The sequence below is a fragment of the Schistocerca cancellata genome, chromosome 6 (assembly GCF_023864275.1).
Source record: "Schistocerca cancellata isolate TAMUIC-IGC-003103 chromosome 6, iqSchCanc2.1, whole genome shotgun sequence".
NCBI lineage: Eukaryota > Metazoa > Arthropoda > Insecta > Orthoptera > Acrididae > Schistocerca > Schistocerca cancellata.
The window spans coordinates 223,034,018-223,178,196 of NC_064631.1; positions in this window are offsets into that span (position 1 = coordinate 223,034,018).

The window sequence follows — 144,179 nt, forward strand, 5'->3', positions numbered from 1 at the left end:
AGGATCGTCTTCAGTTGCCAGAGTCCAGAGAAAAGCAGAATCGTCATTCTGTGCAAACATCAGAAGGAGGTAGTCATCAGAAGCGTTACTACGTTGTCTCTTCCCTTTCCTCAGCGACTGTTGCTTCCTAATATGTTGTTCCTGTCGGATGGCGGGCGGTTGTCGTCTGACATGTCACCAGACGGCAGAAAAGCAGAGATCGGCACAGCTCAATAATCAACAACCATTCGGCCAGGACAGACGGCTTGCGTCTACTGACGGCCATCATCCGTAGGTACTGCCTCTGGTGGAAGTGTGGAAGAGGCAGTCAAGACGTCCATCGCGTCGTAAGAGGAGATGACGCCTGTGCCGACTGATTCAGAGGGGGCAAAGCAGGTAGACCCGCCGCGGACGCAAAAGACAGAGGGAACACAGTGGGCGCTGATCGGTGTCTGAACCAGTTGGAGACATTCAGAATGGACATGACCATTCTAGCCACAACCTGAACAAGTGCGCGGCTGGCTATCGTAAAACAGCTCTGCAGCTGACATTTACTGAGTAGGGAGGCACAAGTTTATCTTTAGAACGTCTTCCACCTTCAGCAACTTGACTACGTTGCCGTAAGGTTTACAGGCGGCCATCATAACATCCGACGGCAGTTCGAAAACTCGCAACGTTTGGAGGCCAAAACCACAGTAGTCAACCACGACAGCTCCTACATGGCCGACAGAGTATCGGAAATTTAGATCGTTCGCATGGCGCCGCACAATGTTGGCGCGGAACTCTTCTTCTTTTTTTATTTATTGCTATTTCACTCCCCAAAATGGGGCGGGCTGGCAGCAGCACAGTACGCCGCTCTTCAGCCAAGAGAGTTACAAAAAGAACGTAGTCAAATGAGAAAAGAGCACATAACACAGAATGGTATAAATTGATGTATAAACAAGAACAAAAAAAAATGGTTCAAATGGCTCTGAGCACTATGGGACTTAACAGCCTAGAACTTAGAACTACTTAAACCTAACTAACCTAAGGACATCACACACATCCATGCCCGAGGCAGGATTCGAACCTGCGACCGTAGCAGTCGCACGGTTCCGGACTGCGCGCCTAGAACCGCGAGACCACCGCGGCCGGCTAAGAACAAAAATAAACGATCATAAATGGTAGATTTAAAAACAACATAGACGAGAGCCACGCACACGTGTGGAGAAGGAACACTGTGAGTCGACTCGAAAACAAAGAAACACCACCGTGGGAACACAGCTGAGTGGCACTGGGGACACTGTTGGTGCTAGAGGAACGTAGTAGCACTGCACACGGCACTGGCGAAACACTGACACCACAAGCAAAACTTTAAAAAATCACTGCACCGAGGGGGACCTACCACCGGTTGAAGGGATGAGAGGGAGAAGAAAAGGGAGGGAAGATGGCATCTGTTCTTTCGGACATGCCATCTTCATATCGTTAAGGCTAACCGGCTGATGACCTTCTTCAGTGCGGGTGCACACGAATTGCCTGAACTATTACAGGACTCGGTGGATTGTCTGCCGCGAGTAATGGGTATAGTGGCAAGGGCACTACGAATGTAGTGTGTGGACTATAGGTTGAGATTGTCGGTCTCACAGAGAGTGTGCCGGCGGTAAGTCCCTACAGTCGCACTATTCTCTGTGCCCTCGGGGGCTCAGTTGGAATGCCGGCACGGTAGCTCAGCGTGTTCGGTCAGAGAGCTGGTTGGCCTCTGTAATAAAAAAACTGAGTGGAAGGATCAACAAACGAACTTTAGTGGATGTCAGTGACGTCCGCAACGACCAAACCCAACGATTAAAAAAGAGGATGGATAGAGCGTCTGCCCTGTAAGCAGGAGATCCCGGGTTCGACTCCCGGTCGGGGCACACATTTTCAACTGTCCCCTTTGATGTATATCAACGACTGTCACTAGCTAATGGCGTTGATTTAATTGTAATTTCGAAAATAGTTATGTTCAGCTGCCTGGAGACGATTTGCAGCCATTCATGGGCTTACTATTCCCAAACAACCATGCCATGTCACCGGGCCTTAATTATTCGAACTTGCTGTGAAGAACATTCTGGACAGTTTTAGCGAAAGTTTTGGTCACTCACATTGCCCGACATCAAACCCATTTAAGATTAATGGGACATAATCGAGAGATTAGTTCGAGCACAAAATCCTGCACCAGCAACACTTTAGCAATTATGGACTGCTATAGAGACAGCATGGGTCACTATTTCTGCACGGGACTTGCAATGACTTTTTGATTCCGTGCCACGTCGGGTTGCTGCACTACGTCGTGCAAAAGGAGGTCCGACACGATATTAGGAGTCTCAGTCTAAAACATTACGATATTGTCACTAAAACTAATTCCTAGGTAAACGTGGTGCGTTATAAGGGGGTGCCATCAAATATTTCGGGTGGGCTTGGGGACGACAACGATGGAGGAGACAGGAAGAAACCCTGTCTCCCCCTACACCCAGCCCTGGTTCCATGCTTGAGACTAAAATCATTACCTAAATTACGATCCAAGTTGAGTTAATCACCACTGCGAAATCTCTTTCCCACACTCCTCGCAGATCATACGTTCTCTGAAACATGAATACAAGTCTATTCCCATTTTTATTAATAAGAACAATGAAAGATTCATGTCAGTACGCTAAAACTCTGACGTTGTGACAGTACGGCTGTGTCTGGAAGTAAACGAAGACAAATTTGCAACACTATAAGTTGCTTGCTCACTATAGCCACCACGCAATTGCAAAAGCTATCTTGGAAGTATTACGCGAAACGGTACTGAACTAGTCCAGATAGAAGCCTTCGTTATAAATTTTTGCGAAAATAAAACATTTCTGCTGAACATCCTTTCAAAACGATAATCATTTTTAATTATTGGCAATCGTATTAGTCATAGGTAGAATTAACCCAATAAGTTACAGGCAGTCTTAAGTAAGAGAAACAACACATACGTTAATTTAGACCCCGATTCAAATTATAGCCAACCATCAGAGTTAGCACACGTTAAAGTGTCATGGACTAGGATACACTACATACTTAATTTAAAAGTGAACGACGATCGCAATACACGTACAAGCAACGTTGTCGAAATCGCGTAGATTTTAACGCCATTTCCGAGAAACAGAACCGATGACAATAGCAGAGCAGGGCGCATCATCAATTCGTGTTAAAGCAGTTGCCTTCATTCGTACTAACACACGTAGTAATTACAAAACATTGTAGTTTTAATTCATTTGCTTCAACACTAGTGATTAACAGTGACTGCGCAATACTGCAGCTACCTTTTTGTTTATCTAGGGGATTACTCGTTACAGTGCAGCAGAAAATACCTCCAACAATTTTACATACTTCTCTAGTGAATTTAAAACCTTTGTATCAGGTATATTCCTGTAGCAGTTCGTCATTTCAAAATGACTCTTCGCGACAAAGGAAGTTTTCGTTGTAATGGGCACATCACTGCAAGCGAACACAAGTTTTAGGGTCTTAAATTAACATTGATATATATTTTTAGCTTTTAAAATTGAACTGAGTGACCAAGTTCACAATTCCGATCTAATCACTGTCTTGGAAACATGGAATAGGCGACGCATTACGGGATCATGGCCTTCATGAAGCTGCGGCTCAGCCGCGCAACTGTGATCGTAAATATGCTCATTCGCGTCGCTGTTGTGCTGGGCCAGTCCCACAAGCTGATGAGCAGTTACTGGTGCTCATCACAGTTTCTGCCGGCGACAAGCTACAGGACAGCTGACTGCGAGTTCAACGACAACTCTTCCCTCGTGAGTGTACTGTATAGTTCACTTTGTCGAACCCCACTCTCTACTGCGCGTAGCGGATTAATAAACTTTTGTAACTGACAGTACTTGAATCAGAGTTGCCACCCGTCCAGTTTTCGGCAAGATTGTTCTGTAATTTAAAGTAAAGAGGCTTGGGATACACTTTTATCCCGCTTGTGCCGAATTTTCTAATCATGTGAACAAAAGGAAAAAATAATGTATGAATTTCCTCCCCCAATTACTATACATGATTCAAAATACACGTGTGCCTGTTAAATTACGATTTACTGGTAGCTAAGTTGCTAGCACGTTTCACGTCCAGTTTGAGCATTTGAGAATTAGAAAGAATCAGTGTTCGGGGAAAAAAATGTTTCGTCCTTCCTTAAATGATGAAGACAGCTCGTGAAATTCATCAGTTCCGAAGAAGAAAGTTAACAGATAGATAGCTTTGAACAAAGATTGGTTACAAAACAAAGATTTTTTACATGGATTATGAAAGAAAATGATTTTGCAGTATGTGATTTGGCCCTCCACGGTTTCAACGAGATCTGAGTAAAAAAAAGCTGTAACGGATCATTAGATGACACAAAAACACATTCTGACACAACAGCAATGTCGTAAAAATAAAGTAATTACAACAGTATTTGTGGAGAAACATACGTCTGAAGAAGATGATGTTTGGTTTGTGGGGCGCTCAACTGCGCGGTCATCAGCGTCCGTGCCAAATCCCAATTTTTATACAGTCCATTTACTTTTCACAATCCAATCTAGTCACGCTCACAAATGATGATGATGAAATACTGAGGACAACACAAACACCCTGTCTCCAGGCAGAGAAAATCCCCAACCCGGCCGGGAATCGAACCCGGGACCATGTCATCCAGAGGCGTGCATATCTTGGTCTTGATAGAAGTAAATGCGAAGACCACATTTCGGTAGATTTTTTTTTAAAGTAGCAGACCGTAATTGACCTTTCCCAACTGCTTAGGCTTGGATGTATTTTCGAATCATTTGATGAAAGAATCTTCAATATGATGAAGACCACTGGTGAGTTGAAAAAAAAATCGGATATCCATGGATTTAGTGAAAAGAGAGCTGCAAATAAAATTGAACTTTTCTGAAAGTTCCGGTGAATTCTTGAATTTCCTGAAAGAGAGAGTAGTCAGTGACTACTGAAAACAGCAAAAAGCAACACAAAGTATGCATTCAGAAATACAATACAATGATCATTTGTGAGGTGTGGTTGTGTATACCCTTGAGATGCAAAATTATAGTCCCAGTGATCGGAAGACGAGGTGAAACTAACTCCCTAAGGAATCATGCGAACATGCTTTTAAAATGAATGAAACAAGTTACGCAATGAAAAACGTCTTATTACGTCTGAATTTCAACAGGGGTAGGTCCATCTTTAATAGTTAATAGTCATGTATGAAATACACAGGTCATTACGTTAATAGTTGTGGAAAGTACTATTAGAGCATAACCACACAACACCACATTTAAGTTAAGGAAACATCTTATTATTGAATGAAAATGCACGCATATGTAATTTATTTCCATTAACGTGCATTCAAGTGGGGAAAAACGTCAAGAAGATGACAATGAATATAACGTTAAAGAGACATGCCGGCCGGGGTAGCCGAGCGATTCTACTCGCTGCAGTCTGGAACCGCGCGACCGCTACGGTCGCAGGTTCGAATCCTGCCTCGTGCATGGGTGTGTGTGATGTCCTTAGGTTAGTTAGGTTTAAGTAGTTCTATGTTCTAGGGGACTGATGACCTCAGAAGTTAAGTCCCATAGTGCACAGAGCAATTTGAACCGTTTGAAAGAGACAATTATGTTCCATTCCTATCTTGGTGCTAATTTTAAGATCATGTAATGTCAACGGTCAAGCGAAGATCATATCAGAGAGTGCTAATGAAAAGTGAACTCGGAAGAACAAACACCGTGCTGCAAGACCGTCATACGTGAAGGCTGGAGGCAGAATGTGTCTAAACATAGATTCTAACTTCTTCCTCAAATTTTGGAAAAGCTCCAAATCATCCAACGATGACTTAATGTTTCTGAACGCCGTCCAATCTACAGCCAAGTTTTGCCGAGATTGCTATCACCGCCCAATGAAATTTCAATATTTCGACCGAGTGCCAGCAAGAGTAAGACTTTTTGTTTATTTTGTGGGTGGCACACGAGCAGACGCTAAGTACCATTCTAGCCACTTTCTCGAGTACCCATTGAGACTTGCGGCTCCAACAACCGCTTTCCTTAGGTAAAGGAGACATTTCTCCACGAAGGCATCGCGTCCTTGCACGATCGGTTTCAAGCTGACCGGCGTGTTATCTCCCGTAAAGTTAATATGGCGAAAACTGAGTTGAGGATAGTGCGAGAATGGAGGCTGCATCGGCTCTGAAGACCACTCAAAGCTACACTTTCATGGCTGTGGCGCAGGCTGAATGCTTGTGTTCCTCTGTTGTCTTTCTCTACTAGGCATTTATGCCAAATAAAAGGAAAAATATAGCTTCTAAAAAACCGAAGTGGACAGCTAATTTACTTCCCAGCTTGGCTGTAGGCAACATATGAAATTACACACGTATTTTTCGAATAGTAATACGAATTGTGAAAAGAACATCTCAGTTACCCACTCATTATGGTAACAGACCTGGGAAGCACTATTAGAGCGTAAAATGTAAATAAAATATCTAGTGTGGCGCTACATGAATAGTTAAAGCCACCTGACAATGTTACTATTGGTTATATTCTTAGAGACTTTCTCTCTTTTATCTGAACTTTGAACTAAACTTATTACTGTAGGTTGATTCTTACAAAGAAGAAGTCAGCAACTAGCCACTATTAATACCGCTATTTATTTAAGTAAATAGCGCCGTAACCAGTTTAGAACCGACAAGTTCGTCATCAGACGGCTGTTCACAAGATTTGCAAGATACACTTTACATAATCGTCAGTTTTCGACTTTTATTCTTCCACTGTGTCGAAATATTCTTGATGTGTTGGCGCCCTACGATAGGAAACAGTGTTAGAAGCGTCCTATGTGAACATAATTAACCTCTAAACGATGAAATACGAGTAAAGAAATATGTGAGGTTAAGTGGTTATGGTACTTACATCGAAAATTCCAAGCGATTTTGTTGCAAAGTTGCAGGATTTTATTTTTCAAATACTCCAAAATATGCTGCATATATTTTGGGATATATGTTTATGAAGCCCAACATTCCTTTTTTTCTTGAGGTACGTATTTGTGTATTAATGTAGGTACTTGTTCTTCTGACATCCTGTGAATATATTTACAGGTATGCCATTTCTTTCTGTGCTCCTCTGTTTTCTGAAACATGTTTTTTTTATAGTCATTTCATTCCTGATTTCATTATTTTGTACTCTGTGTATAAGTTTGTAACCAGCTATAAGTCTTATGAGTGTTATCTCTGCTGCCTCAATCCTCCTTTGACAGGCAGTTAGAGTACAAGTCTCTGACCCATACATTGGAACTGATACTGCCATTATATTATAAAGTTATAGCACTGCCTCGTTTCTAACTTTTTTGAGGAAAAGGCGATTTATCGTACCTACCAACTGCTGGAATGTTTGCAGTTTGTATTCGTGATCACTGTGTGTGATGTATGAGATTTAACAAGTCAGGTATTCAAAAGAATTTGTTCTTGCGGCTAATCACCACTTATTATTTTTGCTCTTAAATGCTCCTTACCATGAAATGCCATTATCTTAGCTTTACCTTTAGATATTGTTATTGTATGGTCATATGCTGCCTTATGCAAGGACCAAATTACTCTCTGTAATTTATCTTCTGAGTCCTCTAAGATTATTTTATGATCAGAAAAAAAAGAGTGTATTTATAACTTTATTATTAATCTTATAACGGTGCACTACTTTATTTTGCTTTGTATTTATGACATTGTCTATGTATATAAGCTGGAGGGAGTACAACCTCCTGGCAGGGCCACCCTAGTCAGACACGTCTTTTGGCAGGAGTCATACTACGAGCAGTCCACAACGTAGAGGGAGAGGGGAGTGCAGCGGGGCTCTTAGGCGTAGGGAAGCTGTGAGCCGACCTCCCTAGAGTTGACAATCTTGATTTAAAAAAAGCCAGGGAATGACACCTTACGAAACCTGGAGAGATGGATCCGGGGCCTTATTGAAGGCAGCCATTTAAGGTGAGACAACTCTTAAGGAAAAACAGGTCTGCTGGGACATCTACCGGCAGCCCCACCACCTACCCAGGCTACAGACTGGTATCTTGTAACGGAGAAATTACAACATTATCCACAACAAAAGTAGAGGAAATGTAATAAGTTCAAACTGACATGGTGAAACCGTGGCTGTGTGCAATTAATGTAGGTTGATTCTTACAAAGAAGAAGACGGAACCAGCCATCTGGAAAGATCAGCTGCGTTCTGATGATGATGATGATGATATTTCTTGTAAATGTTCGTTTAAAAGTTCACTTCGTTTTTAAATGGGAAATTCGTTCTCTGCAAATGACGATGAATAGGAGAAGCCTTTATTTTTAATTTTTGTGTTACCACAATATTAAAACTAAATTTTTGTATATTTAGAAGAAACGGGTATAATAATTTGGTTACATTACTTCTGAGATTTGCGGTAAACTATTAACGTTTTCTTCATTCCGTATCATCAAGAAGTCGTCCGGTCCAGGATTTCTTGAAAGGTGGCATCTCTCTAACTTGAAATATTCTGCAAATGTTACACATTAGCCCAGTCACACAATTAAAGCACCGTACTGGTCGCTTTGGTGCGTAGGTCGTGTAGAATTGGTACCCACACTATCGTGTGACCTTCTACAGCTGACGTAAGTCGTCGCCGTGAAGTAGCGCGTGAGTCCCAGTCAGCGGTATATCGTCAGCATAGTAATATGGGTCAATGTGGGGACGTGACAAAAGCTATCGTGTTTGTGTGTGCCCACTGCCACACAATGAAAGAATTTGCGTGTCTTTTTGGAAGATCAGTGAGACTGTGCAGTGTATTTACAAGGAATGATGTACCATACGCAGCCACGTAAAACGACGTAAGAATACTGATCGTAAAAATATGCTTACCGCAAGGGATGAGATGCAAGTATGACTACTTATCAATTACATGCAGTTTCAAAACCGACGGGAGTTTCTGCTATCAACGGATGCAGATCCACCTTAACCAGTTTCCGAGCGAACTTTGTGACGGTAACAGTATTTGGATTCGAGTAGGTCGCCAAAGGGGATCTCTCACAGCCGCACATTTTCAGTGGGCCAAGCAACTCAAAACCTGGATAGTAGGTGACTGGAGCCGTGTGGTGTGTTCCGACGATCAGTAACTTTGCGTCGTTTGATGTTAGGCGTCGAATGCACCATCGGCCCAACAAGACGTTCAACAAGCAATATGTGAAGAGTGTAGTTCCTGCCGGATGTGGCTCTGGCATGGTTTAGAGATATTTTTCGGATCATGGCTTCTGCTCACTCATTGAAGCGACCATGAAAAAGTTCCAGGATATTCAAATCATCATACTCGCCGACCAAGCTTCGCCCTTTCTTTATCATCTTCACGATGAGAACACTGTTGTCATTCTTGTCTCCCAATGTGATAGCAGCCCTTTTCATAGGATTGCATGTAGACTTTTCTCGTTCGACGAACACTGAGGCATTGTGTACCTCGGCTGGCCCACTATATCACCTGATCTCCATTCCATACATAACGTCTACTATAATTAGGAATCGCTGGTGAAACGTAGTAAACAACATCCTTGTAATCTGGTAGCTCTATAGGATCTAATGCCCGGTGAATGCCCGAAACGTGCCTTTTGTAGGATCAATAAATGACATCCACCATGTATGACCTGAAGGGCTCAACTGGATCAATAGACTGGACATAGAAATCTAAGAACTTGTGTAATGTGTACATAATTTAGCATAATACTTTGGACATTTGATTCTGTACCTGTATTTTGCTTGTCATTTCTTAAACTGTATACTCTTAAAATTATGTATTTGATCCAAGCTCTGTATCATCATACGATAAATAAATAAATAAATAGGATCTAATCGTCAGTGAGCGCTTCAGTTCGACATGATATAGTGGACGCGGTTTGTGAACACTCTTGAGGACATTGGGAAGGCCATACGCCATCTCACACGGAATTAGCGTGATGCCGACCGGTGTGGCCGAGCAGTTCTAGGCGCTTCAGTCTGGAACCGCGCGACCGCTACGGTCGCAGGTTCGAATCCTGCCTCGGGCATGGATGTGTGTGATGTCCTTAGGTTAGTTAGTTTTAAATAGTTCTAAGTTCTAGCGGACTGCTGACCTCAGATGTTAAGTCCCGTAGTGCTCAGAACCATTTGAATCATTTGATTAGCTTGATGTCGCCTGAGACGGACAGATTTTTTGTCCAGGAAGCTTATAATACACTAGAAAAATATAATGAGTAACAAATATTGTTGCCAGATCAACTCTGAGAAAATTAGAGGACTATGTTAATTACACGATTAACGACATTTTTCTCTCTTATTTTGGCAGGTGACGTGTTGCGGAACCCCTTCTGCAGTGAACACAGGAGATGAAACATTATAAGCCAGTCAAGGAAAGCCACCAGGTCTGTGGATTGTGGCAGTTACCACAATCAGAATGTGGGCCGTTGTGCTACATTCTGAACCTCTGACAGAGACAGTTGATGAAGCTCGACTTGCCTTTATGCAAACGAGCCGCGGCGCCGATTTCGACTGCTGGAGACACGACAGGCGTCGGAGGTGCCGGATTCGGCAGCCCCTGGGCACATCAAGCATGCGTCCTGGCACAGAAGTGAGGGAACAGAATAGGCCGGCGGCGGGCGTTGACCGCGCGGCACGCTCATTGCCGATGCCCCGAGGGTCCGACCTTGAGCGATGCCTGCAGCGCTGGTGACGGGGCGGGGGGGGGGGGGGGGGAGGGCGCGGAGCAGGGAACGGTACCAGAGGCCGGCAGGGCGGCTGGACGGGCCGCCGGCCAGGCACGCCTCGCTAAATAATGCAGGACCCGCCGCCGCAGTCGCAGTCGCGGGGCCAAGGACTCGCAAGGACCTTGCTGGCCGCGCCCTGCGGAAACGACGCGCCCGCCGGGCGTGGGACCCGCGGCCGCCGTCTGGGTCACCGGTGACTGCTGGTGCACTTGCGCGCACTTTCTCCCTGAACCGAGAGCGGGAAGAGCGGCTGTGGCTCACTACGTAACTTTAGTTTCCGACGTGCACAATCGCTTAAACTGAGCAGTGCAGGTTGAACCCCGGCTTTGACTTGTGACGTCACGATGTTGTGCCCTGTGACGTCACACTAGCGGAAACATACAGGACTGGCAAACTTCTTCCTCTGCCGGCTGTGGACCACGTAAAACAGAGGAGCTGTTCTTTTGAATAAACGTTTCCTCTTTGCCTTCTCACTACTTCTTCACTCTCTCGCTCTGCTGGTTTTTTTTTATTTTTATTTATTTATTTATTTTTACTGTCTGAGGGATATTTCACGTTTCTTCTCTGCTTCCTCACAACCCATGAAGGTTTTTTCTATTTTACTTCTGAATATCTCCCTATTTTGAATGTATTCTTCAGTTACCTTATAATAATAATAATAATAATAATAATGGCGTGTGACGAGGGCCTCCCATCGTGTAGACCGCTCGCCTGGTGCAAGTCTTTCGATTTGACGCCACTTCGGCGACTTGCGCGTCGATGGGGATGAAATGATGATTTTTAGGACAACACAACAGCCAGTCCCTGAGCGCAGAAAATCTCCGGCCTAGCCGGGAATCGAACCCGGGCCCTTAGCATTGACAGTCTGTCGCGCTGACCACTCAGCTACCGGGGGCGGACAGTTACCTAATGAGTATCTTTAATTCAAAAACTATTCTTCTTTTTCTTATTCAAATACTGGAAGATTCTCTTATTAGTTTATTGTCTTCCACTCTTTCCATATGTCCAAAGAAAACGGCTCATCTTCCTTTGATTGTGAGTAAAAGTTTTGGGAATTTTTCTTTTTTTGTGTGTAGGGCTCTCTGTTACTTCTTTATTTGTGCTTACCATTTCCGTCTATGGTGGGCTCCATAATTTTTTGAAGCTTTCTTTCTTTTCTCAGTTTTTTTTTCTATTTCTCCTATCGAAAATGTGACACCGGACTCCGTTGCATGGAGTGCGATTTTACAGCTCTTTCATAGTGTCTAATTTTCGCATTAATGGCTCTTCATTTCTTATTATATGTGTCTTTGGAGAATCGATAGTCTACCTCCATTTTCCGAGTTTTGGAATTACTTGTTTCTTTGGTCAGTCCATTGGTTTGAAATATTTCTCCATGGGTTTTCAACTTCATTAATTTCTCTGGAATATGCTTTCCACGATACTCATCATGTGTTCCCAATGTCAAGAGTTGTAAGCTTCGTTTCTGTTATATTAATCCGATGAGTTTGATTTAGTTGATAACTGATTTTATACAAATCATTTTCTTCGTGTAGGGTATCAGAGCAGTGAATTTGTTAAAGGTCGGCGTCATGGTTCGACCTCGGCTATTGCTTAACGAAACAAGCATCTACTTCAGCCGGCCGTTGTGGCCGCGCGGTTCTGGGCGCTTCAGTTTGGAACCGCGTGACCGCTACGGGCGCAGGTTCGAATTCTGCCACGGAATTGGATGTGTGTGATGTTCGTAAGTTAGTTAGGTTTAAGTAGTTCTAAGTTCTAGGAGACTGATGACCTCAGATGTTAGGTCCCATAGTGCTCAGAGCCATTTGAAACATCTACTTCATTAAATTTCCCACGATTAGGCAAGGTGCTTTAGGTACCGACAGCACGTCGTATAGCACTTGGCAGTGGCCAAAATTTCCCCGTCGTGCGAAACTTAATGAAGTTACAAGCAACAGCTGAGGTGGAACCATACACTATGCTTTTAACCGATTCACTACCTTTGTCAAAGACTGCGAGGTCATCCACAAGGACCAGGCAGTTGATTTTCATTGCTTTGTATTCTGTTCTAGTTTTATTTATTTTACTTTTGTATTATTTTTGGGCTGCAGGTTGTAGTAACAGACTGACGATCTGTATCGTTGGTAGAGGTCTGTATTCTGATTTCAATTGTTCTAATGTTTAAGATCCTAAATTGCGATGTTCTCCAAGATGCCGCTAACCGTACATGATTGGTTTCTATGCATGGCTTATGTTCACCACTTTGATGATCTCAGGCAGTACGTATCGGTTGGTTCAGTATTAGCGTCGAGTACATGGCGCATGCAGAGCTGTAAGTGTATGTCTGCGTATATGTATATGATATGTAGATAAAACTAGAGCAAGGATCTAGTGGAAGCAGAACGAAAGACCAATGCAACAGTCACTGTTGGAAGGTTGGAGACGAGGTACTGGCGGAATTAAAGCTGTGCGAAATTAAAGCTGTGAGAACTGGTCTTGAGTCGTGCTTGGGTAGCTCAGAAGGTAGAGCACTTGCCCGCGGAAGGCAAAGGTCCCGAGTTCGAGTCTCGGTCCGGCACACAGTTTTAATTTGTCAGGAGCTTTCAGTCACTGTAAACTCGACATACTTTTGTAGTATTAGGCGAAATGAAGATGGACGAAAGCTCGAAGCGCCTCTTTTCATAAATAAGCGGCATAAATATATGTTGTTGATGTATTTCACGAAGTAATTTAATCCACACTTCCGGATCTCACCCATCATAATCATTGATAAAACATTTTCATCGTTTATTTAAGTTTTTCATGTCGTGTCGTAAGCATACAATGTAAGCTAGCATCCAAGCCTTAAGCACAATCAGGAGAAGAGGAAAATGGAAAAGAAGGAACGGTGAGCATTTTCCGTCACTGACTAGCACGAATTTCCTACGGTACAGAACTGGTTTGGTTTGTTAAAAAATACATTAGGTCATTTAAAGATAACATGAAACATTATATATAGTGTATTATCCGGATGAAGTAATACCACAAAGACCCCAGTAGGACTACGCGTGTCCGGGTGGAAGCCCCTGACCCAGTGAAGCAGGTGGCACACACAGCTGAAGGGTCACAAAGGGTCGTTTAGATCGTTGACTGCAGCACTCACAGTGTTGGGTGTTTTATCGCCCGCCCAGGCTAGGCACACGGCAGGCCTGAGGCTGTGCTGCGAATCTGACGATCACGAGGCGACAGGTGTGAAGCTCTGCCGTGGCCGCCAGTTGTCAACGCGCCGAAGGCTTCTACGTTGGGTCAGCCTCACATAAAATGTCGGCCTGTAAAAAGTCTCCTCAAAGTAACAATTCCACAATATAGCCTGTAACTGGCCTCTGAGGAATAAAGTGATGTGTTGAAGGCAGTAATTATCAGAGCTTGCACATGTATCAGGATTTACATCTACATCTACATCTACATCTACATCCATACTCCGCAAGCCACCTGACGGTGTGTGGCGGAGGGTACCTTCAGTACCTCTATCGGTTCTCCCTTCTATTCCAGTCTCGTATTGTTCGTGGAAAGAAGGATTGTCGGTATGCCTCTGTGTGGGCTCTAATCTCTCTGATTTTATCCTCATGGTCTCTTCGCGAGATATACGTAGGAGGGAGCAATATACTGCTTGACTCTTCGGTGAAGGTATGTTCTCGAAACTTTGACAAAAGCCCGTACCGAGCTACTGAGCGTCTCTCCTGCAGAGTCTTCCACTGGAGTTTATCTATCATCTCCGTAACGCTTTCGCGATTACTAAATGATCCTGTAACGAAGCGCGCTGCTCTCCGTTGGATCTTCTCTATGTCTTGTATCAACCCTATCTGGTACGGATCCCACACTGTGAGCAGTATTCAAGCAGTGGGCGAACAAGCGTACTGTAACCTACTTCCTTTGTTTTCGGATTGCATTTCCTTAGGATTCTTCCAATGAATCTCAGTCTGGCATCTGCTTTACCGACAATCAACATTATATGATCATTCCATTTTAAATCACTCCTAATGCGTACTCCCAGATAATTTATGGTATTAACTGCTTCCAGTGGCTGACCTGCTATTTTGTAGCTAAATGATAAAGGATCTATCTTTCTGTGTATTCGCAGCACATTACACTTATCTACATTGAGATTCAGTTGCCATTCCCTGCACCATGCGTCAATTCGCTGCAGATCCTCCTGCATTTCAGTACAATTTTCCATTGTTACAACCTCTCGATACACCACAGCATCATCTGCAAAAAGCCTCAGTGAACTTCCGATGTCATCCACCAGGTCATTTATGTATATTGTGAATAGCAACGGTCCTATGACACTCCCCTGCGGCACACCTGAAATTACTCTTACTTCGGAAGACTTCTCTCCATTGAGAATAACATGCTACGTCCTGTTATCTAGGAACTCCTCAATCCAATCACACAATTGGTCTGATAGTCCACATACTCTTACTTTCTTCAATAAACGACTGTGGGGAACTGTATCGAACGCCTTGCGGAAGTCAAGAAACACGGCATCTACCTGTGAACCCGTGTCTATGGCCCTCTGAGTCTCGTGGACGAATAGCGCGAGCTGGGTTTCACATGACCGTCTTTTTCGAAACCCATGCTGATTCCTACAGAGTAGATTTCTAGTCTCCAGAAAAGTCATTATACTCGAACACAATACGTGTTCCAAAATTCTACAACTGATCGACGTTAGAGATATAGGTCTATAGTTCTGCACATCTGTTCGACGTCCCTTCTTGAAAACGGGGATGACCTGTGCCCTTTTCCAATCCTTTGGAACGCTACGCTCTTCTAGAGACCTACGGTACACCGCTGCAAGAAGGGGGGCAAGTTCCTTCGCGTACTGTGTGTAAAATTGAACTGGTATCCCATCAGGTCCAGAGGCCTTTCCTCTTTTGAGCGATTTTAATTGTTTCTCTATCCCTCTGTCGTCTATTTCGATATCTACCATTTTGTCATCTGTGCGACAATCTAGAGAAGGAACTACAGTGCAATCTTCCTCTGTGAAACAACTTTGGAAAAAGACATTTAGTATTTCGGCCTTTAGTCTGTCATCCTCTGTTTCAGTACCATTTTGGTCACAGAGTGTCTGGACATTTTGTTTTGATCCACCTACCGCTTTGACATTAGTTTGCACTTAACAGGGCAAAGACGAACACGTTTATTATAAACTCACTCACAAAGAGGCTGAACCATGAGTGAACGGACGTCTTTGCTCTTCCCATATGAATCCAACTATGAGAAAGATTTCCACGCCATTTTCGTGTGGAGACGTATTAACTGCCAACACTAGCACTGGAATGTTGTGGAAAAAGACCGATCTCGTCGAGTTAGGGTCTTAGAACGGTGACAGTATTGGAAGGGTATACATAGCCTCAGCCAGGGATATAGAGATAGACAGAAAGCACGCGTCTGGTTTATAGGTATTTCAGTTGGTCCAGATGTCCTCTTCATGGACAACGTGGCCTCGCCAACCAGCTACTGTCGTATATAGATTTTTCGTAGATGAAGATGTCCTCATGAAAGCAGTGGGCAACAAGTTACTAGGAGACATAGAGGAACCCACATACAAATACACAAGTACACACTAGGTCTCCATATTTTTGTTCCAAGAACAAAATAAGAATTGCTCTATTACCCTGATTCCGACTAGAGCTTTTGGTAGGTTTTCTTTGATTATAAGTAACATGTCAAACATGAAATCCTCTCCCAAATGTTCTCACTTTGACCCACTATCAGTGCGTTTGAAAGAACCGAGCTCTGTAGCGGACTGCATCTGTAAAGGCACACCCTGACCATATGGTCAGACACTGAAAAGTAAGAACAAAGGGCCGCCGTAGATTCCCAATGTGTGACGTATTGTGTGTATCTGAGATGCGGTGGGCAGACGGATTTCCTCATCCGCCGCAAAGGACACACAAACGTTCATGTAATCCTTTCTCAGAGATAGGATAACCGGTAGTTACGTCAAGAACTTGAACTATTTAACAGAGATCACACATCAATCCCTCCAAGATGGTGTGACAGCTACCTGTCTCTAGCCGCCCCCTCCCTCCCCCCCCCACAAAAATAAATAAATAAATAAATAAAAATTAAATTATTTTGTTATGGAAAAAAGTTTCCATTTAATCTCTTTTCTAACGTGAATCTTCGAATGAAAAATTTTTCAGACTACATTTCTAGAAACTTTCACATAAAAAGTATTGTGGTTAACCTTTTCCTTGCTATACAACTCTTCCAGGGTTCATTTAGTGAAATACGCTCTCATTATTTGATTGTAATTCGTTTTTGGGCAAATGCACGATTACAACAAAAGCAAAACTGAGACAACAAACTGTTAAATAATTGTAAACTAGATATTAAGAGCATTGACGAAAACCTTTGTCTAGTCTTCCGCGGCACAAGAATCGGGACATGAGTGCACTGTAAAAAACTGAAGTGTGCTCAACTCACTTAAAAGAACCTCCATACTGAAGACCAATTTGCGAAGATATGTCTTGCTTCTTTTGACGATATAACACAGGTTCAGCGAACCGTTATTCCATGTCTTGACCTGGTACGATTAATACTTGCCGGAGTCCAGCACACTGCTTTCGTAGCCTAATTGACTGAAGTCATCATATGTCTTTATAGGACTATACGTTTCCTTATCTAATTCAAAAAGAAAAGCTGGCTGTTAGATTTCTGAGCTATTGTTGACTCACAATTTCATGCAAATCCCCAGTGACCTTTTAGCAGGAAAGAGGAAATCCCGGTTTGGAAGGGGATTTGCAATTCCATAACCAACGACAAATTCACCAAAAAACTTTAGCCAGAACCAGGTGCTAGGAACAATTTTTAATTCAGGGACAACATGTGCTAGATAAAAATAACTAAAGCCTAGAGAATGACTTTGGTTATGTGTTTACAGAATGAAGTCGGATGACTTGCTCAACGTGTTCAGTGTGTGCATAGCGTTGCACGTCATAGGGAATTCGTTGGTCGGCGATGTCGAGGTGTAGTTGTACGAGATCTTCAGTTATTACAAGAAAAGTTTTTCTCGATTACATTAGAGAACAGTCTATCTAAAAAGAGGACTGGCTATAATGTTTCATCTGTTCACCGTCTCTGTCTATAACCTCTTGCCATATATCAGGTGGGACAATGCCAGAATGACAACACACAATGTACATTCTCACGAAAGGTCACATAGACACCCTGTAGTGATGGTACTTGTCTCATTATAATGCTGTACACAGCATGCATACCTAGCTGCACTATAAAAGATCTTAAATGCAGAAGTGCTGACAGTCTATTTTGCAACTACAGTCAGTTGGACAGACAACAGTTACTCATTGCACTCACTTACTACTTTGTGTTCAAACTGTCCTTAAAATGATGGGAGCCGGCTGCATTACAACGTATGTGTATTACTAAATGGCTAAAACGGTTAGCAAGTCGGAGTTTCAGGTCGCATATATAACGACTTCCAGGGGCAACAACAAAATTAATTTTCAGTATTTCACGTACTTTCTGACCGAATTTAAAAATTTAAAATGATATTATAATTTATTCATTAAGAGGTGTACGCTTGCGTTTATGGTTTAACGTACTAAGTAAGTTAGAAACTGTCTATATCTCTTGAGGCAGTGCAACTAACGATGCTGTATTTGAGAACGAAAGCAGTAGTGACTTCAAGCAAACTTTACACATAATTTCAAACCTTTTCGAAACTCTTCTTCGCTGACATTCCTTACAAAATAGTGCAAGGAAAAAAGTTAACTGTTTACTATCTTTTCACTGTTCACAGAGCGAAACGTTAGTATCAGAGATGATGTTTCAGTTTATTACTTGTTTACTATTAACTCTATTCACAATACATTTTGCAGACAGCATTCACGTTTACAGCTGAATGTACCTGCAAAAATATATCAGGAGATTGGACGTCATAAACAATGAGAAGTTTGAAAAACTAGCTTTTCTTAAAACGATTTACGACTTCAGCCATAAAGGATTAACTCATTTGTAAAGCAGTGAGACGTGTGAAACGGTTTTAGACATGCGAGACTGATTCTTTAAAGAATCGGGTGTGGTCGGTTACTGCTTTTGTAGGTAAGCTTTCATTAGCTGTTCTTTCCCACCTCACCCGTGTCAGTTGGAAAACTAACTGTACTTTGATTCGCTTCGAACATTATACAATACGGATGGTTGATGATAATCTCGGCTCTTCGGCTCTATAGCGACACGTCGTCAGCATACGCAAAACAACGAGTTATTAGTACGTTTCAAAGCCGTGACAGGGCCGCAAATTGAACAGTGATCCGAATTTAGAATAAATTTCCTTTGCCTCACGTCTATGGCCACAAATTCTTGTCATCAGACTACAGGTTTCACTCTATAATGACCATCTTCAGATCTGTTTTATAAAAACATTGTCTTAAATACTGGGGCCATAGTGGCATCATCATGTTTTTTACAAAGGAGATCTGAAGATGATCATAATAGTACGAAACAGATTGTCTGATGACAAAAATTTGTGACCATAGACTTAGAGTAAAGGAAATTTATTACCACAGTTGTTAAGAAATGGTGGCAAAGCTACACTCGAACGTGGTGTGGAGTCTACGTAAAATTATAGGTCATCCAGTAATTACATGACTAAGTCAATTTAAAGATGGGAGCAAAGCAAGAGCAAACTACCTTCAGTATTTTGTAGGTCCATGCCCTGCGGTGTTGAAAATATATCAGGAAATTTGACGTCATAAATAGTAATATACTTGAATAACTAGCAGCAACTGTCGAATGATAGCACGAGGAATTCTAAACCTAATGTCTCTTGTGTCTGGTCTGCACATATCCTAATGACAATGGATTCTTGAAAGTGAAATTGTAAAGTGGCATGGTTTCAATGCTCTTTTCCTGTGTAACTCAATAGACATTTGATGCATTTCTTTCATTTCTTCTTCAGTTTATGATACATGCTGACGACTATTGAGATGTATTCATACATTATTTAGTAGTTTTTTTACATGCTAAATGGGACGCTCAAGCCGGATAGTGATAGAAGAGAAATGCAAATTTTATTTGGATGAAACCACTATGGACGGACAGGGAATCAGGGAATAACGTTAAAGTTACACCTGGAGCAGTAAGGAGGATATCATTATACACACAAACACACACACACACACACACACACACACACACACATATATATATATATATATATATATATATATATATATATATATATATATATATATAAATGAAGACCGTGCGAGTGATGCTTTTCTGTTAGGGATACTGTTCTCGAGGGTGCTTAGGAGTTTTCTTGGAGCATACCTCCCCTCACTATGTTTTGCAAGATCCAGATGATCGAACATTTGGCATATTCTTCGTAAGACGTCTAAAGAATCTCTTCGTATTGTTCATGGGACTCACCTGCTGCGAAATGCACGCGATTCCATACTCACGATAAAGTGCTGTACTGAGCAAGACACTGGATACGTCTCAGGGACAACTCGAGCCTCCGTAAGTTCCAACCAGGGTTTACATATATTATTCTTGGCGATTGGTGTCATAGTTTCTGCAACAGATCAACACTCATTCATTCCCCCCATTCGCTTCCAACTGACTTAGTAAGCTCTACATCTTTGAAATCTTAAAACATATTTTTCTTTGTTTTATTTTTTGTACGATGTTCGACAAAGTAATGAACTATCTCAGACTGTGAATTAAGAGCGGATAAATTGGAATATTTTTAGGAACAAAATATGTGATGCTAGTAGTGAAAGGCTACGTGAAGAAATCCTTCCTCACATGACGAAGTAAGTCACTTCGACACATGCTTCAGAAAGCGAGATAAAAAATGGATTCCACTTTCTCCTTCAAGAGGTGATAGAGGAAGATTCATAAGCGTTGAAGGTAGCATGTTTTGTAGCTAGAGAGAGAAGAGGAAGAATAAATAGAGAAATGACAGAATGAGTAGCAACTACTGTCGAATGATAGCACGAGGAAACCTAAACAATGGATTCTTGAGAATGAAATTGTAAGAGAATAAGGAATCAAAACTTATCAAGTAATTCATATCTTAGTTAGGTGAATGTAATTCTCCAATTTATCTAATAAATCTCGTCTTTCACTGTCTTATCTTCAAATAAGAATATCACTTAAGTTGTCTGTACTAAAATTATGGCAAAATTCAGTTAAAAATATTAAAATCAAAGGCTTCTAGGACCTTCAACTTTTTCTATAACTGTTCATGAAACAACTAATTTTCATGTGTCATACCTAAAGGCACAAATTATTGTCCAACATTCTCTGTGTTGAATACTGTAATGAATCTTGCCTCCTCAGAACTTTCGCACTTGACTGAAACGATAGATTCTGCATAAATTTCGGCCTGACTTGAGTTAAATTTTCTACTTAAATTATATATTCCACATCTAAAGATAACTTTGCATGAATTTGATCACAAAAACTCTGTTTGTTTGATAATATAATTATGTTTTTCATATCGGTCTGTTTAGCAGCATCGATCTTGACTATGAAAGTTACTTACCACATTTGCTTACTTAAATGAGTCAAAAACCACTTTAAAGTGAAACCAATATTATTTTGCTTTTGTTTTCATGCAAACAAAATCTTTGTTTTAATTTTTCCAGTTTCACTATTAATAATTGAATCGACAATTATACAAAGACCAGAAGCTGATAATTTTTATGTTATCGAAATTTGCTACCCTCACAATCAATAACTAGGCCCATAAATCTTTATATATATTATTAATTCCAGAAAACATTATGTAAATTATACCTGAAACGATATTTCAATTATGACACTCATAATAAAATTCATTTGGACTACATGCTGTTCATGGAGGACCTGGAAACATGTGCTTAATGTTGTTGTGTTGTTGTTCATGTTGTGATCTTCAGTCCACAGACTGGTTTGATGCAGCTCTCCATGCTACTCAATTCTGTGCTAGATTCCTCATCTCCCAGTACCTACTGCAACCTACATCCTTCTGAATCAGTTTAGTGTATTCATCTCTTGGTCTCCCTCTACGACTTTTACCCTCCACGCTGCCCTCCAATACTAAGCTGGTGATTCCTTGATGCCTCAGAACATGTCCTACCAACCGGCCCCTTCTTCTTGTCAAGCTGTGCTACAAACTCCGTTTCTCGTCAATTCTATTCAATACCTCTTCATTAGTTATGTGATCTACCCATCCAATCTTCAGCATTCTTCTGTAGCACCACATTTCGAAAGCTTCTATTCTCTTCTTGTCCAAACTATTTATCGTCCATGTTTCACTTCCATACATGGATACACTCCATACAAATACTTTCAGAAACGCCTTCCTGACACTTAAATCTATACTCGATGTTAACAAATTTCTCTTCTTCTGAAACGCTTTCTTTGCCATTGCCAGTCTACATTTTATATCCTCTCTACTTCGACCTTCATCAGTTATTTTGCTCCCCAAATAGCAAAACTCATCTATTACTTTAAGTGTCTGATTTGCCGATCTAATTCCCTCAGCATCACCTGACTTAATTCGACTACATTCCATTATCCTCGTTTTGCTTTTGTTGATGTTCATCTTATACCCTCCTTTCAAGACACTGTCCATTCCGTTCAACTGCTCTTCCAGGTCCTTTGCCTCTCTGATAGAATTACAGTTTCATCGGCGAACCTCAACGTGTTTATTTCTTCTCCATGGATTTTAATTCCAACTCCAAATTTTTCTTTTGTTTCCTTTACTGCTTACTCAATATAGAGATCGAATAACATAGGGGATAGGTTACAACCCTGTCTCACTCCCTTCCCAACCAGTGCTTCCTTTTCATGCCCTTCGACTCTTATAACTGCCATCTGGTTCCTGTACAAACTGTAAATAGCCTTTTGATCCCTGTATTTGACCTCTGCCACCTCCAGAATTTGAAAGAGAGTACTCCAGTCAACATTGTCAAAAGTTTTCTCTAAGTCTACAAATGCTAGAAACGTAGGTTTGGTTCTCCTTAATCTATCTTCTAAGGTAAGTCGTAAGGTCCGTATTGAATCACGTGTTCCAACATTTCTACGGAATCCAAACTGATCTTCCCCGAAGTCGGCATGTGCTTAATACCTATAGAAATTTTAGGTGCTAAATGCGCTACAGTAATTTCAGTTGTTGAGGTTGATCGATGTAGCTGTAAAGTTCTTTGTGTTGTGTTGAAATGTGGTGTTGATGTCAAAGCCAATAGTATTCCAGCAGATTTTGCTGAAACAAAGAATAATGGACCTACTAACTGGAAAGCATAGCCGGCCGGAGTGGCCGTGCGGTTCTAAGCGCTTCAGTTTGGAACCGCGTGACCGCTACGGTCGCAGGTTCGGATCCTGCCTCGGGCGTGGATGTATGTGATGTCCTTAGGTTAGTTAGGTTTAAGTAGTTCTAAGTTCTAGGGGACTGGTGACCTCAGAAGTTAAGTCCCATAGTGCTCAGAGCCATTTAAACCATTTTTTTTTTTTTTTTTTGGAAAGCATAAATAGGAACCGACTCCCTAGACAACGAGAAAGCCACAGCAAGATGAGTAACATTATTTGCTAATATAATGTCTCTGAGCTTATGAAATTATATTGACGACACTAGGATAGTTAGTTCAACATTAAGATATTTACTTTCTATACGTCTACGAACATTTTGATAGTAAGGAATATGTAACTTTACAATTTCCGCCTTCAGCTGGGAGTGGATGTCTGACGTTAGTTGTTGGCGGTGAAACGATAGACAGAGTTTATACCTAGTAGATCTGGCACAGTAGTCTAAGGGTTTAGATTTCAGCGCGCTGCACATTATGAGGCCGTAGCCTTGGTCACAGTGCAGGATACTACGAGAGTCGTCACTGCACTCCGTCAGCACGTTGTTTCTGACGGTGAAATAGTCATCTGCTCCAGCATTGGGCGAAAATAACATAAATTGCCGGAATCACTTGTAAATGTTTCTCTACTGTTGTTTACATTACTCAATAGGGGCACATTTGTTTAGATTTCAGTGCGGAAGCGAAGTCAGTTATTGCGTGTAGAGATTTTCAGATCACTGTACGCACAACTGGGCAAAATTAGGCACAAGACAGCCAATATTAGTTCAGTCCAGTCAATTCCCATTTATCATGCGTTCGCTACACTTTCATCAGTTGCTATTTGTTCACTTTGATAGAATGGTTTGATTTAAATTAACTGTATTGTCAAAACTGAGGTTTTCATCCCTTCAGTAAGAGCTTAGTTTCCCATTCATTATTTGATTTTTTTATGTGTATTGAAATTATCATAAACTGTTGGAGAAAGCAGCTAATCGATATCAGAAGGATTCCGATCTTGCAGAACAGTTAATGTTTTAACGTAATTGTGCTCTACTATAAGTCGTCTGGGGTTTTTATCAGTGTCGGGGCCACCATTCACGATCCCGTTTTAAATTACTTCTATTGCGCAGTCAACGCACTGGTATATTTTCCTTATCTACATACCTCCCAACTCACAGTTGAAAGGTATAAAATGTACGTACAAACGCACGCAGTAAATGGTTAGCGTGGGGGTTGTATTAGAAAACTGTGACGTAGACACTGGAGGATCAGTTATGTCCGACAAATCTAATGGTATACCTGTACTGCAGTATTAGACAGCAATACTGAGACCAGAAATATGTCTATCACTCTTAAGCTTACCAAGGAAAAGCGAAAGACAAAAGTACCGCTGTGGGCATAAGCGACGGCTGTTCTGGAAATGAATGTAAGTCGTAGCATTGCCTGTGAGACGCCGAGGGCCCTAATGAGAAAGCCGATACTCAGGCCATCTTCCTGAGAGCTTCTCGTCATAACCTGTTATGTGCGAACCGCCAGGTGCACCCTACATCATCATCATCATAATCATCATCGCTATCACCATTGCTGCCACTAATACCGACCATACTGCGTTATCGCTTTGTGCAGTTTTCATCGAGTCTCATGTCTAGTAAATGTGTTCGTATCAGTGTCTTTCAGAATTTTCTGCTGCCAGCTACGCAGCTTTCGGAGCGTGTCTAGAAACTAAAAACTAGATGGAACATAAATAATATAAACGTTTTAAATGAGGCTCTCTGGAATGTAATGATACATTAGGAGGGAGGGAGGGCAGTAAACCTATTAGGTTTGCGAGACTGCTCATATAGGTATTAACTACAGTACCATAGTTGACTGAGGTCATTATAGCTATAAATATACCTATCAGGATATCCATGAGCGTTAACAGGGTGCTGTCGAGTTTTGGGAAACGAACCTAATTCGGTATAGAATCCACCTCTCGGTTTGACAACGAGGACTGGTTGGTCCTGTCAACCTGGATGAGAATTTAAAGCAGTTTCCCACAGCCACATGTTACGCAAATATTTAGAAAATATTTTCGCGTTTTTAACATGAGACCTACTCTAGACGCAGACAGATAGGGTTCACGAACTCTGTTCCAGGGTGAACTGCGGCGTCAGCAATGTCATCTAGCCACCAACAGCCGCCAACATTTGCCAGTACCCGTATAACAAATTCCGACCCCATACAAAAACGGGAAATGTCGCGGAAGAAGAATACGACTTTAGCCAAATACACTGTGTCTGTTCTGAAGTAGGAAACACTTATTGCATTTTACTGCCAACTATAACTCTATACGAAAATTATCAATTTATTGAATAACGATGCATTTAGAGTTTGTTCATTCCATTGTTTGCATTTAAGAGTAGTCAAATTACAAACTATACAAAAATGCTAGTTAAACTTAATGTGGTGGTAGGAACTGTAAAAAAAAATGTAAATGTCGTGTGACTAGATAGACCGTTCGCAGTAATATAGCACAAATGAAACCTGGAACCATCAAAGAAGTAAGTGATGTGTTCCACAAGTAGATCCATATACGACACTAACCATAAACTGCAATAGGTGATAAAGAAGTATCTTTATAGATTTGATACAAGACTTATTATAAAAATTAACAAACAATTGATGACAACAAAAATTTACAAATTACAAGCTGTAGACGTAAATTTCTTGCTCTCCCATTCCAACACTAGCACACTCAACAATATATTCGACTTACTTTTATATTTCACAGCTCATTAGTTAGCTGTATCATAACGTCTAATGGTAAGCAAAGAGAGCTCCAAAGTTGTTGATGTTTAATGAAAAAGAAACAAATTTAACGTAATGTGATATGTAACATTAAAATAGAAGCAAATATCATCTATAATTACATTCGCCACGGAATAAAGTTGAATTTCAATCCAAGTACAGGAAGAAGTACCCCTTAACAGTGTTCAAAAAGGGTAATAGAATGGAGATTCTGTCGAATACAACAGACCTTCTGTTATGACGTGAGCTGATGTACGAAAAGCGTCAGATGATACACCATTAGATGCAAAATCGGCTTTAAAATATTAATGCTTAATCCGAGGATTCGTTGGCAGCAGAGTGTTAGGTAACACTGAATGTAGCAGTTCAGCTCCAATCATTTTCACATTCCTGGATTTCGCTTCGTTTCTGCGTACCTTGAACACACATCGTTTTCCACCTCATTTGTCGTCTTTCTATACATACTTTTTTTTCTTCACTGACATTTTCCTCTATTCCTCTTAGGAGCTCCTCGATGTGCACTCTCTAACCTACAATAGATTTCCACAAACTTTCTTTTTATCATCCGCCTTCCTGGCTGAGTGACCTTCACGGCCCTTCGACATTGCTCATTTCCAGTGGAGCTATATAAGTATTATGTATGAAATGTGTAAGAACGGTTGAGCAGACATATAGACGAACACCTCCAATATCGTTTCGCAAAGGGATCTTGCAGCATACCGAAAATAGCCTGACAGAGGCTCGACAAAAATATGGAAACATAGCGAGAAACGCATGCTTGAACATAAATGCAGATGCCAATCAAGTTGTTGTATTGGACCACGGACGCCACTTTTGCAATGTCCTCAGTATGTTGCAAGTGTCAGTCGTGGTGAGGACAAATGGTTCAAATGGCTCTGAGCACTAGGCGACTTAACTTCTGAGGTCATGAGTCGCCTAGAACTTAGAACTAATTAAGCCTTACTAACCTAAGGACATCACACACATCCATGCCCGAGGCAGGATTCGAACCTGCGACCGGAACAGTCGCTCGGCTCCAGACTGTAGCGCCCAGAACCGCACGGCCACTTCGGCCGGCTGGTCATGACAGTGTTACGAGTAGTTGTGTGTATTATACCTGAGCTAAGTGGATTCGAACGTCGGAAAATTGTTGGTGTTCGTATGGAGGGTGCTTCGATAGCCGTGGTTACAAGAGTCACTGGATCGAAGACTTATACCGCATAGAGGGAAAGAGGAAAAACATCATTCGCTAAGTCACAACACATACGAAAGGGTATGTTGAGTGATCGCGACGGAAAGTTATTGAAGTGGATTGTGACGAAAAATAAGACGACGGCAGCTGCAAAAGTCACTGCAGAACTGAATGTCGTTCTCGTGAACCCTGTCAGCACCAAAGCAACACAAAGGGAGCTCCATAAGCAAGGAACTCTGAGTGACCTGGAATTCCACAGCCACACGTCAGTGATGCAAATGACTCTAATAGGAAAACTTGGTGTCGAGGACATAATACCTGGACTATGGACCATTGGATCTTCTTTCACACTGTTTGTAACTTCGAGTTTACGTCTCAAGAGTGAAACATACCAGGCATTTAATGTTGGCGTTAGGCAGCCATTTGGTGGTATTCCATGGACCCAACGGCTAATCTGTAAGGTCGAATTACTGCCAAGAATTGAGTGATCATTTCAGCTGATTAGGTCCATCCCGTGGTACAATGTTTGTCCCCCAATGATGATGCTGAGCTTCAAGATGGCAGAGACCCTGTTCACACAACTCACCTTGTCCATGGCTGGTTTTGTGAACAAGAGGACGTGGTGTCGTATTTTCACTGGCCATTACAGTCGCTCTCAGTGTTACTGAGTTCCGGCCTATGTGGCCGTGCGGTTCTAGGCGCTTCAATCTGGAATGCGTGACCGCTACGCTCGCAGGTTCGAATCCTGCCTCGGGCATGGATGTGTGTGATGTCCCGTAGTTCTTAGAGCCATTTGAACCATTTGAGCAGCGATCTGTGGTAGTTCTGACGACAGAGTAGAACACTGGTGCGGTGACAACTGTTTCAGAGCACACCGTTGAGCTGACATTGCTGAACATCAGGCTCCACAGCAGGTGCCCTTTTCGTGTTCCCCGTTTTCAACGAATTCTTGAGTCTAACAACGAAGTCTTCAGTCAGAATTGCAATGGGCACGGGGGTATGGAAATTGGACCGTGGTTCAACGATAAGGTGTCAGCTAGTCGGACGAATCTTTCTTGTCACCCCAAGTCGATGATCGTGTCCCGATGCACCGACATCCGCCGCGCCGTCTGAGGCGCTGCAGTCATGGACTGTGCGGCTGGTCCCGACGGAGGTTCGAGTCCTCCCTCGGGCATGGGTGTGTGTGTTTGTCCTTAGGATAATTTAGGTTAAGTAGTGTGTAAGTTTAGGGACTGATGACCTTGGCAGTCAAGTCTCATAAGATTTCACACACATCTGAACATTTTTTTTGCACCGACATCGGAGTGGACGGGTGCTCCAGACACGCGCCACGGGCGCAGGCCCCTGGGGACTGTGTTATGCCGTGGGACACATTCACCTGCGCATCTACGGGGCTTGTGGCCGTTACTGAAGGCACCATGACAGCTGTAGTCTATGTGAACATTTTTTCCGTCTCCTTCCAATTTATGACTGATGTTTCCCGACGGTGACGGTGTCCTCCAGCAGAGAACATGACCTGTCACAAGGCCAGAATCATTCTACACCGTTTTCAGGAGCATGATAGTCAACTTAAGTTGATGTCTTGGCCGCCAAATTCACCTGATCTGAACTCGACTGAATACATCTCACATTATTCTGGTTTATGAGTATACTCAGATCTTGGTTAGGCAGTGGGCAAGTTTCTGATAACGAACTGAAAGGTTTATGCTTGCACACACTTTTGGCATGTGCAAGTTTCCTCTACAAAAGCATGAATACTCGCAGTTGATATCCCCAAAATGCTTTGTTTGATAGTGAGACGTGTGAATCAATGTTAATAATGGTGGTCCCGGCATTGATTGTTGCCTCTGTCAAGCCCGTAACAGTTGCACCCTCTCCTTCTCATAGTTGGTAACTTCCTCCGACCTCTTGAAATGCCTTGCCCCTTGAAAAGAGATTCGACGGGACGTAGCAGACACACCAAACGCTTTTTTCAATTCATCACACGTCACAGCACTATTACTGAGGGTAGCAGAAATTTATGGCGTATCGCTTCTCACAACCTCAGACATGTTAATGTTTGGGAGGCGCCAAAAATCCACAGCCTCTTCCATTTACTGCTACAACAAAACTGAGAGAGCGGGGAGGACGATACTGGCGATACCTGAAGAGTATATCGTGTTATTTCTCTCGCTACATGTGATTCAGAGCTCGTGCCAGTCTATACTGAAAACCACTCGTATAGAATGAGAGATTGTTACTTACGTTTATGCTGCAGCCTCGTTGCTCGCACATCGGCGTCATGGCCCGGCAATGATTTTACAAGCCCATTAACAGAGTGTTACCTGCTCTCTAGAATCCTCTCTCAAGCTGGTTTGTGTTGCATGCTGAGACCATCGTCCGCCGCCCTGTTACTTGAGCTGGGACTTGCTGCCCTAAGGTCACTCTATCGAAGCTGTTATTTAGCGGGCTGTTCCTCGTTTATGCGGATTAACATTCACCGACATCTAGGCTCTCAGTTATACTCTACAGACAACTGTGAAGTACATGCCAGAGCGTTCTATTGATTTTTCCACATATTATCATTATTCCCAACTCTGTCTACGTATAGAGCGTGTTATAGTTAGTCTGATTTTGTGTTCGCAATGCCTACGGGAAGTATACGTACGAGGCCGGTGAATATTCCTAGATTCTTAGATACTAGTTCCTGAAAGTTCACAGAATAATTGACATCTATCTTTAAACATTTCATAATTCAGGTCTCACCACTTGAGGCTCACCTGTGGTTCAAATAAACCTATCACCATTCATCTTAGCCTTCTTTGTATATGCTCATCATCCGGTGATAGTCTTGCTTCGTATAGACCCCCCACACACTTGAGCAATACTCTAGAATGGATTGCACATATGTTTAGCAACTCCTTTGTGGACTGACTGCATTTTTGCCGTATTCTGCCAATGAAACCACCATATGCAGACAGCCGCGTTCGTTGCTAACCTAGGAGATACTTTAAAGAGGGAATATTTAAAGTGGTGTTACGAAGTAGGCATTTATTTTAGCCGATTTTGAACTATCTGGGACCAGAGGTGTACAGATCATACAACAGCATCTTCCTGCATGAGATTAGGTGCAATAAGTTTTGGAAATTAGTTCATCTGTTTGATCTAACTTATTGTTTTTATTCGGTAAAATATCAGGACGAAAAGTTACTGCGGTAGATGTAGTACATTAAGTTGAAGTAAAAAAAAAAATCTGGCGAAGTATTACGTCAGAGTAAGTAGTCCTATCAACAGCTCTTCAACAGAAATTGCATTATTAATGTTGTATGCTGAATCTCCATATGTTCAACTATTTGTTGCTTAATATTATTTAAAACAAACTGAGAAATATATTGCGACGTTCGTAAATGTCTGGAAAGACGAACTGGGCAAATTTTGAGCTGTTGCAGGAACTGGTGAAAATATTTGCAGTGTGGACGTTCTATAGTCAAAGGGTGCAGCTGCAATTCGTCTTCTTTTCCTTGCCAACTAACACATGTTTGCTGTCTTGCTCTGCTGTTTCTCAGAGCTTAAAGAAAACATATGTACAAGAAAAAATATTGTACGTAAAGGCCGGCCGGTGTGGCCGAGCGGTGCTAGGTGCTTCAGTCTGGAACCGTGAGACCGCTACGGTCGCAGATTCGAATCCTGCTTTGGGCATGGATGTGTGTAATGTCCTTAGGTTAGTTCTAGAGGACTGGTGTCCTCAGATATTAAGTCCCATAGTGCTCAGAGCCATTTATACGTAAAGTGACTGGATCTACATGAGGAGCGCAGCCTGAAGTTCTCCGATCATCAGCAATGGGTCTCCGTTTTGGAACCGGAGTATGGGTGGCATCTGTTTGGGAGTCGTCTCTGCTACTGTGGCGTGTGTGTGTGTCGACTCAATGGGGACGGTGGTTCAAGTCAGGTGGACACAGGTCGGCGTCCGTCGATCGCGACAACTCCGATCTGTAACTGTTGAAACAAACTCCTTGCTTTGTTTGGTTAGTTTCAGATACTACCTCCCTTTAACAGATATCCGCGTATCGATTGAGCAGCACGCCGAAATGAAGCAATGGTGTTCTAAGGATGCATGTCTTCTTTACTGCCACACACAGCGACTACACCACTCGGTACCGCAACAACTCCATTTATCTGAAACAATTAACCAAATATCCTTCGCGTGTTCGCGAGGGCTTATAACCTTACGCGAAACTTGATAACGGTAGTTCTTTATTCCTGGTTTGCAAATGAATGTTCAATCGTAGATAATATGATGTCTCGAATTATAAGTTCCACCGTTCAAGCCGATGCCACATTATAGTCTTGCGAGGATGTTGATTTGTGAAGTATTATAGCGTCGGTAAGGCATCGCTACGGTGCTAATTCAACAACTCTTACGTCGTAAATCCAGAGATAAGGTATTCTCTAAAAAAACAACCAGAAGGCGTCGTATTTCGAAGTAAACTTACTGTTCCCTGTTAATAATGTCACTAAATCACCTTTAACTTCGGCGTTCTCTCAAGAAATAATTATTTCACAGTTATACAGTAAAGTTCCATTAAGTGATGTAGTCGACACGAAGCATTAAAGTTATATCTGAGTTTATTGAACTTCTGAATTATTTAACCACTGCACTTGAAAGCACACCGATCTGTCATTCAGGGAATTGAAGCTATTTGCATCAGCAATTCTGACACTCACTACAGCTTTCGACAACGCGGTGTACCTGTGAATTCTTCATGATCGCGTGAAGATGTTTCTGACTCGAGGCTATTTGTAGAGTTTACGTAGGCGGTTGGTATGTTCCTGTATACTTCAATGTTCGTGACTATCACAGATCACGACGATTAGTTCCCAGAATTGATTATGTATCACACAGGCTTTGAAACTCCAGATCGGTCTGAAACAATCTAGTAGCGGTCAATAGGCGTACTGTCACCGCAACGTCTACAAGAGAGCGAATTAAGATCTCCATTGAAGTTTTACATTGTAGTCGTAGCGAACTTTCAGCTCGATGCGGCTACAACTCTCTTCTTGGATAAATGTTATCTCTGATCACTTTATCTTGTCTGGGTATTAATCTTCGTAAGGAATATATTTTGAATTCCTTATTTAGAGTTTCATGATTCGTATCATCAGATAGTCTTTCATTTAGTTCTTTCCTTGTAATAAACGTTGTTAGTTACGTAGTATTTCTGTTAGTCACACTTTCAATAGTGTTAATGTTTTATTGCCAGTAGCTCCCATCAAGGTCAGAATAACTAATTCTTTTTATATCTTTTACTACCAAAGGGACGTCATTAGGGGCTCTAGATATTTAGGGTGTTATACTACTCAAAAGAAGGAGACATCGTTTTGAATGGGACTGTCAGGATTTCAGTGGATGACCGAGGCCTACACCTTCCACAAACTGTACCCACCAAGAGCTATAACGTTACCACATATCAGAAGAAAAGTATCATATGAAACAGGAGAAAACAGCAAACCGACCCAGGGCACATAACGTATAACACCAAACAGTTACAACCCGACTATAGTCAAGAAAAAGCATTTTCCAACGGAGGGTACCGCTACAAAGCTGACCTGAGATTAGTCAGGTATCATTATTGTTGGCCTCTTTGCAAAATGCAAACCTGCACCCAAAAGAGAAAGTCACACCAAGGCAGGACCTAGGCTGCAGTGTAGTACGTGGGGAGCACAGAGTATATGAATAACAGGAGTGATAAAATGTGACGTAAACTTATGTTGGACTTTTCGGATGATGACCGGTGTGAATACTGAGAGACAAAGGCAGCTGAACAGTTGTTCATGTGCCCAAGGATGGAGTTTGCTTTCATAGCAGAAGATCTACTTTCATACAATAACGGTGCCGATCTAAGAAGGGATCTGAGGGGGCGCCCCGCTACGGGCCTCTGGTCCAGGGAGAACTCCAAATCTCTAAGGCCTCTCTACTTAGAGGCCCTTCTGGACCAGCCCATTTTTAATTAAATCCAAACAAAGTAAAAATATGTTCAGTAAATAAGAGGCAGTTTGGCGTTTGAGGTCCCAGAAGTGCGCAAAATATAAATTTAGATAAGTATTTATATATTATCAGGCCATGGCACTTGTGAATGGGTGTGTTCTAAATTTCGCGAATTATTGTAAAACGTTGCATGAAACTTAAAAACTGGAGACTGACAACCCGTTGTCTGATACACGCAATTATTCTACATAAAAATTTTTTTGATGCTTGTGCCACCTACACAATTTTACTACACGTACAGTTTAAAAAAAATAGGCACGTAAGTGCAATGAAGAGCTTACCAGTGATTTATTAATTTCGTAAGTTAAGTATTACATTAAAAATTTCTTTCCAAAGCTTATACATAATTATTATATCGTTTATTTTATATGATAGTCCAAGTAGTAAACTAGAGGATATGTAACGAGATATTCAAGAGCAGCTGGAAAATGACGGGCTGCATATTGCGATGTTCAGGTATCAATGTCATGACGATGAGAAGTACAACGACAAATTTATGAAGTCAGCCGGAAAGCTCTTTTCGCTGCTAATCATTCCTTAAATCTTTGAGGAGATCATGCATTATCATCTATTCCCTATAACGTCATTTGTATGGAATTATGGAGAACCCTTATTAATTCTTCTCGTTTTCTACATGTACATTGGAATTACTGGTAGAATAAACATGGAAAAAGTTTGAAACGACTATCTGATACTCTCTGGACTCCTCATTACAATTCATTTGAAATCATAAAAGAAGACGTGGAAACAGTTGTGAGCACTCTGGAAGATATGTAAGGACAATCCAAGGGAAACCTTTATATTAATCTGCAGCAATCCATTTCCTTCCAACTACATGTGATTTTGCCTACTTGAACTACATCAGCTTTTGCACATGATATTCCAGGAAGTAAATCTAAATCAAAAGTATCTGAATTCGCCGAACATGACTTTGCATCAAGGACTTGTCAAGTTAAAAGAAACATGAACGATGTTTTACTGACGGAACAAACTGCAGTGCAGACAATTCTGTTCGTATTCGCACTAAAAAATGAAACACTCACTGACGGAGAAGGAGGGTAAATAAAACAGTGTTGGGTGTACTAATTCATGGTACTGGTTTATCGATTCGAAAAGAAATTTGTCGATCAGTGTTTTAACGCATTTATATAAGAATTGTCACAATAATACAAGCTCATGAAGGAATTACCAAAATTTTCCGGACTGTTGAAACAAAATTAGTACTTGAAGCCTCCAATGACGTTCTGGTTGCAGCAATAGAGAGTCATGTGGAATTCTGCAGTGAGTTCAATAAGGAGCAAGCGTTGCAAGAAATAAATATGTATTTGAGGCACCTACTATAACCGATACGAGTGTGGGCGTTGCTGTTAGAGGGACAGTCGAAAAAAATCCTTTAATTTATAATTAAATTGGATTACCGTGAACATCACTTATAATCCAACCCTTATTGACCATTTGTATCTCAATCACATCATGCGAGAGTAATTTTTCTAAACTGAAAGTAATTAACAGTTTCTTCACCGTACAGTGAATCGAGAACGGCTAGACAGTCCATCCATTTCATTAACTGAAAGAAAAGTTTCCAATGCAATTTATTTCAGCGACGCTATTGAAAATTTCTGTAAAATAAAAACACGTACACTTTTTTATAATAATATCGGTAGTGACTACAAACTGATACTAAGGTTACCAATCTGACCGATACTTTAATTGTACGAACTTTCTTTTCAGACGTTTAAAACAGAAGGTAGTTTAGTTTTCTTATTCTATTTTTTATTATTTCTTTCCACTGTACCTGACTTTCACTGTGCTGAATGCTGTTTCGTATTCTAAATTTCTCACCTATAACTTCAAGTGTGTGTATTACATGTACTAGAGGTAGAGTACACACATTATATATACATGGTCTTTTGTCAGCCATTACATTATTCATTTTTTTAGAAAATGTATACTACACATACATCAATTTCTAAGGAGACTGAGGACCTCATGTACACTACTGGCCATTAAAATTGCTACACCAAGAAGAAATGCATATGATAAATGGTATTCATTGGACAAATATGTTATACTAGAACTGACATGTGATTACAGTTTCACGCAATTTGGGTGCATAGATCCCGAGAAATCAGTACCCAGAACAACCACCTCTGGCCGTAATAACGGCCTTCATACGCCTGGGCATTGAGTCAAACAGAGTTTGGATGGCTTGTACAGGTGCAGATGCCAATGCAGCTTCAGCACGATACCAGAGTTCATCAAGAGTAGTGACTGGCCTATTGTGTCGAGCCAGTTGCTCGGCCACCATTGACCAGACATTTTCAGTTGGTGAGAGATCTGGAGAATGTGCTGGCGAGGGCAGCAATCGAACATTTTCTTATGCAGAAAGGCCTGCAACATGCGGTCGTGCATTATCCTGCTGAAATGTAGGTTTTCGCAGGGATCGTATGAACGGTAGAGCCACGGGTCGTAACACATCTGAAATGTAACGTCCACTATTCCAAGTGCCGTCAGTGCGAACAAGAGGTGACCGAGACCTGTAACCAATGGCACCCCATACCATCACGCCTGGTGATACGCCAGTATGGCGATGACGAATACACGCTTCCAATGTGTGTTCACCGCGATGTCGCCGAACACGGATGCGACCATCAAAAATATTAAAAAGTGTGTGAAATCTTTTGGGACTTGACTAAGGTCAGCAGTCCCTAAGCTTACAGACTACTTAAGCTAAATTATCCTAAGGAGAAACACGCACACCCTTGCCCGAGGGAGGACTCGAAACTCCGCCGGCACCAGCCCCACAGTCCATGACTGCAGCGCCTAAACCGCTCGGCTAATCCCGCGCGGCATACGACCATCATGATGCTGTAAACAGAACCTGGATTCATCCGAAAAAATGACGTTTTGCCATTCGTACACCCAAGTTCGTCGTAAAGTACGCCTTCGCAGGCGCTCCCGTCTGTGATGCAGCGTCAAGGGTAACCGCAGCCATGGTCTCGGAGCTGATAGTCCATGCTGCTGCAAACATCGTCGAACTGTTCGTGCAGATGGTTATTGTCTTGAACATGGCCCCATCTGTTGAGTCAGGGATCGAGACGTGGCTGCACGATCCGTTACAGCCATGAGGATAAGATGTCTGTCATCTCGTCTGCTAGTGATACGAGGCCGTTGGGATCCAGCATGGAGTTTCGTATTGCCCTCCTGAACCCACCGATTCCATGTTCTTCTAACAGTCATTGGATCTCGACCAACGCGAGCAGTAATGTCGCGATACGATAAACCGCAATCGCAATAGGTTACAATGCGACCTTTATCAAAGTCGGAAACGTGATGATACACATTTCTCCTCCTTACACGAGGCATCACAGCAACGTATCACCAGGCAACGCTGGTCAACTGCTGTTTGTGTATGAGAAATCGGTTGGAAACTTTCCTCATGTCAGCACGTTGTAGGTGTCGCCACCGTCGCCAACCTTGTGTGAATGCTCTGAAAAGCTAATCATTTGCATATCACAGCATCTTCTTCCTGTCGGTTAAATTTCGCGTCTGTAGCACGTCATTTTCGTGGTGTAGCAATTTTAATGGCCAGTAGTGTAGTTTTGCCACCTCAGGTCTCCTGAGTCAGTCCGCCCCTGTGCTTTGACAAAGCTATTAATGCTGTCCAGTTTTGGAAAAGAAAAGTTTAGATGTTCTTGCCCAGACACGGAAGGAAAGTAAAAGTACCACACTTTTTTCACGTAAGATCCTTAGTCACTGGCGGCAGAATGTGCAGAGTATATCGTTTTCATTTAATACTTAAGCAATTAATGCGATGTGCATAGCTGCAGGATCCCAGCTAGCAGCGATGTGTCAGCAGCGAGAGTGATTTTCCAGAAGCGATGCTCCAGCATAAGCGTACTGTTAGCTTTCTGTAATACATGAATTTAGCGGTGCATTAAGCTGTTGCGTGGCAGACGCATGTGAGCTTTAGTGGTGTACCGGGGCCCATTGGATTCCCTCGAATTTTACGGGCTAACTGTTCACCAAGAAGGCTAACGAGGACCTTACTTTGGAGTATGGCGCTCTTCAGTGACGTGGAGCGCGTGCCGACCTGGTGGTGCGCTGCAGTCGCCTCCTAACTGACCGTGAAATTACTGGCGCTGCGTGGCGCGGCCCCTCGGTCGCCCGGTTGCTGGAGAGGTTCGCGCCTCACTGGTCGTCGAGTGCCTCGGCCAGATGTGGTGTGCCACGAGCACCTATGATGGGCCCAGAGTTATTGGAACGTGCCAGCAGGAGGTGCCGTCTAGCACCATACAGTGCGCTCCGCCGGTTCCGCCTCTGACGCGCTGCTCTTGTGGTGACTTGGCGGCCTCTCGAACGGTTGGGGGTCTCTGCATGAATGGGCGGATGTTCACAGAACTGGTGAAGTCCTATGACAGTTGAACGAGGGTGAGGTGGAAAACCCCCTACGTGGCATTGAAAACCCACGCATTTAAAGTAAAAAGTTCTTTTATGATATATCGTCGTTTTAGGTCAGTGTTCGACAGTGAGTCAATTGTATTCCCGAAGCGCTGTTTTCTGACTACCATAGACTCGTCTTTCGACTCAAAACATTTTCCAGTTATAGATACATTGAGATATAGACTGAAGTTAGACGGCACAAAGGCGATGATTAAGGTATATGTTCCAGCAATTGGCAACTTCAGATCTTCCACTTTTCCTCTGTCACACTACACGTGTGAGAAGGAGTACTGTTGTTATGACTCGCTATTTGGTTCCAGTGTTGTGACGGGCAGGTCTGTGTGTCACCTTTAGGTGTTGCGAGCAGTCAACACTTACCTTGTTGTAAGCTTAACGCTGAAAATTGAAGTAGCTATGTGCCATATGGGAGGGACACCTGTATAGGGCTCAGCACCACGGAACTATCAGAAATGCGATCGTCCGACGCGCTATACATAATTGTTTCAGCATTTTGCCATTCGGGTAATCGACCTCAGAGGCAGGATACGGGTTCTCATTTGCCATGCCCTGCTCTTTTTAATAACGGTACTCTCCAGAGTGCTGATTATAGTCAATAAGCACGTGCTAGGGTGGGGAAGTTACCAACACTTAAGCCAGCAAAGGTCCCGACTACAACTGGCTAAGGAGGAATACAGAGGAGCAGATCCGTCATCTAGACGAAGGCCCCTTTCCCAGATACCGGAAAGTAGCTCTGGTTTACAAAATAAAACCAAGAGGAAAATCCCTGGATGTGGCCAGGAATGTCGTGTTACCACTGAAGAAAAACCTAAACAGCTACACATTCTGAATGATTTTTTTTCACCGTATCTAGTTTCGGGCCTGGCCCATCGTCAGACGGGAGTGAGGATTTCTTGTACAAATTTCACATTTACAGAAGCTTTTACATTACATACAAGGTCTCTACGGTTTCCTTAATTTGGGAAACGTTTTGCTAGACTTACAGGGCAAAGGTCTGCATTATTGATACGTGACATGCTGAACTGTGTGCTAGACTAAACACAAGATGGGGGACACAATTATTTACATCTGACGCCACCTTAGCTAGTCGTTTGATTGGTTATACCAAAGAAGGAAATGGTACAGTTATTGATTAGATCTACAGCCATTAGGTATATTATAGCAAAGATAACATTCTTACTCTGTGACGTGATGGGAGCTGTGCATTTAAATACAAGCAGGGTGATTATTATTCACTTTTAAAACCTTTAGTGATATAGACGATGCTGAGACACGTAATTTAATATAAGACACATGGGGCTGCAGATGTTGGGAGCCGGCGGGTGTGGCCGTGCGGTTCAAGGCTCTTCAGTCTGGAACCGAGTGGCCGCTACGGTCGCAGTTTCGAATTCTTCCTCGGCAATGGATGTGTGTGATGTCCTTAGGTTACTTAGGTTTAAGTAGGTCTAAGTTCTAGGGGACTGATGACCACAGATGTTAAGTCCCATAGTGTTCCGAGCCATTTGAATTTTGATGTTGGGAAATACCCCAAAACTTGATAACAAATGTTGACCATGTAACGTCATCCTAAATATGGCTGGTATTTCCGACCTTGTGCGTAAAGACATGACTGAGCGATGCTATATTTCCATTTAAGCAAACGTTGCAAATTTCGAACGCGTTTTGAAAATGTAATCTGTTGTAAATGTAAAAGCTACAAAAATATTGTCCTTGCTGTAATCAAGCAAAAGCTGTTCTTATTTTGCTTATCTTTCCTTTTCTTCCTTCCTTTTTTGTGTACAGACATTTTGTAGTAAAAAGAAAACACAGCTTACTTATTGGTAATGACGCAGTTCGGAAGCTTACACTCACCTAACGTGGCGTAATAGGATGGGTTTTTGTTGTACGGTAGTTTGAAATAAACAAGCGAAGACCGCGAGACTGGTAAATAAATTAATACCTCAATTTCTCATGCAGTTAAAAAATACTATCTGCTAGACGCATGTCTTGAAGCGTGAGCTCCATGCCCTAATTTCGCGTACTTGGGCGTGGAGGCACATCTACGTGAATACTTTTTTCTGGTTGGTATGATCAGGTGCAACGAACCGATAGGCTCAACCGCTGCATGTGCGGTGACGGACATCTGATGAGCTCACATGATCAACATTTCCCATCCACTTTAGGAGCTGGTGACATATACGACTCCATGTGTCTTATATTAAATTACTTGTCTGAACATCATGTACGTCGTTTCGAAGGTTTGTGTCAGCCGGTTTGTCTTTAATATAGCTCATGGTGCGGCATGTCACATATCAGTGATGCTGACCTCTACGCTGTATCAAGCAAAACTTTCCCTGAAGAAGGTAAAATGTGAAGACCTTGAATATAAGATAAAAGATTTAGTTAGCCATAAAAATCACGAATATTCTGTTATTTTGTACACTGGAGAGTCAAAGAAACTGCTACACCTACCTAATGTCGTGTAAGGCTCTCGCGAGCACGCAGAAGTGCCGCAACACGGCGTGGTATGGACTCGACTAATGTCTGAAGTAGTGCTGGAGGGAACTGACACCTTGAATCCTGAGGGCTGTCCATAAATCCGTAAGAGTACGAGGGGATGGAGATCTCTTCTGTACAGCGCGTTGCAACGCATCCAAGATGTACTCAACAATTTTCACGTTTTAGGAGTTTAGTAGCCAGCGGAAGTGTTTAAACTAAGAAGAGGGTTCCTGGAACCACTCTGTAGCAATTCTTCACGTGCGAGGTGTCGCATATTCCTGCTGGAACTGCCCAAGTCCGTCGCAATGCACAGTGGACATGAATGGATGCAGATCATCAGTCAGGGTGCTTACGTACGTGTCACCTATCAGAGTCGTATCTAGACGTATCAGAGGTCCCATATCACTCCAACTGCACGCGTCCCACACCATTACATAGCCTCCACCAGCTTGAATAGTCCCCTGCTGACATGCAGGGTCCATGCATTAATGAGGTTTCCTACATACCCGTACTCGTCCATCCGCTCGATACAATTTGAAACGAGACTCGTCCAGCTGAGCAACATGTTTCCAGTCATCATCGGTCAAAACGGGCAGAGGCAAGGCGTAAAGCTTTGCGTCGTGCAGTCATCAGGGGTACACAAGTGGGCCTCCGGCTCCGAAAGCCCATAACGAAGATGTTTCATTGAACGGTTCGCACGCTGACACTTGCTGATGGCTCAGCATTGAAATCTGCAGCAATCTGTGGAAGGGTTGCACTTCTGTCACGCTGAACTATTCTGTCGGGTCGTCGTTTGTTCCATTCTTGCAGGATCTTTTCCCGGCCGCAGCGATGTCGGAGATTTGATGTTTTACCGGATTCCTGATATTCACGGTACACTAGTGAATGGTCGTACTTAAACTGTAAGATGGCAAGAACTATGCCCCTTACATGAAGTCATTAAAATGGTTCAAATGGCTCTGAGCACTATGGGACTCAACTTCTGAGGTCATTAGTCCCCTAGAACTTAGAACTAGTTAAACCTAACTAACCTAAGGACATCACAAACATCCATGCCCGAGGCAGGATTCGAACCTGCGACCGTAGCGGTCTTGCGGTTCCAGACTGCAGCGCCTTTAACCGCACGGCCACTTCGGCCGGCGAAGTCATTAAAGATCACCTAACTCACGTTGAGCGAACAGTAGGGCTGAACAAAAATGACTGACAAGACACAATGCATCTTGTAGAGGGTATAGTATGGATGTATTGGAGTAATTAACGTCGGGTGATGGTTTTAAAGTAATTCACACGACATGAAAACGTTGTGGAAACGCGTCGATTTACTGGAGGCTAGTTTACCCCAGGGAAGTACTCAGAATTGACCATGCCCGCCGGGGGAGCGGCTAAGGGAAGCGACAATAGGCAGCTTAGGGCGGCTCAAGCTCTGAGAAAGCAGTAACGCGTCGCGGACTCCAGCTACCTTACGATGAGTGACAGTGAGTGGGTGGTTGACCCCGACTCCATGCTGGTGTACCGGGAAACAGATGGAGAACTTTACCCCTGTTGATAAATGTCTGTCGTCCCGTTTTCTGTGAAACATGCGAGAAAGCAGCGCAAAGCTATGGTGGAGCAGTCAACAGAGGTCAAAATATGCGAGTTCGTGACTACAGCAACTTCACGGTGAATTCACGGTCCGCAGAGCCTGAAGTAAATCAGATGAAGAGCGACAGCATGAAATACGCCGGCCTCCGATGGGAACATAGGGGAAGGAATTTGATGTACTTTCCTGGGAGTCAGAATTCCGGAAAACTTGGTGTTTGTGCAGACGCTAACCTTGATGGGTGGCCTGGGGGGAGCTAAACAGAAGAAGTTGAGAGGAAGGGATATTTTGTGGGAATTTGTTCACTTCCCAGAGGAGGCATTGGTCAGCGCTGGGAAATGATGCATAATTAACACGACTTGCGCTGCAATTGACGTAAGTGATTTTGCTGGAGGGGAAACCGAGGCGAAGAGCGGACTGACAGAAGTCTTAGTAGAGGTATTCCATTCCCAGCTTGCCTAGAGTGCAGACGTGGCGTTCTTGACTCAGCTTGCCTGAGAAAGAGTGAGCATCTCTGCAGTTTAGGTCTTAGCAAAGGGAACGATTGAGCTTGGAGACAGGAAGTTTTGGTTCAGCTATGTACTGAGCAAGATAGCTAGGAGTGAATAGACGAGCACAACCTTGCAGCACCACGAGGTCGGCCGACATCCACACAACAACGCCGCTTCGCCACGCTGAATTCGGTGATATTGCGCCTGCTCCGGCCACTGATTAATTTGTTGGATCACGTCGGCAAAGTTTCCACGAGGATTTCATGGGCCATGTATTGTAGAATTCTTCTCGCACTTCGCATTACGCCTGGGTCAGTCGATAGGAATTACTTTTGATTTATCGCTCTTTACTCCACGCAAACGCAATTTATTACCACTGCCTGTTAGGAGAGTCATGTAATGTGATGATTGAAGGTCATGAGTTAAAATAAATCAGTTCTAATCGACTACATCTGTTTTCAATCAAGTAGTTGAAATCCCAAGTCACTTTCTTAATTAATTTTATGTTTAACATTTGCATCTGTTGTTCAATAGCTGAATATAACATCAATGTCCACCCCTTTTTAATTAAAAGGGATCAATTCTGAATCAAATAATGTCAACACTGCCACCGCAGTTCAATCAGGAGTCACAGGGCCTTATTACTTTCTTTGCGTTATCCGACATTGCGGCAGTTTTGCACTCTCTGTTGATCTGCTAGTCAGTTACCTGGGGTGAACACACACCAAAACCAAATAAGCGACGGGTGGAGTGTTACAAAACCTCAGCTGTGCATGGCTCGTCGCCCCACCATTTGGTATATTACACCTGTTGTAACGTTTTTACATCTCACCACGATGATTTAAATTACTGGCGTTACTGAGTTGCCGTTTTGCCTGACCGTCACCGGCGCTAATAGCGCGTACCGATATATCCTCTGATAGGATCTTTGCTGGGCTGCTATTACTTGGTTGTGATCTGTCTTGGAATCAGTTGTGCGAGGAGGAGAGTTCACGGTGGCAGTTCGGATCGTGGGCTGGGCCCTGGCAGTCAGTTGCAACGCGTCTGGAGCGCAGCCCGGAACAGCCAGTCGCTGGCTTGCAGCAGCAGTGAGCCCTGCGTGGACGTCGCCTGCCCGACTGTTGCCGCCACGCATCACTTAAGCCAGGCCTGACCTTTGGTGGATTGTTGGTCGGTCGGTCGACCCGAGGACATCTCCGTGCGGCGTAGTCGACTGGGCCGCTGGCGGTCTCTGCGCAGTGTCGGAGTCTGTATGGAGCTGTCAGATCGGTACGAGCATCGTCGCTCGCCGACCCAGGACGTGAAGGTTGAGTGCTTTTGAGCATTACTTTGTTGCTTCCGGCGTTGCTATTCTGGAGGTTTTCCTGTGAGCAACAACGAGTGAAGCGTTCGAGATAGGTGCCGTCAGTTGGAATTGATCAAATTAATTTATCCATAGTCAAGTGCACCAGAGGAATTTTCTGCCTTGTGGCCGTTAGTGTTCTGGTTACCTGCCCTGACCGCTATCGTAGCTTTTAGGCAGTGTCTTTTCCTCACCTGTTGTTGCTGCTCAACATGGTGTGTAGTCTTGGCAGCTCAGTTCACATACGCGTTTCTTTGGGGGTAGTGACACTTGCAATAGTTTTGAGCCTTGAATTCTCGTGTACTCCGTTGTGGCGAGCAAGCAGTTGGTTTGTCGGTCCGTGACTGTCCCTTGGTTGGGTTTGCACGAATTAAATGTAGTTGGACTCACCGCCTGTCTCGCCTAAGTGAACGGGGGCAGGCCGATTCACTGGAGACTCCTGGAGTGCCGTTCTCTTAATTATCCTTTTGGCCGTGTTAATGTTGTTGTAATATAACTGTATTATAGATTTTTAATTTGGCAAGGTTAGTTGTGGGCTTTCAGCCCTGGAAACATGTTCTCAGAGTTTCCTTCAAATCCAAACATTATCACCTTCTACTCTTGAAAGGTTATTGTAATTTCCTCTGAAGTATTTTACAAGTTATTGTGGGCCTTCCGCCGTTGGTGTTGCAAAAAAGAAGTTTTTAAACTTAATGTATTGTTTTACCGATTGTTGCAGTATATATTTCCTTAATTTTCAGAATTTAACTTTGCGGCCTTCAGCCATCTTATTCCGTTTGTTTACCTCTTTCTGTGTACCTGGTGGGCCAACAGCACTGTTAGCATCTTAAAACATTACCTTTAGTAATCATCATAGTATATTTGGAATTTTGAAGATTTAATCCGGCGGCCTTCAGCCGCTCCCCGTGCTGAGCTCATATATGCATACGATTTATCTTGTTCGTAAATTTATCTGTGTGTCACGTCTTTCCAAAATTGAACTTATTCGAAAGCATCTCTTTGGAGGCCTTCAGCCGCGAAGCAAATTTCATTATTTCCAAACTGTATTTGTGAACTAAATGATAATAAATTACAATTGTGAAATGAATTCGACCGCTGCCCCTTTGGTCCTTTCCACAATCATAATAACCTGTTAATCCTGCGTGATTAGCGGGCGTTTCAAAACCTAGCTAACCTAAGGGCATCGCACACATCCATGCCCTAGGCAGGATTCGAACTTGCGACCGTAGCAGCAGGGCGATTCCTGACTGAAGCGCCTAGAACCGCAAGGTCACAGCGGCCGGTGCGCTGACTATAACACCACGTCCAAACTCACTTGAATCTTGATAACCCGCCATTTTAGTGGTAATAACCGATCTAACAACTGCGCCAGACACTTGTTGTCTTATATAGGTGACCGCAGCGCCGTATTCTGTCTGTTTACATATCTCTATATTTGAATAAGCACGCATATACCAGTTTCTTCGGCACTTGAGTGTAAAAATACGAAATTTATGCGATAACGAGGGAGCCAGTTCCAAAAAAAAAATCAGTTTCTCAAAAAGTGTGCGTTGTTATACTTTTTTCCTTCAGTGTTACAAGCGGAGAGACCCGCAGGTTTCTCAAACTACAGTGAGTTTAAATAATATTCTTGGAAGCTCAACAGTAATTGTCCCAGTTTACATCACTTTCAGAATGCCTTTACAGAAAGAAAAAAGACTTGTTCTCTCGCTGAAATGAACGCCACATTTACCGCTTCCTCATTCCAGTCATTTTATTTCTTTCGCGGTCTCACACTTCAGGACAATCGCGGCTGCTGGTTGACGCTGGTCACGTCATTTCGCTCTGCAAGCGTGAAGTTTGCGCAAATGACACGCTTCTTGCTGCCTCCACGAGCGGCAACTACTTGCCGCCAGCCGCCGCTAGGCTGCAGGTCACAGCGGCGAGGAATGCGCCGCGCCGCCGCCTTCTGCACTGCCGCAGCGCCGTTATGAGTGACGGCAGCAGCAACAGGTGTGTGTGTGTGTGTGTGTGTGTGTGTGTGTGTGCGTGCGGCCTTGCGGGGTCAGCCACATCCTTCGTGGAGCCCCAAGCACGCACGTGATTCCCACGGCGGTCCCCTTTTTGCTACTGGGCTTGTTGATCGTATCCAGATTTTAGCCACTGAACAGTTGTCTTCAGGACGTCTAAATCGAGTCATATAGATTCATCAAACTTTTGACCACACATGTTTATTATACGACTTTAGGACGTACATTGGAGTGGCCGTGCGGTTCTAGGCGCTACAGTCTGGAGCCGAGCGACCGCTACGGTCGCAGGTTCGAATCCTGCCTCGGGCATGGATGTATGTGATGTCCTTAAGTTACTTAGGTTTAATGAGTTCAAAGTTCTAGGCGACTGATGACCTCAGAAGTTAAGACGCATACTGCTCAGAGCCATTTTTTTGACGTACATTGTGTGGTGTCACCGCCAGACACCACACTTCCTAGGTGGTAGCCTTTAAATCGGCCGCGGTCCGTTAGTATATGTCGGACCCGCGTGTCGCCACTATCAGTGATTGCAGACCGAGCGCCACCACACGGCAGGTCTAGTCTAGAGAGACTCCCTAGCACTCGCCCCGGTTGTACAGTCGACTTTGCTAGCGATGTTTCACTGTCTACATACGCTCTCATTTGCAGAGACGACAGTTTAGCAAAGCCTTCAGCTACGTAATTTGCTACGACCTAGCAAGGCGCCATATTCAGTTACTATAATTACTATCTTCAAGAATGTATTCTGAACAGATAATATTGTGAATCATGTACCGTCAAGAGCGACGTTCATCATTAGTAGATTAAAGTTAAGTATCAGACTAATTACGTCCGCTTTCTGAATTCTCATTCCCTGTCATGTTCCAGACCTCACGTCAGTATAGTTCTTCCCTCCTGACGCCAGCCTGCGTGAGCTAAAACGCGTGCATTTTGGCCTCCACTCGTAACACGGTGTTGGCTCTTCTGCTAACAAAAAACATTGCCATGTTCTAGCAGAGTTAGAAACTGAGTTGGAATCTCGCAGTGCACGTCCTAAAGTCGCGTAATAGGATATGTGGTCAAATGAATTGAAGAGTCTATGTGAGTCGGTTTAAATGCAAGAAAGGTAGCTATTCAGTAGCTGAAATCTCAACGTGCAATAAAAATACAGAATGGATTTCCGATTGATTGCTGATTTCCTTATCCTTTTTTTTTTTTTTTTTACGTTCTCTCTGATTTTAAGTGCGGCGTTTCAAAGACTAAACCTTTTCGGGAAGATCTTCTTTCAGCTGTGTTTCCATGAGTTTCTGTTCAGTAAGTAATTTTGCTCTACCTTCTTCATTTAATCGGCTGATTTGACTGAACTGAATTCCATTACCCTCGAGTTACTTTTGTTGACATTAATATTACAACATATTTTCAAGACTCTATCCATTACCATCAGCTGGTCTCCGAAAGTTCTTTGCCTTCTCCATCAGAATTACAGTATCATTAGCAGACTTAATATTTATTTATTTCTGTTCCCTGAACTTCAGTTCACTTTCCAAACTTCTTCTCGCATTCCTACCAGCTTACTCCGTGTGCACATAAAATAACATGGAAAACAAGCTACAAGCCGGCCGCTGTGGCCGAGTCGTTCTAGGTGCTCCAGTACGCAACCGCGCTGCTGCTACGGTCGCAGATTCGAATCCTGCCTCGGGCATGGACGTGTGTGATGTCCTTAGGTTAGTTATGATTAAGTAGTTCTAAGTCTAGGGGACTCATGACCTCAGATGTTAAGTCCTATAGTACCTAGAGTCATTTTTGAACAAGCTACAGCCCCGTCTCACTGGTTTCTCAGATACCGCTTCAGTTTCATGTTCTCATGTCACACTTACGACTGACATCAGGTTTCTTTACATGCTGTAAAGAATCTTTTTCTTCTTGTTTTTTGTACCTGATCCCGTCAGAATTTCGAAGAGTGTATTCCAATCAATATTGTCAGAAGTTTTGTATAGTTTTTCTTCTGTCATCAGTTATCTGACTGGTCTGATGCTGCCATCCAACAATACCTCTCCTCACCATCTCAAAGTAGCACTTGCATCTACGTTCTCAGTTGTTTTCTGGCCATATTCCCACGTCTATATATGTACACAAGAAATACATGAAATGCATGTCCGAAATAACAGACACTGCGATGACTTCAGTCGTTATGAAATACACTAAATGTTGCTGCAGATTCGAATATGAACATATAGCACCCTTATAATGGAATGAGGACAGTGAAAATTTGTGCCAGACCGTGACTCGAAACCAGATTCTCTGCTTAACGCGAGCGGTCGCCTTGCCATTAGGCTACCCGAACACAACTCGCAGGCAGACCCAAACTTCAACTTGTCGTCAGCCATGTGTGTGTCGGCGGATAAAAACGATATTAAAGCAGTGCATGTATTGTTCTGAAATACGGAGCAATGTTCATTTGGACATGCATGCATATATCGCATTTGTTCGTCGATACCGGGCAAGCTATTTTCTGGCCTGTGCGGGAATATAAATAATGGATGTACGAGTACAGGTTGTAGACACATGGTTGACGACATACCGAAGTATACGTCTGGCAGCGAGTCGTTCTCGGATAGCCTAATGGTAACGTGGCTACTCGCGATAAACGGAAAAGCCGAGTCTGTGAGTCGTGGTCGGGCACGTCATTCCATTATACTGATGATGGTTGTCCATATTCGCAATTGCAAATGTATTTCAGGCACCGTGAAGTGGACTACAAAAAACAAAAAAAAAAGAAGAAAAACAACATCACGACAGGCCTTGAAGATCCAAGGGTAAAGACCGGCCGCCGTGTCGTTCTCAGCCCTTACGCTCACCGGATGCGGATACGGAGGGGATGAGGTCAGCACACACCACTCTCCCGGCCGTTCAGTTTTCGTGACCGGTGTCGCTACTTCTCTGTCAAGTAGCTCTTCAATTGGGCACACAATGATTGATAGCACCCACTTACCGACGGTACCTGGTAGACCCAGGTGGTGACCCACCCAAGTTTTAGCCAGGCCCGACAACGCTTAACTTCGGTGATCTGATGGGAAGCAGTGTTACCACTGCTCCAAGGTCGTTGGCATAAAGGGGAATACACGTGCCGGTACAGACTAAACGTTTCGCGTCCACTCGTCACCGGGAAAAATAAGCAGTAATTGCTAGCTTTTGACACATATACTTGGAGGTACCAACCAGCCTAAAAGAGTTGTAATAGCTATAATTACTGGTCTGCAAATGACGTAAATATTGATGTAATGTTGTTCGTTACAAAAATGGTTCAATGGCTCTGAGCACTATGGGACTTAACATCTTAGGTCATCAGTCCCCTAGAACCTAGAACTACTTAAACCTAACTAACCTAAGGACGTCACACAACACCCAGCCATCACGAGGCAGAGAAAATCCCCGACCCCGCCGGGAATCGAACCCGGGAACCCGGGCGTGGGAAGCGAGAACGCTACCGCACGACCACGAGATGCGGGCTGTTCGTTACACCGGCTTCGGTCACCAATAGAAATATCTGCACTTATACCTAGCCGGCCGGTGTGGTCGAGCAGTTCTAGGGGCTACATTCTGGAACCGCCCGACCGCTACGGTCGCAAGTTCGAATCTTGCCTCGGGCATTGATGTGTGTGATGTTCTTAGGTTAGTTAGGTTTAAGTAGTTCTAAGTTCTAGGGGACTGATGACCTCGGAAGTTACGTCCCATAGTGCTCAGAGCCAGCCAACTTATACCTGTTGCACCCTGTATATTACTGATTAGCTACATGTATATTATTAATATTCCTAACTTGAGTTAGTATCTCATTCAGTCCATATTCGCAATTGCAAATGTATTTCAGGCACCGTGAAGTGGACTACAAAAAACAAAAAAAAGAAGAAAAACACCATCTCGACAGGCCTTGAAGATCCAAGGGTAAAGACCGGCCGCCGTGTCGTTCTCAGCCCTTACGCTCACCGGATGCGGATACGGAGGGGATGAGGTCAGCACACACCACTCTCCCGGCCGTTCAGTTTTCGTGACCGGTGTCGCTATTTCTCTGTCAAGTAGCTCTTCAATTGGGCACACAATGATTGATAGCACCCACTTACCGACGGTACCTGGTAGACCCAGGTGGTGACCCACCCAAGTTTTAGCCAGGCCCGACAACGCTTAACTTCGGTGATCTGATGGGAAGCAGTGTTACCACTGCTCCAAGGTCGTTGGCATAAAGGGGAATACACGTGCCGGTACAGACTAAACGTTTCGCGTCCACTCGTCACCGGGAAAAATAAGCAGTAATTGCTAGCTTTTGACACATATACTTGGAGGTGCCAACCAGCCTAAAAGAGTTGTAATAGCTATAATTACTGGTCTGCAAATGACGTAAATATTGATGTAATGTTGTTCGTTACAAAAATGGTTCAAATGGCTCTGAGCACTATGGGACTTAACATCTTAGGTCATCAGTCCCCTAGAACCTAGAACTACTTAAACCTAACTAACCTAAGGACGTCACACAACACCCAGCCATCACGAGGCAGAGAAAATCCCCGACCCCGCCGGGAATCGAACCCGGGAACCCGGGCGTGGGAAGCGAGAACGCTACCGCACGACCACGAGATGCGGGCTGTTCGTTACACCGGCTTCGGTCACCAATAGAAATATCTGCACTTATACCTAGCCGGCCGGTGTGGCCGAGCGGTTCTAGGGGCTACATTCTGGAACCGCCCGACCGCTACGGTCGCAAGTTCGAATCTTGCCTCGGGCATTGATGTGTGTGATGTTCTTAGGTTAGTTAGGTTTAAGTAGTTCTAAGTTCTAGGGGACTGATGACCTCGGAAGTTAAGTCCCATAGTGCTCAGAGCCAGCCAACTTATACCTATTGCACCCTGTATATTACTGATTAGCTACATGTATATTATTAATATTCCTAACTTGAGTTAGTATCTCATTCAGTTATATATAGTTAATAAGGTTCCTATTAATATACCATCCTTCTCCAATAGTCAATAAAGAGAGATAGATATTACTCTGACGAGTTTTCCAAAAACCACTTCACGTTCACTGTTTGCAGAATAACTTGCGTTATTACAGTCATCGCCGTAAGGAACAACAGGGTTCGTCTTTTTCTTCTCGTTGTCATTCTCTGTAACACGAAATTTTAATAGTATACCTGCAGCGACCTGTTCTGTACTTTAATCTTTTTTTATAGTTGTCTCACTGTGATCATAAATTGGACAGTGGCTGTAATTGTTTTGTTGGAACGATACAATTCTCCCGCGCACCTGTTACGTACATCAAAGAAGCTAAACACTTGTATTCTGTGTGTGGCGTTTTCTGTGCTGGTCAGCGCGGGAGCCGCTAGCGGACCACTGGTGACACCTGCTGATCAAAGACACTGCAGATTCTCGGAAACGACCACGATGAAGGCTGAACGTTCGGTTTCCGTTAGCACCAAAGACACCTAATGGTACTGCGAGGACATGGCTAGAAAAGACCAGTGTGCCAAACACTGCCTCAGCAAATCTCAGAATAGAGATAGTGGAATAATAAAGTAATAATAAAAACTAACGTTTAGGAGAGAGGTCGCAAAACGTAAAAAATTGTGAGATTTTTGTGGATGAACTGACCAGGTGTTAAAACCAGTAGCTTACTAGACATGCTGACAATTGCTATGCTATCCTAATGCTTTTCTAAAGACGGCTGTTAATGTGGGTGTGATAAACTTTAATGTTTGGAATCACATACCGAGCGAGGTGGCACGAATGCCAACACAATGGACTCAGTCGGGAGGACGACGGTTCAAGTCTACGTCCGGCGTTCCAGATTTAGGTTTCACGTGATTTCCCTAAACCACCTCAGGCAAATGCTGGGACAGTTCCCTAGAAAGGGCACGGTCGATTTCGTTTTTGAACTTGTATCTGAATGTTATTATTTTCTCTTCGGAAAACGGAAGACATTATTCGTCTCTTCACGGAAATTCTACTTATTTATTTTCATTCTTCGATGAAACACAATAAGAGAGATACTACGACTGAAAATTTCAGTACACTACTTCTGGGATAATTATGTGTTTTCGAAATCTCAACATCTTGAATCGCTTAATGAAATGAATTATTAAAAACAACGGACTATATTCTCGAGCGGGGACGATAAATGCACAAGACAGTTAAGTGAAAGGCATTTTCAAGTGGCAACTGCTTGACCAGAACGATGAAAGCTGAAATGTCTTTCGTAAACTGGGTCAGAAAACTACGTACGTGGAGAGTAGAGGCAAAACTTATCATATATCAAAAACACACACAGGTTTAATACACACAGCAAATAAGTCCTGCTGTTAACACTCAATACTCGTTATCTTGTTTCTGCATACGACATTCAACTACTTGTACAACGCTAGCACCTCTAAACTTCAGACAACATAACAAATGAGTAAGTAACAAGTTATTTTGACATAAAAATAAGTGGGAAAATTATTTACACATATTTCAGATGTTTATGAAACCGGCTAACAGGGCGAAATCCGCGAATCGTAGTGTTATCTTACACGATATAGAATATTTTTCTTCGGAGCATTCCGTAACATGACATACAATGAGATGAGGAAGAACAGCATGAGACGCACGCAGTAAGAACGATGCCCATAAGAAATATAACTATCAAGCTACGTCAGTTAATACGTCTACAATAACATTAAAAATTATTGTAAGAAACAATTATTACACAATAAATGTGATCACCAGTCCTCTTCAGCAAGGCCCAAAATGTAAAATCAACTATATTGTCATGTCATTCGTTGTATATTTATAATATAAAATTGCAAGTTTATGTTGCAATTCTAACGTAAAAATAAGTTTCTCATGAGTTACAGAATAAATACATGCATAAAGTCTGTAAAAACCGCAGAATATGCTGTAGGATACGGATTTCCAAGTTTTAATTTTGATTCCTTTTCCTGCTACTATTTGGGGAATATGAGAAATGTTATCAGATACAAGGAACACATGCGTCCACTACGATTAAAATAACAGAATCGCAGCTACATGGCAGCTCCACTACGCCAGAGGTCATCAATGGATTCATGGAATACAATTATGATTCTAATGAGTCGTAAATCTGCTACTGATTCTTTCGGTCTCTTGACAGGTCTAAATAAATGACGTTAATTTATGTAGTCAGTAAAAAATACTTATTGAGATGAACTTATGAACCACGCACGACAGGAGTATTTCAGTATTTAGACCATCAAGAACTCTAGAATTTGAAGGACGTTAGGATTTTAGGTGTGAGAAGAGATGAAAATACAGAAACAGAGTTAGAGCTAATTGGATCCAGCTTTGTCATATTTGAGAAGCAATGGAATGTAGATATTAAATTAAATTGAGGGACAGAAATTTGAAAATCGTAATAAGAAATAAGACTTACTGTTCTTTACAAAAACATCGCTGTTCCAAGTTCCTGCATGAAAGTGAGATTGGCCCTCTAACGAAAAAGAAAGGAGCAAAGTATGAGTTAATGTAAAATTTTTGAGAAAGATTGACAAAAGTAGAGCAGGAGAGAAATAAATAATTAAACACAGAATTGTAAATATTAAGTGAAAGAAAACTAGACTGAAATGGACGAACCTCTTGGACTGAATGGATCGCCGGCCGCGGTGGTCTAGCAGTTCTGGCGCAGCAGTCCGAAACCGCGGGACTGCTACGGTCGCAGGTTCGAATCCTGCCTCGGGCATGGGTGTGTGTGATGTCCTTAGGTTAGTTAGGTTTAAGTAGTTCTAAGTTCTAGGGGACTTATGACCTAAGATGTTGAGTCCCATAGCGCTCAGAGCCATTTGAACCATTTGACTGAATGGATCACATTTGTAATTGAAAACAATACGTGTCCACATCTGCCCAGGAGACGCATATTATTGGGGTAGCCAGTGTCACGAAAGAAGACGGAGACAAAAAATACGAAAGTGTTTGATTCAAAATCACTGCTGAATATAAAGAGAAGAGTCCTAGTAGATAACAAAGAAACATAAACACTTAAATTACCTTTATCTGTTACATCGTATATGAGCCAGAGATAGAGCAAAAACTTTTAAGAATGGAATATTCGTTGTATTTGAAAGGCAGCTACTCGTTAGGGCTTACATGTGTTGTGAAGCAGAAATTCGAGATGCGAATTTCGCTCGTTCTGACGCTCCATCGATATATCCGTGAAATAAGCTCTTTGTTCGCAACTTGCGCAAAAAAAAGGTTCATCAATGTTTTATAAAGCTTGCAATCTGTGCAGCGAAAAAAAATTTAATTAAAAGTTTTTCACATTGTTGAAACTGTATAGCAAATTCAATATTTTAGCAGCAGCTCGCAGAGGTAGTCAAAAGAACGGTGCATTTACAGCACATAATGTATTCGCTTTCGACGACAAAACAAATTTAATTACGGCAGCATTTATTCTCAAAGCAAATGTCACAGACGCATTAATGTCTGTCTGACAACATAAATATGTAACGGTGTGAGGGCCGTTTTTTCCGATAACTGCAGCTCGGTCGCGGACGGCGGGGTTCTACCAATACGGCAACTTAACGAACGCGCTCGCTCTGCGGAAGTAATTTGGACTCTCGCTTTGTGCCGCGCGACTAGCAATTTCCATTAAACCGAAATTTCTGAATCTGCCTCCCTGGGGGCGGCGCGGGCGGGGGCAGCGGAGGGGGCGTAACAGGGACGCATTTATGGAAACCCCCCGCGCGTGTGCGATACGGCCTGCCAAATGAGCGCGGCGTGCTCACAATTTGAGCCCGTGTCGCAGCAGCCGGTATTGGAAAAATGGAAGTGGCGATTATTGGAGGAACGAACGAATTTTACAGACAGCTCTGTTACAAGCGAGGATATTCGCAAATTTGTGACAGGCTCTGGGAGTATTTGACTAATAGAACCCAGTACGTTATTCCGTGCGGCGATTGTTCTGCAGAAACGAAATAGCATTTAGTGTGCCACCAGGATGCGTGATATGACTTCTAATATTCTGAATGTAAATAAAGTATTTATCATATTATGGAATACATAATTGTTAAGGCTTTCGTGGCCACTCGTTGACAAATTTTCTGTTGGCTTCTTCGGCCGACGTTTTCTTGATGATTTTTCTGAAGTTTCTCCAGCACGAGTGGCTGGTATTTTCAAAGCTTGGTTGGGGGACCGGATCATGAACAGTCTCCATGCCAACATAACATTTACCATGGAGGTAGAAAAGGGCCGACAGCCACCATTTCTAGGTGTGCTGGACACGAGGGATGGTGAAAACCTAGGAAACAGCGTTTATCGAAAACCGACACACACGGTCCAATACCTGCACAAACTGTTAAATCGCCAGCCGGGCCAGAAAAGAAGCATGATTAATAAGCTCGTAACACGAGCAAGATGAATATGTGAGTCATAGCATCTCAGATGCGAGACGCAACACCTGGAAAGTGTTCTGAGGAGCTATGGTTACTTCATCAGTTATATGGTAATTGTAACAGAGTCAAACACTCGGTGAAGAGACACATCGAAGAAAGATACGTCGGGCACGGTCTATCTTCCATACATTCCCAGAGTGACGGACAGATTCGACCGTATATTGCGCAAACATTTATAAACCGACAAAGAAGATCAGAAAATGGTTCATATCGTGAATGAAAAAGGGACCCACTTGTAATGTCGGTAATATATCGCATACCATGCACATGTTGGAATGACTGGGCGATCAGTAACTGAATACAGGCGTAACTGCAGGTTGGGCGAGGTGGAGAAATCGACCTTGGTAGAGCACGCACTGTATGAGATCGACCAGATGGCAAAATATGCCGACACCGAACTTCTTGCCGTAGAGAAGAGCTACCACACCTGCTTGTTCAGGGAAGCTATAGAAATATACACTCCTGGAAATTGAAATAAGAACACCGTGAATTCATTGTCCCAGGAAGGGGAAACTTTATTGACACATTCCTGGGGTCAGATACATCACATGATCACACTGACAGAATCACAGGCACATAGACACAGGCAACAGAGCATGCACAATGTCGGCACTAGTACAGTGTATATCCACCTTTCGCAGCAATGCAGGCTGCTATTCTCCCATGGAGACGATCGTAGAGATGCTGGATGTAGTCCTGTTCAACGGCTTGCCATGCCATTTCCACCTGGCGCCTCAGTTGGACCAGCGTTCGTGCTGGACGTGCAGACCGCGTGAGACGACGCTTCATCCAGTCCCAAACATGCTCAATGGGGGACAGATCCGGAGATCTTGCTGGCCAGGGTAGTTGACTTACACCTTCTAGAGCACGTTGGGTGGCACGGATACATGCGGACGTGCATTGTCCTGTTGGAACAGCAAGTTCCCTTGCCGGTCTAGGAATGGTAGAACGATGGGTTCGATGACGGTTTGGATGTACCGTGCACTATTCAGTGTCCCCTCGACGATCACCAGTGGTGTACGGCCAGTGTAGGAGATCGCTCCCCACACCATGATGCCGGGTGTTGGCCCTGTGTGCCTCGGTCGTATGCAGTCCTGATTGTGGCGCTCACCTGCACGGCGCCAAACACGCATACGACCATCATTGGCACCAAGGCAGAAGCGACTCTCATCGCTGAAGACGACACGTCTCCATTCGTCCCTCCATTCACGCCTGTCGCGACACCACTGGAGGCGGGCTGCACGATGTTGGGGCGTGAGCGGAAGACGGCCTAACGGTGTGCGGGACCGTAGCCCAGCTTCATGGAGACGGTTGCGAATGGTCCTCGCCGATACCCCAGGAGCAACAGTGTCCCTAATTTGCTGGGAAGTGGCGGTGCGGTCCCCTACGGCACTGTGTAGGATCCTACGGTCTTGGCGTGCATCCGTGCGTCGCTGCGGTCCGGTCCCAGGTCGACGGGCACGTGCACCTTCCGCCGACCACTGGCGACAATATCGATGTACTGTGGAGACCTCACGCCCCACGTGTTGAGCAATTCGGCGGTACGTCCACCCGGCCTCCCGCATGCCCACTATACGCCCTCGCTCAAAGTCCGTCAACTGCACATACGGTTCACGTCCACGCTGTCGCGGCATGCTACCAGTGTTAAAGACTGCGATGGAGCTCCGTATGCCACGGCAAACTGGCTGACACTGACGGCGGCGGTGCACAAATGCTGCGCAGCTAGCGCCATTCGACGGCCAACACCGCGGTTCCTGGTGTGTCCGCTGTGCCGTGCGTGTGATCATTGCTTGTACAGCCCTCTCGCAGTGTCCGGAACAAGTATGGTGGGTCTGACACACCGGTGTCAATGTGTTCTTTTTTCCATTTCCAGGAGTGTACTTTTTAACACTTCTATCATGACACTCAATGAAGAGTAACACATGCGACCAGTAGCAAGATTTTAAATCACTGTTAAATTATAAATGCCAACGGCCCTGCCGCGGTGGTAACACCGGTTCCTGTCGGATCGCCGAAGTTAAGCGGGCTTGGCTACCATCTGAATGGCTGACCGTCCGGGTCTACCGTGCGCTGTTGGCTAGCGGGGTGCACTCAGTCTTTGTGAGGCCAGTTGAGTAGCTACCTGACTGAAAAGTAGCAGCTCCGATCACGAAAAGTGACAAGCCCGGGAGAGCGGTGTGCTGACCACATGCCCCTCCATATACGCAAACAGTCACGCTTAACACGTGACGATGACACGGTGGTCGGTCGGTACCGTTGGGACTTCGGAAGCCTGCTCGGACGGGGAAGAGGTTTTAAACTATAGGCGACTGAACCCATTTGTCAGACCCCCTTCTGTAGTAATGTTAACTTCTTGAAGCGTTTGTAGAGTTTCTTGTTAAGTATTGTGTTACAAAGTGTTTTATGAAAAACAATAAATTTCTTCTAAAAAATCTGGAATGAACATGACGGAATTTATAACAAAAGTAATATTCTGGTGGGTTAATTGAAAAAAGTTTGCCGCACGGGAAGCTGTCTCAGGGGCAGCAGTCGTGAACTGTGCGGCTGGTCCCGGCGGAGGTTCGAGTCCTCCCTCGGGCATCTGTGTGCGTGTTTGTCCTTAGGATAATTTAGGTTAAGTAGTGTGTAAGCTTAGGGACTGACGACCTTAGCAGTTACGTCCCATAAGGTTTCACACACATCTGAACATTTTTTTGAAAGATGTTGTCCATGTAACGCCTTTTCCTGCAGAAAACATCTCGATAATTTGCACTTGTGTGTTTATTACTTGCTAAAGATTCACGGGAGTAGATAATTGACCTAAACGAAGCTATGCCGTGGAAAGATAATTATTAAATGTAGATGAATATCGCACGTATAGTGCGCTTTCTACAGACTCATATACTTACATATTATCTCCATGAACGTTGATGTTACAAAGAAATTGATAGTAACAAATGAAAAAGCTGCATTTCTGAAACAGTAGGCTATACTTACACAGTTCATCGTTCAGTTGAGAAACAGAGATAAATGGGGCCTCTGTGAAATGAGAATCATTGTGGAGAACTGTGAACTCGCTTCTCTCCAGTCCTTGGTCCTTGTTTATTTCTCTGTACATTGGTGACGTGCCATACGTGCTATGTTCTTATAACTGTAACAAAAAACTCCCAAAATACGTTTTCACCACCTACATATCTGCGAAAATGCATGGGCTTATATTCAAGTAGAGGAGGGAACGAAATACTCTGTGTGCAAAACGTAAGGAGGAAAGTAATTTTCGCATGATATGTGTCACTGTGAAATAACACAGGTCGATGAAACTTGGTCCATACGTAGAAGTCATTCCTATAGTACATTGTAGAAGGTAACTGAAAGAAATGCGCAATGAGACGAATGGAAATGACATTTTTACTCAAAGACTGTAATTACGCTGAACTTTTCGTGGTTTATGATGATTCACTGTACATTACGGAAGGCGGGACGTGGCTCTTAATACAGTGTGCATGCTCTGCAGAGTACTCCAGTCATGTTCATTATAATTATCCGGGCTGTTATGCCGTGGTCGGTTTATGAATTCTGTGTCAATTCCCAACGTTTCGTCCCCGTCTGCGAAGGACATCTTCAGGGGCTCCTCTGCGGACGGGGACGAAACGTTGGGAATTGACACAGAATTCATAAACCGACCACGGCATAACAGCCCGGATAATTATAATGGATATGACATTTCCGGCCGTGAAAGTCTATATTTTAGTATAAGAGTCCTCCAGTGCCGGCCACAACGTAAGGAGTTCTCTCATGGAGGCGGGGTTTACATTCCTCCACCAGCGCGCTTGACAACTGCTGGGTGGTCCTTGATGCATGTGGACGTGCTGAAATACGTCTCCTCAATGCATCCCTTACGTGCTGTGTGGGGCGTAAGTCGGGGAACGGACAGGCCTGTGCATTTGTCAAATATTCTCTCGTTCTAAGAGCTCCTCCGGCTACAGAGTTCATTGCGATCGTGCTATGTCGTTCATAAAATTGAAGTGCATCCCTGAAAAGTCGCACACGGGGAAGGAGTACAGTGTCTCAACCATGTTGACCGGTGTACCTTCTTCAAAGATTTACGTGTTCCCATATCTTGCCATATGAAGGTGTGTCCAGCACTGTCGAAAGTGCTACGTGCATATTTTCAAGGGTGCATACGGCCCTAGAATCATTTTCATAGATGACAGTTCGCGACCGCATATAACTGTGCAAGGTGGAGCAGCTCTTGAAACGACAAGAGTTGTGAACCCCGCTGGTGGAGGGATGGAACACCCTACCACGAAAACTCCTTACCAGCCTTGTGGCCAGCATGGGAGCAAGTTGTAAAGCATGCACTGCCGTCTGCAGTGACCATGTACCTTATTAAGAACCCTGTCCCACCTGGTGTAGTGTGCAAGGGACCTTCATCTGTCACCCTTAGTTAAATCTACTGTCTTAGAATAAAAGCGCCATTTCTATTCGTCTCATTACACATTTCTTTCAGTTAATTTCTGTACCGTTCTGTACTGTAGCACTTCTTTGCATGTATGGCCCAAATTCCATCGAGCTATGTTACTTCACAGTGACATACATACATACATTTAAAGGTTTCTCTACTTTTCAGCAATTGCTCTGTATTCCCATTCGCCAGCTTTCATGATAATGGTGGTCTTGCTCTTTTAGATCTGTCGTCCTCATAATTCCTATTACTCCCGTTCTCCATGTGAATCTTGGACGTCCACGCTACTTCCTCTTGGCGGCGACCTTTCAAGGATTGCTTTTTGGCCATTGTCCTTCCTCCTTTCGGGGTGCATAGGCAAACCATTGAAGAGTTATTGCAATTTTGTCATATGATGACATGATGGAGACCGTGGCTGTTATTTGAAGAAAAATGTTGATGGTGTTGAGACAGCAACCAGCCACAAACTATTTTCAGTTCCTTTATTCAAACGTACCGTTACCGGTTTCGAATCATCACGATTCATCTTCAAACGGTTTCCATGCTTTTATTACAACATGTGGTGCGATTTTTTACGGATTAATTGTCCTAAAAATAACTAATACATAATTAAAACGACACCACAGAGATGGTTGCGTTACAGATTTGCATTGGATGATACTTACGTGAAATGTCGGTTTGTAGTGTTTGTTTTCATGGTCCAAGAGATGAAAATACATTCCCACTGCATTCTTATCGTTGCTCACGTATATTTTTCTCGCTGAACACTCTAGATTTCTAACACGCACCACATGTTTTAATACAAAGTGCTTACAAACATATGAGTGTCAAACAGGCTATGATATATCGTAACATTATAAAGGTGTTACAAAATATCATAGCATCTTTGACACCCATATGTTTGTAAGCACTTTGTATGTATCAAAGCATATGGTGCGTGTTAGAAATCTATTCTGTGACAAATCCAAAGTGTTCAGTGCGAAAAATTTACGTGTGCAACGATAAGAATTCAGTGGGAATGTATTCACATCTGTTGGACGCAAACTTTGAAAACAAACACTCCAAACCGACATTTCACGTAAGTCACATCCAATGCAAATCTGCAACGCAACCATCTGTGTGGCGCGCTTATAATTAATATGTATGTAATTATAATGTATTATTCATATTTTAAGACAATTAACCTGTAAAAAACGCACCACGTTGTAATGAAAGCATGAGAACCGTCTGAAGATGAATCGTAATAATTCGAAACCGGTATAGGTACCTTTTGAATAAAGGAACTGAAAATAAATTTCTGGCTGGTTGCTGTCTCAACACCATCAACACTGAAGAGTTATATTCTCACTTCTTTGCACGGCTGGATATTCCATATCCATTATCTCCCTGATTTCTTTATTTCTTCTCCACTTTGTTCTGCATATCCTGGCTGCCCGCCATCTCTACTGCCTGTACACTGCTTCTCTGCCGCTACACCAGGGTTCATCCTTTTGCCCCGTATGTTAGTATACTTTCCAGTTCTGTTTGCAGAATCCTCATATGTGTTTCTTTTATAGTAGTCCGGCTCCACAGAACTCCACTTAGCATTTTAATTGTTCCTTTAGGCACCTGGACCAGCGTTCCACATCTGCTTCACAGTTTCCCGGTGGATGGAAAATCGGTCCTAAGTATTTAAACTGATTTGTAGCTTTAATAGTTCCTTATGGCAGTACTATACCCCTTCTATCTCCTACAACTATTAGATACTCTGGCTTGCTGGTATTTGTTGTAAGCTCGCCTTGTCCAAAAGTTTCCATTAACTTCTTTACCATAAATTTAACATTCTGTCTATTTTGAGCTATCAGCACACCATCACTGGCAGATAGTACCATGCTGCAAAGGAATTCCTATTCCCCCATTTAACTGATACCTTCTTTCCAAATATACACTGCATACATCTTTTAATCAGGGTCGGCGACGCACTGCAGTCCTATATAAATGCTCTTGGTGTTTGGAATGTCTCTCTCAGGTTCCTGTATACTCTGACTACTAATTACGTTTGATAGTCCAAGATGCTACTCCAGGCAGGTGTAAAATGAATGTGCGCAACGGAAAACACTGAATGCGAAAATGAAAAAAATGGTTCAAATGGCTCTGAGCACTATGGGACTTAACAGCTGTGATCATCAGTCCCCTAGAACTTAGAACTACTTAAACCTAACTAACCTAAGGACATCACACACATCCATGCCCGAGGCAGGATTCGAACCTGCGACCGTAGCAGTCGCGCGGTTCCGGACTGCGCGCCTAGAACCGCGAAAATGAAGATTTGCCCTTGTCTGACTACTCCCTGAAGCAGATCTTAGGATCTGTTAGTGAAGATATTATCTCCTCCATCTTGCTCTTTAACATATAAATTACAACATAAACATAAATGAATGATTAAGGGAATTAGTAACTAGAAATGATAAGTGCTGTTTCTCCTGATACATTTGTTGTATATTGAAACCCCTTATATATTACAAATGACTATATACCAACGTCCAATGGACATAATAAGATACAAATGGATTTCATAAATAATATAGGTGATCAATTGCACCTTTTTAAGGCTACATGACCTAATATAAATAACGCGAAATCGCTGACATCATCTACGTACCAAACACCAGAAACACTACTTTAAAAGATGATCTACGGTGGTGTGCAACCTCAGTGGAAATAAAATTTACGTGATTATAGCTGTTTAGCTTTATAGCCCTAATAAGCCGAAGCAATTAGCAATATCACCGTATGTACTGCGTCTGGTACATCAGAGTAATGGTTCTCGTACACGTCAGCGACGACGGAAGAACTCCAGCCACAAAATATAAAAAAAAAAACCCTCATTCAAACACTAGGACAGCAGAAGACGGTCCTCTGACTAGTATAATCTAATACTGTCTTCTCCTCTCTGTGTTCTAAAGACGAGAAACGCGAACTCCCACCACAAGGACGCAGTTCAGGTAACGTCTCAACATGAGTATCAGCAGAAGAAGTGTTCTCAACCACTGCATGCTGCGTACTCAACGACGAATCGCTACCCGGAGGCGAAGTCGAGAATCGTATAAGTTCACAACAGTACAGTGCCTAACTGTCCTATGAATCTCCTGAGAGCAAAGACAGCAAGTCCATCTGCAGCATCAAAACTGATTCTGAGCAACCTTCAAACCAAGGTGCTCAAAACAGAAGACCTCTTCTCTCCACCGCTGGCTTCCCAGCAAAGCTCGCCTCCCCGCCCTCGTAACTCAGAAGGTGAAACATATTCTCGAAACCACGGAATATTCTGCCTCTCTACAGATTCTTCCGAACGCCGATCAATCATATTTTAGTCTTTTAGCGGATAGTTTGCGAGGAAATACCTGTACTCATACAATGGTACACTTCTCAGAGTAAAAATCCTTGGAAATAACCCAGGCTGCGAGGTGATGCTTCCTCATTCCTCTCTGCTGCGTCCAAGATTTTCAGAGTTTCCGAAGTATCATTTGGTTATCCTTCCAGGCCACACTACAGAACCGGTCGGCCGCCACTGTATTATGCTTCCGCGCTCAGGTGCCCAGACCGTCCGCCTTGGCACTTCCTGTGTAAAGCAGGACCAACACACCTGTGCAGGCTTTTCCACCCAGAGCTTGAGAGCTTCAGTTATGCCTGCCATTTCATTACCAGTGGCGTTCCAACCTCTACTAGTATAGACCATCATTCATTATGCCATGTGGTAATAAAGACACGCCATCACCTTTCATGCAATAACCGTTAACAATTATTTACAAGGTTGAAAGGTCTCTGTTGGTTTCCTTTCATGTTTAATTTCTTAAATCTGTTGCCATTTATGGAATAAATTCCTCTTCTAAATGTACTGTGGCGTTTCTGACTATCTGGGAGGAGACTGAGCAGTGGAACGTGTTACTTTTACACATAAACAAGAACGATCTGTCACACTACTACACTTTAAAGCACAGTTTATATGTAATTCTTATATGTAATTCATGTCACACAGTCTCATACGGAACCTACATCCGCTTTCTTTTATATACTGTATATGATACGATACTGTCATCCCCCTTCCCTTTTGTGTGAGAGGATGAATGAGCATATGTATTTCTAGTTGCATGCTTGAGGGTAGCAGACAAGGCTGTCTGCTAGAGAACAGTAGGACCAACGTCGGAACAGGTAGCTACGCTTCCTAAAAGCAAAGAGGTTTCTATCCTTAGTATGGTCCTGTCCGTCCATTGTCATGTTGGTATAGGAAGCTGCCCCTCTGGCCACTTCCGTTGGTCTTTGTGAGCCACCCTCAGGAAGCACGCTCGGCAGTAGGGCAGTTGCAGTGTGGCCGTGGCGAGCGTCTGAAGTGGTAAGATCTCCGGCTAAGCGCGTGTCTGTTAAGTCCGTAGGACAATGGATTTCTTAAGTTCAGCCTAACTGAAAATTTAATCACCTTTATTTCGGGTTTAGGTCTAAAATATCCGATGTTATCTTAAATTGCAGCGCAGTATAATTCTCGTGTGAAGTTCAGATTATTTTCCGGTAGTTGCTTTGTTACTACTTTGTGAGTAAAGTGGAACTACATGTTGATCAGTAACTCTAACTAACATCAATCTTAAATGCGAATGCTTGTGTGATTATAACGTCTCGTCTTGACTATATTTTCAATATAGCAACTTTTCTTTATGTTCAGCCCACGTGGGGTGTACTTTGCGAGACCACTACCACGTTCTTATATAACTGTTTGACCCATCAGGTTAATAGTAAGACGTTAGTAACCAGTTCAAGGTTTTTCTTTTGTCAATTGCTTTTCGATCTAATTTATTTTAATTATCGAAATAATTGTGGAGTTGTACGCTTGTGTAAACCAAGTTGACCACGTGAAGCATGTGGTGTAATCATCAAAGTAGCCCTCAGCTATTCTTTTTGCGATGACTTCACAAAGAGTTAATATGAATTTAGTATACCAGTGTGTGGTAATTACATGACGGACAGGATTGTGGTATGAACGTAATTTCTTTGGGCAAAAACTGAATCTGTTGGTTGTGGTTAATTTGTTCTTGCTTATGTTTCAATGTTCTTCGTGTGTTATTTTATGAATGCAGTGTTGTATACAGTCTCCCAATCTTGGCTCCATATTTTATGTGTTCCGTAAGATTACAATCTCACATTTTTTCAATCGTAAATAAGGCACCAGCTCAGTTATAACTCACGTATAATATGCTGAAATTTCAATGAACAATCTTAAAATAAATTTCCAAATATAAACTGATTTCTTTCTTTTTATTTAAATTCTCCTTTTTTTATATATATATTACCGGTTTTGTATGACTATTAAAAGATTATCATTAATGTTAGTCTGCTTGGTAAACCTAGACTAAATATCTGATGAAACAGTTGCCCAGTAATCCACGGTTAACGTCCCCAGACAGATCGCGGCTTTTAACCCACTTTCATTGTCTATTAGCACCGATTTCAGCATACCAAATTAAAGTTACAACATTACAAGGTGTACGTGAAAATGTAAGTCTTCTTTAAATATTCTTATATATAATGTGTAATCTATCAAATGACACCTAATTCAGGTTGTAAAACACGGCAAAGTATGTAGAAGAGTGCTTGTAAGGTGCGAAATTATAGCCACCGTACAATAGTATATTCTCTGAATAAGGGATATTTGTTGTGCTTATACATCTATATAGCCCATGGTTTCCCATGATTCACTGATGGGTAAAGAATACTGCGCAGTTTCTAAATACACAGTTACTTAGTGTACCTCTGGTTCTTAGAAAACCTTCTCACTTAATTGTCTAAAGCTGCAAATGTAATCCGCACAAGATCGTCGAATTGTAAAATCTGCCTCTTCCTCTTGCTTTCCCTCAATCTCATTCTTCAAGCGGTTTTCCAGTATAGCGCTAAAAAGTCTGCTGACAGATGCCATAATACTAATTTCCCTATAATTATTTCGGTGCTTCTTATTTCCTTTTCTTGTAGACAGCATTCATATATACTATACATACACACCACTCTCTTGGTAATTGCGCTCTCTTCACAGTTTAACTGAAGAATTTTATGAAGCTATATTTCCTCAATTCAATCACAATCCTCCAGATCCACTTGCTTAGCCGCGCGGTCTGAGGCGAGTTACAACGTTTCGCGAGCCTCTCTCCGTCGGAGGTTCGTGTCCTCCCTCGGGAATGGGTGTGTGTGTTGTCCTTACAGTAAGTTCGTGTAAGTTAGATTAAGTAGCGTGTAAGCTTAGGCCCCGATGACCTCACCAGTTTGGTCCCATAAGGGCTTACCAGAAATATCCACATTTTTTTCCACTTTCTTTTCGATTTATTGCATTTTTCGGCCTCTCTTTCACTTCTTCCTCTAGCACAGGTTCTCTATTACTTAATTTACTGCTTTTGTTGCAGACTTGTATCACATGGTCTTCTCTTTGCTCTACTACAAGTTCTTCAAAGCGCGTTTTCCACGTCCAATAGATATAGACTGTACTACGAGTGTGGGACTGAATTGATATTTTCATCTTCCTTATCGTCCTACTCACTTTACTGACGTTTCGCCAGCACGAGTGGCTGACATTGTCATAGCTTCACCCTCCATTGCCGGTGGTGAACTGGAGGGTGAAGCTTTGACAATGCTAGCCACTCGTGCTGGCGAAACGTCAGTAAAATCATTAGATGAACGTCGGCCGAAGAACCCGAGACAGAAGCCAATAGGCAGTTTGTCAACAAATGGCCACGAAAGCCTTAACAATTTTGTACTTCGTTGTCAATTTCTTAGCCCTCTTTTCCTATATCTTGTACTTGTTCCAATCCTCTTGACTGCCAGGGCTTAACCATAAGTGATACACAAGTTTAAGTTCCATAAAAGAACTTACGAAAATTCTTTATTGTCAAGAGGAAACGATACAGTAACCAAAGTGAAATGCTTCGAAAGAGCACATGTGTGCAAATCTGTGTTTTGGAGCTTAACAGACTGATTAAATTGTCTTTTTCTTAAAGTTCAAAATTACTATCTCATTAGTGTTACTGCGTTTTTTGGAGGTTGATAAGCTGATTAACTCTAACTTTTGTTTTTTACTAAAGGTTCAAATGGAATTTTCATTAACATTACTTGTGGTTCCCTGCTGTTTCATCACCATATTGATTGTATTCGTTAAGATAAGGTATTTTTATTGGTGTTATTTAGTGTTTTATTAATTTTTATATACTTCTGAGGCTGAAGAGCTTAGGAAGGAATTTTTCCCGTTCATCTTGTGTAAAACTGTTACTTCTAGTTTCTGATGAATTGTTTTCTCAATGTTACAATACGGCCAGTGACGGCGGGCAGAATGCACGTCCAACACTGGTGATGGGGTCCGACTTCTGGTTATCAACCTGTTCTAAAAGCCTTTAGTGTCTCTTTGACACGATGTACAGCGATCAGCCAGAACATGATGACCAACGACCTACTATCGATATAAACCCTTCCAGGCGATAGCAGCATCACCTGACGAGGGATGACTGCTAGTCAGATACACGCACATTGCACGTAGTATTAGTAGGCGTGCTGTCCGTGTGTATAATGAGTTTGGTCGAGGACAGGTTGTGATGGCCAGAGGCTCGGCACGAAACTGCACGACCTGTCGGGTGTTCGATGATTGGTGCGGTGAGTGTCTTCAAAACGTGGCGAAACCAAGGTGAAATCACGCCCAGACATCGTGGGATTGGGCGGCCACACGTCGTTACAAATATCGGATGTCATGAGCTGGACGGACTGGTAAAACAGGACAGGTGACCAACTGTGTCGGAACTAACCTCAGACTTTAATGTTTGGCAGAGTACAAGTGTGTCTGAACACACACTGCACCGAACATTCTTAATGATGGACCTCCACAACCGACGAACCATGCATGTGCCAATCTTAACACCACGACATCGTCAACTACGACTGAAATGGGAACGTGACCATCGCCACTGGACGTAGGCGCAGTGGCAGAGTGATGCATGGCCTCATGAATCCGGAAACCTTCTTCATCATGCCAACTGAAGGGCAACAATCTGTCTATCTTATTAATACCTGTACTACGGGATGGAGACAAGCTAGCAAAAATGGTTCAAATGGCTCTGAGCACTATGGGACTTAACATCTATGGTCATCAGTCCCCTAGAACTTAGAACTACTTAAACCTAACTAAGGACATCACACAACAAGCTAGCGGTGGCTCTATTACGATCGGGGGAATATTCACATTGGGTGTCGAGGGGTCAAGTGGAGCTCGTGAAAGGCACCATGACGGCCAAGAAGTATCGTACACTGGTTGCAGATCACGAACATCCATTTATGGCGACCATATTTCCCGACGGCAGTGACATTTTCATCAAGATAACACTCCATGTCAGAAGGCCAGCAGTGTGATAAAGTTGTTTGAACAACACAGTGGCGGGTTCAAATTTATGTGCTGCCCTACAGGGTATGAGTGAGTTTGCGAATATTAAAATATGTGACATAAATGGCCGTATGTTCCGTCTACTTTAACTTAGAAGCTTCAGTTGTTTACGTTAACTACGGACCATAGGCCTACGCCGACATAAAGATCAACCTGATTACTGAGAAAGAGGGTTTTTAACAATCGGATGGACAGACAGACGCACAGACGGATAAGAAGCGACCCTATAAGGGTTCGCTTTTTACCGGCTGAGGCACTGAAGCCTAAAAATAAAAGTTAGCAACGCCGCCTAGTCTGTCATTGTACCACTGTCCCAGCTTTCCTAGGAACTTATCTGCCTTTTGCGGCTAGCACACGGACGGCACATTACAACCTTGGAGTAATCGAGAAAAATATTCGAAATAACTTTCTGGGAAGTACAGCGGGAGAATGCGGCGCAATGGATGGAGGCCAATTAAAAGTGCCCACACCGGCCGACATACCGCTGCCCGACCGCAGGAGGAAGTATCGCTGACGGCCACGATGTGTGGCTCGCCCCGGCTATGGTCCGACAAAGCGGCGAGCCACAGCCGGCGCGATATGGCGACATTCTGAGAAGCCGAGCTGTCACGTTTTTGTAGCCCTGCTCTCTGCCAGGCTGCGGAGATTAATTCACAAGGGCGCTTTCTGGGACACGCGAATCAGGGACGGGAGGACTCAAGGTTCGTAGATTCAGTGGACCGTCGACCATACACATGCGTTAGTTGGCCTGTGCCCGGACAGAAGTATAAAAACTGCGCCGAGTGAAATTTGCGGCCCTTACAAATTCTGTGAAATTTGCTCCCACTGTTTCTGGGAAGCATCTCTTCAGTAAGTCAGGTCCTGCCTACAACCTCAGATACCTGTCCCCGTCCATCAAAAATGGTCCCAGTGAGTTAGCGTCTACCCGCACTCAGAAACTCCTCGGCCATCCACATTCCAGAAATGTACAACTCGTTGTCTCGTAGAAATAAAAAAAAAAATATTGGAAGTTGCAGTAGTCATTCTTAGCACAGTATTCGTTCTAGACTGAAGAGTTTATATTTGTGCCAGGCTAGGTCTGTTGTACGTACTACTATTTTTTTCTTAACCTTCCCATAGAAAGATGGGGAGCAAAGGACCTCAAGGGTTTACTTTCGTGTAGAACACTAGATGGACCCATGGCACTGCTGAGAATCTGAATAGCTACCACTGACACTCAGGAGTGTTCGACGCGTTTTCCTCATTCACGTCCTAGAGCTTGACGAGTAAACATCTCCGTTTTCTCCATTGTGGTCAACTGCACGGCACTTTTCTGTACTTATTATTGGAGTGAGGTTAACCACCTCCTACCTTCGTAAACGTGTTTCCTGGTTTTCCTCCACTGCTGCACCACTCGTTAATGATAGATGCTATTCTGCCTGTCCCACTTTATCAGATTGTTAGAATATTATAATTTCAGATGTAAATAGATGTAAATAACAGTTGTTGTTGCACACCTTCCACTGTTCCTATATAATATTACATTGTAATCATTGTAGATTATGTTACTTCACATTTCAGATTTGTCTTATGAATAGGAAACCCCTAGGCTGATGGATCTACAGCAAGGATTGGAGGAAGAGAAGGAGGAAGGCCAAGGAAAAGAAATACTGTCTGGTGACGTGCGAGGAGTCTGATGGTCAGATTTCGGACAGCAAACGCGACACTGACTCAAGTGAGGATCCCAACATCCATGAAACCGATGGTCAAAGCAGATGTAGATATTCTAGCTCGGAAAGGATGGGGTCACCAGATAAAGAAACCTCTAAGCCCCCAGAAGGTTCATGTCAGATTGTGAACATCATGAAAGAAGCTCTGGTCCCAAGCCTCCAGAAGGTCCATACCAGTTCGTGAACATCATCAAAGGGGCTCCTTGACCGGCGAGAAGTGCAAAGAATGCTAAGGCACTTGAGAAAACCCTCAGTCTCTTCATTACCCACGAGACTGCCGAGATCACCATGACCTTGTCAACAAGCAGATCGAGAAGTGTACTGGCAAGTACAGGACCAAACGGAAAACCTGTATGGAAAGACGGACAGTCCTGAAGTCACGTCCCACCTTTACCTTCTCCTTCCACATTTACATGGTTACTCTGCAATTCACAATTAAATGCCTGGCAGAGGGGTCATCGAACAACCTTTAAGAGACTTTTCTACCGTTCCATTCTCGAACAGCGGGGGCAAAAACCAACGCTTACATCTTTCTGTAGGAGCTCTAATTTCTCTTATTTTATGATAATGATAATTTCTCCGTATATAGGTAGGTGACAACAAAATATTTTCACATTCTGAGGAGAAATTTGGTGACTGAAATTTAATGAAAAGGTTCTGCCGCAACGAAAACCGATTTGGGTTTGATGACAGCCACCCAATGCGCGTATCATATCCGTGGCTCTTTCTCCCTTATTTCGCGATAATACAAAACGAGCTGCCTTTCTTGGAATTTTTTAGATGTCTTGCTCCAATACTACATGATGAGGATACCACACTGCACAGCAATACTTCAGAAGAAGGCGAATAAGCATATTGTAAACAGCCCTTTTAGTGGACCTGTTACATTTTCTAAGTATTCTGCCAAAAAATCGCAGCCTTTGGCTTACTTTCCCCCCACAATATTTTCTGTGATGGTTCAAATTTAAGTTATTTTTGTAATCCCCAAGTATTTAGTTGAATTTACAGCCTTAAGATTTCTGTGATTTATCGTGTAATTCAAATTTAGCGGATTCCATTTAGTGTTCATGTGGATGACTTCGCACTTTTCATTATTTAGAATCAGTAGCCACATTTTTACATCATACATGTATCTAAAGAAAATGGCTCTAAGCACAGTGGGACATCTGAGGTCATCAGTCCCCGAGACTTAGAACTACTTAAACCTAACTAACCTAAGGACATCACACACATCCATGCCCGAGGCGGGGCTCGAACCTGTAACCGCAGCAACCGCGTGGTTCCGGACTGAATCTCCTAGAACCGCTCGGCCACAGCGGCCAGCATACATGTATCGTGTCTAAATCATTTTGATCATCTGATGATTTAAATAACGATAAAAGGGAAGGTTCAAAGCGGATGGAAAGAATATCGAAAGCTTCTGGGCCACCGACGGGACTGGTGTTGATATTTTCTCCCTGAAGATTGCCATTGCTTGATTCCTGTTCCTCTTGCGTCGTCTAAGGTTTCACGATCTCAGTACTTCAAAGTTTCGGCGCTTGCAGGATAAACTCCAATCCGTGAAGTCGTAGACCAGTTCAACAAGAACTGCCAGGACAGTTACATCAGCAGTAGCAACGTCACGATCGACGAGAAACGGAAGAATTTCCGTGGCCGAGCTCGTTCATTCAATATATCACATCAAAGCCAACCAATTTGGCATCAAGATCTTCGTCACTTGCGACTCCGAGATGTTCAAGACCTCCAGCATGGAGGTGTAAGTCGGGAAGCAATCTGTCGATGCTTTCCAGAGCAGCAGTTCCCCGGCTGATGTGAAGTAATGGCTCATGATCAAGATTTACAGAGCGGGAAGAAATCTAACGACAGACAACTGAGGCTCTTCACAAGCACAATATGATCCTCGTGGAAACAATCCGAAAAAACAAAAAAGGGGCACCTTAAGGAATTCACTGAGACAACTGGCCACACAGTCTGCAGCAGCACTTTCGGTTTCAGAAACCAGATCAGCTAAATTCTCAAAACGAAGAAGGTAGTTATTTTTCTTAACACGTTTTACTGTGTTAGCCATATCTAAGAATCGACTGGAGACGAGAAGAAGCCTGAGATAACTTACCTGCCACTGTACAGTGAGACCAAAGGCGTTGTCGATACCACGCATCAGTTGAGCGGAACTTTCGACGTGAGCCAACCGAACCTGCAGAAGGTGACAGCTCAGGACGTTCTTCTCGGTACTCATCGTGGCTAGAATTAGCGTGCAAGTGATCTACTTCTGCAACTTGCCTGGGGAAACTCTGACGTGGCCCCGATTCCTGAAAATCCCCGCCCTCGCCCTCCTTCAAGGTCAACTTCACGAGCGCCGGGAGGCATCCAGGTTCCTTCCCCAACCGTTGCAGCTGCGCCTGAAGGACTTCACCCCTACTTTCAGTAGCCAGGCCGTGACTCGTCCCACGGCAAAAAGGTGAGGAAGAATGCAAGGTGTGAGCCGTGCGGCCGCAAGATGGACGGAAAGACCAACCACCACTGCAAAGCCTGCGGTCAGGACATCTGTCCTGAATGCGTCCCTCAAGCACTCGCCAACTGAATCCAAGGACTTGGCGAAATATAGAACCTGCAGTTTCTATTGGAAGTTGTCTTTATTATGTAAGCACTAAACTGTTCCTTGTAAGATGTTGTAAAAGGTTAAATAAAGTGTACAAAAGCAACAAATAAATAAAAACATGATAGTAGAAGTCTTATAATGAAAATAAATCAAGCAGAAAAATTGCAAGTATTGGGATGCACTGCACCCCTCCTTTGTATTCGCTGTACATGATCCATCTTTCTAACATAGGATTAAAGATTATTGGGAAGTGACTACTACGAGATGCTTTTATTCTGTGTTGCCCTCAGCAGTCCCTCGTTCTCTTTAAAAAAATGAACTAATCTTAAAGTGATATTATCTATTTTCTATAAATTTACTGCTGATTGCAACTTTTTAATTACAGCGTGAAACCGAGATAATTCTCTATGAGAAAAGTACCACCACAGTTGTATCTAGAAAATGTGCTTATTCTATCACACGACTAGTTTTAGCGGTACATTACCTTCACTCTCAGGTCCCACCACTAGTACTATAAATATATGTATATATCTTCAGCTGATGTCCCTCGTCCACGCAATAACGTGGACACCCATAAATTATTATGCACATTAATTTGTTACTTGGTATTCCTCGGTTTTGCTAGCAGTGCCCGTAGCAGCGTAATGTTACTAAATGCAGTCGGAATCGAATTCTAAGATCTCAGATGATCAATTCCTGTTTCGTACAACACAGTCGGCCTCTGACGGATCCAAAGCCGCGCCCACTCTTGGCCTTCCTTGTCTGACTGAAACCAAAGTACACGTGTGTCTTTCTTCGGGTTGCCAAAAAGAAGAAAAAACACAACACAAAGTTAAAGTGAAAACGTCGCGTAGCACCGCAGTTCAGGGTTCACATCAAACTGAAAGTCCCTCTATGGCTGATTCCGTAACCTCCAACAGGACCATGCATAGTAAACCAATCTTAAAAGATCACTTTGGGATGATGACAGCTTCACCTTAGGACGGTATGCCCACAATTCCAGGCATACCCTGACTGTAGCACACCGTGTGTGAGTAGGAACTCGAACTCCTACCCTTGCCTTCCTCGAGCAATGCTCTTAGCGGCTGAGCTATCAATGCCCCACTCATAATCTGCCTTCATAGCTTCCCAACTCGTATGATATCTCACTCACTTCTCAAAATTCACTGGCGGTCTCCCTTCGTTCTTTCTGAAACGAAATGATAGCACCATTGAAACTTTCCGGCAGATTTAAATTGTGTGCCGGCTAGTAATTCAACGCGAATCCATGCCGACTACGGGCGATGATCATACTTAGCAGAACTATGCAGGCAAGACACGTGAATTCTGTCAGAATCTCTCCTCTCCTTACAGGTTAATTCTTACAATACGGTTAAAATACGACCAAAATCTCTTAATAATGGCATTTATTAAGAACATATAGCGCCGTTACTGGTGCAAAACCGACAGATTCATCATCAGATGACTATTCATATTTAAAATTCCAAATATCTTACAGTTTACATGCGTTGCTGGCTGTTCTTCCTTGGCGAAAGTTCCTTGAGCTGGTGCTGCTACACACCAAAGCTAATGTAAGGTAAGTGTCTTTACTCTAATTGGACCTACTAACGAATTAAAACCATGTAAACAAGTCTCTAAGATAAGCGATGAGCTACTTTTGTCTTGCATCAAAACTTCGCCATTTTTTTTTACCAGACGACAAATGTTCCTACTGGATCCCAAGCTCATTGCTAGTACTATTCATTGTACAAGTGACTTAACCATCCACAGACTAACATACATTATGCCTAATTAGATAATTCAAACCTATAAACTTTTCATTGTTTATACATAATATTTGTTTGTTCAATCTGGATCATTCAGTGAAATGCTATATTAGAATTTATTCTACATAATTTTACTCTCTTTCAAATTCTAAATGTGGCAGGGGTAAAATACAGGGAGCGAAAGGCTATTTACAACTTGTACAGAAACCAGATGGCAGTTATAAGAATCGAGGGACATGAAAGGGAAGCAGTGGTTGGGAAGGGAGTAAGACAGGGTTGTAGCCTCTCCCCAATGTTATTCAATCTGTATATTCAGCAAGCAGTAAAGGAAACAAAAGAAAAATTCGGAGTAGGTATTAAAATCCGTGGAGAAGAAATAAAAACTTTGAGGTTATGAAACGTCCCCTTAGAACAATTTATACACGACTGTGCTTAAACTGACACACAATATTTTTTTGCGCAACGCAATCTGACTTTCAGAAATCCCTACAAAGGAATGGCCCTGACTAACATTAACCTGTACCTTTCACAAATCACTTACCTCACAAAAATCTTCATTACTCGAACTACTGCTATACAGCGCCCGCCACTACTGCCAGCTAAATAAAAGATTCAAACTACGGAAGGCACTAACTACTGATAGGGATAGTTAGCAAATGAAAGATTTTTATAGAGAACAAACAATGTATTTATCTTAATAGTGTTGAAAAATCATGCCATCCAATCTTACAAATTTCAAATCTGCGCCATTTCTCTCGCCACATCCACCACTGCTGGCGGCTCACCTCCAACTGCACAACGCTACGCGCTGTTCACATCCAGCTGCCCAACACTACAATGGCAGACAACAATGCAAAACTAGCCACAGACTGCACACAGCACAGCCAGTGATTTTCATACAGAGGGCTACGTAACGTTGCCAATAAGAAAACATAAACAGCCTACTTACTTACAAGGTTTGCCGATGAAACTGTAATTCTGTCAGAGACAGCAAAGGACTTGGAAGAGCAGTTGAACGGAATGTATGGTGTCTTGAAGGGAGGATATAAGATGAACATCAACAAAAGCAAAACGAGGATAATGGAATGTAGTCGAATTAAGTCGGGTGATGTTGAGGGTATTAGATTAGGAAATGAGACACTTAAAGTAGTAGATGAGTTTTGCTATTTGGGGAGCAAAATAACTGATGATGGTCGAGGTAGAGAGGATATAAAATGTAGACTGGCAATGGCAAGGAAAGCGTTTCTGAAGAAGAGAAATTTGTTAACATCGAGTATAGATTTAAGTGTCAGGAAGTCATTTCTGAAAGTATTTGTATGGAGTGTAGCCATGTATGGAAGTGAAACATGGACGGTAAATAGTTTGGACAAGAAGAGAATAGAAGCTTTCGAAATGTGGTGCTACAGAAGAATGCTGAAGATTAGATGGGTAGATCACATAACTAACGAGGAAGTATTGAATAGGATTGGGGAGAAGAGAAGTTTGTGGCACAACTTGACCAGAAGAAGGGATCGGTTGGTAGGACATGTTCTGAGGCAACAAGGGATCACCAATTTAGTAGTGGAGGGCAGCGTGGAGGGTAAAAATCGTAGGGGGAGACCAAGAGATGAATACACTAAGCTGATTCAGAAGGATGTAGGTTGCAGTAGGTACTGGGAGATGAAGAAGCTTGCACAGGATAGAGTAGCATGGAGAGCTGCATCAAACCAGTCTCAGGACTGGAGATCACAACAACAACAAGTTTATGCCACATTTAATACGTCAAAGATCATTTCATGATTGTGTCTGTAAAGGTCATAATGAAAAAATATCTCGTAGCCTTACTGTACTCTCAAAGAAAAACCTTTTCTTTATCTTAGCGCATACATCAATACAGAATATAAAACGAGGCTCCCAGCAGAAATAATAGATAACCTGCAAGAGCGATTTGAAATTTTATTTATAATAAACCGTAAACCGATAGTGGTTTGAAATAAGTAAATATTTTCAAACCATACTTGTAGCTGCTTGCTGCATAAATTATGTGCCTTATAACTATACTACAGCCACGTTTCTCAACATGACAACTTCTGACAAGCTAGCGTTAAAAATTATTGCAAACGAAACCAAAAACAATCCATGATAAAAGAAACAGGATGACATGAATGCGATTCACAAGCAGAGAAGTGAGTCTATGTGTAATATTACGCTAAGGTTTGCGGTTAGTCAACCGAATGAAGTAAGTGAAGTAAAACCTAATATTTAACTGCATTAATGTTTGCATGTCAGGAATACCGATGCTTGCGTTTTTCTGCCTCGTACACTGTTTCCTGTCGAACGAAGCACAATGGTACATTGTTGACAAGTAAAACACCGACCGTTAGTATATTCAGGGTGAATACCTACGATCTGACACATATGACACAGTAGTTACACGTACGCGTGGAAAGGACCGTTGTGTTAATCTCAAGAAAACACGTTCCGACTCAGCGGTTTAGTGGTGCATCGGCAAATCATGTCATCCGACTTTGTTTTATATGCTGATAAAACTCTGAACATGGCTTCTTCCCTCTGAAACTTGTTGTCACCGATATGTAATTTCACGAGTCCATGTACTTCTGAAGAAGATAATTTTAGAATTGTTGAAAACTTGGGCAAGGATTGTTAATAAAACTATAAAACCTTATAAATGCAACTGGTTGGCTGATTTTTTATATCATTCTTTTATTTACTAATGGCTAAATGTAAAGAAGCATCGGCAATAAGCACTTTTAGCATTTGTAATTTCATTCATGGAATTCCACAAATAATTTATTTTTTACTTAATTTTTTTCACTATTTATGTCATTCATCGCTCATATGGCAGTTATGTCACTATGACATCGGAAACGAGAGTGTGTTTTATGATTTTGCTTTGCCTCCTTTAGCAACGCATTGATGACTGGATGTTTAACAGGATGTGCAATATGGCTTGAAAACAGTTCGGGGGAATCACCAACACTACAATAACTATGATGGACAATAAGGAAGTTTGCTTACGATGTTTGTGTGGTATTACCGTGAAAAAACTACCAAGAACAAACCAGTGGCCCTCTGATGCACCTCCGTAATCTGCACATAGCGGACAGTTGATACAGTGAGAGAAAGAGCGTGCGGTGGGGCTAGACAACTTGGTCAATTGACCCCGAGACAACAAATAAAGTGAAATTGGAAGATATTGGTAGCTTCAAAAGAGGGCAGTCACAGACAGCGGTAACAATGTGATTAAATGTTCGTCATTATGCTCCTCATAGATTATTCTGATAATGTCTTCCCACGGGTCTGACATTAAAGATGTTCAAGTACATGTACATGCTATAACTAAGAATGAATGGTGATGTTTTACTTGTGGTGTATCAGACTCACATATATGATCTGTCGTCTGCAAACATGTTCTCATGTTTCGTTTGTATAGTACCTGATGCACAATTTTCAAGTTCTTGGTCGCATCGCTTTTCGTGTTGTTATTAAAGTTATTGATATTTGTTTGCTGAAACGCACCGCCAATGAGTAGTTCAGGTTTACATGACGTATCGTAAATTTTTATCCGCTTGGCAATCACATCTTTGCTCCTAGTTTTCGAACATTTGGTAACGGCCTTAAGAACTACTTCACGGTTGCAATGGTGCTTTGTAATACGCAGTGTTTTACCGAAATGTTGCAGCCATCCAATATTTGTTCCACTCGACATGAGTAGTGCAAAATTAATGCTGTCTTATTACCTGAAACCAACACGACTTATCAAAGCCCAAAGAAATATTCTTGTCTCGCAGCTGCGCAGTGGCTTACATAAGAAACTACTCTAGATTGCTACAAACTATCGCTCACTTTAAATTTCGAAATGTAAAAATACTCTTGCTTTCTGTTGAGCACAAAGGATACTCCTTGCAAATCATTATCATAGTAGCGATAAAAACGATGCCTGGTATTTGAAGCTGGCCTAGGAATGTTTCGGCAACTGGCTGAAGTCTAAATGTTGTTAACCTTCGTGGACTAACATGTCTCCCAATGTGCATCACTGTGCGGGTAGTAGAAAATGCGTATTGCTTTGAAGACTCGCGGAGACATATCAAGGATATGTCGGTACTGTGTCAGTCATGACTGGTGCTGTCTGACCTGCACCGTTGCGTGAAGAGTTGCGAGACACTTCGAATCGTCAGAAATGAGTCAAACACAAGATGATCTTCTACGACATTTTACTGTTGTAAAAGAAAGAGAGATTGTATTACAGAGCGACACTGGCACAGATGTGTAACTGAAATTTTGCTATAGGAGGTACTTACTATAGTGACAGCAGTTGGTAAGAATATCACATTGTACCCAACATTAACAATTCTGCGATTAACAGTAAATCGATATGGCCCATACTGAAAGAGACACCGAGGGCTGTGTTTAGAATAATACAATAGGAAAATCAGCAAGTGATACACGGCAGCATTTAAGAAATATTTTAATAAGTATCTTCTCAGTCTAACAGAAAAGGTCTAAACATGTTGCTACACAATATTAAATATTTCGCGAGCAATATACAAGAAGCTGGCAAACTAAACAGTCGAATAACATGCAGCACTTCTAAGATAAACGAACAAATTACTCTTAAATGATATTATTACACGTTACATTTAAATTAAAATAATAAGATTTGGTTTAAAGCAGATCGATACTGTACATTTTCTTACAGATAATGAATCACTTTTACAAAATGTTTTTGAAGAAAAACTAAATCATGTTACTGATAGGTTACATAAATGAAAGGTTTTAAAATGGATATCGACAACTGTCGACATGTTTGACAGCCGTCGTTCATCTCTAAATTTTTATGATACGATATAAATGGACAAGTACCTCCGCAAATGTAAATTAATAAGTCACTCAGAATTAATACCTTTTAAATTATTAAATTTACAATGAAATATTTACGGTGAAAGTATCATTAGCTGAATTTCTGTTACCCGTGAAACATGTTTGATAGTGCTAATCACAAACATTGTTTTCTAAACACAAGTATACTGGTGTTAACGCTGTTATTCATAACTTATTACCTCACTAAATAAATGAAATTAAAGAGACGAGTACACCATTAATTTTCATTAGCAAACTTTTTTCTGACAAGGAATAAATCATATCCTCTATACCACTAATTAATTTAGGTAAGTTATGGAACTTCCTTTAATGATGCAAACATAATCATAAACGATGGCCGAGACATGCTACTGGCAGGTGTAGTAAAGGAAACTTTCAAAAAAGGACAGATACTCAGCACAGGACTCATTAGTTAGTATTCACAATTCTGTAATGTAATCTGATTACAGGAGTCATTACATTTTGCTTCTTATGAGGCAGAATATTTAACAGTATACGTTCATGTTCATTAATTTGAACCAATCATAAACATAAATGTAAATATCCACGAAAAACACTCGCAGGAAGATACTTGTGACTATATGTGGAATGCAAATATTGGTTCGAAGGATTAGATGAATCCCTATACAGACCCGTTTGAATCTGTAAGTGCAGCATTCTTCCGTGAAGGATAGCTACGACACAAGAGAAAATGCTTCCTTAACCGTCAGATACCTTCAGGAAGTTCCGCTCACGATGCATAATTACTTTTACTTTCAACATGTGGTAATACCTGCTTCGTATTTGCAAAGTATGGATGGTTGAAACCACTTTAAGTTGTTGAGAAATATCAGGCTGAAACGAAATATGGGGCAGAAACATTTATCAATAATAAATTTAGCGCCATCATGAGTCAAGGCTTATAAAGCTAAATACGTCCAACGGTGTAAAATTATTTGGGTGAGCCAATACTTGTCGAGATATCAAATCTTATGGGAGCACTTTACGATACTTCTACGTCTTTCATGTTCCATATCACGCGCTCCTCTGCATAAACATGAGCACTTAGTCCACCCTTGGTGAATCTAGAATACTGAATGATCTTTCTTTGGACCCTCAAAGCGTCGTCTTCCAGTATGATTGAGAAATATGTATCTGGTTTCGTAGTTGGCTCTTTCACTTGCCAGCAGTCCGGTTTAGGTAAACGTCGGTATACCACTTCAGGTGATCAGCACTTTGCACCATAGCTATGAAGTACGTCGTAATACCCATAAGGACCTGAAAGAAGGAAACGTCAAAAATTACAGTTCAGAAGTGAGTCTACATGAAAAGTTTAAGAACATTAACGGATAGGTGCAGAACAAGTGTTTTACTACCTGTGTAATGTTGCAACTTATATTTGTATATGTATATGATTGTAGTCTTTCTCGACGTATTCCAATGATGAGTTCTTCTCGGGTTATCAACCGAGAGGTGCCGTCGTCTTGTCGCAACGTTTCAATGAGTTTCGTACCCATCATCTTCTGGCGAAGCGTCGGGACGCTCCTCTCTCACCCTTTACTTCCCCCTCCTTGGGGAAGTGTGTGGAGGAGTTTATAGCCTGTTGGCTGTTACTCCACAATGTGTGTTGTCGGTGTGTGAGCATCTTTGATTGTTTTGACTGTCTGTGTATTGTGGTGGTGTTCTGGTAGCGTCTAGTACTTGCCTATGATTGGCGAAATGTAGGGTATTTTAAGGATTAAGGTTTGGTATTAGGATTTGGAGATTTTTGGGATTTTTCTCTTCGACTTAGTCGGGATGCTGTGTTCTACACGCAAGACAAGAGGCGGGAGGAGAAACCATATGAAGGCGAAGCAAAACATGTGGCGTTTCTGGCGGTTGCTGGACCGCCGACAGCCAAGATCGCAAGAATATTAAAAGAGCACGAAATAACGACAATCTTTCGTGCACCGAAAAAAGTTAAAGATATACATGGGTCAACCAAAGACCAGCTGGTGCAGGGCATCTACAGTATTGAGTGCGAATGTGGAATGGAATATGTCGAGCAGCCACAACGACGTATCTTCCAGCGATGCACTGAACACGTCAGGAAGGTACGACTACGACAGACCAACAAGTCCGCGGTAGCAGAACATAGCATTATCGACGAACACACCTTCGAATTCGAAAAAACGAAGACGCTGTGCAGCGCCAACGATTTCTGGGACTCTATCTTCAAAGAGGCTGTGGAGATACGTCTGCACAACAATTAAGTAAACAGGAATAGTGGTTTTCAGCTCATTGCAGCGTGGAATCCCGAAATTGACTAAATGCGTCAGGAACGCTCCGATCCGAAGGCAGCTGCGTCCGCAGACTGATTGGATAGCTCCCGGCTCGTGATTGGCCGGCCTACAGAAGCGGACGACGCCCAAACATCTGTTTAGATGTGCAGAACACAGCATTCCGACAGTCTGCCAGAAGATGATGGGTACGAAACTCATCGAAACGTTGCCACAAGACAACGCCACCACTCGGCTGATAATCCGAGAAGAATTCATCATATATTTGTTTACGTTACAGAACTAAACACAATCACAAACGCTCAGTTCCACAGTGGCTAAGCGGAATAATCAGGAAAATATAAGAGAATACAGAAGATGATATTTAGTGAGATAAAACACAAGCTCAAACATAAAATCACTAATATTTTCCATAGACAGGGCATAAACATAGCATACACAACAGACAATTCTATCGGAAAATACACCCCAAAACTGGTGAAAGACATAGGTATATACCAGAACGCAGACATATAAAAGTTAGTCACATACGTAGGCCATACAGGCAAAACGTTTGATATCAGTTGCGAAGAACACATGAAAACCTGGAAATATGGGAGAAACCACTCCACAATTGGAGAACACCTAAGAGAACACAATCATACGCCAACCTCTAGAAAAGAAGGCATAAAAATAATTAGAAAAAACTACATTACAAGAAAGTTACTAAACGCAAAAGAACCAAAGCAGGAAAAGAATATGCTCTTGAATGATAAAGTATAAATAACAAACAACTCACTCTTTACAATAATAGGTAAAATAGTATTGCAACTTTCCAACATATTATTACTATCGTAATAATACTACCAATTCCTAGCTCCTCACTCTTCCATGAACTCCTCCACAAAACATTTAAATCAGAACTCAAGTCAGTTGAATACCAAAACTTTCAACCACTCTCTGACAGGTATTACATTCACACTCATTCACTTTCTACAATTCGCCTTGACTATCTCCCCAGCCTCCCCCCCCCCCCTTGCTCCACATACACACACTCATACAAAGAAAACGCCTATGTTCTCTCTCTCTTTCACTCTCTCTCTCTCTCTCTCTCTTTCTCTGTAACACACATGCAAGTATAAAGACAACAGAAATGAAGAGACTTCAGATTTCAGCATATACTTCGTTAGGTTGCCAACATGCACATAAACAAACTTTAACACAGTATTTATGACCTTAAAACACAGTTTTATACAGCTAGTGAGAAAAATTAATAGTATTCCACAGTAATTAGCGCAAAGAAAATGAAAATTTTAAAGAGAAAAATTCGTAAGGTGAAATTGTGCTGATGTTTTGTAAGCGAAGTTATAGTGCGATCCAGCATATGACGAGATAAGAGGAAACGCAGAAGCCAGTCAAAAACTCGAGTAACTAATCCACTGAACACGTCTTAAAGTAAAAAGCGAAACGCGTGTGGAAGAAATAAAATACAATGCAGCAAGGAAGGGCGGTTTTTCCTTACAAAGCGCATATTATTATGCTGCGTTGACGAAATTTATCGATTAGGGTTGGTTGGTTGGTTGTTTCCGGGAAGGAGACCAGACAGCGAGGTCATCGGTCTCATCGGATTAGGGAAGGACGGGGAAGGAAGTCGGCCGTGCCCTTTGAAAGGAACCATCCCGGCATTTGCCTGGAGCGATTTAGGAAAATCACGGAAAACCTAAATCAGGATGGCCGGACGCGGGATTGAACCGTCGTCCTCCCGAATGCGAGTCCAGTGTCTAACCACTGCGCCACCTCGCTCGGTATATCGATTTGGGACTCTACTCTACATTATCATTAAGATATCCATATCATAAACACAAAGAAGAAACAGAGGTATGAATTTGGAATATAAAACAGGAAATAGTGGAAAACACAGTGTTCCACCAAATTCAGCCAACACAGAGCAATGTACCACTTGGCTTGCTTCATCTTGCCAAACAGGGTAAGGATAGGAATGATACTGCCTATTGCTTTTAATTACGAGACCTGTATTTCTAATTTTGTCATTTTGACACACTCTTTGTAACAATTCAGAATTTTTGGGGGAACGACTTTGGAAAAAAAATATTTATGTGGAAAGATGTTGTATCTTTCTCATGATTTCGTAAACTTGTGGTAAGCTTCCATGGGACCCAACTGCTTAGATCATTGGTCTCTAGACTTACTCACTACTTAATCTAAATTAAACTATCTTACGCTAAGGACAACACACACACCCATGCCCGAGGGAGGACTCGAACTTCCCACGGCGGGAGCTGCGCGAACAGTCACAAGACGGTCTAGACCGTGCGGCTACCGCTCGCGGCTTTTCTCATGAAGTAATGACTAAAACGCAGAGATATTTGCTGTACCTTCGGGTGAGGGTATTGACATTACCAGCAAAGAGCATATCGCTGGCAGGCAGAGACTGACAGACGCCAGCTACAACGAGCAAACTATGTGGCGTCAAGGAGAATATAAAGTCGGCCACAATGTACGTCAGAGTAGATCACTCCGTTACATGAGGCAGTTCAGAACGCGCAGTGCCAGTCCAGTGTTGACGACTTCGCTGTGTACTTCGATTTCATACTGGATTTCTGTTTGGGCGGCTAATACTCTCTTCCGCTGACGGACTTCGTTGTGTTTACTGAACAACTGGCTCACAACTTCTGTGTAATTGCTCGCCCTCGTCTCCAGACAGATGCAGACTCTGAACGTAGTCTTTACGTTGTCCAGGTAATACATCGTCGTTGTGGACTCGCAACTGAGCACGTTCTGTTGATTGAGGTCTTATATCCGAGCGCTGGTTTCTGCGTGTGACAGTGTTTCTATCTTGTGTGAATATACAAGAATGAAAGCGGGTGCCAAATTAATAATAGCCATTTTAAGGAGCCAATAGACAGTGAAACTATTTACTTGCTTTAGTTTATTATTTGTAGAAACAAATTACATAATCCTTTAACAACTACACTCACACCACTGAAAATGGGACGGCCGCTGAAGGGGGAGGGCGGGCTCTTCGGCCTGCAGAGATTATTGTTACTCCTAAATGACTGCTAAAATCTTTAAAATTCATTTATTGAACGCCTACATAACATAATTTCGTATCAAGCGTAGCACGACACAGACCACCCGTATTACCAATTTGTCGAGAACGGTAGTGATGTATCACGTCGAGGCTCACAGAGAGATAAACCTGTGTACATTTCACATAAATTTCCTCAGCATGTTATAGTCTTAGGCGGAGATTTCAATTTACCAGATATAGACTGGGACACTCAGACGTTTAGGACGGGTGGAAGGGACAGAGCATCGAGTGACATTATACTGAGTGCACTATCCAAAAATTACCTCGAGCAATTAAACAGAGAACCGACTCGTGGAGATAACATCTTGGACCTACTGATAACAAACAGATCCGAACTTTTCGACTCTGTAAGCGCAGAACAGGGAATCAGTGATCATAAGGCCGTTGCAGCATCTCTGAATATGGAAGTAAATAGGATTATAAAAAAAGGGAGGAAGGGTTATCTGTTTAGCAAGAGTAATAGGAGGCAGATTTCAGACTACCTAACAGATCAAAACGGAAATTTCTGTTCCGACACTGACAATGTTGAGTGTTTATGGAAAAAGTTCAAGCCAATCGTAAAATGGGTTTTAGACAGGTACGTGCCGAGTAAAACTGTGAGGGACGGGAAAACCCCACCGTGGTTCAACGACAAAGTTAGGAAACCACTGCGAAAGCGAAGAGAGTTTAAATGCAACCAAAACCTCTCAGACAGACAGAAGCTACACGATGTCAAAGTTAGCGTAAGGAGGGCTATGCGTGAAGCGTTCGTGTGAGACCCAACTCGCTTTATTTGTTCATGAGACCCAGAAAATATTAGATACAGGCTCCCAGGTAGATGCCATTTTCCTTGACTTCCGGAAGGCGTTTGATACAGTTCCGCACTGTCACCTGATAAACAAAGTAAGAGCCTATGGAATATCAGACCAGCTGTGTAGCTGGATTGAAGAGTTTTTAGCAAACAGAACACAGCGTGTTGTTCTCAATGGAGAGACGTCTACAGACGTTAAAGGAACCTCTGGCGTGCCACAGGGAAGTGTTATGGAACCATTGCTTTTCACAATATAAAAAAAAATCGTACGGAACGATTTGAAGTGGCATGATCATATAAAATTAATTGTTCGTAAGGCGGGTGCCAGGTTTAGATTCATTGGGAGAGTCCTTGGAAAATGTAGTCCATCAACAAAGGAGGTGGCTTACAAAACACTCGTTCGACCTATACTTGAGTATTGCTCATCAGTGTGGGATCCGTACCAGATCGGGTCGACAGAGGAGATAGAGAAGATCCAAAGAAGAGCGGCGCGTTTCGTCACAGGGTTATTTGGTAAGCGTGATAGCGTTACGGAGATGTTTAGCAAACTCAAGTGGCAGACTCTGCTTCAAATGGTTCAAATGGCTCTGAGCACTATGGGACTTAACATCTATGGTCATCAGTCCCCTAGAACTCAGAACTACTTAAACCTAACTAACCTAAGGACATCACACACATCCATGCCCGAGGCAGGATTCGAACCTGCAACCGTAGCAGTCGCGCGGCTCCGGACTGAGCGCCTAGAACCGCTAGACCACCGCAGCCGGCGGCAGACTCTGCAAGAGAGGCGCTCTGCATCGCGGTGTAGCTTGCTATCCAGGTTTCGAGAGGGTGTGTTTCTGGATGAGGTATCGAATATATTGCTTCCTCCTACTTATAGCTCCCGAGGAGATCACGAATGTAAAATTAGAGAGATTCGAGCGTGCACGGAGGCTTTCCGGCAGTCGTTCTTCCCGCGAACCATATGCGACTGGAACAGGAAAGGGAGGTAATGACAGTGGCACGTAAAGTGCCCTCCGCCACACACCGTTGGGTGGCTTGCGGAGTATAAATGTAGATGTAGATGTATTATTGAAAACCAATTACACGTACACTGCTGGCCCATCCATTCTCTGCCGTTGTCATCAAAATGCAATGACTAATCATAGTCGGGAGTAGTGGTTTTGAGATTCCTATCAAATTGTTTCTCTAAAGCAGATTACCAATAAGAGTGACATGGTCTATTTTCTTCCGAGTTCTTATTCAGCTGAGTTACCGTTCCGTCTATAGTGACACTCAAATTGGTAAGTCAACAAGAGCTAACCTTTTTTCCTTTCTGCGGCTGCGTACACGTTGCAGAGCCCAACGGGATTAGAGCTATACAGATCAGGCCCGTCGCTACCGCTGAGGTAATAAAGTCATGGGATAGCGGTATGCACATATCCCGATGACGGTAGTATCGCCTGCATAAACTATAAAAGCGCACTGCATTGGCGGGGGCAACAGCCTTGCCGCAGTGTATACACCGGTTCCCGTGAGATCACCGAAGTTAAGCGCTGTTGGGCGTGGCCGGCACTTGGATGGGTGACCCTCCAGCCGCCGGCCGCGGTGGTCTAGCGGTTCTGGCGCTGCAGTCCGTAACCGCGGGACTGCTACGGTCGCAGGTTCGAATCCTGCCTCGGGCATCGGTGTGTGTGATGTCCTTAGGTTAGTTAGGTTTAGGTAGTTCTAAGTTCTAGGGGACTTATGACCTAAGATGTTGAGTCCCATAGTGCTCAGAGCCATTTGACCCTCAGCCGCGATGCGCTGTTGCCATTTTTCGGGTTGCACTCAGCCTCGTGATGCCAATTGAGGAGCTACTCGACCGAATAGTAGCGGCTTCGGTCGAGAATACCATGGTAACCGGGAGAGCGCTGTGCTGACCCCACACCCCTCCTATCCGCATCCTCCCCTGAGGATGACACGGCGGTCGGATGGTCCCAGTAGGCCACTCGTGGCCTTACGACGGAGTGTGCATTGGCGGGGCTGTCATTTGTACGCAGGTGATTCATGTGAAACGGTTTCCTAGGTGATTATGAGCGCACGACAGAAATTAGCAGATTTAGAACGTGAAATGGAAGCCGGAGCCAGACGCGTCGGGTACTCGATTTTTGAAATCGTTATGGAGTTCAATATTCCGAGTTCCACAGTGTGAAAAGTGTGCCGAGGACACTACAATTCAGACATTACGACACACCATGAACAACACAGAGGCCGACGGTCTTCACTTAAGGACTGAGAGTAGCGGTGTTTGCTTAGAATTTTCAGTGGTAACAGATACCCAAGACTGCGTGCAATAACTGAAGAAATCGTTGTGGGACGTACTACTAACAGTGCGGCGAAATCAGGCGTTAATGGTCTATGGGCATCAGACGACCGACGCGAATGCATTTGCTAACAACACAACATCAGCTGAAACACCTCTCTTGGGTTCGTCACCATATCGGTTGGCCCGTAGACTTGAAATTCGTGGCCTGGTCAGATGAGTACCGATTTCAGTTGGTAAGAGCTGATGGTAGGGTTCGAGTGTGGAGCAGATCCCACGAAGCCATGGACCCAAGTTGTCAACAAGGAACTGTGCAAGGTAGTGGTGGCTTCGTAATGGTGTGGGCTGTGTTTGCATGGAATGGACTGGGTCCTCTGTTTCCGCCGAACCATCAGTGACTAGAAATTGTCACGTCCAGTTACTTGGAGACCATTTCCAGCCATGCGCCATGTCACCACTCCGAAACAGTTCACGATTGGTTTGAAGAACATCCTGGATAATTCCAGCCAATGATTTTGCCATCCAGATCGCCCAACACGTACCCGTTTTTGCGATATAATCGAGAGGTCAGTAGGTGCACGAAATCCTGCAGCGACAATTCTTTCGCAATTATGGACGGCTATACAGGCAGTGTGGCTGAATATTTCTGCAGGGGACTTCCAACAACTTGTTGAGTCCATGCCATGTCGAGTTTCTGCACTTTGCCGGACTGAAGGAGGGACGACACGATATGAAGAGGTACCTCATTGCTCTTGTGACCTCAGTGTAAATTTCTACCATCTGTCGGTCTCTCAGTGCCACACCAACATCTTTCTACAATGAAAGAAAATTACTAGGTGAAACTTGTTGCCGTAAATTAAGGTTTCTGCACAAAATGATGGAGGTACTACAGAAATTTATCGGGTGTGCGTTGGTCACATTCCGCCTTCTTTTCAGTTTTCAGTGTTCTTAGAATACAAAGAAGAGGCAAGTTGGTGATGTTGAAACGTCCCCTTAGAACAATTGTACAAGACTGTGCTTAAACTGACACACACTATTTTTAGCGCAACGCAATCTGACTTTCAAAAATCCCTACAAAACAATGGCCCTGACTAACATTAACCTATACGTTTCACAAATCGCTTACCTCACAGAAATCTTCATTACTCGAACTACTGCAATACAGCGAGCGCCACTACTGCCAGCTAAATAAAAGATTCAAACTACGGAAGGCACTAACTACTGATAAGCATAGTTAGCAAATGAAAGATTTTGATAGAGAACAAACAATGTATTTACCTTAATAGTGTTGAAAAATGATAATATACATAGCAGTTCATAATATCCAGTATTACAAATTTCAAAACTCCGCCATCTCTCTCCCCACATCCACCACTGCTGGCGGCTCACCTCCAACTGCACAGCGCTACGCGCTATTACCATCCAGCTGCCCAACACTACAATGGCAGACAACAATGCAAACTAGCCACAGACTGCACACAGCACAGCCAGTGATTTTCATACAGATCGCTACGTAACGTTGCCAATAAGAAAACATAAACAGCCTACTTACAATGTATGTAAAAGACAAGAAGTTTATTTGGTAGCTGAAGCGGCAGTACGAGGGAAAATGGTTGAGGAAACTAACGACTGGAGGTAGTAATTATCACGCAGAGGTGACACTGAAAAGATGAGCACTCCGACGGAAACAGCGGACGGTGTAGAGCTAGTGAAATTACTACACATTAAGAAAAACTAATGTGTAGATAACATAAAAGCGAAAGAGAAAAATATCGAAGGTGTCACTCAAGATGTATAACTTTTCCCATTCGCTGCCTCTTTGTGAGAATGTGAAATTTACAATAATATACTGTGATTAGTAGAAGGCTTCTTAGTGGCGGCGAATTGATGTACCAAAGAGAGACAGTCAAGGAAACTCTATAGAATAAATGAAGAAGAAGTGTCAGACCGCCCAAACATCGAATACCTTCAAGCAACATACTTCAACGTCTTGAACGGGTCGGTTTGCACTCAGCTCTTGTGAGGCAAACTGAGAAGCTACTTGATTAATACGTAGCGACACCGGTCGCTTAAACTGACACACCAGGAGAGCGGTGTGTTGACCTCATGCCCCTCGATATCCGCATTCAGTGACGCCTGCGAACTGAGTATGACACTGCGGCCGGTCGGTAACAACTTATTCTGGCGGGTTTTCTTATCTTTTCATCTACAGCACAAACTAAACCCTCTTTTTGTCAGTCGAGGTACAACATCACATACATTATCCATTCATATAACTAGATGGTCATTCTGTGAGTGCCACGCAAACATTATTTTTAAGGATTAGAGAATATCTATGTAGACACAGTGGATTTCAGTTTGTAACACTCCTCCGCGAAGACATTCGAGTCACTGAATTACTTACGGCACAGCAAAAAGTATTTCGTATGGATACTCTGAATTATGGTGTGATTCAACATGTTTCAGCTTTCGATAGAGGTGATAATCACTACAAAGTGAAGAAAATTCGAGAGCAGGTTACGGAATTGCTCACCTTTCATCAATAAATCTTCATTACAGGACAGCATTTGTTGACTGACTTAATTAGTAAATTGTACTACAGTACAATCTGCCTTTGTTTCGTCTGCTGGTGAGGAATACGCTTTTGAAGGAACGTCCTTCAATCAGCCTGTACAAAAGTTAGTGAAATTGGAAACACGTGGTAGGTAAAAGGTAATGGAACCAGCGCACGTACAAATTTGGAAGAAAGTAAAAACCATAGACACAGAAACCAGAAAATACTTGAAACAGTTGTCGAAGTTGTGCGAATTAATGTAGTACCGCCAGTTATGAGTGAACGCTGCACAAAACTATGTAATAACGGATCGAACTTGGATGTCTGTCCATTCGGTTAGCAGTCTGGCTTGTTTTGAGGTGTCCGTGCTCCTGTGACTTGGGTACATTTCTACGCGTCAAGATCCCAGCTGCCGTCAACAGAACTTGTGCTGTTTTGCGTATCTTAACCTCAGAGCCTATTCTACTTGTTTCAAACCGCGAGGTAAGATGTTTGCTTTATCCAGTGTAATTAAAGTTAGGTCGTGATGGTAGTCAATGTTGTCACAATTCATGTCTGTAAAGGCATGTTTTCATACCGAATCGGCCAACGATCTCCCTACCACAGCTTCGCATTTAAAATGGTTACGAGGTAAGAAAAGTACAACGATGTGAAACTAATGAGAAACAGTAGTGAAAGTAGTAGTTTAATTGTATCGAGGTCCGTGTCGGGTCTAAATCCATAAGCATTTCGCCTTTTTAATGTATGAAACGTCACCGGTGGTATGTAACACATATATTTCTTTCCTAATAAATGTACTAGATATGCGAAAAAATAATTTTGAAAAGGTTCCTACATCTCAGTTTTTGACATTAGCTTCCTGTTGTCAGGTTAAAAAATTATTTGGTGTGCATTTTACGTATAATACTTTAAAAAGTGCAGGTATTTATTCATGATAGGACAAAATAGGTTGCTGACTATACTATATAATAGATCTACTACGTCACATAGCGTATGTGAAGATAGAATAGTATAAAGTGGAAAAAAAATAGTAAGTGGAATCAACCAGTGCTAAAAATTCAACCAAAGTACAGGGCTTTTTTTTAACATGAGAACGGGAAAATAATTAAAGGATTTAGTAGACGTGCAGGGATCGAGCGCATTCGACCAATGCAATGGGGATCCGCGCTAAAAAATCTCTCAAAGAATGTAAGTAGGCTGTTTAGGTTTTCTTATTGGCAACATTACGTAGCGCTCTGTATGAAAAATCACTGGCTGTGCTGTGTGCAGTCTGTGGCTAGTTTCCATTGTTGTCTGCCATTGTAGTGTTGGGCAGCTGGACGTGAACAGCGCGTAGCGTTGCGCAGTTGGAGGTGAGCCGCCAGCAGTGGTGGATGTGAGGAGAGAGATGGCGGATTTTTGAAATTTGTAATACTGGATATTATGAACTGCTATGTATATTATGATTTTTCAACACTATTAAGGTAAATACATTGTTTGTTCTCTATCAAAATCTTTCATTTGCTAACTATGCCTATCAGTAGTTAGTGCCTTCTGTAGTTTGAATCTTTTATTTAGCTGGCAGTAGTGGTGCTCGCTGTATTGCAGTAGTTCGAGTAACGAAGATTTTTGTGAGGTAAGTGATTTGTGAAACGTATAGGTTAATGTTAGTCAGGGCCATTGTTTTGTAGGGATTATTGAAAGTCAGATTGCGTTGCGCTAAAAATATTGTGTGTCAGTTTAAGCAGTCATGTATAATTGTACAAAGGGGACGTTTCAAGAACAAACTGCCACCTTGGCGTACCAGAGTTATTTTTAAATTTATTTGTTCAGTTGGGACCATCCGAATGAGGCAGTGCAGTTGTTAAGGAAGGAAGGAAGATTGGGTTGAACGTCCAGTCGTCTTCGAGATAATTAGAGACGGAGTACAAACTCGGAGTGTGTCAAGGAGAGGGCAGGAAATAGTGCGTGCCCTTTCAAAGGAACAATGCCGGAATTAGCTTGGAGCGATTTAGGGAAATCGTGGAAAACCTAAATCTGATTGGCTGGAAGCCGATCTGAGCCGTCCTCCACCCGAGTCCAGTATGCTAACCACTGTGCCACCTCGCGCTGTCAATTGTTAAGACGCTGATCTCATATCCGGTAGGACTGAGCGTTATCTGTCTTACCAGTCTGATTTAGCTCGTCCGTACTTCTCAAAATATGTTTGTACCACTCCGATTATTACAGCTGTACTATGGCAGAACCGCTTTAGGACTGTCTATGAATCTTACAGACGTCTCAACCAGGAAGACAGCGTGCTCTACAGTCCGTGCACACACCAAACTACAAAAATTGTTGCATTTCATGTCGTACCGTCGAAACACGTTATAATGTTTATTAGCAATGGAAGAAGCAATAGAAGAAGAGTAGAAAGATACGCATGTTGTTGTAGGTGTGTGACTAGCAACTTACCGACACGAGCATGCGCCTATTGACGACGCAGAAGCCGGCAGCTGATACTTGGACTCGGCTGGCAGTCAGCTGCATCATGAACATCAGTGCCTGCAGGACAAAATGTTCAATTGTGTGTGAATTCCTAAGGGACCAAACCGCTGAGGTCATCGGTCCCTAGACTTATATACTATTTAAACTAACTTAAACTAACTAATGCTAAGAACAACACACAAACCCATGCCCGAGGGAGGACTCGAACCTCCAGGGGAAGTGGGCGCGCAATGCGTGACATGGTGCCTTAAACGGCGCGTCCACTCCGCGCGGCATCTGCAGGACATGCAGGGAAAAAGCTATACAGAAATTCTCGTGCTGTATGCATTTTCATTGTTGGCTAGTCTTTGCTTGTGCATGAAACACTTCACTACTGATACCTCTACGATACATTAAAGGCAACCTAATTCCTGTTTGTTTACTGTGACTTTAGTTTTAATGGAATATTCAATCGCGAAGGTCTACCATATATTCCATGACGTGTTAATCTAATGACTCAAGCTTGCATCTGTTATTCTGATACTACAATCCCTCACGCTCACCCCTGTATCTGAATTTACAAATTTTTGGTCATTGTTTCAATCAAGCTTGAATTCACTGAGCAGCAAAAATCTGCTGTGCAAAACTTAAACGTATTTGTGCAGTATCTGCACAGAGGGACTATCAAAATGAAGGGAAGGTTGTATCTTATTAGACGATGTCTGCTCTGAGTGCTAGAAGTTCTGTTGTGCTTGAGGCAAGCATTTTTTGCTTGTCGTTGGACTGTGGATGAGGGAGAGTGCGTAAGGGATACAGCCTAGTTGTACCTAGGAATCATAAAACTTACTATTCCAGGAGACACGGCAATATACTAGAGTATAGGATGGCGTGCTGAAAAGTAACGTATCCCAACTTTTTGTACGAAAACTTTTAAAGTTATTTAAATAAAGCAAACGTCATTAACATTCTACATCTTTATTCTTCATATTAACGTATTTACAGCCCTCTACTGCCAGAGGTCTCCAAACTGTAGCGTTTAACGTGGCGTTGTGTAAAGTAACTACATCAGCGCGTGAGAAACAGCATGTTGTAATCGACTTTCGAAATCGATGAGTTCTTCCGCAGATGGAACACACTCTCCTTCAGCATGACAATTCCAGGTCACCCAGGCCACCGTTTTGACTGTCATCGATCACCCACCACACTGTCCCGACTCGACACCATCTTATTTTCCTCTGTTTCCACAACTTAAAAAACACCTTCGAGTGCTTCACTCTGACAATGATGAAACGGTGCAAGCAGGAGGTAGGTTGTGGCTCCCTCAACAAACGTTCCACAGTGACGCTATCAACAAATTGGTCTTCTGCTGGGAGAAGTGCGTTGATTGCCAGGGTCACTGTGTTCAGAGGAGCAAATATGTAGAAGGTTAGTAACATTAATAATAAGATTCAGAGGAGCACTGTCAGAAGAATTTGAGTTCAAGACTGGTGTTAAACAGGGAGATGGATTGTCACCATTGTTGTTCAATACAGCACTGGACGAAGTGATCAGGCAGTGGAGAGCAATAACCGAGGGAATACCGAAGACCCATGTGGGAGACAAAAAGGACAGCAGGGCTCAAGTGGACTGCCTAGCCTTTGCAGACGACATAGCAACAGTAAGTGATATGGAAGAAGACCCAAAGACACAACTCGACAACTTAAGTAAGGTAGCCAGAAAGGTGGGACTAAGGATCGCCTATAACAAGACAAAGACATTAAATACCACTGCAGACTGGGAAACACCGGAAGGCACTGTGCAAGTGGTGGACAAGTTTAAATACCTGGGAGAATTTATAACAGGAAGGAACAAAAGCAAGGAGGGCATAACAGAGAGGATAAAGAAGATGAGGTCTACCTTCTGCATGACAAGAGAGACATACAATAAAAAGAATATATCCACAGAGGCAAAGATAAGCCACTACAAGACAACGGTGAGGAATGCAGTACTACAAGCTGCTGAGACGATGACACTAGGAAGAAATGGGGCAGAAGAACTAGAAAAAGAAGAGAGAAAAATAAGGTCCCAAAAGAGGTGGAGAGAGGTGGATGGTAAGACCTAGGGAAGAATTGTACCGGCACATGAGAACAATATCCGGGGAAATCAGACTCAAAAGGGCAAGGTTTGCTGGACATGCAGTTAGGATGATTATGGACAAAATGACGAAGAGAGTGTGGGAAACAACAGGGAGGACAAGGGGAAAGACAGGAACCAAGTGGGTTGTTGAACTTAGGAAGGACTGGTTGGAATTGGGGACCAAGGTCGAAGGAAAGGAAAATTGGAGGAACAAATATACACCGACCAGTATGCCGGAGATCAATGACAGGGAAGAATACAGGAAAAGATTAGAGTGTCACCAGTGGAACCGACAGGAGAAACGGACACTGAAGATCTCGGAAGAAGAGCGGGAGAGAAGAAGAGAAAGAATGAAGAGGTTCTGGGAGAAGAAAAGGAAAATGCAGTCCACGAAGGGGCTACCCGTGGTCCTACAGAGGCTGTAACGCAAGACGAAGAAGAAGAAGAAGAGAACATTCGCTTTATTTAACAAGCTTGAAGAGTTTTCACATATAAAATTTCGAATGCTTTACTTTCTTGCATGCCCTCGTACACGCAGGAGGCTATATCACTGAAATTAATCATCACTTTAAAATGTCTTTGAAAGTTCAGGTATTTTGGCTATGGTGTTTATAGTACGGGAAATGAGGTAACCAATGTGGCGACAAGTAATGCAAATGGCGATAATCAAAACCTGAACTGGCAAATAAAAAGTAAAATACGACAGAAATTTTCCTTGCTGGTAAGCAACAAAAGGTGCAATACGTTTGACCTCCAGCGACAGAGGGATTACTTGATGTTGTTTGGGGGAATTTGTCCGCTGAAAGCTTCAAGCAATCAATCATAAGCATAAGTCAACCAGTGAGTTCATAGCAGCTGCGCACCTGGTTCAGCCTATACGTTGTGCGGCAGTTGTTGCTTCTGTGTTCACATATCAATAAATCAAAATGTTGCTCGAGACTCTCAACAATACCATCGTCAAGTAGTAATGAAATGCACTAGTGCACCCCAGCGAAAGTCTGTCAATGTTCTGTTGATCTCTTAATTCAAAACGACTAACGCCCTGAGCTATACCTGGGTTTATAATTAACTGAATGAACAACTTATTGTTTTTAAATCTTGATATTTCATGGAAATGTATAAGTTTTTAAGCACTTTAACGTAAACTGGTAACATTGTAATATTTTGTCTATAATGTGATCCACAACCGAAATAATTTTTTTTTATGAATCACTACATTATATTGCACTGGCTGTCATTAGTCGGAACTAAAATGCAGGTTTAATTTGATTCTCCACTATTGTTTCAACTGTGTACCCATTTTCATCTTTATAATGCAGCCTGTCAAACGGAGGCACAGGAATTTTGGAGAACATTTCTCTAGGAGACATAGCTGTCTCACTGACATACTGCTACAGTTGACGTTCCTGGATCCACAACACCCGCTCCATTGCTCCATTTACCGCTACCCCATGTCATCATGATATGACGGTCTGAGGACGGTGGAATACTGACCGAAATAAATGTTACTGCGGTCGACACTGTTTCAGTTTTTAAAGGACGTATAGGAGTTGTATTCAACACATACATCTAGTCAAAAAGTGGTTCAAATGGCTCTAAGCACTATGGGACTTAACATCTGTGGTCATCAGTCCCCTAGGTTTAGAACTACTTGAAACTAACTAACCTAAGGACAGCACACACATCCATGTCCGAGACAGGATTCGATACTGCGACCGTAGCATCAGCGCGGTTCCGGACTGAAGCGACTGGAATCGCTCAGCCACAACCGCCGGCTTACATCTAGTCATACTTCGTTAATATGCACTGGGCTGTCTGGGCTTTAGAATTAACAGCATGACACCAAGTGTTTACTGAAAATCTGTGCAATAGTGGAGGAACCAAAATATAACAATATTTTAATGCAAATAACGTCAGGCTGTTGTCCTTCAGATAATTTTCACGAATTTTGTCCAAGGCTCCTCCAGCATTCGCATCTTTCGATGAGTTCAAGAAATATGGGGATTTGCACATTTTATGACTTTAGCATCATTCTCACGCTTTTCTGGGAACTCATAAACTGATTTAAGGATTCCAGTTCTTGTGTGGGTAAAGGACGTTACATTATTCTTTCATTTCATTACTCCTATCGACGCACTTCGGCCTTTTACTGTTATAGCTTTTAAGTATTGCACTATAGTGCAACGGTATGTTTCACCATTGAGTGCTACTGTTAATTGTATTATCAACACATAAAATAGTTCAACTTGGAATCTTAATAAAATGTATACTGCGAGGGCCATTTGGAAAGTAAGTTCCGATAGCTCTCGAAACGGAAACCACTGTGAAAATCAAAACTGTTTCATTTGCAATAGTTAGCTACACTTACAGCTACCTCTCTACATAGTCGCTGATCCGACTTAGACATTTGTCTAATATGTGTCGTGCCAACTTTCCAATACCCTTGTCACAGCCGCCCGTGCTTTCCACCTGTTCTCTACGCTCGTCTACAGATGATTGTTGTCTTCATAGCCAGCGGTTCATGTGAGCAGAGATGAAACTCAGGACGAGATGATTAAGGGCTGTGTTGTGGATTATCAAACATTTACTACCGAAAAAGCTGCACGGGCATCTTAATCGCCCTGCGGAGTACGGCCGAGAATTGTTACGAAGAAGTAACCGTATGACAGTTATGTTATGAGGGATGCACGACATCAGGCGAAATCTCACACCAGGCCCTCATACTTAACGGGAGGCACTATTGTTCTAGGCATCTTTACGTGCTCACTGTGTGTTCAGAACTGAGAAGAGCGACGTGCCGCGATCAACGGGCATACTAGAGACACTACGCAACATATATGTGCAAAACTTCATCAGATTTTGACAGTCGTTACCATTTCGCGACCTATCGGAAACTACTTTCCGAATAGCCCTCATATATTGATTCTGTTGATGAACTAGGCAGCACTCTCTAAGACGAATCTCACATTATTACAACCTCTCTAAGTTGTCGCTTGTTTTCTAATATCAACACCACACCTTTAGTATGCAAAAGTTTGCAGTGGGTGAGCCTCTGGTTTTTAGCATTTTGGTTGTTATAACAGTTTTAAATTAAAAGAAACCTAAGATCACTGCCTTAATGTACAACAGATTTAGTCATATTCGTAAAAATAATACGTGAATTGCAGATAATGATCGCATATCAACAACGTAAGCTCCATTTGGCACATGGTTTACCTGAATTTTTCCTTCCATAGACGCTGTGGAGAGTTCAATTGCTCCAATATCCTCCACGAAGCTCTGGGCCTGCACAAGAACAATTTTACGACTTGACTTTAAGATGTCCCACATCGCAAAATATCATAGCACCAAAAGTAGTTTCAAAAAAGGTAGGGAGCGAAGTGACACAATTATTTAACTTCTTGAGGGATCTAGCTGTCTACTCGGACCAATAGTCCTCATTAAATTTTCCATCCTTCACACAACGCATAAGAATTTCAGGGTGGTTCCGACATTCTCAATAAACACTGTTTTATTAATACAACACTACTGTACCAATAATGTATTTACATCACTAACAACGTCTTACGAAAAAATACCTACGTTCAAGAACAACACCATTAATCGCACAACAGCGGATATTAGAATAATTGCACGTATGCACAAGGATGTTTGGTTACAGAGCCATGTTTGAAAAAAAAAAACTGTTGCAATCAAAATGACGTGAAGTGAGGATTTCAGTCATCACTGCAGACGTGAACAAAAGAAACATCGCAATACCTGTTGTTTAATTCAGAAGCTGCACAGCTGTGTATGGCATTGTCACGTCATGCACATATTTGTGAATGGGACCAGCCATGATATGTCAAATATTTCTCTCCCCCCTCCTCTCCCCAGCCCCAATTATTCCTTCATTATTATGTTTCGGAGTTAGAATATCGCCTGCTGTTGTTCAAAGATACGTGATTTGTGGGGTTCGTAATCCAAAACATAAAATGAAAAGAATGCACAAATGACATAACTGTGGTTAATTGGAGACATGTTATGTAATATTTCCAGAATTTACCAGCCTCTCATCCGATCTTAGCAACTTCACGATTATAAGAGCATACTATGTGTACATAAGAACGAAGTTCCACAGTTGGCTTTAAGGTGTAAAGTGTCGCTTCATTGCAGACTGAATTCCTTACTTAGCAATCTGTGAATCTTTCAAGACCCTTGGAGATACTTGAAGCGACTTCTAGAGACGCCAAGGCGGGCACGTTGTCGTGATTTCTACAGTATCCGTTTGTTTCCAACTTGACAACGCCCTGGAAACTGAAGTAGAAGGATTACCCATGAAAGTGCTCATCATCACAAATCATAGAATGTTACCTTCGCTGCCAAAAGTGTTACGCTACGTCTGGAAATAATTTTCACTGTGCTCATTCGTCTCCCAACTACCCACCGTACTAGTAGTACGAGGAGTATTGAGCATAAATACACCCACAAATCTACACTGAGTGGTAATTTGTCACAAACAAGGAATGCTTCGCTGTATCACCTTCACACATGAAATCTAAACCGCTGCCGTGTAGACTGGCCCGATTATCTGGCGGTCCTGAAAAATTTATACACCTCTGTCAGCTTTACTTCCCACATAATTCGATTCTGTAACAGTTTTCGCGCCATTGTCTACACCGAAAGAACCGTACGACATTAATGTGAAGTCTATCACGACCGTAGATGTAACCACCAAAGCATCACGTTCCTGCCAAATGATTTCTGAAGAAGATCCGCTCAGTTAGTGGGCTCCAATATAACTCCCATCAATTCGGAAATTTTTTCAAACTAGATGTGGTCTCCCAACTCCTTCTCGTGCAGTTTCACCTTTAAAATAATAGCGGTTACCTCAAGTCGCTGAAGGTGAAGGTATGGGACATTTGCTAACTACCGTCAATGTTTTCGTGGTCTGCAGGTTGTAAAACGCTAATCTTCCTTCCTTCCTGAAAATAATAGACTGTTTATTTTGAACATTCCTAGGCCATATACGCAAAACTATTGCGGAATCCTTGAGAGATGCAACTGTCACTTACGTAAGCACTCCAACAAACAGAAATTGACCAGAAGTGATTCAGCAAAGTAGGCAGTCACTAATGCTTGTGTTTGTACTGCTTATACTTACTGAAGTCTTGGCCAGGGCTTTCTGCAGGGGCCTATGTAGCTCGGTTGCCATGGCGAAAGCATCAGGCATTTTCCTAATGTATACACTCAGCCATGAAACTTGCTCCACCATTGGCGACAGTATCGTCCGCCGCTTCTGCGGCTTCTGTCGTCATGAACGCCCTCCATCCGGCACCACCTTGCCTGACCTCTTCATCGAGTCACGCACTGGAAAGGTACTATCACCTCAACGTTTCTTATGAGTGTTTCGTAACTTCAGGTCGTATACAGTTCAACTGTTCGTGACCGATAACTGTGTCTAGTTTACCCGGATAACTGTGTGTAGTTTATCATGTCTTTTACATGTAGTCCTACTGATTGTGCCCCAACGGACTTCAAGCCAGCGAGTGAGGCTACAGAGGGTTATTTGTACTTGACCTTGCTCTCGCTGCGTACAGTAGGGATTTGTGATTTTTCTCGTACTTCAAATCCAGTATTATCAATATCTGGAACATACCACCGAGAGCAATGTTATCACAGATTTTCCATTACGTTTAGAAAGTTTGGCCGTGAATCTACGATATCACTTGCAACTGATTTAGAGGAAAACAAGAAAAATTATAATCTGCAACTCTGGAAAGGAATTTCAGTTCTTAAAAATACATCCAACATTCTCAAAATCGTGTCGCTACTCTCGATAAAGAATTCGTTCATTACGTTAAGGAGTTTATGGTGGTGATTGTCTTACCAAGAGTTGCATGGAAATGGTATTAAACATGGAGAAGAAAATATAGCCTACGTGAAATACATTATCAGGTCACATTACGATGACCAACTCCTAGATGTTGCGTCTCTAGTATAGAGTTCATGACGTATATCGAGTGTTGCGCAATAGCGAAACGCGAACATACGAGAATGGTTATCAGTTTATCGGCGTACTGAGACCGATGTTTATTGGATATCAGTGGTGACATTACTTCTAGAATGGAGGCTACGAGTTTACGCATACCACGGGTAGCAGTGGTGAACATTTCAGAGGACTATGCGTGAAGGACAGTGGAAATGCTACAAGCAAAAGCGATATAGCTCAGGGGCAATCCGACTCGTTTCTATCCCAAAAGTCTTGGAAAACCTGAAGAATACAGGACAGTTAGATTGTACCAGTACAAACACTGCAAAACCACTATACAGCCAGTACCGAAATAACACAAGGCGATGAGAACAGCTGGGAATATTTTCGTGGCATTCAACAGAAGTTTTAGTCCGTGTGAAAGACTCCGGTAGTCTTTCTGATGACGTATACATCGTCGTAGATAACTTCCTTACATCCTTATTGTTCTCCTTCTGTGTGGTCAGAGAGTTCATCATGAAATATGCCGAGCTGACAATACGTAGCAGCAAAACCATGCTTAAAATTTTATAGTGGTTTCGCGGCCTCCAGATACATCTGATCTTAACCAATGTAAGTATCAATATCATCATCGCGATAGTTGTGTTTGCTGTGTGAATCCTTCACTAAGTACCGCCTGCCAGCTATCTGAAGTACTAGAAATGGCACGGCTCCAGAGATAATTGGACATCTCCATGCACTTAACGTAATCGGGTTGCTGACTGTGAGACCCCTGATGGTTTGTTCCGACTCAATGGCACCTTATCTTCAAGGAGTTCAGCAGTTGTTTCTTAAGCAAACTTCTTCGGAAGTCTGTGGAGAGTGCTAGCAGACATTTAGCACCACGTTTGTCATGTAAGTTAATACAAATTAGTAGAAAAAACTATCCCAAAAGGTTCGAACACAGCATTAGTAGTGTCCCGTTTGACACAGTCAAGCCAATTAAAAATCTAGGTGCAGCGTTGCAAAACGATATGAAATGATAAGAGCACGTTAGGACGCTAGTATGAAAGGCGAATGGTTTGAATTCCGTTAATGGGAGAGTTTTAGGGGAGTGTAGGTTATCTGCAAATGAGACCGCTTGTAGAACACTAGTTTGACTGTTCTTGAGTACTGCTCGAGTGTATAGGATACCTAATAGGTCAGATTACAGGAAGACATAGAAGCGATTCAGATGGCGAAGGGGAGGGGAGGGGGTGCTTGAACTGCTACCGGTAAGTTCGATCACTACTCAAATATTACGGAGATGCTTCGGAAAGTCAAATGGGAATCCCTGGATGGAAGGTAACGTTGTTTTCGAGGAACAGCAGATGTAAATGCGGATGTTGATGTAGACGTCGATGACCATGACAGAGAAAAGGAAGAGGGTGAAACCCGTCGATGGACACGCCAAAATTAACGTGCTCATCCGGTGTTCGGGCCTCCACCAACTAGGTCACATGCCGTCGCTCCATGAGATACTGCGCAGAGATGCAGCAGTTAATACAGGTCACTGAAGTAAACGTCTACAACCTATTCCCCACGTCTCCTCTACTTACTGACCAAATATAGGACAAGAAAGATTCCTCCACTTCCAATATTAGAAATAGCTACCTCTGTGCCGAGCGCCACTGAACAAGTGTGCTTTTGTGACTTCAATTGCAAAAGCTGTGCCTCACAATGGAAGCGACATGTACCGCTAGTTACCATCCATATAAGTAGACATTCACAAACAATATTAATAGCCACCACAGAAATTCATCAGATGGTGCAGTGATCTATAATGAAGTATTATCTGAGAAACGTTGTAAAAGATATTTAGTCAGAACTTCATACGAATGGCAATTTGCTTTAATTCTCCAGAAAAGCAAACTTACGTGCTACACAAAACACAGGAAAATAGTATCCTTTGGCTGCAACATCAAATATACAACTGGAATCAGACAACAGAAAGAAATACATAGGTGTAAGATTTTGTAGAGATATAAAAAAAATGCGGAAATAAGCTGATCTATTGGTAAGTTGTATACATGGAAGAAGCTTGGAGATATCAGATAGATTATATAATGGAAAGACAAAGATTTAGGAACCACGTTTTAAATTCTAAGACATTTCCACGGGCAGATGTGGACTCTGACCATAATCAGTTGGTTATCAACTGTAGATTAAAACTGAAGAAACTGCAAAACGTGGGAATTTAAGGAGATGGGACCTGGATAAACTGACTAAACCAGAGGTTGTACAGAGTTTCAGGGAGAGCATAAGGGAACAATCGACAGGAATGGGGGAAAGAAATACAGTAGAAGAAGAATGGATAGCTTTGAGGGATGAAATAGTAAAGGCAGCAGAGGATCAAGTAGGTAAAAAGACGAGGGCTAGTAGAAATCCTTGGGTAACAGAGAAAATATTGAATTTAATTGACGAAAGGGGAAAACATAAAAATGCAGTAGATGAAGCAGGTAAAAATGAATACAAACGTCTCAAAAATGAGATCGACAGGAAGTGCAAAATGGCTAAGCAGGGATGGCTAGAGGAAAAATGTAAGGATGTAGAGGCTTATCTCACTAGGGGTAAGATAGATACTGCCTATAGGAAGATTAAAGAGACCTTTGGAGAAAAGAGAACCACTTGTATGAATATCAAGAGCTCAGATGGAAACTCAGTTCTAAGCTAAGAAGGGAAAGCAGAAAGGTGGAAGTAGTATATAGAGGGTCTATACAAGGCTGATCTACTTGAGGAAAATATTATGGAAATGGAAGAGGATGTAGATGAAAATAAAATGGGTGATATGATACTGCGTGAAGAGTTTGACAGAGCACTGAAAGACCTAAGTCGAAACAAGGCCTCGGGAGTGATGATGATGATGTTTGGTTTGTGGGGCGCTCAACTGCGTGGTTATCAGCGCCCGTACAATTACTCAATCTTTGCTCAGTCCAATTTCGCCACTTTCCTGGATGATGAGGAAATGATGAGGACAACACAAACACCCAGTCATCTCGAGGCAGGTGAAAATCCCTGACCCCGCCGGGAATCGAACCCGGGACCCCGTGCTCGGGAAGCGAGAACGCTACCGCGAGACCACGAGCGGCGGACGAGAGCCTCGGGAGTATACAACATTTCATTAGAACTACTAACAGCCTTGGGAGTGCCAGTCCTGACAAAACTCTACCATATGGTGAGCAAGATGTATGAGACAGCCGAAATACCCTCAGACTTCAAGAAGAATATAATAATTGCAATCCCAAAGAAAGCTGGTGTTGACAGATGTGAAAACTATCGAACCATCAGTCACTATCACTATAAGTCACGGCTGCAAAATACTACAGCGAATTCCTTACAGACGAATGAAAAAACTGGTAGAAGCCGAACTCGGGGAAGATTAGTTTGGATTCCGTAGAAATATTGGAACACGTGAGGCAATACTTCCCAATAGGTGGCAAGAATTGGTTCCATTCATTCAGTTCTGGGAAAACATAGTCGATTACAAACGAGACTGCTTGCACATTACTTGAGCGCCCCAGCTTCGAATACCGCTTAAGGGGAGCCGGAGGTGGTCATATCCAAAAAATTACGATTTTTTTTTGCTACCGAAAATTAATTGGAACATTCCTCTTTAATGTAAACTTTGAATTATTGTTCTACTCACCCTAGAAGTGGAGTTATTACTATTTCCCCCCACGCCTGCAGAGGAAATGGACGGTCGCTGAATGCATCTAACACCCTCTCGTGACTTCCTGGCGAACTGCTTGGGATTTTCTCGGCCTGTTACGCATACAGCGCCTTATGTTACGCATACAGCGAGTGTGCAAAGGTTGGCTACATTGTTTTCTGTGACAAATGAAGCGCTAAGAGCGCGAAACATCGTCTCTTTGCTGTTTACCGATTCGAATTAGTTCAGTGTTGCGCCTGTTGTTGGTAGTATTATACTTCTTGTGTAAAGCGTTGTTCTGGTTACGATGCCACGTTTTAGTAACCGTATATATAAGAAGAGGAAGAACGTAGGGAAAAGAAAATTAACACTAATACCAAGTTGCGATACTACAATTACTGAAACAATGCGTTCTTCTGCTAAGCAACACATGGCCGGCCATAGCCCTGTGACATCTTCTAGCAAGAAGCTGACTGGTGGAAGTGACAGATTTCGTGAATATGGTACTGACAGTGATGATATTAACGAAGTACTGAATATTGGATTATTATCTTCTGGGCTGAAAGAAAGTGTTCTGTGCAAAATGTGTTCAAGTGTAGTAGTGGGACTAGAGATAACAAAGTACTTTGGTTTAGCTTGTGAGATGAAGATAATCTGTGCATGTTGCAAGTATCAAGTGACTTTCTACAATTCACATTCCAGTCTCTTTGGTGAAAATGGACGATCTAGAGTGTTTGATATGAATGTTCGACTTGTGTATGGTCTTCGATCCATTGGAAAAGGGTCTGCTGCTGGTAAACTGTTTTGTGGTATTATGAACTTGCCATTGCCTCCAAGCAAATTTGGGTACTACTGTGAACTGGTAGGATCCTCTGTTGAAGATGTGGCTTTGAAAACCATGAAGGAAGAAGTGGAGGAATCTGTATAAATGAACAGTGGTTCTAGGGATTTGGTAGTGGCATTAGATGGTTCCTGGCAAAAGAGGGGTCATAAATCCCTGAATGTGGTTGTAAATGCTACTTGTGGTGATAGTGCAAAAGTGATAGATGTTGCAATATTATGAAAACATTGTAGGTGCAAAAATAAAATCAAAGAAGAGCACAGTGGAACCTGTGAGGCAAATTTTAGTGGATCAAGTGGAGCAATGGAAGTAGATGGAGTGAAACAAATTTTTGAACGTTCAGTTCCCAGATACAACGTTAGGTACAAATACTACCTTGGGGTTGGTGACTCCAAAGGTTTCAAGACTGTAGAGGAACTGAAACCATATGGAAATGAATTTGTAGTTGAAAAGTTGGAATGCATTGGGCATGTGCAAAAGCGTATGGGTGCACGGCTTTGAAGGCTCAAACAAACTTTGGGTTCAAGTAAGCTCAGTGATGGAAAGACAATAGGAGGGAGAGGCAGGCTTACTGATAAGGTGATTGAATGTCTACAGAGATACTATGGGTATGCTATAAGGCAAAATACTAGTAATGTTAGTGACATGCGAAAAGCAGTGTAGGCATTGTTCCTTCATACTGCTTCTTCCAATGAATACCCTCAACACAGCTTGTGCCCAAAAGATTCCGGGTGCAAATATAATGCAAAAAAGGACTACGATCACAAACATGGTTTGCCAGCAGCTGTGATAAATGCAATAAAACCAATTTTTCATGACTTAGCACAATCAGAATTGTTACACAAATGTCTACACGGAAAGATGCAGAATCCTAATGAGAGTGTAAACAATTTGATTTGGAAAGTGATTCCTAAAAGGGTGTTTGTAAGCATAAAAACACTGCACTTTCGCATTTATAATACAATAGCAACCTACAACCAAGGGAACAGTGTGAAGTGTGAAGTTCTGAAGGCATTAGGATTTACAGCTGGGGTGAACACTGTACGAGCACTAAGAAATATTGACAGAGAAAGGATAAGAGGAGCAGAAAGAAGAGAAAGGCATATGAAGTATGATGGAACAACAGGCCAGAAAAGAAGACAGAAGAGGAATATTTTGGAGGATGAAGAAGAAGACCCTGATAATCCATCCTATAGTGCAGGAATGTATTGAGAAACTTTGATAGCCATTTCCCGTAAATTAGAATTTTTCGAATATAAGGAACTTTTTCTCAAAATCCACTCAAGCTAGAGAGATGAAATTTTTATACAGCACTCCTAGTGGTCAAACTTACATTGTAACACAGCCATTTGGCAATATGTTCAGTAGTTTCATTTCACTTTAATTATAAAGCAATTATTTGTAAAAAAATTGGGTCATTAATAAAAAAAATGATTGGAAGGAAACTAGAAAAGATACTCCAAAATCCCTCTGTCATAACTGCAATACTAAACCACCCTATATGTAAAAAAATAATCCAAATTTTTCTATTTGGTAGTTTATTCATAAATGTTCCTCAAACATTTAACATGGGCAGAATAGGCACCTCTGGCTCCCCTTAAGTGCATGCTATGCATAGCAGACAAGACTAACAAGATGAAAAGAAAGCTCATGCACAGCAAATAGGGATCAAGCTAAGGGTGGTATCAACTTACTTCATCAAAATATCAGGGGAATAAAAAATAAAGTAGATAAGCTGCTAATATGTTTAGATGATCTCAAAAATAAGAATGAGATTGATATATTTTGTCTGTCTGAGCACCATGTAACTGTTGGGATGGAAAATGTCAGTATAAATGGGTATAATTTAGCATCTTAAGCTTGTGTATCTAGTATGTATAAAGGAGGAGTTGCCATTTTCATGAAACAAGGGTATAAATACAGAACTGTTGAAGTGAGCAAATTTTGTGTTGATCAGCACATTGAGGTTTGTGGATGTGAACTTCAGCTAATTAATGTTGTGCTGATATTAGCAACAGTGTACAAGTCTCCACTAGGAGATTGGGAGCTATTCATAAAAAAGTTTGACTCCCATTTATACTGTCTGTCAGACAAAAAGAAGGAGTTATTAATCTGTGATGATCTCAATGATAACTTTCTAAGCAATTGTGATACGAAAAGTGAACTAGAAGTGTTGGTAACAACAAATAACTTAGAATCAGTGTTCAAATTCCCTACACTTATAGCTCAGGACAGTAGTACTCTAGTAGGTAATGTATTTGTACAGCAAAAGCATGTAGAACAAACACATGCTTTCCCTGTGGTAAATGGTTTATCTGACCATGATGCACAAGTGATTAACTTACAAAACCTAATGGGGTGTACACTTCAGAAACCATTAGGTAAAACTGTGAGGGTGCTCAACCCGGTATCTATAGATCACTTCAGAGAAAGTTTAGGTAACATAAACTGAGAAGATGTATATAATGCCAAATGCTAATGATAAATGCAGTATATTTCTTGATAAATTTGTATCTCTTTTTGAACATTGTTTTCCAAAGAATCCTTGGATTACTACAGGTATTAAAGTGTCTTCAGAAAGATAAAGAAAACTTTATGAGACAGCAAGAACTAGTAAAGATCCAGAAGTAGTTTTACGCTATAAAATTTATTGTAACATACTGAGGAAAGTTGTAAGGAAATCAAGAAATATGTGTGTTATAGAAGAAATTAACAACTCCAGCAATAAAATCAAATCAATAAGGAATGTTGTTAGAAGGGAGACGGAAAAAGTAATGACTGGGGTAGGTAGTATTACTGTTAAAGAGAATGAGACCATCTTAACCAACAGTACTCATGAAGCCAATGTATTTAACAATCACTAGGAGAAAAGATTGGTGAGAATAGTTCAAAAGAAATAGGCAGGCAGTACATGGAAGAGTCAGTTTTGAAATATTTTAGTCAGATTTTCATCTAACAACGTAAAATAAGGAAAATTATTAAATCTTTGAAAAATAAATGTTCTGTTGGAGTAGATGACATCTCTAACTAGTTATTAAAACAATGTGGAGCAATTACAGCTGATGTTTTGAGTCACATATGTAATGCATCACTGACTCAGGGTATTTTTCCAGGCAGGTTAAAATGTGCCATTGTCAGGCCTCTCTACAAAAAGGGGGAAACCACAGATGTCAATAATTACCGGCCAGTATCCTTGCTTACAGCATTTTCAAAAATGTTTGAGAAAGTAATGTACTCAAGAGTGGTTAGCCATCTCAACAGTAATGGGATACTTAGTAAATCACAGTTCGGATTTCAGAAATGCTGTTCCTCTGAGACAGCAATGTACAATTTCACTGTCCACATAATAAAGTCTTTAAATACTAAAATGTCACCAGTGGGAATATTCTGTGACTTATCAAAAGCATCTGATTGTGTGAACTATGACATTATGTTAGTGAAATTACAATTCTATGGAATAAATGGAACAGCATATGAGTGGTTTAAATCATATCTACAGAACAGGAAGCAAAACGTCTCTTTATATGCTTCAAGTGATTCAAAGGAGTTTGCCACTTCATCTAACTGGCGTGAAATTACATTAGGTGTTCCACAAGGTTCGATCATGGGTCCCCTCCTGTTCTTGATGTATGTGAATGACCTCCCTTCTTATGTGAGACAAGATGCTGAACGGACACTGTTTGCTGATTATACCAGCATAATTATTAATGCAGTAAAAGTAAGTCCAATAGAAAATGATACAAATAAGGTCTTTGGAAAAGTTATTAATTAGTTTTCTGCAAGTGGGTTCGCTCTGAACTTTGAAAAACGCAGTACATCCAATTTTCTGCTGCAAAAATTATAATTCCTTCAATAAACATAACACATCAAAAGAAGTCAGTAGCCAGGGTAGAGTATACTAAGTTTTGGGTGTACATATAAATGAGAATCTTAATTGGAAAAGTCATATTTTGGATCAGCGACTAGGTTCAGTAACTTTTAGAATCAGAATAATTGCCAATTTTGAGGATGTAGAAATTAGTAAGCTAATATACTTTGCATACTTTCACTCTCTGATGTCAAACGGAATGATATTCTGGGGCAACTCAACACTTAGGCAAAATATATTCACTGTTCAAAAGAAAGTAGTTAGAATAATGTGTGGGGTTCATAGTTGCACATCTTGTAGGCATCTGTTTAAAAGGTTAGGAATTCTTACAACTGCTTCACAGTACATTTACTCAGTAATTAAATTTTTCTCAACAACATGGACCAGTTTAAAATCAACAACGACAATCATGATTACAATATCAGAAAAAAGAAAGACCTACACTATCCTTTACTTAACCTATCTTTGGCACAGAATGGGGTAAAATATCCTGCTATAAAACTTTTTGATAAATTACCAAATGAAATAAAAGGTCTGACAGACAGCAGTAATAGTTCAAAAAAGGAATTGAAATCATACCTGCTTGACAAGTCCTTCTATACCATAGCTGTATTGTTGAATATGAGTAAATAAATCTGGAGATATGATATACGCATTTTGTAACATTTAAGGGAATGGGTTAGATAGCAGAAATATTTAGGTATAACACTATAATGTAAGCAAAAAAAGAGAAAAATCTTGTTTCCTATGCGCATTACTTGTGCATTTGACACGTTCCACATCATAACGGTTTTCCGTGCTATTGATCAATGGAGCACCTAACTAACTAACAAACAAGTGATATTGCACATACACTAAGAAAGGTAACACGAACGGTCAAGGGTTTGTTTGACTCACAGGAGACGTCACAGAAATACTGAAAAACCTGAACAGACAAATGCCTGTAATACAGCCCGGTTAACCTGCAGAAGTCTACATAAAAACATTCAATGGCCAGGGGTTCGGTTGTGTTGTTTGGAGAAGGAGACCAGACAGAGAGGTCATCGGTCTCATCGGATTAGGAAGGACGAGGAAGGAAGTCGGCCGTGCCCTTTGAAAGGAACTATCCCGGCATTTACCGGGAGCGATTTAGGGAAACCCCAGAAAACCTAAATCAGGATGGCCGGACGCGGGATTGGACCGTCGTCCTCCCGAATGCGAGTCTAGTGTCTAACCACTGCGCCACCCCGCTCGGTCTACAACGGCCAGGATTAAGTGAAAAAGCTAAAGACATATTTCGCTACCTTGTGTAAGACAGGTTACACCAGTAGATATGTTGCTCCATAAGTAAACATTGTTTTTGTTTTGCACGTTGATATTCCAATTTCTGTTGGTTTCTTTATCGATTGACATCTTTAATTGTAGTTCATTGTTGCTATTTTATTTTACACATTCTCATTTCGTCGTTTCGAGATAGTGGGTGGAGTTGTGGAAGCTAGAAAATGGAGCTCCAAGTGGAGAAATCGGAACATTTTCGACATATTTTTCTGTTTGAGATCAGTAGAGGGGTGATAGCAGAAAAAGTAGCCAGAAACATTTGCGTAGTGTATGGCGACAATTCCAATGAAAAGGGCACGGCAATAAAATGAATTTCTCGTTTTAAAGTTTTGACATTAGTGACTGTCCACGTTCAGGAAGATATTCGAGGTTTGATGAAGATCGTTTAAACAGACTAATCCAAAATTATGTATGTCAAGTACTCGAGAACTGGCAAATGTGATGAACTGTGAACATACCACCACCGTGCGACATTTTCAAGCATTGGGGAAGTTCAGGAATAGGGTGTATGGCTACCGCATACTACAAGCCAAATCGGTGGGTGGCTATATGAGCATCTCTGCTTGTTCGTCATCAACTGCTCTGTGAAATACACGTAACATTCCTACACTGTACTGACAAGTATTTTGAGAAATAGTGTCTTTATGATAAAATAAGGAAAAGAAAGGAAAGATTAAGCCCAGACAAGGTAGCATCTCCCTGTACAAATACCCGAGCGCGTCCATAAAAGATACACATCTGGTGGAACAGTGATTTTGTGATGTGCTAAGATTGCTTCCCCGAGGTATAACATCACTGTATACATTGTCAACAACTGTCAACAAACATATACTATTGATGACTAAATTCTGTGTTCTGTGTATCTTGTATTTATTAAACTTATGGAGAAACGCTTCGAACTTAAGCACCAGTCCAATACAACGCGCACAGAGGCATTTAAGCAGTCTTTCTTAGCGCTCACCATAAGTCCAAGAACAACGCCCAGGGACTGCGTTAATTGATGCTATTTGACGATAACGCCTGCCCACATTCTGCCACACTTACAGAAAACGTTACACTGTTGGTTTGGCAAATCATTCCGAACCCACATTATTCATCTGATGTAACGTTTTCAGATTTTCACTTTTTCCACTCTCTATCGAGCAACCTTCAAGGATCCTTCTTTCCAGATGAAATGGGCTCTGAACATGGCTCTGTAAGTACGTCTCCTCAGATTCACGTGATTTCGCGGAATCGAGAAAATACCCCTGCGTTGACAGACTGTTGTAAATAGTTAAGGAACATACACTACTGGCCATTAAAATTGCTACACCTAGAAGAAATGCAGATGATAAACGGGTATTCATTGGAAAAATATATTATACTAGAACCGACATGTAATTACATTTTCACGAAATTTAGGTGCATAGATCCTGAGAAATCAGTACCCAGAACAACCACCTTTGGCCGTAATAACGGCCTTCATACCCCTGGGCATTGAGTCAAACAGAGCTTGGCTGGCGTGTACAGGTACAGCTGGCCATGCAGCTTCAACGTGATACCACAGTTCATCAACTGTAGTGACTGGCGTATTGTGACGAGCCAGTTGCTCGGCCACCACTGACCAGACGTTTTCAATTGGTGAGAGATCTGGAGAATGTGCTGACCAGGGCAGCAGTCGAACATTTTCTGTATCCAGAAAGGCCCGTACAGGACCTGCAACATGCGGTCGTGCAATATCCTGCTGAAATGTAGGCTTTCATAGGGATCGGATAAAGGGCAGAGCCACCCCGGTCGTAACACATCTGAAATGTAACGTGCACGGTTCAAAGTGCCGTCAATGCGAACAAGTGGTGACCGAGACGTGTAACCAATGGCACGCAGGGTGATACGCCAGTATGACGATGACGATTACACGCTTCCAATGTGCGTTCATCGCGATGTCGCCAAACACGAATGCGACCATCATGATGCTGTAAACAGAACCTGGATTCATCCGATAAAATGACGTTTCGCTATTCGTGCATCCAAGGTCGTCGTTGAGTACACCATTGCAGGCGCTCCTGTCTGTGATGCAGCGTCAAGGGTAACCGCAGCCATGGTCTCCGAGCTGATAGTCCATGCTGCTGCAAACGTCGTCGAACTGTTCGTGCAGATGGTTGTTGTCTTGCAAACATTCCCATCTGTTGACTCAGGGATCGAGACGTGGCTGCACGATCCGTTACAGCCACGCGGATAAGATGCCTGTCATCTCGACTGCTAGTGATACGAGGCCGTTGGGATCCAGCACGGCGTTCCGTATTACACTCCCGAAACCACCGATTCCATATCTGCTAACAGTCACTGGATCTTGAGTAACGCGAGTAGCAATGTCGCGATACGATAAACCGCAATCGTGATAGGCTACAACCGACCTTTATCAAAGTCGGAAACGTGATGGTACGCATTTCTCCTCCTTACTCGACGCATCACAACAACGTTTCACCAGGCGACGCTGGTCAGCTGATGTTTATGTACGAGAAATCGGTTGGAAACTTTCCTCATGTCAACACGATGTAGGTGTCGCCATCGGCGCCAAATTTGTGTGAATGCTCTGTGAAGCTAATCATTTGCACATCACCGGATCTTCTTCCTGTCGGTTAAATTTCACGACTGTAGCACGTCATCTTCGTGGTGTAGCAATTTTAATGGCCAGTAGTGTATATTATTGATGACTAAATTCTGTGTATCTGTTGTATAAACGCTTCGAATTTACGCACCAACCCAATACGCGCACGACGCGCACAGACGCAATTAAACAGTCTTTCTCACCGCTCACCATAAGTTGGTTCAAATGGCTCTGAGCACTATGCGACTTAACTTCTGAGGTCATCAGTCACCTAGAACTTAGAACTACTTAAACCTAACTAACCTAAGGACATCACACACATCCATGCCCGAGGCAGGATTCGAACCTGCGACCGTAGCGGTCGCGCGGTTCCAGACTGTAGCGCCTAGAACCGCACGGCCACTCCGGCCGGCTCACCATAAGTGATTATAACAGTAAGAAACAGTAACATTCTGCTATTGACTTCACAATGCTTTTAAGAAAGGGCCCCCTATGAGTCTAGACAGAATAAAAGTGCTCACGCATCGAGAGAGGTGTTCGGAGCAGAAGCAGATTGCGACGATGGTACTGAGGTTGAATATGTTAAAGAGCAGGTTGGCTGCAGACGAGTAGGGCTTCATGTAGAACAGGATGTAAATATCCAGAAGCATTTCGAGCAGCACGAAGGCGAGGTAGAGCGCGATCCTGGGGCCAAAGCAGGACTGCAGGGCGTCGACGGCCGCCTGCAGGCGCGAGTGCTGCAGCCTCAGCTCCTCTGTGCAGAGGAGGCCGGAGGAAGTGGCGCAGCGCCGCAGCAGGCGGAACCGGCGGGCCACGGCCAGGGTGAGCAGCATGTACGTCAAGAGTGAGAGCTGCCGTGGCACGAGCGCCGTCGCGTCGGCCGCCGTGGCCATCTTCGACGCCAGGTCCAGCCCCAAGGGATTCCCCGTCACGTCCGCCGAGGCTAGGAACAGTGCGCACAGTGCCGCCACTGCTGTGAACCCTCTCGCGAAGAATCGGTCAGCCTGGCGCAGCTCCGACATTCGGCACTTGCGATTCAGTGTGACGTCAAAATGTTCGACGGCCTCCACGAACTTCGGCAGGTGCCTGTCGCAAACTGCTCCGGCTAGCAAGAAACAGGCAGATCTAATTGTCTGTGCTGTTATTCTGAATCGATCGAATTCCAGCAGCTTCCCGGACACGTTGGACAACAGTAGCAGCGTACCGTACACGAGGATAGTAGACGCGAACTCCCAGCTCTGCCAGTTGTACCTCAGACCGTCTCCCTCCTTCCGAAATGGGAACGCGCACAGTAGCTTGCCTATGGTGACGTAAGGCGACAAGCAGCTGACGAACGTCTCATGCTGAGCAGGGTGAACGCCCGTCCACACACTGCACGTCGTTCCTGTGAGAGCCAATCGAGCGTCCACTTTAGCAATGACCGAGCCTGGTACGTTGTGGAAACGTACCGTCCTGCAGCGAGAGCTCATTGTGAACTGCGGGTCGCTGCGCAGATTAATGTTATCGACGACTTGACCGTAATAAAAGTGCCGCGATCAATACCAATTACTGCGCTCCAAGACCGAAATGATATTCCCTCCAGAGAAATTACCTTTAATTGAGCAAAGAGCTCCAGTCAAATTTACAAAATAAAAGCTGTTAACAAGAGAAATGTCGATGGGACATTTTAGTCCCATAACGTGCTATACACTTCCCCTTCGTCCTCTCTGTTAACTGTGTTTCTGTGTGGATAAACTTCCATTACTTTTAATGATTTTAGCCTAATTCAAATGGTTCAAATGGCTCTGAGCACTATGGGCCTTAACTTCTGAGGTCATCAGTCCCCTAGAACTTAGAACTACTTAAACCTAACTAATCTAAGGACATCACACACATCCATGCCCGAGGCAGACTGTAGCGCCTAGAACCGCTCGGCCACTCCGGCCGGCTAGCCTAATTCAGTTTGAAACAAAAATCAACACTGTCTATTGAAGAGTTTTTGAGAAAAAAATAACAACTACCTAATACCGCTGACGTGACATTTCTGTCTCATTATATAACCTAAGCGCTGCCGATTGCCACACATTGTGGGTAGCCTTTACTGTGGCGACCGTTACCACAGTGCAGATACGAAAATGTCTTTGGCAGCCATGTACATCTTGAAAGGTGTCGTAATTCAGCTAGCAAACGCTAAGGCTTCTGGAAGGCCTGTACAGCAGAATACTCGCCGAGAGAATTCTGGTGTTTGGCTATCACCATAAAGTGTGTAACCAGTGGTTTTCTCTCGATTGCTTCGCTTTACTGATAAGACTACTCTCACACATGAAAAGCATGTACAGCCCTATTTCACATATTTGTGTCGATGAGCTGTTGTTCTCGTCCATGTCCCGACGTCGGTTTCTGACTTCACTGCTTCAAAGCTGGCCGTTGTGACCGAGCGGTTGTAGGCACTTCCGTGCGGAACCGCACTGCTGCTACAGTCGCAGGTTCGAATCCTGCCTTGGGTATGGATGTGTGTGCTGTCCTTAGGTTATTTAGGTTTAAATAGTTCTAACTCTAGGGGACTGATGACCTCAGATCTTAAGTGTGGTGTCACCGCCAGACACCACACTTGCTAGGTGGTAGCTTTAAATCGGCCGCGGTCCATTAGTACATGTCGGACCCGCGTGTCCGCACTGTCAGTAATTGCAGACCGAGCGCCACCACACGGCAGGTCTAGAGAGACGTACGAGCACTCGCCCCAGTTGTACGACGACTTTGCTAGCGACTAGACTGACGAAGCCTTTCTCTCATTTGCCGAGAGATAGTTGGAATAGCCTTCAGCTAAGTCCATGGCTACGACCTAGCAAGGCGCCATAAACCATATCTAGAGAGAGTCTCAGTTGTATCATCAAGAATGCTGTATACAAATGATGGAGTAAAGTTAAGTATAACCGCAGCTACGTACTTTTCTTTATAGCATTCATTACGTATCCTGTTCCAGACTTCACGCCATACATTGGCGACGAGTGTAAACGTGTTCTTTCTACTTGCTTAAATTACTTGTGTCATGGCTTCGCCACAATCTCCAGATGTACTGTCCGAATTTTATCGCTTGCAGAATCAGCAGACGCAGGCGTTATTGGATGCCCTTGGACAGCTCGTTCAGGGTCAACGTGCACTGCAACACGATGCGGCCGCCGCCGCTTCATCGCTACCGCAGCCACAACACGCAGTTGCACCCCCGTTCCGTAATTTTCAACCCGACGACGAAACATGGACGGAGTGGTCACGCCAATTTGGATTCCATCTCGCCGCCTACAGAATTCACGGTAATGAGCGGCAGTCTTTTTTGTTAGCATCCGTTGGAGTGCACACGTACCGTGTGATAGTGAAATTGTTTCCCCGACGCGACGTAGCAACTCTGTCCTACGAAGAAATTTTGTCGGCATTGGATGCCTATTTCAAAGAAACAGTCAATGTCGTTGCAAAAAGGTATATGTTCTTTCGTACAAAACGTATGGCCAGTCAAACTAATCGGGAGTGGGTTGCAACATTGCAAGGCCTTACAAGGGATTGTGCTTTTGAGTGTGAATGTGGACTCCCTTATTCAGATACTATGGTGCGTGATGCAATTGCACAGAACATTTCTTATGTTCGCATAAGGGAACAGATTTTGAAACTAGTCAATCCCTCCATTCAACAAGTGATAGACATATTGGATAGGCAAGACACACTTGACTTTGCTCAGGAATCATTTGAAACTTCGCCAGCTGTGTGTCACATTAACTGGCCCACCGGGCGAGCTGCACGGAACTGTAAACTGCCCTCACGCACATTCGCGCAGCCACGTGTCCCAAGAAAGCAAGCAAATGCAGTGCTGAAATCATGCCCACGGTGTGCAACTAGACATTCGCGTGAGAATTGCCCGTCACGCCAAGCTATTTGCTTTTTCTGTAATAAGAAAGGACATATTCAAAGTGTTTGCCAGAAAAAGCTCCGATCGGACACTCACAACCATTCCAGGCCCTTTGCTTCGCGCCGGAATCGAACCAAGGACACTCAGGCTCGGGAACCTTCGCCCATGGACATTCATGTAGTTAATGCCACTCCGCCCTGTGCTACTCTCTCTAACTGTGACTGTGTTCGTCCCACAAAAAGTGTGCGTCGACGTCGACGGAAATCCCGTCACGTCGCAAGTGATTCGGTACCAGTGTCTGTTCAAGTTGCACAAAACAGTCGCTCTTGTCGTCAGCAGGACAATAAACTTTTTGTAGATTTGGACTTTGCTGGACAAGTGATACCGTTCCAGCTCGATACCGGAGCTGCAGTTTCATTGCTCAATCACGCCACGTACAAACAACTGGGCGCACCTCCGTTGCGTGCCGCAAATGTTCAGCTCAATAGTTATTCAGGACAGCATATCCCTGTGTTAGGACAGTGCAGCCTTCTTGCCACATTCAAGGGACAAACAAAACTTGTGTCTTTTTACGTCCTTCGTTCTTCTTCTGCAGTGAACTTGTTTGGTTTAGATTTATTTCAGTTGTTTAACTTGTCTATCGTAAATCACGTCCTATCAGTGAACCAGACTGTGCCTTCCGCCAGTGTTTCTCGTCTATGTGAGGAATTGGCAGACATTTTTGCACCGGGCCTTGGTTGCGCTAAGAACTATGAAGCACATTTGGAACTAAAAGTCAACGCGCAACCGAAATTTTTCAGAGCGCGCAATGTTCCCCACGCATTGCGTGATGAGGTCGCAAGAACATTAAACGATTTAGAATCACAAGGTGTCATTGAACGTGTGCAGGCTTCTCTCTGGGCCTCACCCTTAGTAATTTTGCAAAAACCTTCCGGAAAATTGAGACTTTGCGTGGACTTCAAGGCCACAGTGAATCCACAACTTGTGACTGCTACTTTTCCTTTGCCCTTCCCGGAAGATCTTTTTGACAAACTGTGCCCGGGAAAATATTTTTCAAAGTTGGACCTAGCAGATGCGTACTTGCACATACCGGTGGACGAAGCATCCCAGCGCGTATTGGTGGTTAACACGCATCTTGGTTTGTACAGATTCAAAAGACGGCCATTCGGGTGTGCATCCGCCCCTGCATTGTTTCAGCAATATTTACAAATTGTTTGTGCGTCGGTCCCTACTGCAGCAAACTATCTGGACGATATAGTGATCTCCGGAAAAACAGAAGACGAACATTTTGCAAACCTACGAACATTATTTCAGGTCTTGCGACAAAATGGTCTTCGCTTGAGGAAGGACAAATGTGTGTTTTTTGCTCGTGACTTACCATATCTGGGACATGTACTCAATGCTCAAGGCATACATCCGAGTCCAGAGCACCTCCGTGCCATACAGGACTTGCCTTCGCCGCAGAATTTGAAGCAGCTACAGAGTGTGTTGGGAAAAATTAACTACTATCATAACTTTGTACCGCATGCCTCTTCCATTTCATCTCCGCTTCATCGCTTACGCCGTAAAGGTGTTCCGTTCGTCTGGTCGACGGAGTGCGAACGCGCCTTTCGCCAGTTGGAATCGGCGTTGCTTTCAAATACTTGCCTTACGCCATTTGATCCCCAGAAACCCCTTTTGTTGATGGTAGATGCATCGGATTGCGGGATCGGTGCTGTGCTTGCGCACAAAGATAGTTCGCATGATCGCCCTATTGCCTTTGCGTCCAACTTGCTGTCGTCAGCGCAAAGAAATTATTCCCAGATAGAGAAAGATGCTTTGGCTCTCGTGTTTGGTGTTACAAAGTTTCATGATTTCTTGTATGGTCGTCCCTTTACCATCATCACAGACCACAAACCTTTGACATCGCTTTTTCATCCGACCAAGCCTGTACCTCCACGTACAGCGCAGGAATTCATTCGCTGGTCTATTTTCCTCTCGCAGTACCGCTACGATATCTTGTATCGGTCCACTGCTAAGCATGGAAACGCCGATGCATTGTCCCGTTTGCCTGTTGCTGAGGATAGAGCATTCGATTCTTCCGAACTTGCTTGCATGTTCATTGATGCGGAAACCGATGTCGTGGTCGAATCGTTTCCGATTGATTTTAGTCGTGTAGCTACAGCCACAGCTGCCGACCCTGTCCTTGCTACAGTTTTGCATTTTGTTGCTACGCAATGGCCCTTGTCAAAGTCACGGATCGAGGATCCGTTGGTTCGCCGATTTTTTGCTCACAAGGAGAGACTTTTTGTACGACGTGGTGTTTTGTTGTTGCGTTCTGATAATGATCAGTCTAGGGTCGTGGTCTCACGTTCGTTACAGTCCTCTGTCTTAAAGCTTCTCCACCAAGGACATTGGGGTATAGTGCGTACGAAACAACTTGCTCGCCAGCACTGTACTTGGTTCGGAATCGATGCTGCGATTACGAATATGTGCTCTTCTTGCATGGCGTGTGCCGAACAACAATCCGCGCCACCGCGGAAATTCTTTGCATGGCCGAAAGCCACTTCCCCTTGGCGACGCTTACACATCGATTTTGCTGGTCCATTCTGGAATGCTCGATGGTTGGTTGTTGTCGATTCCTTCAGTAATTTTCCTTTTGTTGTCCGAATGTCTTCCACGACGTCTTCTGCCACCATCCAAGCGTTGTCTACTATCTTTTGCATTGAAGGTCTTCCACAGACTATTGTTTCCGACAATGGCCCACAATTCATGGCCGCAGAATTTCAGTCATTCTGCAAGGCCAATGGTATTCAACATCTGACATCCGCGCCGTTTTCGCCTCAGTCCAACAGTGCCGCTGAACGTTTGGTCCGGACTTTCAAGTCACAGATGTTGAAGTTGAAAGAGTCGCATTCTCGGGAGGACGCGTTGTTGCTCTTTTTGTCTTCGTATCGCTCTCAGCCCCGAGATGGTCGCTCGCCGGCTGAGTTGGTCCACGGTCGTCCTCATCGAACCTTGATGTCTTTGCTGCATCCGCCGCATCAGGTTCCTGTGCAGCGGCAGACTCCTGCTTTTGCTCCAGGCGACGTTGTATTCTATCGAAACTATCGCGGTTCACGGCGTTGGCTCGCAGGGCGCATTCTTGGCTGCCTCGGCCGCGCGATGTATTTGGTTTTGGGGGCCTCTGGTGAGGTGCGTCGGCATCTCAATCAGCTGCGCCTCTGTCGTCGCACGGGTTCTGCCGCTCCCCGTCTGCTTTCAGCGACGGTGCCGTCCGGTCAGCGCCCTGGGGACCCATCTATGGGCTCGCCTCATCCCCAGGTGTTCCCGACGATGCCTTCCATTTTGCCCCATGGCGTCGCGCCGCCGCCGCAGCCGCCGCCGGCGCCGCCCGCAGTGGACGCTTCGCTGCAGCCGCCAAGCGCCTCCCTGGGTCACGCGCCGCCGATCGCTTCCCGTGACCAGCTGTCCTCCGCCATGGAACACTTGCCCACTCCGGACCACATGGCGTCATCGCGCGTCGGATACCCCGACGCAATGGAGGTCGACCCTTCGGCCCCTCCTGTCTCTTTACGGGCGCATACGCCACATGTTGACGTGCACCCTGGACTAGGTTTTCAGGCGTTTCCTAGCTCCCCTCGGACCGAATGGCCGGGTGCGGGTGGCACAGCCTCGCCTGTTGTTAGGCTCCCCACCTCATCGCATACGTCAACATGGGGCCCTCCCCACGGCGGGCGGAAGCCTTATAACACGACCGTTCGCCGATTTGCGGGGTAGGAATGTGGTGTCACCGCCAGACACCACACTTGCTAGGTGGTAGCTTTAAATCGGCCGCGGTCCATTAGTACATGTCGGACCCGCGTGTCGCCACTGTCAGTAATTGCAGACCGAGCGCCACCACACGGCAGGTCTAGAGAGACGTACGAGCACTCGCCCCAGTTGTACGACGACTTTGCTAGCGACTAGACTGACGAAGCCTTTCTCTCATTTGCCGAGAGATAGTTGGAATAGCCTTCAGCTAAGTCCATGGCTACGACCTAGCAAGGCGCCATAAACCATATCTAGAGAGAGTCTCAGTTGTATCATCAAGAATGCTGTATACAAATGTTGGAGTAAAGTTAAGTATAACCGCAGCTACGTACTTTTCTTTATTGCATTCATTACGTATCCTGTTCCATACTTCACGCCAGTCGGCGTGAGTTGACGCGTGCCCTTTCGGTTTCCTCGCCTTGTGTCTAGACTCTCTTGTCTAGACACAACATTAAGTCCCATAGTGCTTAGAGCCATTTGAACCATTGCTTAAAAACCTTACAACTGTGGGCAGAAAAACTGATGACTGTCGATAAAGATTCCAAATAAATGCCAATTGCTTAGACATGTGTTAGTGACTTTCTAACCAAGAAACTTGCAGGTCTATATCTAAATAAGGAACAGGATGTTACGTGTGACAACTCATTCACCTCACTTCCATCACTACAATGTCCGACAACAAACGAGATAAGCTTGCTTGCTACAGAAACAAAATTAGAAGCAAAAGTGTGTTAGTGGATCAAGAAACTTTTCGAGGCCTATACATGACTGTCGCTTTCAGAAGCGCATTTTTGCTTTCAGAAAAGACGCATTGCGTCGAGCATTCTCAGCCACTGCAACGGCAACTTCCTCAACAATTTGTGGCGCAATTGGCCGTCGACCTCGCCCAGGAGGAATTCTAAAAAAAAAAAAAAAAAAAAAAAAAAACATGTTTCAAATGACTCTGAGCACTATGGGACTTAACTTCTGAGGTCATCAGTCCCCTAGAACTAGGAACTACTTAAACCTAACTAACCTAAGGACAGCACACACATCCATGCCCGAAGCAGTATTCGAACCTGCGACCGTAGCGGTCGCTCGGTTCCGGACTGTAGCCCCTACAACCGTTCGGCCACTCCAGCCGGCAGCAGTTCTGAAATCGCCAGTTAGTTCTCCATGTTTTCTCTGTGTAAACGATATATTTTGCCGTGCACTAGTTGGCGAGCGTCCCCTTCATATGCGGGGCCCGGTGCTCTGCAGAAAGAAGCAGTACGGAGCGAGCCTGCACGAGGCATCGCAGGGGATCAGTTGGCGCGTGGTGTACTGCTATGCCGCACTGGGGCTGTAGCAGGGCCGGTGGCTGCTGGCAAGTAGATCTGATGTGTGGCTGCAGTGATTAGTAAACATAGACTCTGTTCAAGACGTTCCACCTTTGTGCTGTAACGAGGCCTCCGGATGACGAGCTGTCTGTCTGGTGGATTATTTTCAAACCACGATTGCTCCGTGTGACTACTGTTTGTTCGAGTGGTGTTCTAAGTCGCTTGAGTGTTGAGTTTGCCAGCGGAATTAACTGACTTGTGCCCTGCTTGATTCTGTTATGTTCTAGATTTGCTCTCAATTGTGGCCGGTATTCGGCAGATTTTTGACTGATTTGTCAGTGAATTCCTCAACTGCACGGTAAAGGTTAGCTTTCAACTCAAGCTGGATTTTGCTGTGCCAATTTTTGCCTGTAGGCTGTTGTAGCTTCTTGTAAATCTTTCTCCGTCAAATGGAAGGGACGCTATTATTAGTAGTTAAAATCGTGTGCAGGTTTTCGTTATTTACAAGGTGAAAGTCCTGATTGGCACTACAGATTACCTGTTATGAATGTTAATTTGATTCAAGCTGTCTTAACATCTAATACAGCTGCAGTTTATTACACAATACCGAAATTAAGAAACTTTGAGCCGAATCTTGTCCCTATTTGTTATCTACCTCGATGACCTTGTATTTTACCGTTGTGGTGATTTAAGTGAACTGTATATTAATGTTTGTTTTGTGTGTGTGTTACAGAATCTGTTGTCAGTGTACAGCCAGTGTTGGCTGTTGTTTCCGGTCGGATCTCGCGCACGAAGTTCGGACATTCGGCCGATGTGGAACACCAGCCGTCAATAGTGTGCAAATTTATGTTTACTCCTTTCAGGCTGCTGCGTTATGTAATGATCATTCGATATTTGTTTTTATGCTTTTCTCTGTAACCAGCAGATTTTTTGCTTATTAATTAAGCTGCTGAATTGTGACAGACTTTTGTTGTTAAGACAGTTAACATTTGAGTAGTTTGAAACCTTGGTTGCTATAAACTGCGTTACCGTGTTGTCATTCTAATGATCTGTCATTTGCCTGGGTCAAAATTCTTTCTTTCAACTTACATCACTAGTTTTGTTTTTTAATTTTTATTATGAAGTTAATCCTATGTAACATTAATACTATTTTTATCCAAGTTTTGGGCCGTAGGGCTGTTTATCTTTCACACCTTCAAGAATTGTTTGCTTAAATGGGTGGTAACTTTTTATAAAATATTGTTTTCATTAACTCGGTAACAAGCAGTACACCACCAGCTGCTCATGTAGTATTATTCTGTAACTGCTGTTATCAGTGTCTGTATCTCGATTTTGTGAATTTTTTTTACTGTATCCTCAAATTGTGGCTCAGCATTGCACGCCAGCATCTGTATGCCCTGCTTCCTACTACCTTCCAGCTACTTGTCTTTATTGGTGCACTTTCCATGAACGGATGTACACATTGTTTTTTCTGTTGCACTATTTGTTATAGTATTTTATAAATACAGAAGTCTATATTAAATGTAAGTTACAACATATTCATAACATTAAATGTGATGTAAAATGTGGAGAATGACTGATTAGATTTAAGAGAAGGGACGATGATCTTAATCCTGTCGGGTTAAATTAACTGTAATATAATGGATCGTTGATGGACCAAAGAATTTTACGTCTGAATTGTTAGCAAGAAAATAGGGCCTTGAAAACAACTTACTGAAAGTTAAATGGACGGTGTTGTTTAGTCTGGCGGGCCATGGTACCGGTAGTTAGCGGGAGGTCTCGTGGCTGGCGACTTGGTTTTTGTGGCGCTCCTGCTCCACGGGCGTGCAGCTCGTGAAGACGTGAGTTGTTAAGTTGGTCACAGCCAAAGTTTTCCGGCTGAATTAAGTACTGAAAGTGGCGAGCTGCGGGAAGGGCATGTGACGCCGAATGGAAACTGGTCAGCAAGCACCAGACCGACTCTGGAGGCGTAAGTAATACGACACCAGTAGATCACCTGCACGGACTGGAGGCAAAACATCTATGCTTGGATCCTGGAAGTCATGACTCCTTCGCATCTGAGTGGAGCTGGGTGTTAATCTTTTATTGGTACTTGTTATTGTAAGTTCACGTCTGTGTTAATGTTGAATTACCAGTCAGTGTAACTGATTTTAATCTGTTTGTTCCACATCATATTCATTGCGAGTGTATGAATACTCTGTGTTGTAAGCTGAGTTGATGTAATTGGGACTGCAATATAGTCTGTGTCGAACGCAACGCACTGTTAAGAGTGTGTGCCTGGTATTTGTATTTGCGTATGGCTGTTGTCCACAACGTTAAGGTTCATGTGATATTAAAGAGCGTCTAGCTCGTGACTTATATGTATAGCCACTTCGGCGACAAGTTATTTCCTACATCTTATATATTGTTGTTTGTAGCCTTATTTGGGGAGATTGCTGTTTTATTTCTAATGCATGTTGGCAGGGTAGTTCTGGCAGTGGACGACGCGTTTCTGTTTCCTGGGCTTGGAGCACAGACAGGTTTCCTTCCTGCTACGGCGACACTTCCATCGTCGCCCGACGTCTAGGTTTGCCTGCAGCCAGGTGCCCCTATCAGCTGCATCGTGTTAGCTGAAGTTAACTAAATCTGATCATTTTTATATAGCCCACAGCAGAGTGTCACACAATTAATTCCGGAGCCCTTGATATATTCAAATAATTGAGAGCTGAACAATCACACAAGCCTTAAGATGTGTTCTGCAGGTTTGAAGTTCGTTGGGACTACACTCCTGGAAATGGAAAAAAGAACACATTGACACCGGTGTGTCAGACCCACCATACTTGCTCCGGACACTGCGAGAGGGCTGTACAAGCAATGATCACACGCACGGCACAGCGGACACACCAGGAACCGCGGTGTTGGCCGTCGAATGGCGCTAGCTGCGCAGCATTTGTGCACCGCCGCCGTCAGTGTCAGCCAGTTTGCTGTGGCATACGGAGCTCCATCGCAGTCTTTAACACTGGTAGCATGCCGCGACAGCGTGGACGTGAACCGTATGTGCAGTTGACGGACTTTGAGCGAGGGCGTATAGTGTGCATGCGGGAGGCCGGGTGGACGTACCGCCGAATTGCTCAACACGTGGGGCGTGAGGTCTCCACAGTACATCGATGTTGTCGCCAGTGGTCGGCGGAAGGTGCACGTGCCCGTCGACCTGGGACCGGACCGCAGCGACGCACGGATGCACGCCAAGACCGTAGGATCCTACGCAGTGCCGTAGGGGACCGCACCGCCACTTTCCAGCAAATTAGGGACACTGTTGCTCCTGGGGTATCGGCGAGGACCATTCGCAACCGTCTCCATGAAGCTGGGCTACGGTCCCGCACACCGTTAGGCCGTCTTCCGCTCACGCCCCAACATCGTGCAGCCCGCCTCCAGTGGTGTCGCGACAGGCGTGAATGGAGGGACGAATGGAGACGAATCGTCTTCAGCGATGAGAGTCGCTTCTGCCTTGGTGCCAATGATGGTCGTATGCGTGTTTGGCGCCGTGCAGGTGAGCGCCACAATCAGGACTGCATACGACCGAGGCACACAGGGCCAACACCCGGCATCATGGTGTGGGGAGCGATCTCCTACACTGGCCGTACACCACTGGTGATCGTCGAGGGGACACTGAATAGTGCACGGTACATCCAAACCGTCATCGAACCCATCGTTCTACCATTCCTAGACCGGCAAGGGAACTTGCTGTTCCAACAGGACAATGTACGTCCGCATGTATCCCGTGCCACCCAACGTGCTCTAGAAGGTGTAAGTCAACTACCCTGGCCAGCAAGATCTCCGGATCTGTCCCCCATTGAGCATGTTTGGGACTGGATGAAGCGTCGTCTCACGCGGTCTGCACGTCCAGCACGAACGCTGGTCCAACTGAGGCGCCAGGTGGAAATGGCATGGCAAGCCGTTCCACAGGACTACATCCAGCATCTCTACGATCGTCTCCATGGGAGAATAGCAGCCTGCATTGCTGCGAAAGGTGGATATACACTGTACTAGTGCCGACATTGTGCATGCTCTGTTGCCTGTGTCTATGTGGCTGTGGTTCTGTCAGTGTGATCATGTGATGTATCTGACCCCAGGAATGTGTCAATAAAGTTTCCCCTTCCTGGGACAATGAATTCACGGTGTTCTTATTTCAATTTCCAGGAGTGTATATGTGCCCTTTAACAATTTGTTTAAATCTTGCCGGCTCTATTTTGCTAGTTCTGGACCATGTTAAGTTTTAAAGGCTTTATTTATGTGTATGAACTGTTGAGTTTTTTCATGTACGGTCATTAGCTAACTATATTCACTGTCAAACTTGTGTGATTGCTGCCAGTCTACTGTGATAACTGGTTGCTTCAATTTGTCATCCTTCTTGTATTTTGAGGGATTATATGTTTATTTAAGGGCCATTATTTATATTTCTGATAGTGTGTACCAACTGGTGGTAATATTTAAATTATATGCTCTCCCAACTTTCCTTGTATCTTCGGGGACTGTTTTGTTTTGAGGTATCATAAATTGAAAAAAGTATTTAACAGGAAATGATTTGGCACAATGAAGCGTGTCTTCGTAGCCTTCTTGATTCTAATGAATCTGCTGTGTTTTTAAAACCATTAATTACGTATTTTTCGTGTTCTCTGACTTCAGCTGGCTGTAATGTGTCAAATATCCTGGATTACTCCGTATGCCTGAAAGATGGAATGAATATAACCCAGTTAAAAGATATGTTCAAGCGGCTACTCGAGGTTTTAGAAACCTACGGCTTAAACATTGTTCTTCCCTATTGTCCACAATAGGTGACAATCTACATTTACTAAACGATAGTTTCATTACTGAAAATAAGTGTTATAGTTAAAAACGGGCGCAAGTTCATATTTTAGTCTGGTTTTCTTATTTTACTCTAGTTAACTCTTGAATTTATGACACAGGTCACAGAAAAGTACTTAGATAATCAAAATTGTCAGAAAAAAGAATGAAAAATGACTGTATCTGTAGCGACAGGAATTTCTAAGCACGTCTGCCATAAAGAGCCAAAAATAATTCGGTAGTAAGGTACTTACACTTAATACACATCTTTCAAAGCGAACAGATTGAACACCGTTTACAGTGGAAAGCCAAACTAATAATTACTAGTCACACTTCCTCACATCCCAGTGTTTTTACATTCTTAGTCTTTTTGTCACGAAATGACTTGTGAAGGTTGAAATAAGAAAATAATAACGTTTTTATCACGTGAAGACTTGTCTTTGTGTATTTCTGATATACAAACTGTTCTTTAAATTTTTATGCCTTATGCAGATGAATCTTCAAAGTGAACGACTGATGGATTTTTCCCATATGTCAAATGTCCAGTTTACGTACTTGGTAAGCTTGCTCTAAGTGAATTGAATCAATAAAGTTTACAACTATTGATTGGGCATTACTGAGATGAAGAATGTAACAGCGGAAAAAATGCTTGTATCAGAACACAAAAACTGCAAAGGTGTTCCTCTTCAGCCGGCCGTGGTGGCCGAGCGGTTCTAGGCGCTTCAGTCCGGAACCGCGCGACTGCTACGGTCTCAGGTTCGAATCCTGCCTCCGGCATGGGGACTGTTCTAGGGGACTGATGACCTCAGATGTTAAGTCCCATAGTGCTCAGAGCCATTTGAGCTATTTGTTCCTCTTTTTTTTCGTCAGTATCTTTAAAAAGTTACCCAAAAGTGATATGCGAACATGCTCACGCTCTTTTTAACATTCAACTCACCTTTAACTCAAAACAGGCTTTCCTAAGTGTAATTCACTCAAATCCATTAGTACATCGCTGCGTGTCGCTCATACCTATTAACTCCCACCTGCCCATTCTCACTCACTCATTCAGCCTGACTCATTGTCAGTATCTCTTTTTGCCTGTCTGTCACTCCTGTTTCACAGCCATTCTCCTTCGTTCTACCACTACTACAGTCTCCTCTCACTGAAAGTGTCTCCCTCTTGCTCTCTCTTACTTCTAATAACAAATTAATTCCTTCCAATGGCTGTCTCTTCTCACTTTCACTATCTCTCTCTTCCTCATTGTTATTGTCATGGACTCTGTCTCTCAGTAACACTGGCTGTCACCCACTTGCACTTTCTCCTTCTCTTTATTCCTCTCTCATTATCACTGTCTCATTTACTTTTCCCTCGCGCTATTCTGTCACCATCAACTTTGTTCCACTGCAACTGTTTCACTCTCTTTCTCTCAACTGGCAGTGTAGCATTCTCTCGTTGCATACTACAACCATTGTCTACTATTTTCCAGTATTTATTACTTTTACAGATCTTTCTCACTGTCACTGTCACTGTCTCCTTCTCGCCAGACACAAAAAAGAAAGAAAAAACGCGAATATGTTTGCGTGTAAAAATTATTGCGAAAATTTTTAAATGACTCAGAAAAGTAGAATGAGGCAGCTGGTATCACACTTAAAACAGTCTTGTAAATAAACAGGAACATATTCGCATTTTTTGTGCTCCGAAAGGAGCATTTTTTCGCTTGTTCCCTACTTTCAGTGCTGCATACCATTCACATGAAAAGAAACGTATTGGGCCGTAAAATTTTGATACTTTACTGATGTGAAGTCGAAATAACTCAAAACTAGTTTTGCACCTCAGACCAGATCTTACGTCCAAACAATTGTGCATGAGCTTTAGTGCTACAATGTGGTTCTAAGAACGCTTACGACGATAACGGAGACACTTTACAGCATGTCTTCGTGCTACGTCACTTTATTAACTCATTTTCGCTTCACACCTGATTGTAGTTGTGCATTTTAGCGTCTACAAGTAGGGTAGCTTTGAACCTCTGTTTCGTGAAAATGGTTAAATATTTGAAGAAAATTTTCAATGTCGTTCGAGGTCTGAATTTTATGAATGTATTGTCAAAATTGCCACCATTTGTCTTGCTTAGACTTCTTGGATAATATCCGGGGCTCTGTTTAGGTACTCAGAAACTAAGTTCTTGGGGTGTTTCTTGATAATGGACAAAGATTTTTGAAAAAGTTAAAATGTCACTTCTAAATAATGCCTAGAGAATATACCGTTAAAATTTCAGCAGTTTGCTGCAGTTTTTTATAACTGAGATTTCTCCAGACGCCAGATTTTACGTGCTTATCTTATGTGTAGATGTAGGGTAACTTAAAAACCTCGCCGTCCGCTTTGGCCGAGCGGTTCTGGGCGCTTCAGTCAGGACTGCTATGGTCCTGCCTCGGGCATGGATGTGGGTGATGTCCTTAAGTTAGTTAGGTTTAAGTAGTTCTAAGTTCTAGTGGACTGATGACCTCAGATGTTAAGTCCCATAGTGATCAGAGCCATTTGAACCATTTTTAAAAACCTCTATATCTCGAAAACGCATAAAGGTACGACGAAAATATTCTAGTTAGTTTCAAATCGGGATCTTAGAAATATATGAAAAATATTTCAGTCATTTGCTGTGCATAACTGTCTTGGAATCTGTGACTCGGTTTTGATACGCAAAAACCATGTATTTGGGGTGTTTCTTGATAGTAACGGATGGTTGGGTAACTTTGAACCTCTGTATCCCGGAAACAGATAAAGGTTCCAAGAAAATTTTCAGTTTTGTTCCAGGTCAGGATCTTAGAAGTATATCATAAATATTTCAGCCATTTTCTGTGATTAGCCATCTTGAAACCCATGACTCGGTTTTGGTGAGACAAAATAATTTAAAAAAAACGATTTTTTCAGGTTTTCTAAGAAACCGCCCATGAGCTAAAGAAGCCTCCATAGCTTTTAAAAATCAAGATTCTGCTCTAGCATAGAATTTCGGCCTGGACCTCGTGTTGATCAGGTTGCATTGTGTGAAGGACTATCAGAATGCGACTCCCAGGCACCCTGGTTAAACGGTGCTTGGGCTGCAGCGTTGTACCTGCCACGAGCGGAGACTATCTCGTTTCCATTGCTTACTCCTCTGAAAGGCGAGCCGAAACTCCGAGCGCCACGGGAGGAGGGGGCGAACGTCAACGGGACACTAAGTCACTGCCCTGGGCCTACCCTGCCTCATCATGGATCCAACTCGATCACAGGAAGTACCACCAGAAATGAGGAGGAATTAGTTAAAAAATAGACAGGTTAATCCTGGTAATGACTGAAGTTACAATTTACATCTGTTAATTATTTTGCCGGCCAGTGTGGCCGTGCGGTTAAAGGCGCTTCAGTCTGGAACCGCGTGACCACTACGGTCGCAGGTTCGAATCCTGCCTCGGGCATGGATGTGTGTGATATCCTTAGGTTAGTTGGGTTTAATTAGTTCTAAGTTCTAGGCGACTGATGACAGAAGTTAAGTCGCATAGTGCTCAGAGCCATTTGAACCAATTTTGTTAATTATTTTATGAATTAACAGGCTTAGAACTAAGATTGTGAAAATTTTAAATCAGTTATGAACGAAACATGAGATGTGACTCCCCAGCAGTAGTAGACTACATAGCACAAGGTTGACACTGTACAATCCATTGCACATTAGTTCTATTGTGATTTATAATTTTTTAGATCAGGATCTCAGAAGTATATCACAAAAATTTCAGCCATGTTCTGTGCATAACCGTCTTCAGACCTGCGACTCGGTTTTGGTAAGACAAAATCATACAAAACGCTTTTTACATGTTTTCTAAGAAACCGCCCTTGAACTAAACAAGCCTCCACAGCTTTTAAAAATCAAGTTTCTGCTCTACCGTAGAATGCCAGCGTGGACCTCACACTGCGCATGACGTATTGCTTAAAAGACTGATAAATCTTTGGGGTATAGATTTGCACTTAATAGTCAAACTCAGTCATATGTTTTTTGTTAGTGTTGTTTATGTCCCGTCGACAACGAGGTCATTAGAGACGGAGCGCAAGCTCGGGTTAGGGAAGGATGGGGAAGGATATCGGCCGTGCCCTTTCAAAGGAACCATCCCGGCATTTGCCTGAAACGATTTAGGGAAATCACGGAAAACCTAAATCAGGATGGGTGGAGACGGGATTGAACCGTCGTCCTCCCGAATGCGAGTCCAGTGTGCTAACCACTGCGCCACCTCGCTCGGTTCAGTCATATGTGAAAGCCTGTATCAGTCAAATGCAACATAACTACTCAGTTATTAGAAGTACTTTTATCTTCAATATCCGTCAGGTGAGCCTGTCTATTCCAATTAGCCAGATGTTCTTGTATACTGCACATCAATGACAGCCACTTTTAACTTTTAACTCTCACTTCTAGCATAGAATATCACACCATTTTTTTTTCTTAATAACTTCCAGTCATACCACAGTTCTTCTTTCTTGTCTCCAGCACTTTTAATAATCTTGCACGGATGCTCTATGTTTCATCGGCTATGCTGTCCTTCAAGATCAACAAAGCTATTCTGAATTCTCTGCAGCTAATTGGTTGACCTATGAAATCATTCTCCTCTTCTTCTGCTGTAGAATTATATCTGAGATATCTATAACGTCGTCTCTATCATGTAACTCCTTTAAATGTTTTGTCCATCAGTTTGTCATTTTAACACATTCTGAGAGAACACTACCTTCTACTATTTTCAACTTTGGTGCTGTGAATTATATCCTGAAGAAGTTGTGTTTTCATTTTTAGTATACTTTCGTTTGAGTTTGCAGGCTCTAGGTCTTCATCGATCTCACAACTTGCTCTTTCATCTAGTTATCTTTTTCTTTATGTCATGTACTAATTTTTCTACTTTTCTAAACAGAACCTGCTTTCAGTTCCTTTTTTGTGGAATACGGCAATTCGACTACTTAGTGGTCACTATAAAAGTCAAAATCTTGTAGAGTCTGCTAGATGTAAATTGGTTTTTGTATCTACGTTTACAAGAATATAGCGTATTACGTTGTGATGCTCTACAGATATATCTTCTTTTGAACAAACGTTGAGTCAAGTATTCCTTAGGACCAATCAATAGTGCTAACAAAATTCCATTAGCATTTCGTCTCTGGATCTCAGGAATCAGCCCTAGTGGCATTTGGCTAATGGGAGTGAACTGCATCGCTGTTAATTATTCACAGAATTAATATGTCGGATTCAGCCAAATCCTACTACCCTATTTCGCCCCATTTTCTGCATGTAACCTATAGGAAGTGTCCCCTGTTAATCTGAGGGACCCAGTGTAAGGTTACATAACAATCCATGCAGGAAGCTGCGTCAGAGTGCCAAGCAACTGGAGGGGGGGGGGGGGAGAGGGGGAGATCAGGGTGGGTGGCCTCCAAGCTCCAAAACTCACAGTCTTAGTATTTCCTTTGTCAATCTGGAACGTCACTGATCTATGTCAACAGACTTTCAGTTGTCAAAAGCATGGAAGAAAGTCTCGCAAATGCTGTCACCCCAGGGGGGACCAATCCCCCTTCACTTCGTGTGAGCAGGCGAACCTTTGGATTCTGGGGAACTTGCATCAATATGCTAATTTTCCAGTGTGCAACGCTAAGTAAATAGGACATAGCACTTGTCAGGATCAAAACTGCCGGAGGCTGAGGGATACAGTGATGCTGTGACAATCTTGATTGCCATCGTTTGGCTTGCACTGATAAACAGAGAGTTAAGAAACACCTCAATCTATCAGGCGTGAACCAAACAGAAGACGATCTTCTAGGACTGATTTGTGGCTTATAAAAAGGGGATTGTATTGCAAAACGAGACAAGCAGAAATATGTAACAGATATGCTATAGGAAGTAACAGAATACTGAGAATAGTTACTAAAAAAGAAAAAAAGACATTGTATCTAAAAATAATAATTTGGTGATTAAAATTAAACCTTTAATCCAATATCGAAATGGTACACTGAGAATTGTGTTAAGAACAGGATAATTAGCATAAAAAAATGACTAAATGTTTCACTTTAGCATATAAGAAAATCTTAATTATTTGTTACTCACTGTAATAGAAAAACATCAGCCCAAACTACTACAAACTTTTGAAAACCTACTTAGTAATACAGTATAAGCTGGCTTATAAACAATCGAATCATATGAAGTAGCTTTAAGGTATTCTGGAGAAACCCAGAAAGTAGTTGATTCTATTACTTATTTCATTTACTGATAGATGTTGACATTGGTTTTCAAACACAAGGACACTGTACGGTACCTACCATGTAAATGACCAATTTTTCGAAGTATTTTTCAAGGCAAACCAAATTAGGATAGCTCTAGAAAAATTTTTAAATAGAGAGTATTGACATAAATATCGATATTTCTCGAAAAGTTTGAGAGTTACTGTTTATCTCTGAAATGTTATAATATAGGGTGACGCAAAAGTCACTGGAGAATTGGTTAAGGGAAAAGGATCGTAACAGCAAGTTGTATGGCAGTAGGAAGATTTAACCCATTAAGTTCTTATTACCAGTTGATGATAATTACACCTTGTCAGCTTGGTATATGATGCAATGACAAACAAAACAAACACAGTAATTAGACCAGTGAAATGTGGAAACCATGATCTGTGCGATGCGTTTAGAGCTGTAGTTTTAGGAACTGTTATAATGTTAACGAAAGAAGAAAGGAACTTGGCGTTAAAAATTTGATGGAAGTGCTGCTACTCCATTTCCTAATGAATGGGAAAGACACTTAAGTTCAAAACCACAGCATATACAGACAGTGTACAACATACGAGTTAGATTTGAAGAATATGGATTTGTTGTGGATGCACCAAGATCTGGCCATCCAATCCAAGTACTAATTGAGGAAAATGAATTGTGGCTATGTTTAGCTCTGATCCAAAGTCCGCCAAAATCAAACCGACAATTAGCCACTGCACTGGCTTTATCACAAAGGTAAGTGCATAGAATGTTATGAAAACAGAAGTTTAGAGTTTACAATCCACAATTATGACTGGAAGATGATCCAGAATCACGTCGTCAGTTTTGTGACTAGATGCTTGACCACCAGAAACACGATTGTAACCTTCTCAATAAAACTGTGTGGTCTGATGAGGCAAATTTTAAGCTATTTGAGAACAACCACTAAATCAACCTGGTGTGAGTTTGGAGAACACTATCCTCATTTGGTGTACTTAGACCATATTTTTTTGGAGGAACAGTGACAGGGGATAATTAATTGGCCATTCTTTAGCATATCATGGTACCAGGACTTATGACGTGTCCTGCAAACTTTCATTTATTTTCAACACGATGGTGCTCCACCACATTATGCCACTACTGTCCAGGATTATTTAAACAAAACTTTCCAAAGAAAAGTGGTTGGTGGAAGGACAGATATTGACACGCCTCCATGTTCACCAGACATCACGTCCATGGATTTTTTCCTAGGGGGTATCGTCAAGGACTCCATTTATTCTCAAAAGCCTCAGATCATTGCTGACCAAAAGACTACATTCATGATGCATTCATTACTTGGACAGTCATACCACATAATGTCATAGAGTATGTAACAAGCCGGCCGAAGTGGCCGTGCGGTTAAAGGCACTGCAGCCGGGAACCGCAAGACCGCTATGGTCGCAGGTTCGAATCCTGCCTCGGGCATGGATGTTTGTGATGTCCTTAGTTTAGTTAGGTTTAACTAGTTCTAAGTTCTAGGGGACTAATGACCTCAGCGGTTGAGTCCCATAGTGCTCAGAGCCATTTGAACCATTTTTTAGTATGTAACAGTGTTCTAAAAAGACTTCAAAGATATATTAATGAAGACAGAAAACAGTTTGAATATAAAAAGTAATAGTAAGTGTTGGTTGTCTTTGTAATGAATCATAAAGTAAATCTTTTGTTTAAATCAGTACCCAGCATCCAGTGACTTTTGCGCCGCCCTGTGTATCGTGAACGATCAAGTTTGCTGTGTATTTACAATATTTTGCTGGTTGAAAATACTCTTAAATTATAGAGAAATATCGGTTTGAAACGAAATTAGTCGAATAACAACAATAGTTCTGTAGGAACCCAAGGTTTACAGAGCTAAAAACTACCCATAAACCCAAAACAATTTAGGTGGTCCAGTAATTGCTCAGATATCTTATCTCAGAGAAACACTTTTCGTCATTTCTAAGTTCTTCATGTTCTACATCATATGCTCCTCTTCATAAATTGAATTGAATTAATATCTGGTGAATGTTCTTTTACACTTGTGAAGTATCATAATGTTGCAAGGCTGCGAACTATAGATTTCATGTAGAAACTGGCTCTTTCACATGTAAGAAGACTGGTTTAAGTAATAGTCGGTGTACCGCTTGAGGTCATCAGCACTTTGCACCATAGCTATGAAGTACGTAGTCATAGCAACAAGGATCTGAAAAAGAAAATGAGAAAAATTGTGGGTTATAAGTAAGTTTACTAAAAGATTTTAAGAACAGTTACTGTTAGGTACAAAATAAACTTCCCTGGTAATGTTGCAGCTTATATTTGTATTATATCCTCTTTTTTCAAAGAGTTAACTGATTTGGAATCCTAATCTTTAAAAATCCATGTAATAAAATCAAAAAAGTAGTAAAGGCAAATGGAAAACTGAAAATAATTGAATATGTAAAGTGTTTTACATGTCGGCAACTTGGAGTAATACGTTTTAGCTGTTTTCTTTGCTTGCTTTGTCTTCACAAATAAGAGACAAGAACTGTATTTGTAGTTTTGTTATTCTGAGACTCTCTTACTAACAACTCATAAATTTTTTACTCATTTGGGGACCATATTGTAGCCTAGTCACATACAGTGCCAAATGAGGATATCGATACGACCAGCATGTGGCAAATCACTGGAACACAGAACCTATCACAGGCCACTGCCGATGCTGACTGCTCTGGTTACAAGTCCGCTGCAACACACTCTAGAGAAGATCATTCCATTATATGAAGCTGTCCGAATTTTGTTATATTAGTCCATTGTTTTGTATTTTGTATTGGATGTCCCTTTGGGCTGCTTGTATCTGCCTTTTTTATCAAACGACTGGCCCTCAACTACCCCTGTGAAGTTTGTCCCCCCCCTACCCACCCCCAATCTCCTGGCAGGTATTAAGTATGAACTCTGGATATAACACCCATCACAGATTGAGCAAGGTTCCCTATAAGTTTGCTTGGAGGTGTACTCAATAGTTCCCCAGCAGAGGGATAGGATGGTTAGCTCACATGCAAAAGCACTTACACAGTGCAATACTTGGCATGGCGGGAAGGAAGTAGACTGCATCAGTGACACTGCACACGAGCCAGTTGTTGAGCAGTATTTCCCATTTTAAGGAAACTATTCGCTAAAAAGTTTGATTCTATGGTATATAAGAGCATGATTCATCAGCTTCATGATGAATTGCTATGATTTGCTGGGGGACTACAATTATTGAGTTATTGTGATATCTCGAAAATAAGTAAGCTGCTTTGAGAACAAATAGTTTGTACTGAAAAATATGGGACGTTTCCAGTTTGCATTTGGTGCATTTTTAGCTAAGTATGGAATGTAGCTAACATATTGAATCATTCTTGAAACTTAGGAGGAGAACTATGTGCATCTCCATCCTCGACAAAATCGTTTCTGTGTAGCCCACTCCATTATGCAAAGACATCTATATGGCAAAGTGAGAACGATATATTTTTAAAACACCTCATAATTAAATCTCCTGGGTCAAACAGAGTTCTCATAGAAACCCTACTTTCCACAACAGTTCATTACACTCTGTCAGTATTCCTCATTAGGCAGCAAAGGTAGCATTCAGGGAATCGTACAAGGAAAGTAGCACCAGGACTATCACAGAAGGCATGTGAAGCTCCGTACTGGCTAGCTGGCTAGAACACAACCATGCCTGTTAGGATGCCATGGCACAAGCAATAAAATAAGCTTGCAGTGACGCTTACCCCATGTGTGATGGGCTTAACCTTCACGTTTTCCAGGTGACTAGTTTATGTTAAATGATTGTGGACTCAACCATGGGCACTATTTTTGCTGGTCTTAGGTTCTATTCATTGTGGACTTGAATCTAGGCGCTGTTCTGCACATTTAATGGAAGGTGTTTGTTTTTACCTTACCAGATATAAACGAATGTAGACATTTAGTTCACTAACAGTAACAGTTGCCAGTCACGAACAAACACTGAAAATATTTAGTTGTTTCTGCTTGTTTTATATTCATAGAAACAAATCGTTGAATACAATTAATGCTGTAGTAACACCCATGAAAAGAGGGGTAGGAGACTATTGATAGATGTAAGGACTACACTCACTCAAGAATCACTAACAGTGACAAAAAAGTCTTTAACAGTCATTTATTAAGCGCCTCTATGACAGAGCTTCATTTCAAGCACAGCAAACAGCCTTGCCATATTGGTAACACCAGTTCCCGATTAACGAATTGGGTCTAGTAAGTACTTCGATGGGTGACCATCCAGGAGAAAATGAGTGTCGAAAGTTTGTGAATTTATTAAGGCCTGCAGTGGTGCATCAGATCGAGACTCGTCAACAAACATATCATCATACTAGACTCTTCACTCTATGGCACCCTAGGCGTCAGACGCCGATAGCAAGATTTACGTTATTTTCGTACAGATTGCAGCGAGCTCAGCTCCTACTGTGCAGAAGACGTGGAACTTTGAAGCTCCGGAGCTCTGAGGCTGGACCAGCAGAGGGCACCAGGCAGCATACATGATGGCGGAAGAGGCCATTGGAAAACTGCACTTCTTCATCCATCTGCCATGTTATGTGTCAAAAATAGGCCCCATGTATCCATCCAAAATGAGAAACATTTAGCTATGTGCATAAGCCCTAGAGAGCAATTCTGTTGCACCCAGCATCTGCAGAGCTCCACTACACCACACCAATGAATGTGCCATCAGTCTCTCGACCCTATATGATGAGCGACTTGCTTGTTCGCTCACGGTATAATTGCACTGTTATTCTTCTAACTGACAAGTTAATGTTAGACTAGAAGCTTTTTATCCTTGCTTGATTTTGATATTTCATTTCTGTTGGCTCTCAATAATTCTTCAGTGATGCGCCTCATAAGAATTGTTAAGTGTTATCCTTCTTGACTAAAGCTTGGATTTGAACCTAGGTTTTAAATGTGAAGTTGGAAACATATTTTTTTCTGTTTTAATCGAAAGTCATTAGGACTTCAAGACTCTTCCCACTAAGGCGTGCATGACTACAGAAACTCAATCCACTGTTTTTAACCACAAAGCTCTCAAGACATTAAGACTGTGTTCACTGAAGTGTGTGTAACTGTTTCAAGTAGCACAAAACTTCACTTTGTGATTCTGGAAGTCTAAGTAGCTCCATTATTAATTTATTTCGTTGCACTTCTTGAAGAACCAGCTTCTTTTTGTTTCATTGACGAGAATATTTGTATAAAGTATAGTCGATAAATTTTTGTTCGTTTCCTATAACTGGTGCGATTACTTGTGTCTGCCAGTGGCGAACACATCACTCAGCCTCTTCATCCTCTGTTATGATCATTACAACAAAGTGATTAAGACCATTATCACAGTCGGGATTAGTGAGTTTGAAATTCCTGTCAAATTGTTTCTCAAAGTTTGATCAGTACTAACAATGATACTGCCAATTTTCTTCCACATGTTTATTCAGTTGAGTCACTGTTAGATATCTTATTACATTCACATCAACATGCAATAAATCGTAAACTCTCCATTTTTTCCTTTGGCTTTACTAAATTGGAATGCCTCACAAGATTAAAATAATGCCGATAAGGCAGGCAGCTTCCAGAGATACAACACTGTCTGCATTTGTCTCCTCATTATTCTACAGCTCTACCATCCATCGACCCCTTAGTACCATAGGAACACTTTTTTCCAGTAAAAGCTAATTACTGGTTGATATGTTTTGTTGTAATCTAAGTTTGATGAAGAAAATAATGGAGTTACTATAGAAATTTATCACTAATTCTCTGGCCGAGTTCTACCTTCATTTCAATTAAACCTTCAGTGTTCATTGAACATGAAAAATGGTCAGGTCTGTGGCATATATATATATATATATATATATATATATATATATATATATATATATATATATATATATAAATCCAGTTTATTTGCTATCTGAAGTGGTAGTACAATGAAAAACTGTAGAAGCAAGCAACAAATGGAAGTAGCAGTTATCATGCAGAGACAGAGACAAAAAGGTGAGCACCCAGCCAGAAATACATTTGATGGCAGTGAGCCAGTGAAAATGCTAAAAATGTGGAAAAACAAAAGTGTAAGAAAAATCAGAAGTGAAAGTTAATGGAGAATGTCATTCAAGTTAAGTAGATACAAAATGTAGGTTCCAGTGCAGCCCTGCTTCACTAGCTCACTAACATAGTTCCATCGCTTTTGAATCAAAACTCAACTGGAACTTACATTTTATGTCTACTATAATCCTATTTTCAGGTTTAACTCTATTTTTTCTCACAATAGGTGAATGTAAGGAAATGAATTTTAATATTTTTTTCTATAAAAGCTGGATGTAAGAAAATAAATAAAATGAGTTCTGGTGAATATAAGAAATTTTGTATAATTTGTAATGTCTGTATGGTAAAGTATCTATATTATTTTCAAAACATATCTTTTGTCACCATGAGAATCCAGTGCTTTCTTGTTTATTTCAGTTGTGCATATTTAATTTTTTTACTTCTAATCATATAAATTCTTCTGTACTGTTCTCTATTGTTAAACAGTCTTAAGAAACTTCTAAGCTTACTCTATCTTTCACAATAGATTTCTTAACTCTTTTACATTTTTTCTGTATTATATCATCATTTTTATGAGCATACATTTATGCTCTCAGACTGCAAAATTCTTCCATTATTTTTCCATTGCTTTAATCTTTCATTTTCCTACAGCTTTCTTGTTATCTTGTGGAACACCATAAATATTGTTTTCAGGATAATCACTAGTAACAAATTTATCAATCATCAATCTTATATCCTCATAAAATTTTTCGGTTTGTATGTATTATCTGTATCTTGATAAGATAATTCAATATCTTCTTGATATTTCGTTTCATTATCCTATAGCAAAAATCATACATCTGTTCTTTAGAAAAATCAAGTGCACTCATTCCAACATAGATTAGTTTATTAAACGCAATGTTAGTCTTATTCATGTTAATAGCAGCAAGATTTTCAATAAATATAGTTCTTGCTTTAAAGTTTGGCTTTGCTATTAATTTATCCTATTTTTCTCCACCTCATACTAATTTCATAACAACTCTATTTCTGATAATTTCAAATGTCTGCTTAAAGACTGAATTAGTCATAAGTTTACAGATATCTTTCTCAAAATCATTTTTCTATTAGATCTCATTTCTGTATTTAAATCAGTATACTTCCACACCAATTCGATTGTTTAACTTTTAAAACTGTATCTATTTCTGTTATTTTTATTCCTAATGATAAATACTACTTAAGAATTCTATAACGAATTACATATTTAGTTTTATCATTGATGGTAGCCAAAAATTGGCATTTTTTAACCCCAGGTACAGTTTTATTTTCAGGAGTTAATGATAAAATTAAAGTAAATCATCCAGTTCTTTTGGATACTCTAAATCTGTTTCAAAAATTAATCCAGTTTTGTCAGTATATAAATTTCACTTATTTTTGTACTATCTCTATTATCCCATTCAAATTCAAAATATGGTAAATATTGACTTAAATCATACACACACAAAATAGTTGTCTCTAAATATGGTACATAATTAGATATAATTTTGATATCAACATCCTTCATATATGTACATTTTCCTTAATATATATTTTACAACAATGTGACATTCCTCCTCTTACAGCTTTTTCAGAAAATAAAATCATATCATAATCATGTAATAAATGTAATTTAACTGTTGTCATTTTCAACATTGCATCCCAAGATAATCCTGGTGCAGTAAAATACCAAGATCGATCTAAGTCATATGCTTTTATATCAGCTTTTCTAGATTTTTCAGATGCATCAGACAATAACAATACATTAGTTTAAAGATATAAGTCGTGATATTCACCTAGATTCTTGATATTAATTTTTTCGAAACTAATTTGGATGTTTATAAGCTTCATCACTTATTTCACAGTCATTTAGTTTACTGTAAGAATCTTCTTTTGTTGGTAATTGTGTCTCTTCAATTTTTATCTGAGAATCCATGTAATCAAATAGATTTACAGGTTTTCTGATAATTAATTGAAATAACTCAACTATAAAAATATTCTAATGTTTTTCATTTGAACTCTAAACAAATTCGATCAGTGTTTGTCATCTGAAGAAACCACAAATTTAAATATGACAATAAATCTCAGTTTTGAAATTTCTATTCCCTTAATAAAAGTAATATATCTATGTTTGGTGTTTGGTATTAAATCCATTTCTTTTTTAATCATACATACATTCTTTCACAAAGAGATGTGAAGCATATTCTGATAAATTATGTGCAAATTGGTACAAATCACAGAAGTGTACCTGTAAATTACATTTATTATATTTTGTATTCATACATTTACAAGTTAAATGTTCATGATGGTGAAACTTTTTATTTTTCAGTGAATAATAACAATTACATTCTTTCATCCTTCAGTATCTTAATTGTTCTTTAGGATGTCATGGTTTCATTTCCTCAACTTCTGAATAAATTCTTCCAAGATCTTCAACCTCATTTTTATGCATTTAATAAATTGTTGTGACAATTTGGTCCTCTTTAAACAACAGGATCTCTATAGTGGCTATTTACATACTTAAGTTAATAACAAAATCCACTTGGTTCATGCTTTTGATGTTTCATTATATATGAATTTTCTGACTTCCAAAGACAATTGTCCATTTTCAAGAATAAACTTGAAAAATCAGTATAAATAACAAGTTGTAATTTCTGTATATGTCGGCAATTTTTAGAACTTGTGGAGGAAACTTTCTCTGGCATTTCTACTGTTAATGGTTTATTAACAAAGCAGCTTGCTGTGTTATTATCTGATTTTTCATTACTAGTGAAGTAGAGTAAACGTAAATTTTACTTTTTGGTAATTTGACTCTAAACATGCTGAGAAGAACTCATTTCTTTTTAAAATAAAGGACCTAAACATGTTTCACTTTCTTCCTCTTCATAATTTTTCATGGATACACTTGACAGTTTTTGTCTAACGAACAACCATTGATAGACACATTGAAATTACTTTCAGTTTTGGTAATATGATCAGCCAACACAGGAATTTTAACTTTGTTATCCATTTTAAAATGCAGCATAAACTCAATATTGTCTAACTGTTCTTCTCTGTCTCTCTTGGTTTCTCCAATGAATTAAGCTAAAATGGAAATACATTTTTTTATGAGTTCCAATTTTATGTTTTGCAAAGAATTAGGTAGAAAATGGAAATATGTTTTTTAATTCTTTATCTTCTTTAGTTTCGAAAACATCATCAACATTTTTAATTTACAATAAGGTAATTGTTCCAAAGGTCTCCTACTCGTAGTTTTAAATTTGTGATGTAAATTCCTTCAATAAGTCTGATTAGATCATTTCTATTTAATTTACTATAACCTCTGAAATTGTTCCTTTTACAATAATTATGAAGTTGAACAAGTTTGTATCACTCCATTTGACCTTACTATTTACAGGAAATGAAAATTCACTAATTTGTAAAAATTAATTTTTCAATATTGATTAGTGAGAAGTCTTACATATAGATATTTAAAATTAGGTATAAGATCATTGTCCTTTCTTATTTTTCACACATTGTTAAACACTCTTTTAACATTTTCTATTGTGGTTATCTTTATAAGAAGGATTTTTGTAAAAACAATCATTTTTCTTTATATGTTGACAGGCCTCACACATCTTTACCACTGTATCAGTACTCTGTTTTTCTTTGTTTTCTATTTAATATTTTCGAATGTTCTTGACTCGAAATTCATTGTAAATGTTTTTCATAATAAAATTTAGAAATATTTATTCCACATACAGAGGGTATTCGATTATCATAATAATTTTTACATCATACTTATTTACACGTTCTCTACACATAGTTCTATTTACATATTTGCGATATTTCTGTGAAGTGAAATTAACAGTTAACTGCTCTGAATTACAATATTAACAAAATGTGGAATTTACAGAAGACTGCTCTGGTTCTTGTTGAACTTGCTAGTGTTGAACATGCTAAATTAATATAGAAAAAATTTATTAGGTTTGTGAGAAAGTACAATTCTCTAATTTTTGCATTGTACTTTTTAATACATTTATTACATTATACATTACTATTGTACATTTAATACCAAATAAAAATAAATCAACTAAACCAGCTCTAACTACTTTTTCGTAAATTCATTATGCTGATAAAATATGTCATCTTTGAAAAAATACAAGAATCCACTAATTTATCTAAATGCAGAATTCATTCTTATAGGTAAATGTGGAAATACTCGTTTTCATAGCTCCTCGAGATTTATATACAAAATTACATTCATCTAACCACACATAGAAAAGTTCACTACACAATAAAAATGTTCTATCTGGTTAACGATTGAATACACCATTTAATAAAAAGTTTTGTGCATTCTTGTACCATATATTAATTTTGGATATCGCTGAATTAATTGTAATGTTTGTAAATTTGTCATAAACAACATATTGTTAACAAATAATACATCTTACCACATGGTCTTTCATATATACCATCTATTTTTGGTAAATTTTAAAATAGAATTTTAACCTATTACTTATTAACTATGAATTCATATCAAATATAGCCATACCCACATCTGATAGGAAATATATAGAACTCCATTCATAATTAATAAGTGTTCAAATTTATTAATTTTGCATACTGCTTTAACTGAGTCATTTAAATTAACTGTTGGTACCACTGCTGTACATTTTGATACAGTCTTTCGTGTTGATATTACTTTACCATATATAATTTTGAAATAATTCTGAATGAGAAACTTTGTGTAATTGATATAATATTGATTCATAAACATCTCAATGATATAAAACTAATGAGTGTCCAATATCATGAACTATAACTTCAAATAAATTTAATTGGTGTTTTGGTGTATTTTTATTAATTTCCTTTACCTATTTTCATTTTCCACAGGATAATTATTCTTATTTGGGAAAAAATGAATGACCTAACACATTTTCTTTGCATCTAGTTTCCTTAAACTTCTATGAGCACGTATTTCATGTGAATGTACTCATCTTTAACTTGTATTTAAAATATCAGTATTATTAATATGATAGGGAAACTGAATATTAATATATTTATCCCATGTATAAAATGCTGCCCCTGTTACTGCTGACATTTTCTTTGTTGGCTCCCTTGTAATTTTAGTTCATAATTTTCTTATCTCCATTTATATGTACTAGTTCTATAAATACCGAAAAACCCTCTTTCTAGGTCTGTTCATAACTCACCAGTTATCTGAAGATTCTCTGTTAACTGAAATAACATTTTTTATTCTTTTAATAAATCATTATTTACTTGAGTAAGTATTGTTCCATCCCACTTGATATCTAGTAACCAAAATCATACAAATATATAATTTCTTTATCTCATCACCTGGTTGCTAGCCCACTGCTAGCACTACTGAAACTACAGTTACCAACTATCTTCATTTATACAACATTAAAGTACTAAGTTTAGTCTATTCTCAATCATCATTATAATCACTATCAGGGTCATTACGTAATAAATCATCAACAAATTAATTTGTTACAGACATTTCATAAATATTATAATAACTCTTCTACACATGGACATCGAATTTGTTCTTTTAAAATGCAATCAATACACTCTTTACAAGAAATATGAATA